The sequence below is a fragment of the Notolepis coatsorum genome (genome assembly GCF_963971535.1).
Source record: "Notolepis coatsorum genome assembly, chromosome: 6".
Lineage (NCBI taxonomy): Eukaryota > Metazoa > Chordata > Actinopteri > Aulopiformes > Paralepididae > Notolepis > Notolepis coatsorum.
The window spans coordinates 130,643,518-130,787,696 of NC_140170.1; the positions used below are offsets into that span (position 1 = coordinate 130,643,518).

General features: G+C 42.1%; 3 protein-coding genes across 6 annotated transcripts in view; 2 read left to right on the forward strand and 1 right to left on the reverse strand.

Annotated features, from left to right (window-relative positions):
• Positions 1–42,453: 42,453 nt before the first annotated feature.
• Positions 42,454–89,520, forward strand: ube2j2 (ubiquitin-conjugating enzyme E2, J2). Its single transcript, XM_084316879.1, has 7 exons — positions 42,454–42,579; positions 43,448–43,578; positions 72,218–72,258; positions 83,719–83,821; positions 85,907–86,045; positions 86,166–86,246; positions 86,402–89,520. Exons 2-7 carry the CDS (start codon positions 43,448–43,450, stop codon positions 86,690–86,692), a joined length of 786 nt encoding a protein of 261 aa, XP_084173005.1. The 5' UTR covers positions 42,454–42,579; the 3' UTR covers positions 86,693–89,520.
• A 647-nt stretch (positions 89,521–90,167) lies between these two features.
• Positions 90,168–91,449, forward strand: LOC311230084 (RING finger protein 208-like). Its single transcript, XM_084316234.1, has 3 exons — positions 90,168–90,245; positions 90,480–90,841; positions 91,159–91,449. Exons 1-3 carry the CDS (start codon positions 90,216–90,218, stop codon positions 91,250–91,252), a joined length of 486 nt encoding a protein of 161 aa, XP_084172360.1. The 5' UTR covers positions 90,168–90,215; the 3' UTR covers positions 91,253–91,449.
• Positions 91,450–113,205: 21,756 nt separating this feature from the next.
• Positions 113,206–144,179, reverse strand: part of LOC311230919 (homeodomain-interacting protein kinase 1-like) — a 39,475-nt gene continuing 8,501 nt past the window's right edge. The window contains exons 3-18 of one of the 4 annotated variants that reach the window (XM_084317364.1): positions 141,330–141,521; positions 140,582–140,763; positions 138,970–139,093; positions 138,683–138,802; positions 135,670–135,756; positions 135,331–135,515; positions 135,046–135,199; positions 134,124–134,310; positions 133,816–133,934; positions 130,778–130,912; positions 129,434–129,591; positions 125,397–125,471; positions 124,702–124,872; positions 124,103–124,326; positions 116,982–117,094; positions 113,206–115,068 (exon numbers count right to left, since the gene is read on the reverse strand). In XM_084317364.1, the coding sequence (XP_084173490.1) occupies positions 114,616–115,068; positions 116,982–117,094; positions 124,103–124,326; positions 124,702–124,872; positions 125,397–125,471; positions 129,434–129,591; positions 130,778–130,912; positions 133,816–133,934; positions 134,124–134,310; positions 135,046–135,199; positions 135,331–135,515; positions 135,670–135,756; positions 138,683–138,802; positions 138,970–139,093; positions 140,582–140,763; positions 141,330–141,521 (2,679 nt within the window). In that variant the 3' untranslated portion in view covers positions 113,206–114,615. Of the gene's footprint in view, positions 115,069–116,981; positions 117,095–124,102; positions 124,327–124,701; positions 124,873–125,396; positions 125,472–129,433; positions 129,595–130,777; positions 130,913–133,815; positions 133,935–134,123; positions 134,311–135,045; positions 135,200–135,330; positions 135,516–135,669; positions 135,757–138,682; positions 138,803–138,969; positions 139,094–140,581; positions 140,764–141,329; positions 141,522–144,179 lie in introns of all 4 variants that reach the window. The other 3 variants (XM_084317363.1, XM_084317366.1, XM_084317365.1) reach the window with 3 other exon arrangements.

Below are 144,179 nucleotides of genomic sequence, written 5' to 3' on the forward strand. Positions count from 1 at the left end.
TGCAAATTCTTTACCAATAAATATAAAGTGTGCTTAGGTGTTCTAAAGTGGTTAAAGTGGGTGCTGCAGTGAGTTGTTTGTTTAAAGTGAGTGTGTGCGTGTGGATGTGTGTGCAGTGAGTGCATTTGATGGTTGTTACATAGTGTTATTGTTCGTTGAGCATCCTGATGGCCTGGGGATAGTAGCTTCTTCTGAGTCTCTCTGTGCTTGCCATGAGACTCCGGTATCGCTTGCCTGACTGCAGCAGTTCAAAGAGGCAGTTGTTTGGGTGGCTGGAGTCTTTGATAATTCTCTTAGCCTTGCCCATGCACCGCTTGTTGTAAATGCCCTGGAGAGTGGGAAGTCCCCCTCCAATTGTGCGTTCGGCTACGGTCTTGTACGGTGCTATTCCCAAACCAGGAGGTGATATTGCCAGTCAGGATGCTCTCTATTGTGCATGAGTAGAAGTTCTTAAGGATCTTCTGACTGACTTGGATCTTCCTTAGGCGCCTGAGGAAGTAGAGGCGTTGCCGTGCCTTCTTCACAACACTGTCAATGTGTGTGGTCCATGTCAAGTCCTCGGATATGTTGACTCCGAGGTACTTAAAACTGTTCACTCTCTCAACCGGTGACTGTCCCACTCCAATTCAGCCATTGGGTGGGACGGTCACGTGACCCAAATCAGCCAATGGGAGCGAGGGTCTGGAGAGTGTGGGTCCGCAAAGTGTCGCGGCCCTGATTGTGTCGGTGCTGTGGTCCTGCAGCTGGATACTATTGCTCGGCTGCGCAATGCATTGGTTTGTGACGTCGCCCGATTTTTTTATTTTAAATATAAGAGGGTATTGGAACGAGGCATTAAATTAACAACATTTAAAATATTTTTTAAATAATAATCTTTGAAAGATAAAAAATAAAAAAATAAAAAATCATAATATTTTTTTATTTTCTTTTATCTTTGAATTGCGGGACATTGTTTTGTTGTAGCGGGACGCGGGACAAACGTCCCAATATCGGGACTGTCCCACGAATTGCGGGACAGGTGGGCACCCTAAGCTCAGGTTGTGTTGCTTCGCAGGTCGCCCAGCTTGAACTCGCCTCCTTGAGACAGGTGGCAACTTCCTGCGTGCCACTGCAGTTGGCTGGCAGCCAATGATCGGGCCTTGACGCCTTGCAGCCCGCCGTAATGTGGCAGCCCTCCTCGTTGACAGGCTCCCGGACTTGCAGAATGTGTGGAAGGCTGACGTCATTGCGGAAGGGTTTCTCTTCAGCAGCAGATACTGTTTTGACATGGCCTTGAGTCCAGCACGCAGGAGGGGGTCCCGACTGCGTCGGCTCATATCTGACATCATCTCCTCGATATCGCAGTCGTCATCATCTGAATGTGTGACAATAAGAAGGGAATAGGTTTATTTTGAATGTGTATGCTGGTATTGTACATGCAGTATAGTAGCGTAATAATTACCATTATGCACATTGCTCTCTGCTGAACCAAGGAGAACTAGAATGGTCTGTCTGTATGGTAGTCACAGGGTTTGAACAACTTCAAGATGTACATCCTTCATATTATCATATCCTAAACAGCCTCTCCCTGAACGTCAGCAAAACAAAGGAGATGATTGTGGACTTCAGGAGGTCGGGGGTCAAGGACTACAGCCCCCTCAGCATCGACGGGGCACCGGTTGAGAGAGTCAACAGCTTTAAGTACCTCGGAGCCTACATATCCGAGGACTTGACATGGACCACACACATTGACAGTGTTGTGAAGAAGGCACGACAACGCCTCTACTTCCTCAGGCGCCTAAGGAAGTTCCAAGTCAGTCAGAAGATCCTTAAGAACTTCTACTCATGTACAATAGAGAGCATCCTGACTGGCAACATCACCTCCTGGTTTGGGAATAGCACTGCACAAGACCGAAGCAGACTACAAAGAGTGACACGTTCAGCCGAACGCACAATTGGAGGGGGGCTCCCCACCCTCCAGAACATTTACAACAAGCGGTGCAGGGGCAAGGCTAAGAGAATCATTAAAGACTCCAGTCACCCAAACAACTGCCTCTTTGAACTGCTGCGGTCAGGCAAGCGATACCGGAGTCTCAAGGCGAGCACAGAAAGACTCAGAAGAAGCTTCTATCCCCAGGCCATCAGGCTGCTCAACGAACAATGAACACTACACAACAACAACCATCAAACGCACATAGCACACACATCCACACGCACACACTCACTTTAAACAAACACACTGTAGCACCCACTCCCCACACTTTATAGCACACACTCACTTTAAACAAACACACTGTAGCACCCACTCCCCACACTTTATATTTATTGATGAAGGATTGCACTACAACTCGTACACCTTACTGTAAATTGTACCTAAATTGTACCTCATCCCATTTCTGCTTTGCACTATATAGTATTGTACATTAGTACACTGCATAGTATTGTATATTATATGGTAACTCAGTTACGTCTATTCTGCATCGAACATTGTACATATGTCTATACTGAACACTGTGACCTCATTTTCTACTTCTAATTTACATGCTATACTATGTTATTTGATACTATCTTGTCTAGCACAGTCTCTGGAGCGTAACAGTAAGAAGCATTTTGTATGAAAGTATTCTGTACTTCTGTATGACAACTATTAAAGAAACTTGAAACTTAAACTTGAAACTATTTAACACTTGTGGCTGGAGTAGGGAATCCTATAGGTAAAGTCTATATCTATAGTTAGTATCTATAGTTAAACTAGTGTGTGTGTGTGTGTGTGTGTGTGTGTGTGTGTGTGTGTGTGTGTGTGTGTGTGTGTGTGTGTGTGTGTGTGTGTGTGTGTGTGTGTGTGTGTGTGTGTGTGTGTGTGTGTGTGTGTGTGTGTGTGTGTGTGTGTGTGTGTGTGTGTGTGTGTGTGTGTGTGTGTCTTAAATGGTTGCCATGTATACAGGGGCCTCTACATATGTAGGCATGACAGAATAGTAGATCTGATAGCGAAAGATATCTCTCTTATTTTTAGGTCCTCCATCACACTGTATAAGCATTCTACTGTGAAGCCAAGCATGTTCAACCTGTGCAATAATGATTCCATGTTCTCTAGTATTACAGCTAACACCCCTGATGTATTTGTGGTAAATGAACACCTTAGGGAGGTGTCCATTCTTGAGGTTGGCTGTACTTTTGATTACAGCTTAGAAGAAGCCTTCCTAACCAAAATGCTGAAATACCAACAGCTACAGCAGACCATCTCACAGCTAGGCTACAGATGTAAACTCCTAGTTTTTATCTTTGGCAGCCTAGGGCATGTGTGAGGGGCCTACAAATAGCCGGTCTCCCCAAAAGGAAGGCCAAGCAGTTAGCCAGATACTGCTCAGTATCAGCTATTTTAGGAAGCCGCTCAATTTGGAGGAGGCGCTGTTACCTTTACCCTTGATTCTGCCGCCCATGCACCTTGTACCTGACTGTTCTTCATGATTTTCGGATTGCACTCGCATTGTTTATGTCCTTTGTATGAGGCTTCCTTGTACTTCTGTTTATGTGGACATAAATAAACATTTCAAATGTGTGTGTGTGTGTGTGTGTGTGTGTGTGTGTGTGTGTGTGTGTGTGTGTGTGTGTGTGTGTGTGTGTGTGTGTGTGTGTGTGTGTGTGTGTGTGTGTGTGTGTGTGTGTGTGTGTGTGTGTGTGTGTGTGTGTGTGTGTGTGTGTGTGTGTGTGTGTGAGAGAAAGTGACACAAACAGACAAGTTCATAACTAACCGGTTTCTAGTACTGCTTGGCCCAGGGGTGGCTTCTGTTGACACAAAGACAAGGCAGGTAGCCTTCTGAAATCTAGTCGCCAAATGGACGTTTTACCTGCATTTGGCCGGTGGCAGGTGTTAATTTTCAGCCCTGATGAATTGAAAATGGGGGACCCTGATGTAAACAAGACGAAAGTCTTTCTCTGGTCTGCATCCCCTTAACAATTGTATGTATTGAGCTATACTAATAAACTTTTCAATCAATCAATCAATCATGTAGCCTACAGCACACCAGGTTTTAGAATAAAATGCATTAACAACACCCCTTAGCTGTTATAACTATGTACTAAAATGTACCTCTGCTTTGGCTTGGCTGAATAGCATCAATCAATCATGTAGCCTACAGCACACCAGGTTTTAGAATAAAATGCATTAACAACACCCCTTAGCTGTTATAACTATGTACTAAAATGTACCTCTGCTTTGGCTTGGCTGAATAGCAGTGATCGTCCATCTTAGTTAGTACATATATGCACGGCGGTAGCGAGTTAGGCGTTAGTTAGAGTTAATTGATAGTTAGTGATATTGATGCACGGCGTATATTGATGCACGGGCGGTAGCGCGGCATATATGCACTGGCGGTAGCGAGTTAGTTGATAGTTAGAGTTAGTTGATAGTTAGTAGTATATTGATGCGCGTAGGTATTAATAAATCAGATGTCATGCTAATATGTCATGTTCTACGATACCCATTTCAGCGTGCGTGTGTGCGAGGCTCGCTCTCGCATTATTATTATATACACGCTCATACCGGCGTGGGGGCAAAAAACTAGCGTAGGTCAGTGGCCAATCAGAGCAACGCGGAAGGACAACTTGCTTGTGGAAAGTATAGACGCCTCCAGGTAGGCCCTCTCGTCGTTTGCAGAGATCAGGCCCACCACTACTGTGTCGTCAGCAAATTTGATGATTGTGTTGTTGTTTCCGCTGTGCCACACAGTCATGTGTGTACAGGGAGTAGAGGAGGGGACTCAGAACACAGCCCTGGGGGGCCCCTATGTTGAGAGTGATGGATGAGGAGGTGCAGTTGCCTGCTCTCACCACCTGGGGTCTGCCCGTCAGGAAGTCTAAGACCCACTGGCAGAGGTCATAGTTCAAGCCCAGGTCCCTGAGCTTGGCTATGAGTTTGGAGGGGACTATAGTATTGAATGCTGAGCTGTAGTCGATGAACAGCATTCTCACATAGTTCCCCTGCCTCTTGTCCAGGTGTGATGCTGCTGTGTGCAGCACATGGGCTATGGCGTCCTCCGTGGACCTGTTGGGGCGGTATGCAAATTGCAGGGGGTCCAGGTTGATGGGGAGGGAGGAGCAGATGTAGTCCTTTACTAGCTTCTCAAAGCACTTCATGGCTATGGAGGTGAGAGCTACAGGGCGGTAGTCGTTGAGGCAAGCAGGCTTGGATTTTTTGGGTACAGGGATAATATAGTGGACTTCTTCAGACAGGTGGGGATGACAGCCTGTTCCAAGGACAGGTTAAATATGTCAGTGAATACCGGGGCCAGTTGGTCGGCACAGACTTTTAGGACGAGGCCGGGGATACCGTCCGGTCGTGCTGCCTTCCTGATATTCACTTTCTTAAAGGTCCTCCTCACCTCATGTTCTGTTACCCTGAACACTGAGTCTCCATCAGCAGTGTCCCCCCCCCTCCATTGCAGTGGTTTGTAGGCTGGTGCTGTTATTCCCAGCCTTAAACCTCTCATAGAAGGTATTGAGATCATTTTCTAAGGAGATCTGGAGGGAGGTGCCTTTGTAATCTGTCATCGTTCTGAGGCCCTGCCACATAGCTCTAGAGTCAGCCTGTTCATATTGAAGTTCAATTTTACATCGAGTTCACTTCGCCTTTCACATCGCAGTCATCAGTTGCAGTCATCCACGCTGCAATATTAATCACTTTTCAACGTTGAAGTGGATAAAAGTATTCTGTACTTCTGTATGACAACAATGTATGCCTTTCAAATGTTAAATGATAAATGATTAAGCGTGGCGCGATGTGAAATGTAATGTAGCAAAGCGCCTCTTTGCTTCTATTACTACTCTCCTGACGTTGCATCTCGCCACATTGTGGTCATTCATGTCTCAGCCACAAGCCCGGCGTTGTAGGCTGAGGTGCGCGCTTTCAGAGCCTCACGGACGGATTTGTCTACCCAGGGCTTTTGGTTTGGGTAAACTCTAATTGTGGTAGTGGGGATTGTTTCTTCCACCAAAGTACAAACAAAATCCAGCACTGTCTCCGTGTAGTCATTAATGTTATCTGTGTTATCTCGGAACACCCCCCAGTCTGTACATTCAAGTGCAGCTTGGAGTGTGCCCTCTGATTCTACAGACCATTTCTGCACCTCTCGCGAGACTACCGGGGCGAGCTTGAGACTTTGTTTATATTTTGGAAAAAGGAAGATGGCGTCATGGTCCGATTTGCCGAATCCACTGGCAGCCTGAGATTTGTAACCACATTTAAATTGCGAGTAACAATGGTCTAAAATATTACCGCCTCTGGTGTTACAAGTCACATGCTGGTAGAAGTCCGGCAATACTCTTCTCAGGTTGGTGCTATTGAAATCACCCACAACCACAATAGCAGCATCAGCGTTAGCTGCTTGGATTCTATTTGCCTCATTGTGGAGTTTGGACAGCGCGCCGCCTGTGTTTGCTTGTGGTGGAATATACACTCCGATCAGGATGACCGACGTTAACTCTCTCGGGAGAAAGAAAGGCCGGCACTTGATGGATATATACTCCAGGTTGGGGGAGCAGTGGTTCGAAAGCTCCTTCACGCTGCCTGGATCGCTCCAATTGTTGTTCAACATGAAGGCTATCCCACCTCCCCGCTGTTTGCCGGATTCTTCTGTTTGATCCTTGCGGTGGATGAAAAAGTGATCGGCCGGTTGAATGGCGTGGTCTGGGACGTCCGGCGTCAACCACATCTCGGTGGAGCAGAGAACATTGCAGTCTCTAACGTCTCTTTGGAATTGAATCCTTGCTCTGATGTCGTCCAGTTTATTGTCTATTGATTGTACATTGGCCAGCAATATGCTGGGCAATGGCGTTCTGTGTCGCCTGGATCTCAGTCTATTTCGGACGCCGGCTCTCCTTTCTCATCGCCTGGTTCCTTTGTTGCGTGGGCCAAGGAGGTCTGGTCCCGATGTCCTCAAGATCTCAGCAGGCCATTGTTGTTGTTCGGTGAGCTGATCCAGAGAGTAATCCAGTTGGTAAATTTCCCGTAATCCAATGTCTATGAGTGACTGACGGTCATACACATTAAATGCACCAACCGTTGGTACAAACAAAACTCTTAAAACTATAAATATTAACAAAAGTAAGCACAGTCTCGACGGAGCGCACAGAGAGGCAGCCGGTCTTAGCAGCGCCATCTTGTGAACCATAAGTGTGATCGTTTTGTCCTCTTCATAATAATCTCTAATAGTTTGCGATCGCCATTGCCGGTACAAATTGCCTCTGGAGTGCTCTCAACTCCGGCGGCGACTAATCTGGCCAGCAGTGAGTGAGCAAATCCCCCCCCCCACACAGTAAACTAGCCCAGTTCAAAAGGTAGGCGATACTGCCACTTATCGGGATTCGATCATCATTTCAATTCCAATTCATTCAGATCTACCAGGATCACACAAGAAGGTCCGGCTGACTGTTTAGTATTATAATAATAATAATAATAATAATAATAATAATAATAATAATAATAATAATAATAATAATAATAATAATAATAATAATAATAATAATAATAATAATAATAATAATAATAATAATAATAATAATAATAATAATAATAATAATAATAATAATAATAATAATAATAATAATAATAATAATAATAATAATAATAATAATAATAATAATAATAATAATAATAATAATAATAGAAAAAAATTAAGAAAAAAAATAGTATTTATGTTTTTGGCAGCAAACGCATGGGAGGCAAAAACTAGTATACCCGTTGTTGGCGTCCAATTAACTCATTGTGAGTTAACTCATTGAGCGCCACGCCCTTTCCCCATCTGCACTGACTGGCGCCAGCGTTATTGACCATTTTAGCGATGTTTGCAGACCCATCGTGTGTTCTGTATTATAGCTATGGAGACAATAGTATGGCTCATTTGACAGGCATTGTTCATAGTCCATTACTGACTAATTAGTTAATTTCTACACACTGTAGGTTGTTACACGCTACATGCTAAACATCGCCCCTTTCCAAGTATTTTTCCATAGATCGCGAGATACGTCGCGTTATATGCAATAAGCCCAAATCATTCTGGTTGATCACCTGAAACCCCAAATACTCCCAAATCAAAGGTATATAGCATGTGACGTACATGGGTACGTGGGTTGGTCATTACCATTATTACTGTATTTATGACACCATCTAAACATCAGGTTAGTATATGTACATAATATTATGTTATGTTTTGGATGTGATGTGTGTGTGTGTTTGAATGATAGCTAATGCTGTCTCTTTTTCTCTATCAGGTGCCGCCCGTCCCTACACTGAAGAGGGCTGATTGTCTAATGGGTAACAGCTGATGACAATCACTTCAAGAATGACGGGTGTCATTTACCAGTGACCAGGCTGCTTATTGCTTAATAACAGCGGAGCAGTGCTGCCGTTGCTTCCGCGTTTTCCCTGATTGGCTGCGACACGCCCCGCGGCAGGCGCGGCAACCGCAGAGCGGAGCGGCAGAGCTTGCGGCATTATGTAACCGCCCTAATCCGCCATGATTTTCATTCGGCGCTCAGCTCACCTGGCAACGCAGCGGTCCTGCGGTCCGTTGTTGACAAGTTCGAATCCCATCAAAAAAAAAAATGTTAACATGATTTTTTTTTTAACGTGTATTCTTTCGCCGGTTAAGGTTAGGCATGGTTAAGGTTAAGGTTAAGGTTAGGCATGGTTAAGGTTAAGGTTAGGCATTGTTTCGGAGTTGGTTAAGGTTAGAACGGTTAAGTTTAGGCGCTGTTAAGGAGCTGGTTAAGGTTAGAGTTTGTCTTAGAGAATGGCAATATTCTTTCTATGGTTAAGGTTAAGGTTAGGCATGGTTAAGGTTAAGGTTAAGGTTAGGCATGGTTAAGGTTAAGGTTAGGCATTGTTTCGGAGTTGGTTAAGGTTAGAACGGTTAAGTTTAGGCGCTGTTAAGGAGCTGGTTAAGGTTATTGATTGATTGATTGAAAAGTTTATTAACAGATTGCAGAATGGGTACAGTACAGTACAGCTCAATACATACAATTGTTAAGGGGATGCAGACCAGAGAAAGACTTTCGACTTGTTTACATCAGGGTCCCCCATTTTCAATTCATCATAACATATATGACATACATGACATACAGATAGACAGTACTGCTACATCTATACATTTATGACATATCAGATTTGCAAATACAGTACTGTTTGTGATACAAAAGTGTCCAGAAAAGGAGTGTATATACATTTGGCATAGAAACTGTACATTGGAGGAGGTTGGTTGGGTGGGGTGGGGTTGGGTGGGTTGGGTGAGGGCTGTACATTGGAGGTGGGGGGGGGGGGGGGGGGTTGGGAAGGGGACACACACACATTTTACACTGTACATTGGAATATTGACAAAGCCTTACTTGGTCATTTACTGTACAACTAGGTTAGGACATTTGTAGGGGCCAGTTTCGAATTGCAGTCTCACGTAGGTGTTTTTTGAGAGTGTTTTTGAAGGTGGGTAGTGATTCACATTCCTTTACAGCTTTAGGCAGGGCGTTCCACATTGATGTGGCATAATTGCGAAACGTGTTTAGTCCCTTGTTTGATCCGAATCTGGGTTTTACATGATTTGTGGAGCTCCCTCTGGTGTTGTGATCGTGGTATTCACTGACCTTTGGGAAGTATTTTGACATGTACATGGGTACCTTGGTCGCGTAGTGTATCTTGTAGACCAGGCCCATTGCAAGTTGCTGTACTCTGTCGTCTACTCTAAGCCATCCTAGGTTGTCAAAGTGGGCAGGGGTGAGGTGGGTTCTAGGAGTCAGGTCAAGTAGTAGTCTGACTAGCTTGTTTTGAGATGTTTGTAATTTGTTTTTTAGTGCCTTTGAGGTGCTTTGGTACCATGAGGTGCAAGCATAGTCGTAGTACCCTTGAATGAGTGCTCCTGCTAGAGTCCTCAGGGTATTCTTGTTTACCAGAGCGGAGATCCGGTACAAGAATCGCGTTCGTTGGTTGACTTTTTTTATTACATTGGATGCCATTTTGTCACAGGAAAGATTAGCCTCTAGGATGGAACCCAGGTAGGTAATTTCATCTTTCCTTGTGATAATATTGTCACCCACTGTAACCGAGAAGCCGTCGGTCTTGCTGAGTTTGTTATTTGAACCGAAGAGAATGGACTCTGTTTTGCCCATGTGTAATGATAGTTTGTTGTCGGCGAGCCATATGCAGATTTTGCCTAGTTCCGAGCTGAGGGCTTTTTCAACCTGTAACTTGTTCTTGTTAGAGACCAGCAGGGCTGAGTCGTCCGCAAACAGGAACAAGTTGCAGTCACAAGCTGACGACATGTCATTTGCATAAATTAGGAATAGTAGCGGTCCTAGTATGCTTCCTTGTGGAACACCACAGCTCACTGTGAGGGGGGGGGATAGTGTACCGTTTACTTCCACCATCTGTTCCCTCCCCTCCAGGTAGGATTGTATCCAGCTCACTGATAAACTATCAAAACCAATTGCTTTTAGCTTGTCAATCAGAATGGTGTGATTGACAGTGTCGAAGGCCTTCTGTAGGTCCAGCATGACCATGCCGCAGTATTTGCCCGCGTCCACCTCTTGTTTGATGTGGTCGTTCAAGTAGAGAAGGCATGTGTCAGTGGAGTGGGATGTTCTGAAGCCAGATTGGAATTCGTAGATTAGATTTTTTTCCGCAAGGTACTTTTCGATCTGTTCGTATACTATTTTTTCCATGACTTTCGAGATGGATGTAAGGATAGAAACAGGGCGGTAGTTACCCGGGTCTAATTTGCTGCCCTTTTTGTGCAGGGGTGTTACTCTCGCAATTTTGAAGTCCTTGGGGACGTGTCCCTGTTTTATGGAGAGGTTTATTATGTGTGTGATGACTGAGTCTCTGAGGAATTTGGAGGGGATGTTGTCATGGCCAGTGGCCTTGTTTGGTTGGAGGGCGCTCAGTTTTTTGAGTACCTCATCTGTGGTTACTATTTCCAGTTTGAAGTCGTCTTTGTGGACGCCTAGGTTCTTGTAGTATGCTACTATGTGTTCTACCCCATACTGCCCTGAGTGGGAGGGTAGTTTGTTTACCAGTGTTGTGGCTATGTTTGTGAAGAAAGTGTTTAAGTAATTGGCTACATCCAGCTTGTCTGTGATGAGCGTGTTGTCCGTCTTTATGTTTATGTTTGAGAACCTGGTTTTGAGTTTTTTACTGCAGCCTAGTTGATTGTTGAGTAATTTCCAAAGTTCACGTGGTTTATTTTTGTTTTCCTCGGTTTTGTCATTGATGAAATTTTTTTTAGCAGTTTTGATCATGGAGTTTACGTCATTTCTTAGTCTGTTTCTTTCTAGTTTGAGTTCAGTCACGTGGTCTTGGAGTTCACTGCTCGTGCTTTTGGTAAGCTTTGACTGACTTTTACGAAACTCAGAGCATTTTTTGTCTCTGGCTTTCATAGCGGTCAGTATTTCAGTGTGCATCCATGGCTCAGCGCGATTTTTTACCCTGGTGGTTCTTAGGGGGGCCATGTTGTTTAGTATTGATGAAAATTTGGTTTTGAAGCCAAGCCAAGTTTCTTCAACCAGTGTACCATTGAGTTCATCTGACCAGTCCAGACTCTCCAGTTCAAGGTTAAAGGCCTCGCTAGAGTAGGTTTTGAGGTCTCTAGATGTGACTGTTTTGTGACAGCCAGCCTTTAGTTTTAGCTTTTTGCGGGTACAGAATATCATATAATGATCACTTAACCCGCATGCTATAACCCCTTTATTGGATATCTTGGACTTGTCAGAGGTCAGTATGAGGTCAATGGTAGTCTGAGTTGATTCACATATCCTTGTGGGTTGGGTGATTAGTTGGCTGAGGCCGTGCAGATCACAAAACCTATTGAAGGATTTGAAGACGGGTGCATCTTTTTGTTGCATATCCGTGTTCCAATCCCCAATAAGAATTTTTTCCGCATCCTCAGCTCCAGCTAAGCACACATCCATAGTATCATAAAAGCCAGTTTGATCTGGCGGTCTGTATATTGTGCCGACTAGAACAGATTTTGCCCTTTCAAATAAAATTTCCACCCATACGGTTTCAATTGTCTCATGATGAAGGTCAGTACGGGTAATGAATTTGGTGTCCTTATGTATGTACATACAAACACCACCTCCATACTGGTTTCTGTCATTACGGACTATAGTATAGTTCTCTATTTCTATTTCAGGGTCTGTTACAGATGGATCAAGTTTAGTTTCAGTAAAGCATAATAAGTCTACCTTACCGCTCATAAACAGGTTTCTTATTTCGTCCAGCTTATGCTTAATGCTGTTCACATTAAGGTGAAAGATGTGTAGTCCGTTTTGTCCGTTTTTATTAGCTGTGTTATTGATGTCTTCAAGTTCCAGGTAATGGTTTTCTGGTGCTGCTGTGGGGGAGGGAGGGGGGGGGGCTTTGTTGTTGTCTCCGTGAGGTCTGTGTGCTGGCGTGTGGGGAGGGGGGATCCTTTGTCCTGACTTTTCTGGCGGCAACCCTTTGTTCTCCTGGGCTGGTAAACATAGCCAGCCTGGCTAGGTTGGCTAATTTATCAGGCGATTTGTCCGTGGGGTTGCCGGTTGGATTTCTTGTGATTTGCACCGGTGTTGTAGCCTCTGGTTCATCCCGTCTAGTTCTGGTCCCTCGGGCGTTCCGTTGTAGTTGCGCCGGTGATCCAGTAGTGGGCGGTGGAGGGTTGTTGATGTTGGATGATGCATTGGTCGCAACGGTGGTCGTCGCTGTTTGCGTCTGTAGTCCGAGTTGTCTCGCTTGGTACTGAGTGATAACTGGACCTGGGTTCAGCGGAATGTCTCCCGAAAGAAGCAGGTATAAGAAGATCATTGATCTTCTATCAAACCTGCCCGATGGGGGTAAACTCTTTCGTCCCGGATTCGACGTTAACACGCTGTGTATTGCTGCAGTCCCCATGGATGGATGTTTCCTCTCCGAGCCATTTAGAAGGTAAAAGTCGCAATGGGACTCTTTTTTTACCTTATCCACTCCTGTCTGGTGGTATTTCCATGTTGAATTAAGGTACTGATCCGTAATCCAAAGTAGGGTGAGTAGAAAGTGTATAGTAAACCTTGTTGTTGATTTACTTTGACGTCGTTGTTGGGAGCTGAGAATAATGCGACTGTCCATGTCGAAAGCCGGATTGCTTGACGAGTGAGTTTGTCTTAGAGAATGGCAATATTCTTTCTATGGTTAAGGTTAAGGTTAGGCATGGTTAAGGTTAAGGTTAAGGTTAGGCATTGTTTCGGAGTTGGTTAAGGTTAGAACGGTTAAGTTTAGGCGCTGTTAAGGAGCTTAGAGAATGGCAATAGACAGCCTATTTCCGCACTGCCGCTCTCCCGCGTTGCCGCGGTCACATGGTCAAATTGTCACATTCTTGCACTGCTCCGCTGTTAAAAAGTAACACGCAACCAGGCTGTTGGAGGTTGCCATTGTTTACCACTGTTATTTGGAATTATTATAACACTGCCCTTGATTTACCACTGTTTGTGTGGAATAATTGTTATAATACTGCCCTTTGTTTCCACTGTTGTGTGGGACTGATCTATCGTGTGATCTTGCTGTTCACACCACTTACCTGGTAGGCATTATATTTGTGTTGGTGTAGCTACCAGGTGAGTACATATATATATATATATATATATATATATATATATATATATATATATATATATATATATATATATTGTGGCCTTCTGCCTTTTTGCCACTTGTGTGGAAGTAATATATATATATCTATGTATTGGGCCTTCTGCCTTTTTGCCACTGTTTGTGTGGAACTATATTGTGCTGGGCACATTGTGTACAGTTGCTGGGGGATTCCCAGACTTGTCCTGTGACACTAGGTCACTAGGGCTTGTGTTGGCTCTTGTGCCTTACTCTATTATTATATTACTTGTTTGTTCTCCCCTTACCTTTCTCCCTGTTTGTTAATTGTTTGTGGGTTGTTTTTTCCCTTTGTTAAATACTCATATTACAGGTGGAGGTTTGAATTCCTGCCCCAGCTAATAAATATAATTTACCTTTTGAAAGCGCGTTTGTGGTGTTTTACTATCTGCCGGGACCTTGCTTTAAAAGCATCTACTGAGGGGGTTGTTTTGTTCATGTGCAGCTTGCCTCAAGTTTCTATTATATGTGGTCATTAGACCTTAGTACATGACAAGCATGTACATATGTGCCTTTACAAAATCATCAAGGGGGGGGGGGGGGTCGTTTCAACTAGGTACTGCGATCGTGGTTGTCGAGCATGTTTTACGTCCGGTAAAACACGAAACTGTGATCATTACAAAAACATGTTTCAGGTTCGGTAAAATAGACATAGAATATACCTTACCTTAGCCAGAAGGTATTCCAAAAAGAATAATTCCAAGTGATCGCATCGCCATCACGATTACCCGTGTATGTCTATACTTGTTTATATGGGAAATAGGCTTCAGGCAACAAAATCTCGAGGCGATCGCTGTGTCTCCGAGGAGGAGGAGCCCTTGCAAAAAAATAAGGGAAAAAGTGTATCCACACCAAGCCATTCCAGTTCAAAAGGAAGTCGATACTGCCACCTGGTGAGATTCGATCGTCATTGCAATTCCAACGTAGGTAGATGAATCAGGGACACCTTGAGGCGGATCTCAAGGAAGAAAGAACATCATGGAAGGAAGCAGAGAAAATCGCCCAACACCGAACCAGCTGGAGAGATTTCATGAATGACCTATGCTCCCCAAAGAGCAAAAGGGTTTAAGTAAGTAAGTAGAGGGCTCCGGCTGACCGTATAGAACGGGGAACAGGGGTTTTGGAGCTCAACACATGGCGAGATAACCCAACTTTACTCGGGTATGGCGCAGAATGAGTTAATGAATTCATCATTTTAAAATGTTTGTGGGTCCAAAATGTATGTTGTTATTTACATGTTACAGGCCTGTATCCTCTCCCTACTTCCCATTTCTCCACATGGAATGCACCTGATTGGATAAATGACATGCTGGTGCTCTAGTGCGACATCTAGTGGCTGAATGTTATTTATAGCACCTTTAATAATAACAATAATAATAAAAATAATAAGGAGCCAAAGCCTATGTATTGTTCATGCTGTCTCACTGTAATTACTATGGCACACCTAAATGGAATGGAACACTAATTAATTGTATTAATTACCCCTGTACGATGACATGTCAAAATGGGTGCTGTGAAAAGGACATATAAATACAGTGAGAATCGCATGTCCTTTTGAAAAAGGGGTTCCGTTGCAGTAACACTCTTTAGCCAGTGGGATGGATTCCTCTTGAACTGCTTCAGCAACCAGCGGCAGAGTTTCTCACTTGTATTCTATAATACAGTAGGCTATTGTAAAATGTCCACCCTCTACTAATATTACCATACTTTAGAATTAGTCTACATTTCCAAAATTACCTTTAAACAGTTTTCTAAATGAATCTAATTAGACCTAATAATGCATGTTATGAGCAGAATTCTCTCTATATGTTCATTACAAGTCCAACTGATGAGGCAATCTAATGAACCAAACTTGCCTTGAGGCTCCAAAAATGATGTAGCCTGTGCAGTTAGATGCACTCAAAATTAAAGTCCAATCAATGATTCCAGAAATCTGATGTGTTTTATAAAAATAAACCAAATGTATTTTTAACAAGTAAAAACAAGTATGTTTTCTCGCAACAGCCCAACTATTCTTAGTTAAACCGATAGCCGATGGCACCAGAGTCAAATGGGTAAAAAGGTCTAATGGATTCTATATATAATAATATTTTACAGTAAAAGTGATTGCTAGATGTTGTTACACATGCCATGAACTAAAAGAGTGCCAGGACATTCCTAATGTTCCAGCACTGTTCCTAATTTATGCAAATGACATGTCGTCAGCTTGTGACTGCAACTTGTTCCTGTTCGCGGACGACTCAGCCCTGCTGGTCTCTGACAAGAACAAGTTACAGGTTGAAAAAAACCTCAGCTCTGAACTAGGCAGAATCTGCACCTGGCTCGCTGCAGAGCCATATAATAAGAGTTGCGACACTGTGTGATCTCGCCGCCACGCGATCACGTGGTTCATGTAGCTCGCTTAGTTCCAAAACAAATCTGCACTCAGCGCTGTCGACTTGATTTTAGCGAGACAGCAGCAGCAGCGACTACTACTGTTACAGCAATTTTCGGTAAATATGAATAATGTGCATTGATCACTGTTGTGTTCTATCATTTATAGGTCTGCTACTTTACATTTATTTATATATTACTTTATATCTAGGCGGCAATATCGAACGTTACTATATGCTAGCTGACTATTGTTTTACTTAAGCATTACATCACGCGCAGGAGTGGTTTGTGACCAATAAACCATGCCTAGGGGTGGTCGTTAGACCCCCCTAGGCATGGTTTATTGGTCACAAATCACGACTGCAAGTGATGTAAAGCTTTTATACAACTGGCAGATTCATCCAACCTTATTTCTATACAATAAACACACATTAATCGAAGATTTATTGAAAAAACCATCCGCCAGAAAAAGTAGTTCTCACAACTACAAAAAAGACAAGTTGCCTCCATGTGGAAGCAGCTTGAAGTGCATCCAACCAAACTAACACATCCAACTGTGTATTATTGGAATGATTGAGAGAAGTTGCCTCATGTGGAAGCAGCTTGAAGTGCATCCAACCAACTAACACATCCAACTGTGTATTATTGGAATGATTGATTGAAAATTGTATTACCAGATGCAGAATGGGTACAATACAGTACGGCTCAATACACACAATTGTTAAGGGAATGCAGACCTACTTTCCATAGAACTTCATTCTTAGATGCTTCTATATAAAGTAGGTAAAACAAATTAAAAAGTCTTCTTTGCCCTATAGGAAAAAAACGTTTTCTTCGCCCTATTCTTTTATTTATTTTTTTAAACCTACTGTAGAGGGCCTAAACTTAACCAGTTGGAAACCAAGCGTACAGTAATAAAAATAGCAATCAATCAATCAATCAATCAATCAACTCAATAGGCCATGCTCACTTAGAACAGCGCAGCACCCAGCTCTCTGACTATCCCCCGCGTTGCAGGCAGAGTGTGTGTGTGTGTGTGCGTGCGTGTGCGTGCGTGTGTGTGTGTGCGTGTGTGTGTGTGTGTGTGTGTGTGTGTATGTGTGTGGGGGGGGGGGGGTGTGTGGCGGTGGGTGGAGACTAGAGCGAGCGCTGACAGTCGAAAGGAAAAAGAAATTGAAAAAAAAATCGCAAATTAATCCATCAATCAATCCGCGATTTTTCTTTTGTTACAGAATGATTCAAGACCCATCAATTACATCATCCAACATTGTTTAAACGACTAAGACATTCGCTGTGACAGAATCGCATGATATTTAGTCGTTTAGTCGCCATTAACATATCCATTTGTAAAGATTATTGGCCACCTTCTTGTGATCCGGCGGAGTGATGTGATGTGGGTCGGTTGTGGGCGGGTCCTGGGCCAGCAGCGTGGATTGTTGCCAATAAAGACGTGTTAATGGCCAATCAGAATCGAGAAATTTGCATGCCGTTGTATAATTTACATTAGCCATTTAACGGCAGTTAAACACTCAAGCATTATTTTATTAATCAGCCCACATTACAGTTACTATGTTGACACTTTATATTCAATATATATAATAGCATTTCTGGGGGGTGGCAGAGACAGCATTAATCAGTTTTTCTGTTGTCTGTTCCCATAACCTAGGATAAGTTACGAAAAATATATAGGCTAACGTTACATACTGTAACATTCACGGTATGTATTCATATTTTTCTTGTTTGTTTGTTTGTTTGTTTGTTTGTTTATTTACACATATAAAAACAGTTACATATATAATACAATATAGTCCACAAGGGATGTGTAGGAGAATTGCCTAAAAACCCTCAAGGGGCTTGCATGTGGCATTCACCAGGAAGCAAAATTACATTATATCAAGATAAATATAAAATATAAAATAAAATCCCCCCCCCCCCCCCCCTGAACAAACAAACACACACAAGCAGGCCTACATAGACACCGAAGTAGGCACCCCATGCCATACGATTTCTGGTATAGAGAAAACAATCAACGACAGTAAGAATATATAATAAAACGAAAATACAATAACAAAATACATCAAGCCATCAGACTACAGTTTGTAAAGGAAGTCCATATGGGAAATATTGGTGAGGAGATGAGATTTCAGTGCTCTTTTGAATTTCAGAAAAGAAAATTCCAAAATATGTGGAGGCAAAGAGTTCCACAACTTTGACCCTCGGTAGAGCAAACAAAACTGAGATTGGGAAGTGCGGGAAAAGGGTGGTCTAAGCAAACAGGAACTACGTGTGGGGTAATTATGAATTTGGTGATTGTGGGCAAAACGCTACATTTCATACTGTTAGTAGTGTTCACACTGTATATATCTTAGCATATTCATACCACTCTTTTCATACTGTTCATTCTGTTAATGTTCATACTGTATATATCTTAGCACATTCATACCTACCTTTACTGTTTATTGTATTTATATATTATACATAATATGTAAGTTAAATTACACTGCACTTTACTGCTTCTTTTGCACTTTGATTTGATGCTAAACTGCATTTCGTTGTCTCAGTACTTGTAGTCTGTGCAAATGACAATAAAGTTGAATCTAATCTAAATCTATATATCAATCATGCCAGAAACTACTCAATTAAGCCAAGAAAGAAGTTTGGTCAACAGTACAAATTATACAAGGCAACCAATTGCATTCCACACTTTTTTTTTGTTTTAAATCTTTTTATTTTTCATGAGGTTTCACATTCAATCGACAGATCTACAGAATGTTCAGTGTCACTCTCATGAACAATTTTTAACAATTTTCCTTGTGCTCCCCACTCAATCCATTCTCCCATCTCTCACTCACACTCACACACTGGGACATACACACACGTACATGCGCACACACGCGCATACAGGCATACACACACACACACATACACACATACACTTGCCCACATACACACAAATAAACAATTAGACAACAAAAAAAAGAAAATAATAATAATAAAAATAAAGTAAAATAAAATAAAATAAAGGGACAGTAGGTAAATCATAAGTAAATAAGGAATAAGGAATAAAAGTGCAAATGTCGGTATTGTAAACAGTGACATTTTATAGCACCCAGTTGCTCACACCCGCTTATCGATAGCTACTCCGACAGAGAAGGGTCCGGGCCGCTGCGTGTTCAGCTCCCTTTCCCAGACCCGACCCCGTGGGGGCAGGGTTTGACAGCCATGCGCAGGCAACCAGGCACTTATACGCAGACAAAGAGCCTCAACAGATCAGCTAATCTAATCTGCTAAAACTCCACGTCTGTTATTTAGATATGACACATTTATAGGACTACATTATGAGTTTCCAGTTGAGTATAGAGTACTTTTTTTTAAATTATTATTATAGGCCTATAATATGTCCAGGTAGAGGGTCCAGTCTTCCACTCCTGTTGTTGGTAGTGCTATATTCGGGCCTTGCTGTCACGACTGCTGCTCACAAACCTCAGACTGGACGCACGCACGTCATTATAGTGGTAGTTTATCCTAGAAAACAAAACAGGGAGATAGAGAGTTATGGAGTTGTGCATGCACTCTACAACAACACACATCTTGTATGTCTTATCCATCTCTAACATTTCCATTCCACAGCATGCAAGCATCCTGCTTCAAGAGGTGTATGATTGTGTATGTGACAATAAAACTCTATTTGAATATATTAGAGGGTTTAGAGTTCACCCACCAGTTTCTGCTGTGGGAAACTTGGTATTTTAGTATAAATATTTTGCTTGCTTAATCATAACATCTAACTTTTTTAGATCGACGTCTTACCATGGTTGGCTGTGCAGCATTTGGATGCACAGATCGGTCCGAGAAAGGGATCCAGATGTATGGCTTCCCAAAAGACACAGACAAGAGAAGAAATGGTTGACTAGTTTATATAGTTTAACTAGTATACAGCTCAGACAACAACTTAAAGGTCAGGTCAGCTTAGATAGATACTTTATTAATCCCCTTGGGGAAATTCAGGAAATTCAGCTTGACTTATGTGACATGTCCAAGTAAATCACATGTTCTTTTTCTTGTTGTCTTCATATCAATCTTGTGACAGATACGACAAAACCCCTAATCTCATCTTTGTTTACCTTTATTGTCATTATCTGTTATTAATTTGTCATCTTTACTTTACTTTATTGTAAGTATGACCAGAGCTCTTTTTCACTTTCTGGTCAGACGCTTTTGTGTGTCTGATTGTAAACGGCGCATACTCTTTCTATGGCAATAGAAACAGATAATAAACAATGTTCTATTTTTGATACAATTTGACTCCTCTGAATTTCTAGTTTCACTGTTGGGTTCATTTAAAATATTCCACAACAGGTTCAATGTGTTTACTGTAATATGTACATGACTACAACCCAGTGGAGGCTGCTGACCAAATTCTTAGGTGAAGCACAAATTATTATATTATATTATATATTAAATTATATTTTTAAAACATCCCCCACTGTGTGTCAGTGGTCAGTGGACACAGATGAAAACATATTAACATTAGGTGACAGCGCACCTGACCAGATGAAATCATATTAGGCGACAGCGCACCTGACCAGATGAAATCATATTAGGTGACAGCCCACCTGACCAGATCAAAACATATTAAGTGACAGCGCACCTGATCAGATCAAAACATTTTAGGTGACAGCGCACCTGATCAGATCAAAACATTTTAGGTGACAGCGCACCTGACCAGATCAAAACATATTAGGTGAAGGTGACAAGGAAGCCACAGACTCATACCCCCCCGACACTCAACTAACCGCCTCGGACAGTCCTTCATACCAGTGGCCATCAGGCTCCACAACAGTGGGCAGCAACTGCTGCCAGACATCGACCTGGGACTTATAGGAACCCAAGGAGGACAACTTACACTACCTTAGGCATACTGCACCTTATGTGGATACTGTGATACTGTGAATAATGAATAATGTATATTTCAGTTAGTTAGATAGTAAATTATAACATTACCTTATGCATACTGCACCTTATGTGACACTGTGAAAATATATTTCAGTTAGTTAGATAGTAAATTATATTGACCTATTTGTTTACACTGCTTGTGTTGTTTTCACTACCTGTACCCCCCCCCCCCCCCCCCTTCCCCCATGCTGCTATGATGCCTGAATTTCCCCAAGGGGATCAATAAAGGAATATCTTATCTTATCTTAAAAGGAAAGATGAAATTCCCTACCTGGGTTCCATCCTATAGAGGCAAATCATTCCTGTGACAAAATGGGATCCAATGTAATAAAACTAAGTCAACAAACAAACTAGATTCCTGTACCGGATCTCCTCTCTGGTAAACAAGAATACCTTGAAGACTCTAACAGGAGCACTCATTCAAGGGTACTACGACTATGCTTGCACCTCATGGTACCAAAGCACCTCAAAGGCACTAAAAACAAGATTACAAACATCACAAAACAAACTGGTCAGACTACTGCTTGACCTTACTCCTAAAACCCACCTCACCCCTGCCCACTTTGACAACCTAGGATGGCTTAGAGTAGACGACAGAGTACAGCAACTTGCAATGGGCCTGGTCTTCAAGATACACTACACCACTAAGATACCCATGTGCATGTCGGAATACAAAAAAAAAAAATGTTTTAATAAAAAAAAAAAATCATAACTTAGAAATGAGATTGCATAGGTCTATGAATCGATATCGCGATTCTGTTTTGATTAATTGCCCAGCCCTACAGTGTGTACAGTAAGTTAGCTTGGTGATTATCATTGTGATGTAGGCTAAGCTGGCTAGCTACTGTTAGCATACAAGCTTTTACAAACACTAGCCTACTTACTTTTTCATCCACAACGTTTTTTCTGATCCAGATGCATAAGTCCACTTCTTCATGTTGCTCAGTTGCTGGTTTATACTTCGGTCCTAATGTTGGCGCAAAGTTTAATTTAGCCTGACTTTACTTGTTATAGCTGTACAGCTTACTTCTACTAAACAACAACTAAACTACTTCCTTGCTCTTTCAAACAGTCAAAATGGGTCCATCTGCAGGGTCGGAGGTTAGGTTTAGCTCTGGCCAATCTCAAGTTTCTCAAGTTTCTTTATTAGTTGTCATACAGAAGTACAGAATACTTTTATACAAAATGCTTATTTCTGTTACATTTTGTATAAAAGTATTCTGTACTTCTGTATGACAACTAATAAAGAAACTTGAGAAACTTGAGATTGGCCAGAGCTAAACCTAACCTGCAGATGGACCCGTTTTGACTTTGCAATGCAGCAATCTCTGATTGGATTTGCAAGGCTGCCAATCATATTCAACCTCCATGTATTGGATGGCAAGGGCTGTCAATCATTCAATCCTCCATTCAATGGCAAGAGTTTAACTGCACAGACCGTGCTTAGACGAAGTTAATAGCCTATTTCGATTGGCTGTTATTTATTATTTATATAACATTGGGTCACACCTGTGAAGTTTTCTTCACGAATAATTACTGCAGTCATTACTGCAGTGCAGGCCTGCTCAGAGCTGTCAATTTTGGCCATTTTTTTAAAAGAAAAAATTCACTGGCATTTTTTTTACAGAGGAAAACTTTTCTAATAAAAAAATATAAAATAATAATAATTAAAAAAATATTTTTTTTATATATAAATAAAATAAATGTATATATATATGTAAATTAATAATAATTATGAATTATGAGTGAATTTGTGTTTCACGTGTTGTCATAGAGAAACCTCCACTGCTACAACCATATTTGTGCATCGCCCTAAGCCCAAGACTCAAGAGGAGGAAGGGTCCCACTGTGAGAACCACCACAAAACGTCCAGCACATGTTCATGCAGTGGCCAATGACCACATGCAGTGCCCAAATGAACGTTGGTATGAATAACGTGAAGTTATAATTTATATAATATTTAATATTTCAATGACTAGCCTACACTCGCTGTAACACTGACAATGTCATCATTTCAGATATTGAGGGACAAATTAAGGGCAGAATGGGTACAGTACAGCTCAATACACAATTGTTAAGGGGATGCAGAGTAGACCAGAGAAAGACTTTCATCTTGATTACATCAGGGTCCCCCATTTTCAATTCATCATAACATATATGACATACAGATAATAATAATAATAATAATAATAATAATAATAATAATAATAATAATAATAATAATAATAATAATAATAATAATAATAATAATAATAATAATAATAATGGCTTGGATTTATATAGCGCTCTTCATGACACCCAGAGCGCTTCACAGAGTCCATTATTCGTTCATACACAGTCATATGAACGAATGTTTTTTTTCTTTTCTTTTTTTGGTCAATCAAAGTCAACTATCCAAATTCTTAGTCGGGGACAGCCCTAGTGGGCACTGATGTCAACAACAACACTACTGAAGCTAGCACGGCACTCTGTGAGAATTCGTTTTCTACCCTCAAGAACGTCTTTACAGAACATCGCCTTAGTATGCTTCATCGACGCAAGGCCAATTTAATTCAGTTGGCATTTGAGAAGGACTTAACAAAAAAGTTCAGGAATGAGTGGAGGGGCAGTGTTTTAAGAAGATTTCACTCTGACCCCAAACGCCGCTTGCCGCTCTACTAATGTTGGTGAGTAGCCTGTGGAGGAATTTTGTTTGCTTTTTTATGCACCTTATTTTTGTCAGTTCAGTTCAGTTTGTCAGTGAATTCAGAAGTGTTGAATAAATGGAGACTTTTCAAAGATATAGAATAGAATAGAATAGAAATGTATTATCCTGAGGGAAATTTGACACTGCAAATCACTCAACATTAAACATTTAGACAGAACAAGTCACGAATAAGAATAACAAAACAAATGGCCTAAGAATAGAATTAAATGAAATAGAATAAAAATAGAATAAAAGATACAGTAAATAAATACAGTAAAAATATACTGAAGTCTACAGTAGGTGTAATATTGCCCAGTGCTGTTTAAAAAGTAAGAGTCCAGGAAGATGGTAACTGTCACTCTGTGCTCAGTGATGCATTGTATAGTCTGATGGCTGTCGGAATGAAGGACGTCCTGTGCCATTCAGTGCTGCATTTAGGTAGTGTGAGCCTATAACATGCTCCTCCTGTCAGCCAAGTCTGTGTATAGTGGGTGGGAGGGGTTTTCCCTGATGGCCTGGAGCTTAGCAAGGTTCCTCCTCTCCGCCACCCTCGCTATAGAGTCCAGCTCCACCCCAACCACGCTACTGGCCTTCCTGACCATCTTATCCAGCCTGTTTGTGTCCCCTGCTCTCAGTCCGCTGCCCCAGCAGGTCTGTTATATATATCCGTTCTGTCTGTTTTTGTATAAGTGAATGTTCTTAAGATAGAGAGAAATTAGATTTTTCAATTGCCTCTCTGCTGTTTAGTTCAACACCGTGGGCAGCGCCAAGCAAGCCACAGCGCCGTTGTCCCAGCTGAAACGTATAAAAGGGAACCTGTGTTGAAAAACCATTGTGCCCCCCCCCGAGAACATTTTATGCCCTCCCACTAATTTGTTTCTGCAGCCTGGTCTGCATTTATGACATACCAGATTTACAAATACAGTATTGTTTGTGATACAAAAATAGTCTAAAAAAGAGAGTATACATTTGATGAACGTATGGTAACGTTAGCTAACTGCATTTAGAATCTAACAAGCTATTAACTTACGATAAACATTAACTAAAGCTGGCTACATAAAATACCACTATTGACTAAATCCATGAGTGGTCTGCTAATGCGTAAACATTTTTTAAAAAATGCTGTAAGTAAGTAAAGTAAAGTAGCGAGCGAGTGTCCCGGTCCCCTCGGAAACAATGAAAATTAATTAATTGGCGTTCAGCTGGAAGCTTTTTGAGCTTGGAACTACGTACGGGCCATGGGACGCTTTACTTCCGCATTCCACGATAACAATGAAACTCAATGGAAGTGTCGCAACTCTCTTTTAGATGGCTCTGGCTCGCTGATAACAAACTATCATTACACCTCGGTAAAACAGAGTCCATTCTCTTTGGTTCAAATAACAAACTCAGCAAGACCGACGGCTTCTCAGTTACAGTGGGTGACAATATTGTCACAAGGAAAGATGAAATTACATACCTAGGTTCCATCCTAGAGGCAAATCTTTCCTGTGACAAAATGGCATCCAATGTAATAAAAAAAGTCAACCAACGAACTAGATTTTTTTTTTAGCATTTTTACAGCTTTATTGGTCACGCAGGACCGACAGAGGAGAGGGCGAACGGGAGGAGAGGTGGGGAGGACATGCGACAAATAACGACGGGAGCTGGGATCGAACCCGGGTCGGCCGCGTAGGTGCGCGAGGCACTATGGTATGCGCCACGAGGGCGCCCCTCGAACTAGATTCTTGTACCGGATCTCCTCTCTGGTAAACAAGAATACCCTGAAGACTCTGGCAGGAGCACTCATTCAAGGATCAGTGTCAGTGTTTCTCACAGGATTTTCAGAGACTATGGGGGGTGAACCTCCGACCCTCTCGGGTGGTCCGGGGGCATTAAATTAAATTAAGTTAAATGCATCAATCTGGTGCACTTTGAGAGCAAAATAAAGAGGCTAGATTCTATGATGAACTTTGTGCTCAACACACAAAATCGACTAGACTAGTGCTTCCCAATCCTCTCCTCGAAGCACCCCAGCCGTTTTCAATGTATTTGTTAAATTCCACCACCAGCACACCTGATTCAACTTAACTAGCCCTTTATTAGTTGAATCAAGGTGTGCTGGTGGTGGAATTTAACAAATACATGGAACGACGTGCTTCGAGGAGAGGATTGGGAAGCACTGAACTAGAGCATACATTTGAGCCATCAAAGAAATGAAGCAAAAGTGGTTACCTGTGTTGAACTGGTTTATTTTTTAGAAAATAAACAAATATAGTGGATTACTATTACGACTACTACCACTGCCAATACTACTGATACATCCCTATTGGCAAACGTTATATTAAAAATAAAATGTAAGAGAAAAAAAAAAAAAATTATACAACTGTGGCGGGACTAATTAGACTGTGGCGGCCCGGTCATTGATGGGAAACCCTGAGGGTACTACGACTATGCTTGCACCTCATGGTACCAAAGCACCTCAAAGGCGCTAAAAACAAAATTACAAACATCACAAAACAAACTGGTCAGACTACTGCTTCAAGTTTCTCAAGTTTCTTTAATAGTTGTCATACAGAAGTACAGAATACTTTTGTACAAAATGCTTCTTACTGTTGCGCTCCAGAGACTGTGCAAGACAAGATAAGTATGAAATAAAAACATAGTAAAATTAGAAGTAAAAAAAAGAGGTCACAGTGTTCAGTTTAGACATATGTACAATGTTCGATGCAGAATAGACGTAGTTACCATACAATATACAATACTGTGCAGTGTACTAATATACAATACTATATAGTGCAAGGCAGAAATGGAGAAATGGGACGAGGTGCAATTTAGGTACAATTCACAGTAGGTGTACGAGTTGTAGTGCAAATCCTTTATCAATAAATATAAAGTGTAAGTGTGTTTGTGTGATCTAAAGTGTGGAGAGTGGGTGCTGCAGTGTGTTTCAAGTTTCTTTAATAGTTGTCATACAGAAGTACAGAATACTTTTGTACAAAATGCTTCTTACTGTTGCGCTCCAGAGACTGTGCATGACAAGATAAGTATGAAATAAAAACATAGTAAAAATTAGAAGAAAAAAAAGAGGTCACAGTGTTCAGTTTAGACATATGTACAATGTTCGTAGACGTAGTTACCATACAATATACAATACTGTGCAGTGTACTAATATACAATACTATATAGTGCAAGGCATAAATGGACAAGGTGCAGTTTAGGTACAATTCACAGTAGGTGTACGAGTTGTAGTGCAAATCCTTTATCAATAAATATAAAGTGTAAGTGTGTTTGTGTGATCTAAAGTGTGGAGAGTGGGTGCTGCAGTGTGTTGTTTGTTTGAGTGAGTGTGTGTGTGCGTGTGGGTGTGTGTGCTGTGTGCATTTGATGGTTGTTGCATAGTGATTATTGTTCGTTTAGCGATTATTGTTCGTTTAGCAGCCTGATGGCCTGGGGATAGAAGCTCCTTCTGAGTCTTTCTGTGCTCGCCATAAGACTCCGGTATCGCTTGCCTGACGGCAGCAGTTCAAAGAGGCAGTTGTTCGGGTGGCTCGAGTCCTTAATAATTCTCTTAGCCTTCCCCTTGCACCGCTTGTTGTAAATGTTCTGGAGGGTGGGAAGCCCCCCTCTAATTGTGCGTTCGGCTGAACGTGTCACTCTTTGTAGTCTGCTACGGTCTTGTGCAGTGCTATTCCCAAACCAGGAGGTGATGTTGCCGGTCAGGATGCTCTCTATTGTACATGAGTAGAAGTTCCTAAGGATCTTCTGACTGACTTGGAACTTCCTTAGGCGCCTGAGGAAGTAGAGGCGTTGTCGTGCCTTCTTCACAACACTGTCAATGTGTGTGGTCCATGTCAAGTCCTCGGATATGTGGGCTCCGAGGTACTTGAAACTGTTCACTCTCTCAACTGGTGCCCCGTCGATGCTGAGGGGGCTGTAGTCCTTGACCCCCGACCTCCTGAAGTCCACAATCATCTCTTTTGTTTTGCTGACGTTCAGGGAGAGGCAGTTCTCCTGACACCACTGTGACAGGTTCTCTACCTCTTCCAGGTAGGCCCTTTCGTCGTTGGCAGAGATCAGGCCCACCACTACTGTGTCATCAGCAAATTTGATGATGGTGTTGTTGTTCCGCTGTGCTACGCAGTCATGTGTGTACAGGGAGTAGAGGAGGGGGCTCAGAACACAGCCCTGGGGGGCCCCTATGTTGAGCGTGATGGATGAGGAGGTGCAGTTGCCGGCTCTTACCACCTGGGGTCTGCCCGTCAGGAAGTCCAGGACCCACTGGCACAGGTCATAGTTCAAGCCCAGGTCCCTGAGCTTGGCTATGAGTTTGGAGGGGACTATGGTATTGAATGCTGAGCTGTAGTCGATGAACAGCATTCTCACATAGTTCCCCTTCCTCTTGTCCAGATGTGATGCTGCTGTGTGCAGCACATGGGCTATGGCGTCCTCCGTGGACCTGTTGGGGCGATATGCAAATTGCAGAGGGTCCAGGTTGATGGGGAGGGAGGAACAGATGTAGCCCTTCACTAGCTTCTCAAAGCACTTCATGGCTATGGAGGTGAGGGCTACAGGGCGGTAGTCGTTGAGGCAAGCGGGCGTAGATTTTTTGGGTACAGGGATGATGGTGGACTTCTTCAGACAGGTGGGGATGACGGCCTGTTCCAAGGACAGGTTGAAGATGTCAGTGAATACCGGGGCCAGTTGGTCGGCACAGACTTTTAGGACGCGGCCGGGGATGCCGTCCGGTCCTGCTGCCTTCCTGATATCCACTTTTTTAAAGATCCGTCTCACCTCATGCTCTGTTACCCTGAACACTGAGTCTCCATCAGCAGACCCCCCCCCCCCCCATTGCCGTGGTTTGTAGGCTGGTGTTGTTATTCACAGCCTCAAACCTCGCATAGAAGGAGTTGAGATCATTTGCTAAGGAGATGTCACTGTTCAGTTTGAGGGGGGTTCCTTTGTAGTCTGTCATTGTTCTGAGGCCCTGCCACATGCCTCTAGAGTCAGCCTGTTCAAACTGAAGTTCAACTTTATCCCTGTAACGCCGTTTTGCCTCTATTACTGCTCTCCTGACGTTGTATCTTGCCATCTTGTGTTCTTCCATGTTGCCTGTCACCAGCCCGGTGTTGTATGCTGATGTGCGCACTTTCAGAGCCTCACGGACGGATTTGTCTACCCAGGGCTTTTGGTTTGGGTAGATATTAATTTTGGTGGTGGGGATTATTACTTCTACCTGAGTACAGACATAGTCAATCACCGTTTCGGTGTATTCGTTAATATTGGCTGTGTTATCACGGAGTACACTCCATTCTGTGCTTCCCAGCACTGCTTGGAGTGACTCTACTGACGTCACGGTCCAACGTTTAACCTCTCGCGAGACCACCGGCGTTCGCTTGAGACACTGTTTGTACTTAGGCAAAAGAAAAATTGCAGCGTGATCGCTTTTACCGAATGGACTAAGAGCCTGTGACTTGTACCCATTCTTAAATTGCGAGTATACATGGTCTAATATGTTCTCGCCTCTGGTGGGACAGGTCACATGCTGATAGAAATTCGGCAGCACCTTTTTAAGTGTGTTGTTTGTTTGAGTGAGTGTGTGCGTGTGGGTGTGTGTGCTGTGTGCATTTGATGGTTGTTGCATAGTGATTATTGTTCGTTTAGCGATTATTGTTCGTTTAGCAGCCTGATGGCCTGGGGATAGAAGCTTCTTCTGAGTCTTTCTGTGCTCGCCTTAAGACTCCGGTATCGCTTGCCTGACCGCAGCAGTTCAAAGAGCTTGACCTTACTCCTAGAACCCACCTCACCCCTGCCCACTTTGACAACCTAGGATGGCTTAGAGTAGACAACAGAGTACAGCAACTTGCAATGGGCCTGGTCTACAAGATACACTACACGACTAAGGTACCCATGTACATGTCAAATTACTTCCCAAAGGTCAGTGAATACCATGACCACAACACCAGAAGGAGCTCCACAAATCATGTTAAACCCAGATTCGGCTCAAACAAGGGACTAAAAACGTTTCGCAATTATGCCACATCAATGTGGAACTCCCTACCCACAGCTGTAAAGGAATGTGAATCACTACCCACTTTCAAAACCACTCTCAAAGAGCACCTACGAGAGACTGCAATTCGAAACTGGCCCCTGTAAATGTCCTAACCCAACCCCCTCCAATGTACAGTACATTTCCTAACCCAATAATACACGAGACCCTCTTCTTTAAGGTTTCATCGATAATCCAATGTAGTTTCCCCCCCCACCCCACCCCACCCCCGCCTACCCAACCCCCCCACCACCCCACCTACCCAACCTCCTCCAATGTACAGTTTCTTCATCAAATGTATATACTGTAGTGCCGAGAGATGGGAGTCGGAGACGGTGGCTCGAGGCAGAGCGAATAGTATTTATTGAGTACACCTACTCAATAAAGTACGTCTACTCTGCCGGAAATTCAAATAAGAAGAAGAAGATACAGTACTTTACTGAAAAGCTAGAATAACTGCCGGAACTGCCACCGCTTAAATAGGAATGTTAGAGCTTCTAGAAGGTTACGACATCATCATGAATGTTCCAGAATGATCGGGCAGTACTAAGGTTCTAGAATGTTCTGCCATGACATCATCACAAACGTTCCAGAATGTTCGGGCGGAACTAATGTTCTAGAATGTTCCTAACAATAGTTCCGTGGGTGAATTATGTACCATTACAATCACTACACAAGCCCCCCCAGAATTCACCCATAGTCAAAATCCCCCCGGCGGGGGGGGGAACAACTGCCCGGCCTCGGCGTGTGCGGACAACCGGGGGGGGGCACGAACCGGCCACGTGAGTGCGGAAAGCCAGGGGCGGGGAGGGAGGCGCCCGCGTCCTCCCCGACACCCGGGGGCACAGACGTCGACGAGGTCACCGGCGACTTAGTCGTACGCGGGGCCCGGGGTAGCGGCGGACGGCCTCGGCGGGGGGAGAGGGTCAGCTCCAAGGGCTGGGAAATGTCTACGTGGGCGTGTTTAATCTTGTCGTGGTTGTATCCCACCTCAAAAGCGAGCCTTCGCCAGTCCTCAGGGACCTGTGGGCTAGGATGTCCGGTGGAGAGGTCACACAGCAGCGTCGGACCTGAGTCACCAATCGCGACGTCCTCCAAGCGTAGACTGGAATCTGCCGTCCTGAGGGCCTGGATGTCGTGGTCAGAGGCCTGTTCCGAGTCCATGTTGACGTAGTCGAGGTCCGGCTGTAAAGCTCCAATGACGACTCCGGAGAGGCAGTCTGCGACTACGTTGGACTTCTCGGCGACATGTGGCATATCCGCTCCGCTACCTTTGACTCAGAAAACGTGAGGGGCTTGTGGTCGATGAAAGCCGTAAGAAGGCCGCCGTATGTCGCCTCCTCGCGGACACATGCAAGCGAAGCCTGTGTCTGCACGTTTATTAGGCGGCCCTGTCTAATGTCCACGAGGAGCCCGTGTGCACCCAGGAAATCCGCCCAGAGTAGTGGGAACGAAATGTCGGCCGTGACGCAGTCCCACGTGAACCGCTGGCCCCCAAAACACAGTTCCACGGTCCTCGTACCGTAGTTGCGGATAGGCGTATCGTTGGCGGTCGTCAGGCGTGGACCTCTATTGTCGCCGGCGGTGTCCTCTATTGTTGCTGGCAGGACGCTCCTCTGAGCTCCGGTGTCGCAGAGGAATTTGCAACCGGAGAGTGTGTCTCTAATGAAAAGCAGCCGGTTCTACATACCTGCGTTCACCGCTGCTACTGGGTGCAGGTGTCTGCGTTTATGCGTTATGACGAAAGTGCAAAGGGAACGGCATCTTGCCGCCCTTGTGCCGAAACGTGCGTGGTAAAAACACAGGCCTGCGGCAGCGGTGCTCCTGTTCTTCCTCGCCCCTCCCCCCTGCGGCGTGTAACCGTGTGTCGAGGCTATTAGCCCTGGGGCTAAGGGTCGAGTGGCCAGGTAGAAGCGGTCCGCCTCTTCTGCCAAAGCACGGGGATCAGTAATCGCTGTATTGGCAAGTGCCGTCTGCATGTGATAGATGCCAGCAAGGAATCAAGGATGCCGCGCCCCCTACGGATGTCTTATCCTTAGACGCGATGAAGGCCTTTGACAGGTTGGAATGGTCTTATTTATGGGCAGTACTTAGAAGGATGGGGTTAGGTGAAGGGTTCATTCATATGATCAAAGTACTATATACAGGTCCATCGGCCATGATTTTAACAGGTAAACTCTGCTCTCCACTCTTCCCTGTGTCACGCTCGTCTAGACAGGGTTGTCCTCTTAGTCCCGGACTATTTGCTCTATATTGTAATACAATATATATCAGTCCATAGCACCGATCTCAATTAAGGGCACACAGCATCACATCAGCTTATATGGCAATCTATCGGGATTTAAGATAAACTGGCCAAAATCGGCCTTCCTTCCACTCAATGTGACTGCGAAGGCTACCATCCTCCCAGCAAATATACCCATGGTAGAACACTTTAAATGTCTTGGAATTGAAATATTCCCCACTATAAGCCAAACGGTGAAGTATAATTATTCCGGATTGCGAGACAGAATCACAGATGACTTCAGCAGGTGGTCAAAATAAAAAAACACATTACAGGCCCGAGCGTCAATAGTTAAGATGAATGTTTTGCCCAGAATTTACTTCATCAGCTCCATGTTGCCGTTACCCCCCTCTGCTGGTTACTGGCAAAAACTACACTCTGCTGCATATAAATTTATTTGGAACAGCAAACGCCCACGATTAAAAAGATCCACTGCACAGAGAAATAAAACCGACGGGGGTTTAGCCTTTCCAGACTTCAAATATTACTTTAAAGCGTTCTCTTTAAGACCACTGATCACCTGGTTTGATTATCAAGCAGCGGTATCCTGGAGACCATTAGAGGAGAACATAGTGGCACCACATAGACTGCAGGATATAGTGTACACCAACATATCAATTAAGCAATGCAACTTAAGATTTGGCCCTCTTATTACACATGTGATCCGGATATGGCGTGACACACAGAAAACGTGTACTAACCACCATAAATGGCACAGGCATTCCCCCCTATTTAATAACAATTTACTCCTTATTGAACAACAACCTATCAGATACCCTGATTGGGAAAAGAAAGGCATACACACATTGGGGGATATCTTCGATGACTATGGTCTCCGCAGTCTTCGAGATATATCCAACAAATTTGACCTCACCAGTTCCACTTTTTTCTTCTATTTACAAATAAGAGCAGCTTTGAAGGCTCACGGAGTCCCATTAGATGTTCCACTTGAGCACCACAGGTTTCACAAATTATTTTATGACAAGGAGACGTCGAGAGGCTTCGTCTCTGACTTTTATCGCCACTTACTTACGTCCTCATATAAGGTCCTTCCCCTAGACTCGGTTTGGAGGAAGGATATCCCAAACCTGGAAGTAGATTTTGATTGGGATGCAGTCTGGGAAAATGTTCGGCTATCATCACGCAACCCAGATCACCAACAGATTCATCTTAACTTTGTTCATAGGACTTACCTGACCCCTAGACGATTGTACCTAATGGGTCTCAGACCTGACTCTCGATGCTCCTTGTGTTCAAACGATACTATTGGTACATATATGCATATGTATTGGGAATGCCCTCCTGTTAAGACTTTCTGGGAAAATATCACCACTCAATTATCAGAATTTTTATCTCTGACCATACCGACATTGCCTTCTGTACTGTTGTTGAATGATGTTTCTCAGTTATCGACCTCTGTACATGTAAAGAGACTCATTTTGGCGGGTCTTACGGCTGCCAAAAAGTTGATAGCGTCACGCTGGATTCAATCGGATAAAATGTGCCGGAAGGTATGGATTCTCACCTATCTCGATGTGATTTATCTAGAGATATCTACTGCACGAATTTTAGGTGTTAATGAAGCCAGCATAGCAGTCTGGGTAGCTGTGGTGGATAAGATAAAGGAACGCATATAAATTTGGAACTCTCTGATGTTGAATGAAGTAGTGGATGTATAGCCCAAGTAGGGGTCCTGTGGGGGGGGGGGGGGGAGCGAGCAAGAGCCCATGTATTGTATTTATTATTTTTATGTCATTTAGTCTACTTTCATTCTGATTTAATTACTGGACTGTCATTATTGTTATTATTATTTCTGTTATTGTCCTGTGATTTATCGTTGATTATTACTGTTACTGTATTGTTTGTCTTGTTTAAAAAAAAAAAGGGAAAATAAAAAACATTTGTTCAAAAAAAAAAGATTTCGAGATAATATTGATGAAAAGTGTGGACTGAAAATAGAGGACTATCTGACATGTATTTGAATTTATGAATGTATGTGTGTGTACAAAATAGTTTGGGTTACATTTGGAATATTTGAGAACGATTTGCCCACCGGCACTTTGGCGACCACTAGTGGCTCAGTGTGCATATTTTGTAATACAATATATATATCGAATTAAAGGCCCATTTGTTTATTGTCTCTTTCTATATACACTGTGGGAAGGGGGGCATGGAATTGAATTTTATACTGGCACATGGGTCTAATACAGCAATGGATTATGGGTAAATGCAACGTTAAAGCAGTGCCAATGTAAGACTGACATTACATTAAACGAATGACAATAATATAGTATAAAGTAGGGTATTATTTGGACTAAAGAATGGTGTTGTCTCACCCTACTCGCATGTTGAGGGAGAGCACCATACATTATACACTGAGAAACCACGGCCGAGAGTGAGCTCTCCGGGAACAACCCCACATTGCATATATACATACCCACATATAGGGGTGGAGATACAAGAGTTTTAGTTGTCACTGCATACAGGTATACAGTGAAATGCGGGGGGTCTCGCCTGCAACGATGTGCATAATACAAGTAATAATAATAAGAGTCCAACCAATAGAGCAACATAATAAACAAGTAAACAAAGTAGGCATATCGGTATCTGTACATGAGCTATTTACAGAGCATGGTAGGACATGCTAGGCTAGGGGAACGAACTGGCGGAAAAGTTTGCAAAGGAACCACCTAATAAAATAGAAATAAATCTGGCTGTGTTACAAGCAAGGCAGAAGTTAAGAGCATAATTAAATGTGAAATGAAAAAGAAGTGGCAGGAGGAGTGGGATAGAGGAAGCAAAGGTAGGCATTTTTATAATGTCCAGAGGGCAGTAGGGAAAATGAGAGATGTGGGCAGAGGTACGAGGGAAGAAGTTATTGTTTCAAGAATGAGATTTGGACACACTGGGCTAAATAGTACACTTAGGATAATGGGCAAACATGAGACTGGTAGGTGTGAGTATTGTAGTAGGCAGGAAACAGTGGAGCATGTGTTAGTGGAGTGTAGCAAATACAAACAAAGAGAGACAGATCCTCAAAGAAAGGTTGGAGAGAGGTGAGAGAAGTGTTGCGACTGAGCTCAGGGAATGTGGGGTATAGGGCCATTTTTAATTGTCTAAATAGTACAGGTTTGAGTGGTAGGATATAGAGTAGACAATAGTAATTATCATGTGCATAATCCATCTAGATCCACACTCCATTTCAGTAGGTGGCGGTAATAAACGTTAGTGCCACTGCCAACCGCCAATACAAATCAGAAGAAGAAGAACTTCTCTGCCTTTTCTAGGAATGAATGAATGAATGAAAACTTTATTTAACAGATTGCAGAATGGGTACAATACAGTACGGCTCAATACACACAATATTTAAGAGGATGCAGACCAGAGAAAGACGTTTGTCTTGTTTACATCACGGTCCCCCATTTTCAATTCATATCAACATTTATGAGACATAGGGACATACAGGTATTTAGTACTGATACATTTGTGACATAAACGGTATTCAAATATACAGTACTGTTACCCATAGATCCTGACAGAGTATACATATGATGGGGAGGGGACTGTACATTAGGAGGGGGTGGGTGGGTGGGAGAGAAATATACATACGGTGGGGTGGAGACTGTACATTTGGAGGGGGTGGGTGGGAGAGAAATATACATACGGCGGGGATAGAATATATACATGCGGTGTGGAGGAGACTGTCTATTAGGAGGTGGTGGGGGGTTTGGGCATTTACGGTGGCCAGTTTCGAATTGCAGCCTCCCATAGGTGCTCTTTAAGAGCGGTTTTGAATGTGGGTAGGGATTCACATTCCTTTACAGCTTTGGGTAGGGTGTTCCACATTGATGTGGCATAATTGAGAAACGTGTTTAGTCCCTCGTTTGAGCCGAATCTGGGTTTAACATGATTTGTTGAGCTTCCTCTGGTGTAGTGGTTGTGGTATTCATTGACCTTTGGGAAGTATTTTGACATGTACATGGGTACCTTAGTCGTATAGTGTATCTTGTAGACCAGGCCCATTGCAAGTTGCTGTACTCTGTCGTCTACTCTAAGCCATCCTAGGTTGTCAAAGTGGGCAGGGGTGAGGTGGGTTCTGGGGGTAAGGTCAAGTAGTAGTCTGACCAGTTTGTTTTGTGATGTTTGTAATCTTGTTTTTAGCGCCTTTGAGGTGCTTTGTTACCATGAGGTGCAAGCATAGTCGTAGTACCCTTGAATGAGTGCTCCTGCCAGAGTCTTCAGGGTAATCTTGTTTACCAGAGAGGAGATCCGGTACAAGAATCTAGTTCATTGGTTGACTTTTTTTTATTACATTGGATGCCATTTTGTCACAGGAAAGATTTGCCTCTAGGATAGAACCCAGGTAGATAATTTCGTCTTTCCTTGTGACAATATTGTCCCCCACTGTAACTGAGAAGCCGTCGGTCTTGCTGAGTTTGTTATTTGAACCGAAGAGAATGGACTCTGTTTTGCCCATGTGTAATGATAGTTTGTTATCAGCGAGCCATATGCAGATTGTGCCTATACCGAGCTGAGGGTTTTTTCAACCTGCAACTTGTTCTTGTCAGAGACCAGCAGGGCTGAGTCGTCCGCAAACAGGAACAAGTTGCAGTCACAGGCTGACGACATGTCATTTGCATAAATTAGGAACAGTAGCGGTCCTAGTATGCTTCCTTGTGGAACACCACAGCTCACTGAGGGGGGGGGGGATAGAGTACTGTTAACATCCACCATCTGTTCTCTCCCCTCCAGGTAGGATTGCATCCAGCTCACTGATAAACTATCAAAACCAATTGCTTTTAGCTTGTAAATCAGAATGGAGTGATTGACAGTAGGTAGGTAGTTGTAGAATGTAATACATTTTGCGCTAAACCGCTCCTTTATCCAATATGGTCCAGCTGCAGCCCTGGAGAATCCTCTCACTCTGGCAAGCTTGTGCCAGCCACAGGACGCTCGCTGACGTAAAGTACGGAAGTTTCTCGAGGGGACGTCACTCTACGTTAGAGAGAGGGTCGCTGCCTGGAATTGATTGATTGAAAACTTTATTAATGTCCGCCTTGTTTCGAACTGGTTATGCTTAGGCCCTCTTTTGAAGTCGGTTATGCTTAGAGTTTATCTTTAGAGCAGGGCGATAGACCACCAAACAATGTACAGTTTTGCTTGTACAGTTGTACAGTTTCCCCCACCCACCCCTCCTACCCAACCCCCCACCCCTCCCACCCAACCACCTTCCAATGTACAGTATCATAATATCAATGCGGACACCATCCCAGCATATGGCGGTAGTGAGCAAGCACACTCACTTAAAACAGCGCAGGTTTGTGGCTGCCTTCGAGAAACGTCCGTACTTTCCGCCAATCAGCGCAGACATACTTCGAGATACTTCCGTACTTTCTGCCAATCAGCGTACGTCCTGTGGCTGGCACAAGCTTGCCAGTGAGAGGATTCTCCAGGGCTGCAGCTGGGGTACATCCCTTTATCCGGTCGCTGTTATCTTCTTCTTCGGGTCGCAGCCGTCTTCCGGTCTGACTTCCTGTGCTAACGTTCTAATCTACACTGCTGCCACCTGTCGTCACGGAGGGGAATTGCAGCCATTTTGTAAAAATTAAAAAAAATTTAAAAAATACGGGAAGATATTTTAACGGGATGACGGGAAGGAAGGTTGAAATACAGTACACTCCCGGGAAAAACGGGATGGTTGACAGGTATGCTCCCGACTCTTGGGGCTCTAGTTCCGTCAATCATTTGGCGATCTCGAAAATGATTGGACAGGGTTGTAGCCAATGAGTGTGACTTTCCAGTGATACCCCACCTGGGGATGTATGAATCAGGGATCTAGGTGAAAAGTCACGAGCGAAAACAGGAAGAGAAAAAACGCAGAATGAATTGAAGTCTATGAAAAAACTGTGTTTTCTTTTGTACAGTTTACCAAAACCACTCCTAATCACTCATTTTTTAACAGATCTTTATGAAATTTGGACATATACTACATAAGACTTCTGGCTATGAATCTCGGGGGGGGGGGGGGGGTTAAGCCTCCAGCCATTCTGGGGAAATACTACTAGAATACTACTACAGAAAAAAGTTGTTCTACAACTCAAGTTCAGACCTATGTTACTCTATTTCATTAGCACTCACACAAGGTGAGTTTCCTTATTGTATCAGAAACGTCAGAATGTCATCTTCCAGAAGACCAGGCTCATGCATGTGGCATAAGTATAAAGTATAGTATTTTATGATGAATTGAAAATGGGGGACCCTGATGTAAACAAGACGAAAGTCTTTCTCTGGTCTGCATCCCCTTAACAATTGTATGTATTGAGCTGTACTGTACGCGTGAATACTGTGGGCAACCAACATGTCCTTCCGCGTTGCTCTGATTGGCCAGCGTTGGCCAGCGCTCTCCTTCGTGAATACCAGCGCTCTACGCCAGAAAAGTCACGTGAAACACTGCAGACCACTGATTGGTCAGAAGAGAGACGCGTCACTCGTTGGAGGCTCTCCACAAAAACAGAAAGCCGCCATCTTTAATGTTTCGCATAGGATTTCATTTGCAGCAGGAACAAGTGCAATAAACAAAAAAGGATACAGTCACTGTGTATTCTGCCTCATTTATTGATGAAACAAAACCGACATCAACACAATTTGCCACCGAGGGGAGAGTTTAGTCTCACAAAAAGATCGCTGACTTGTTAAGCTTGTTGTTAGGTTAGGTGCTAATGTTGTGCTAGCGTTTTAGCATGGCTATCGTACATAGCGTGATGAACATGGTACAGTAAGTGGGGAGTGTAAACAGTGATTCAAACCCCCTCAATGTACAGTGATTGATAATACCTAGCTGCATCAGATAATACCTACCTGCATCAATATACGCTGCGCTATATACTATATACTCCAACGCCTATATATAGAACATTATACAGTAAGTGGGGAGTGTAAACATTTATAGTTAAAGACAGTAGAGCTTGAGTACTTTCGATAGGGCTTTGATTCAAACCGGTGCATGAGATGAGGTTCTATATGTAGAACATGGTACAGTAAGTGGGGAGTGTAAACAGTGATTCAAACCCCCTCAATGTACAGTGATTCAAACCCCCTCAATGTACAGTTTCTGCACATTGATGCTTTATACTAAGGGGGTGTGTTGTCACGCGAAATAACGTTATGAATAAAATGCGAAATAACATTATATAACATTATGTTATATAACGTTACAATGTACAGTTTCTGATAGATGGGCTGTGTTGTCACGCGAAATAACGTTATGAGTGAATCTGGTAGTTGTTTTGATAAATATGTATTCTACGGATTCGAACATAACATTACATTTCCGCGATTAGCCTCGCTTGGCGTGTGAGTGCCGTCAAAAAGAAAATGCGCATGCGCGAGTTACCGGCGTAGGGGGAAAACAAGCGTAGAGGGCTGGCCGATCGCTGGCCAATCAGAGCAACGCGGAAGGACATGTTGGTTGCCGAAAGTATTCACGCATACTGTACTGTACCCATTCTGCAATCTGTTAATAACGTTTTTAATCAATCAATCGGTTTGCAAAAAAAGTATGCAGTCCTCAAAAACGAAAACAAGGAATTCAGGCTCTCTCACTCACACACACACCTGGTCTACAAGATACACTACACGACCAAGGTACCCATGTACATGTCAACATACTTCCCAAAGGTCAGTGAATACCACGATCGGCTTAAACAAGAGACTAAACACGTTTCGCAATTATGCCACATCAATGTGGAACGCCCTACTCACAGCTGTAAAGGAATGTAAATCACTACCCACTTTCAAAATCACTCTCAAAGAACACCTACGGGAGACTGCAATTCGAAACTGGCCCCTGTAAATGTCCTACGCCAACCGCGTGTAGCTTATTGCCAGCGGAAGAGTGCAAGAATGCTTCCGCATTCGTCACCGCACGCCAGTACGGTAATGCGCCTTTCCTTTCGCCCCGCTCAGACAAATGCATGTAGTACATTGCAACACAACGCAGCATTTCCGCGTACATTGCAACGAATCACTTGGAGTTTGAAAGTGATATCAGAAGAAACTACTCAACTTCGGCTGTCTTTAACTATGAGTGAACACAACGCATTGTAACGTTAACGCAGCTGTCAACTGTACTTTACTATGGAATACATATATTATGTATATTATCGCGACGCGTCGTCACAGACTAAACAGTGTTCTGGATTTTCCTACAATGGATTATTGATTGTAAATTGAACCCTTGCACTGAAGAACCATTATGAATCTGTGTTAGAAAATGTTTTGGATCTAAATCACTTGGAGTTTGAAAGTGATATCAGAAGAAACTACTCAACCTCGGCTGTCTTTAACTATGAGTGAACACAACACTCTAACTTACCATGTTTAGATAATGAAGTACTCAACCTCTACTGTATTTAACTATGAGTGAACACAACACTCTAACTTACCATGTTTAGATAATAAAGTACTCAACCTCTACTTGTCTACTGTCTGACTGAACACAACACTAACTTACCATCTTTAGATAATGAAGTACTCAACCTCTACTGTATTTAACTATGAGTGAACACAGCACTCTAACTTACCATGTTTAGATAATAAAGTATAACCTCTACTGGCGCCTAAGGAAGTTCCAAGTCAGTCAGAAGATCCTTAGGAACTTCTACTCATGTACAATAGAGAGCATCCTGACCGGCAACATCACCTCCTGGTTTGGGAATAGCACTGCACAAGACCGTAGCAGACTACAAAGAGTGACACGTTCAGCCGAACGCACAATTGGGGGGGGCTTCCCACCCTCCAGAACATTTACAACAAGCGGTGCAAGGGGAAGGCTAAGAGAATTATTAAGGACTCGAGCCACCCGAACAACTGCCTCTTTGAACTGCTGCGGTCAGGCAAGCGATACCGGAGTCTTAAGGCGAGCACAGAAAGACTCAGAAGAAGCTTCTATCCCCAGGCTATCAGGCTGCTAAACGAACAATAATCGCTAAACGAACAATAATCACTATGCAACAACCATCAAATGCACACAGCACACACACCCACACGCACACACTCACTCAAACAAACAACACACTGCAGCACCCACTCTCCACACTTTAGATCACACAAACACACTTACACTTTATATTTATTGATAACGGATTTGCACTACAACTCGTACACCTACTGTGAATTGTACCTAAATTGCACCTCGTCCCATTTCTCCATTTCTGCCTTGCACTATATAGTATTGTATATTAGTACACTGCACAGTATTGTATATTGTATGGTAACTACGTCTATTCTGCATCGAACATTGTACATATGTCTAAACTGAACACTGTGACCTCATTTTTTTACTTCTAATTTTACTATGTTATTTTATTTCATACTTATCTTGTCTTGCACAGTCTCTGGAGCGCAACAGTAAGAAGCATTTTGTACAAAAGTATTCTGTACTTCTGTATGACAACTATTAAAGAAACTTGAACTTGAAACTTGTCTTTAACTATGAAGGAATTACAACCTTTATTTAATGGTTAATATTTTGATGTGCAAGGGTTCAATTTACAATCAATAATCCATTGTAGGAAAATCCAGAACACTGTTTAGTCTGTGACGACGCGTTGCGATAATATACATAATATACATGTATTCCATAGTAAAGTACAGTTGACAGCTGCGTTAACGTTACAATGCGTTGTGTTCACTCATAGTTAAAGACAGCCGAGGTTGAGTAGTTTCTTCTGATATCACTTTCAAACTCCAAGTGATTCGTTGCAATGTACGCGGAAATGCTGCGTTGTGTTGCAATGTACTACATGCATTTGTCTGAGCGGGGCGAAAGGAAAGGCGCATTATCGTACTGGCGTGCGGTGACGAATGCGGAAGCATTCTTGCACTCTTCCGCTGGCAATAAGCTACACGCAACCCAACCCCCTCCAATGTACAGTAAATTACCTAGTATGGTTGTGTCAATATTCCAATGTAGTTTTGCTTGTTTGTACAGTGTTTCCCCCCCCCAACCCCCTCCAATGTACAGTAAATTACCTAGTATGGTTGTCAATATTCCAATGTACAGTTTTGCTTGGACAGTTGTACAGTGTTCCCCCCCCCCAACCCCTCCTACCCAACCCCCCCACCCAACCTCCAATGTACAGTTTTTACGTCAAATGTATATACTCCCTTTTCTGGACTCTTTTTGTATCACAAACTACTGTATTTGCAAATCTGGTATGTCATAAATGTATAGATGTAGCAGTACTGTCTATCTGTATGTCATGTATGTCATGTTATGTCCTGATCAATTGAAAATGGGGGACCCTGATGTAAACAAGACGAAAGTCTTTCTCTGGTCTGCATCCCATTAACAATTGTGTGTATTGAGCTGTACTGTATTGTACCCATTCTGCAATCTGTTAATAAAGTTTTCAATCAATCAATACACACACACTCACGGATTTGGCCTACAGCGCCCCCTAGCGGTTGGGCGGTCAGCGAAATTGACAACAGGCAGGCGATAGCTACGTCAGTGGCATCGTTTTATCCTCTAGGATTTGACAACAGAAACAACAGCTTTACATCGGGGCTAGCCCAGGAAATATAATTCAATCGGGGTCTCTGGAGAGGTATGCCCACATTCTATACGTTCTAATATGTATAATGTGACGATTTGCTGGTCGATTGCCAAAGTTGACTGAACTGTTACGTTGGCTAACAATATTAACGTTAGCTAGTTAGGTACCTAATGCTAACGTTATCTTAGCAACGCGTAGCTACCTGTGGCCTAAGTTAACAGCTGGTTAGTTCGCTGGCATGAGTACTTAGTAACGTTAGCTGACTGTTAGCGCTATTCGAACTCTGATCACGTTAACGTTGCCATTTAACTTCCTCTCTCGAGGAGAGCTAACGACGGTCACGATGGCTGCCACTTAAATTGATTGGATAGGGTTAGCTAGCTAACTGCTAGTGGGCATAAACCAACAATGTTTTGAGTGCGGCATTTCAAACGTTAAGTGGTAACAGTCGTAAGCTAATGTTATAGCTAACGTCAATGTTTGTGTTTAAGAAAAACTTAACTTCGGCCACATTCAACGTGTTTGTGATGGAAGTCCATTATGGAAGTCATTGACGCGGTGGCTGATCACTAGCCAGGCTAGCAGTGGCTAGTTAGCATAACTTTGTGTGTATGTTAACTAGCTCAGCCGATCAAGAGGTTTCTGATCCCATTTACCGGCTACCATGTAGTAAATGCTAGCTAGCTACGACTTGATGACAGTGACACCCACGCCGTGTTCCCAAAAACGTATAGCCGGACCGATAGTTAAAAACATCGCTAGCTAGCTGAAGCTAACGTCAATGTTCCATCTGCGCTAACGCTATGTCTTCCATTTGCAGGCTTGCAGTTCCCGTGTTCTAGTCTGTGCCCCAGTCTGGCTTGCTATTCAAGTGTGAACTGAAATCTCGCTGTTTGTTGTGTGTCATCTCTGTCCTCAGATGAACAGCAACGGGAACAAGAGAGCTCCGACCACCGCCACTCAGCGACTAAAGCAGGATTATCTCCGGATAAAGAAAGACCCCGTGCCTTACATCTGTGCAGAACCTCTTCCTTCCAATATACTGGAATGGTAAGGTCTCATGTTAGTCGTCTTAGATCTTGAATTATTAGTCTGAGAGTAGGCCTACATACAGAAGTTAAGAGTTTCTTCCCATGACTAACTGGTGGTTGGCTTGCAGATGACCTCTGGGCAGCTCTAGCAGAAAGCAAATAGGTGCTCTGGGCAAAGTTATAGGCCCTAATGTGCACTTTCCTGTATTGGCTGCTTTATAATCAAAACAACAAAATATAGCTTCACAGATGCTAATTGAAACCACAGTAGGTTAAGAAATTAATGTCAACTAGCTTGGCTTTAAATGTCCCATATATTGTAAAATACTCACTTTTTCAGTGCTTGTGCACACATTTGGGTCTTTTATGTGCCTACTAACACTCAAACACTTTGAAATAAGACAACCCAGTCAGATTGGACTTCCTTCTTTATATGATGCCACACAAAAAATCTCATTACAATGTGTGTCATGTGAAAAATGTGTGAGGACAAAATGGTGGCTTGCTTGTAATTGTTGTAAACATAATCTTTTCTACCTAAAGTTTAACCTAAAATATGGTAGGTTACAATGTTGTGCTAAGTTTGACATGATACTGCTGGATTTTGATTTGCAACGTGTATTTTGACAGGTTGATTTTAATTTAATTTGACAGTACAGGCTCGTAAAGCATTGCTAGATGTTATCATTAAGCATGTAGGCTGCTAGCTTATGGGATAAACATTTTTACTTGTGGGCGTCTGGGTAATATAAAGGAAAAAGCACCCGCCTACCACCGCAGAGATCCGGGTTCAATTCCTGATAGTGGTACTTTCGGCTTGGTCAGACATTCCAACAAACACAATTGGCTGTGTTTGTGGGTGGGAAGCTGGTGGGGTATTAGTCCTGGTCGTTGCAATAGCAACTTCTACTGGTTGGTCAGGGAGCCTGGTCAGCAAGGAGGGTATCTGATGGAGATATCATGAACCTCTGCACATGTTACACTCTCCCAGTGAAACTCCTAGCTGTCAGGTAAAAATAAGTGGCTGTCAACTGCTCCACATGTATCGGAGGAGACATGTGGTAGTCTACACCCTCCCTACACATACAGGGAATTGGCATAATAACTCAATTGTAAAAAAAAAAAAAAAAAAAAGGAAAAAAAAACAATGCAAAACAAAAAAACGCCAGCTCTGCCAGGGAAGTAGGTGCTACATAAAAAGGAAAAGTCAGGTAAACACAGTAAAGCCCTGACGCTTATTTCCATTGTGGTCCTGTTGGAACGTTTGACTTTCATATTCTGTTTAATTAAATCGGAAGGGGAAGGCCTAAATCTATTGCCCACAAAAGCATGTGCTAAAATGGGCCAAATGCATTGATTAATTGAAAACTTTATTAACAGATTGCAGAATGGGTACAATACAGTACAGCTCAATACACACAATTGTTAACACTTTCCCTGCCACGCTATTTGAGCATCTTATACCATTCTCTGCCAGCACTGTAAGTCTATGGAGATGTTCACCTTTGCAGGGCTATAACTTTTTAAATTGTATTGCTAAATTGACATTACTATGGCCCATTCAACATCGATTATCTATCGTTCAGGATGTAGGAACGTTTTACTTTTTCATGCATACATTCATACGAAAATACCGTCTAGAATATAAATATGTTTTTATCGTTTTCTGCAGTAATTCCTAGAACGTGAGATGCATATATAGATGATCAAATGCCGTTTGTTGTCGATCCACGCTATATACAAATTTTCAACTGTACATGATCCTAAACGTTATGACTGATCATGCACGGATGAACGGAGGGGGGGGCGTTTATAATTCTGTGATCGTCGTTAAATGCTTTATGTAGTATGGGTGATATATTGATCAGAGTGGTTTGCATGGATAATAATAAACAAACAGGCTGAAAGTAACGTCAGCCTCCTCTTACCGTTGGTCGATGGGACTGGAGCAAAAAGATCCCAGTTATTTGATGGGGATCGAGTCGATCCATTTCCGGTTTGTATAATAATACACGCTCAAATCATGTCAATTATTGAGTTATGGCAGCGATCACTACACATGGACGTGTGTATACAGTCCCGCAACGATATGCGAGTGGCCGGACGCATTTCGGAGACGCACCGAGATCCAACCGTCCATTTCCGGTTTGGCAACTCGCCGATCATCCACCAGGGGGCAGTATTGAAGCGTTGCAGAGTTGTGCCGGCTCACACAGCATCAGACCAGGCTTCGTGAGGGAAATATGAATAACATGGCGAAAATATGAAATATGATCAAAATAACATCGTACGCCGTGGATTGGCAGAATTCGCATGAACTTGAAACCCGTCGTACAACGTTTATGGTGCAGGATGTGTTAAGGGGATGCAGACCAGAGAAAGACTTTCGTCTTGTTTACATCAGGGTCCCCCATTTTCAATTCATTATAACATATATGACATACACGACATACAGATAGACAGTACTGCTACATCTATACATTTATGACATACCAGATTTACAAATACAGTACTGTTTGTGATACAAAAATAGTCTAAAAAAGAGAGTATATACATTTGACGTGGAAACTGTACATTGGAGGAGGTGGGGGGGGGGGGGGGGGGGGGGGTTGGGTAGGTGGGGTGGGGGAAACTGTACAACTGTACAAGCAAAACTGTACATTGGAATATCGACAACCTTACTTGGTCCCAAGAAGAGGGTCTTGTGTATTATTGGGTTAGGACATTTACTGTACATTTACAGGGGCCAGTTTCGAATGGCAGTCTCCCGTAGGTGCTCTTTGAGAGTGGTTTTGAAAGTGGGTAGTGATTCACATTCCTTTACAGCTTTGGGTAGGGCGTTCCACATTGATCTGGCATAATTGCGAAATGTGTTTAGTCCCTTGTTTGAGCCGAATCTGGGTTTAACATGATTTGTGGAGCTCCCTCTGGTGTCGTGGTATTCACTGACCTTTGGGAAGTATTTTGACATGTACATTACATAGTAGTGCATCTTGTAGACCAGGCCCATTGCAAGTTGCTGTACTCTGTCGTCTACTCTAAGCCATCCTAGGTTGTCAAAGTGGGCAGGGGTGAGGTGGGTTCTGGAACCTTTATGCAAGGCATAAAGGTAGGCAACAATCAGGATTCTTCAAGTTGCTTTTTTGATTAGGCTCTTGTTCAGTCTCATATTAACTTGCAGGGCATGTTGTCTCCTTTCTGTAAACTTTCCAACTGAGCTTGAATGGTCATAGTTCATAATCCATGTCAAATGCAGTGGCCGTGGTCTTTATGCCCATAGACTAATAAGGCAAAATGAATGATCCTGGTCTATATCATTACTATTTCAATCACAAGTCTCAGAAGGTTAGTGTTCTGATTGAATAAAGAAGCCTCCACCATGCCTCATTATTAGACAGAATTGCATTATATTAGCAAAATAATATTTAAGTAAGATTTGCAATGCAAGGTCTGGATCTAGTTAACATATAGCTCAATAATTAGGTATGCCAATGGTCCCCACATGTCGATAAAAATCCACCACCAAGCTCTATTCATCCTAAGTAGTGGACAATAATAGTCCATGTTCTCACGCACTGTGCACAATAGCAGCTGCTGAATCTGGTTTGCGAAAGAAGGAGGGGGAATGGTGTGCACATCCAGCACTTTTAAAAATATAAAATAAAAATTTACTAAAAAGAATGCATGCAGCCCCAGGCCATGCCCGGCATGACATAAATAGCATATTTATCTGGTCCGTCTTGTCAGGTCTCATCGGCTTGTTTGCACTTTTAGTACTAATCTTCTTGCCACAAACGGGGCATATTGCTTCTTTTAAATTGGTTCAACCTCATAATTTTATTCAAATCCAAAAGAGGTCATGAAGTATTTGATTTACTAACCAAATCCATGGCCACGGTTAATATTAAAGCATTACATCACGCGCAGGAGTGGGTTATGAGAATTATACCATGCCTAGGGGTGGTCGTTAGACCCCCCTAGGCATGGTCTAATTCTCATAACCCACGACTGCACGTGGTGTAATGGCTTTTATACAATGGCCGATGTCATCCAACCTTATTGCTATACAATAAACACATTAATTGAAGATTTATTGACAACCATCCGCCGAAAAAGTAGTTCCCAAAAAAAAGAGAAGTTGCCTCCATGTGGAAGCAGCTCGGAACGGAAGTGCATCCAACTGTTCTCAGTAAGACATCCAACAAACTAACACATCCAACTGTCTCTCAACTCAGGCTGCGGTTACACCTTTCGTTTCATTTTCGTATCATTGTCATATGTGTTTCGCCGCGACGTCTGCGCCTCGAGTCACACTTTCGTTTTTTTTCCGTTTTTGTCACCCGAGCACACTGATGTAGTACACTGCCAAAGCAGTAGGTGGCAGTAGGTGGCAAACATGAAGGCAATTTCAACCAATCAGAACTTGAATGTGCCAATACACTTCCTGGAAGCTCCAGCAAAGAAAATGTCAACAAGGCAGGCGCCTGCCGCGCCACCATCTTGCCTATTTACTCAATGCAGCAATTATTTTTCAGCAAAGCCTAATAAAAGTGCAATAAACAAAACGGATACATTCACTGTGTGTTCTGCCTGTCATTTGTTGATGAAACAAAACTAACATCAACACAAGTGACCACCAAGAGCGGATAGTTTAGTCTAAAAAAAGATCGGTAGCATTGTTAGCTGCATGCTAACGTCAATGGAATTTGCCATTATAACAGTATAGCATTGTGGCTAGAAGCTAACGTTAGCTCACGCTACTTAGCCAGCACCAAACTGATGATATCGGGAGCTATCAGTGGTTAGATAACATTAGAGACAACGCTGTGTATTAAACAAAGGTGAATAGATGACTGGGCCATTTTGTTTAATGCTTGTTAAGTTGAAAGAGGAGCTTTGAGCTAACAGGGTTTGATGGCTAACACTAGCTCATGTTATCCAGTGGCAGTGCCAATCGGTAATGCTAGCAGAATGAATGGATGTAAACTTTATTTAACATATTGCATATGGGTACAATACAATACAGCTCAATACAAACAATTGTTAAGGGAATGCAGACTGTTGTAGCTTGGACTGGGGTCCTTATAACAATAACTTGACAACACATAGTAGCTGCAGCTATTTGGTTTGGGACAGTGTCACCGGAAGGGCACGCAGATGGTATCTACTGCGCATGGGCGTTTTCGCAACAACGGCTCCGTGCAGACTACACGCTGTTGTCGGCGCGTTTTTTAGCTGTTCTCCAAAACGCAAACACAATTTAGCGTTTCGGCCGTATCCACAAAAAAACGCCAAAAAACGCATTTCTGTGTAATAGGGACATGAAACGTATTCAAAAACGTATAAAAAAAACGCCACAAAAACACTAGTCTAACCATGGCCTAAGACATCCAACAAACTAACACATCCAACTTTTCTGTTTTTTTTACCTACTTTCTATAGAACTTCATTCTTAGATGCTTCTATAGAAAGTAGGTAAAAAAAAGTTTTCTTTGCCCTATAGAACATTTTTTTTCTTTGCCCTATAGGAGGGAATCTTTTATTAAAAAAAAATAAAACTACTTTCTATAGAAAAATCAATCAAAAAAAATCAATCAATTCGCACGATTTTTATTTTGTTCCACAATGACTCATGACCCACTAATTACATAATCCAACATTGTGTAAGAAACTAACACATTCGCCGTGACAGAATAGTTTTTCATTTAGTCTTTATGACCCTATCAACATATCCTTTCGTAACGTTTACTGTCCGCCATCTTGCTTTCACTTCTAAGAGCTTGCACGGTGGATTGATAGTAATTCGGTTGTGGGCGGGTCCTGGGACCAAGAGCGTGGGGTTATGACAAATACCCACGTGTAACTTGACTGTTTCAGCCAATCGGAATCGAGAAATTTGCATGCCATTGTATAAACCTTTATAACAATGGGGTCAAGATTCGATAGTTTATTACCATTTCAATGAAACATTGATTGGAATTTGTCTTGGTGAGTGCACAGGTAAACAACAATCATACACATAACGGTACAATATAATACTCATAGAAAGGCAAGAATACACAAAGTAAGCAAATAAACAAAATACTCTAAGGCATACAGATGCATAATAAAGTGTCTCATGCATTTAGTGTCTGGAGTTTCAGCATTTTCAAGAGGTCCCTAGGGGACACGGTTGATCTTGTGCTGTGGGAGCCAACACACGGGCGTCGGTACCCAAACTTTCTGAGCTGTCTCTGTGAGCTTTCTTCACTATGTGGCTGACATTGTTGTTCCATTTAAGGTTAGGAAATGGTGGTCCCCAGGAACTTGAAGCTGTCTACCGTTAGGGATGGGACTTTCTAGCAAAAGTGCTATTAGAAAATTCGTTTTTCATAATATCGAATATTCGCCCCCCCATAATTTTTTTTTAAATTACACTATTCACCATCGTAATAATAATAATACACTTTATTTGTATAGCACCTTTCATACAGAAACTGCAGCTCAAAGTGCTTCACAACAGAAAAAAGACAGGCATAAAATGAGCACATAAAGTGCAGACATATAAAATCACTAACATCCCAACAGGCCACCTAGTTTATGGTTTGATTCAGTTTTAAATGGACAATAATAAAAGGAGCAAGATAAAATAGACAGAGTAAAATAGTGCAATAGTGCAGTGCAATAAAATTGTAGAATAGAATAGATTAAAAATATATATATATTTTACAGTGCAATAAAATAGTTCTAGATTACTGTTCAACAGTTCAATGTCGTACAATGGTAAAACTGTTCTGAATTACTGTTTCAACAGTTCAAAGCCATCCCAAACCTTTGTTCGGTATCCATAGTTCAAAACATGAGTCTTCTCTTCTTCACATTTGAACCGATATGGTACCGGTACCTGTGAATCGATACCGGTACCCAACAGTACCTTTTTTCGGTACTTTAGTCTCTAAAAATGTAATCTACCTACCTCAGTTGTGAAAAAAAATAACCCAAACTTCAAACAACCACATTTTTGACCGTTTTCGGCTTGCCATTGCCCCGACTGCTTTGTTGTTGAATCAAGTCAAATCCTAGGTAAGCGTATATTGTGCGTGTGAACGTTGACATGAAAAGAAAAAAGTTAAAAAAAGATATTTTTATTTTATTTTTTTTTAAACGGTATCTCACGTGAATCGATACTCGGTAGTACCGAGTACCATGGGAATTGTAGTTTTTTTTGCAGCCATTTTGTGGAGGGCATCTATAGCTGCCAATCAGCGGTGGAATTCTTCCGAACTACAGTACACTTCCTGGCAGATTCTGTGGGGGTTCAAAGTTCAGCATTCTGAATTAATTATATCAATAACTGTTATTATTCGGGATAATAAGCCACAAAAGGTAACGTTTTTGACAAATATTGAAACGCAGTTAGTTTCTCCTCCCTATTAGCATGTAGCAACAATTAGATATTAGTTTCAAAATGGTTGCACTGTGGTGAAAATAAAAAAGTACAGTACATTACAGTAGATATGTAGATCTGTTCTTATGCACACCTGGTGATACTAAATCCAAATTGAACTCTGGCATTTGAAAGATAATATATGTATATAAATGTGCGAATTGGCTATAATAAGGTAATTTATAAGCCTCCTATTCTATATTCTATAATAATTCAAATTGCATTGGTCCGGATAGGAGAATTCAGTACTGTATCTACAGAACCTTCTGTTTAACACTATGGCCGCCAAGGACGCCTTTTCTCGTCATTCCCCGCCATGCTAATTCTGCCAATGACGCCGTAACACGTCATTGAGATCAATATTTAAAAAATCTGTGATCGCAATCATATTTCTCCCGCGGAGACTTGAGATCTACTGTTGATCCCCTCTCAACTCTCCAACGGTTCAAGAGCGCCATCTGGTGGCCGATCGGCGGATCGCCCAAACCGGAAACCGGAAACGGAAACTGGTGCTCATCCAAAATCGGTCCGACCACTCGCTATAGGTTCCGGGACTCGGGCTCGACACAATGGATAGCGATCCGTTACCAATAACTCGATAAACAACATGATTTGGACGTATATACTATTATACAACCTGGAGATGGATCGCATATTTCAACATCCCATAATAGGAATATTTTTGCTCATCGCCCAACGGCCCGAGGAGACTGGGGTAAGATTCAGCGTTTTTTTTACCGTGTTCGATACAAACTGCTCTAATGATCATATCACCCACACTAGATGAATCATCTAACGTTGGCCACGGAATTATAAACGACCCCCCCCCCCCATCCGGTCAACATCAGATGATGAGTAGTAACTTCTAGAAGCACGTCCATTTGACATTTTTTATCTCGCGCCGATCGCTATCAAACTATTTGATCATCAATATAATGCATTTAGGGCTATAAATCACATTCTGCAGAATGCTGCAGAAAACGATAAAAACATATTTATACTTTAGACCGTATTTTAGTAATGAATATGTGAATGAAAAAGTATAACGTTGCTACATCCTGAACGATAGATAATTGACGTTGAATGGGCCATAGTAATGTCAATTTAGCAATACAATTTAAAAAGTTATAGCCCTGCAAAGAAGGGGAACTTCTCCATAGACAAATAGAGCTGGCAGAGGATGGTATAATGATGTACATGATGCCTGGCAAAGAAAGTGTTAATCATCTTCCCTCTATTAATTTCCTTAGATTTTTTGTACACATGATCTCAAGAAGGTACTGAACGAGATCAGTGGCAGTTTTTTATGTTTGGTCATTATTAGCATGGTGTTATTTACTGTCAACGATACAAAGAAAAATCATAATTCATATTCTCCTTTGTTTCATCACAATTTAAGCAAGCCTAGTAATAGACACAATATTTCTGACACTGAATAAATACATTCCCTGAGGTCCATAGATGTACCTAGATACCAATAATATGCAAATGGACCTTGTAGAAGTGGAGCAATATTCCATTTACCGTACCTATTTTAGGCGGATTTTCACCACGGGTGGAACAGGTTAAGAGATATAGCTTCCCTAATGTCCATAGGTAGTGTGTTCCATAACTTTGGTGCATAGTTTGCAAAGGCTGTATCACCGATTTTCCTTAGACTGTGGCTCGGAACCTCCAATAGACCAGTAGTAGATGATCGCAATGTTCTAGGAGGCACATAGTTGACTAGAGAATTTGCAATGTAGCTTGGTCCTGTTCCATTTAGCGCTTTGTATATAAGGAGGAGGACCTTGAAATCAATTCTAAATGTTACTGGAAGCCAGTGTAGGTTAGCTAATACAGGACTGATGTGGTCTCTACTCTTGGTTCTAGTTAGTAGCCTAGGTGCCGAGTTTTGAATGAGTTGGAGTCGTTCTATGGTTTTTTTTGGGAGGCCAGTGAGGAGTGCATTACAGTAGTCTTTATCGTAGCCTATAATAACAGCATTGCATTGGCCTATAAACCGGCTTTAATAAACAAACAGAAACAGTAGCATGTGCATCTTTTTGATCAATTAGGCTATGAAAATTAGGCTGCCTCTAAATATAAAAAGGAATTAAATAAGAATGCTTGCTTAAAAAAGAAAAGAAAAGCATTTTATATCAAATATATATATAATTTTTTTAATATTTTTTTTTACAAACCGAATATTCGATTGTAAAAAAAAGAAAAAAAATCGATCTTAATAACAGAAATGACTATTCAAATTTTCGAATATTTGGTCCCATCTCTATACCGTTTCAACAACCTGCTCCTTGATAACCAAGGGCTACAGCCTACAGCTCCACTTGGTTTTGGAGATGTTTAGGGGTAGGTTGTAACTTGTTATGAGCACACCACTTAACTAGTGAGGAGCTGTTTCATTATTACAATTATGAATATGGACCTCTATAAGCAGTAGGGCTCACCTTCAATTTTTTTGTTGGCAATCGAAGCTTCGGGGCCGAGCTTCGATTTTAATTCGAAGCTTCGAATTTAAAAAAAAATCATTAATTTCATTTTTTAATATTTTTTTTTCTTTTATTTTTTTTTTAATCTTATGTTGTGGGACTTGTACAGCACTTTGGTAAACTTTGTTGTTTTTAAATGTGCTCTATAAATAAAGTGGATTGGATTAATGAATTAAGTAGCCCCTTTCGTGACTGTGACGCAGCCAACACAGTGTGATTTAATTCAAGGTGGATCGCTGTTGTCGTTTGAACAACTTCAGATTTCATGGGAACTACCAATCCCCCAAATCAAGAATGTTTAAGATGAATGAAGTAAGATTTTGATTATTTGAAATATGGCCTGTGTAGACTAAACTACCGTAATTCCTCTAATAGTAACCCCGGCTTGTATTTGTTTCAACTGTAGCGGGTACCAGGCTTGTATTAGGAGGAGGCCTGTATAAGAGGGAGGCCTATATTTCAAATTTTCAAACGGATCATAATGAATAAATCAACATTTTGTGTCAGTTTGAACCCAGTAAAATGTACTGGGTTCATTTATTGAAACCAAGTACTGTATGAAATAGTAAACAGTGCAATTACAGGTGGTCACTGGTCATTTCAACGTTTTCAAAGTGAAATCAAGTAACTAGCTCAGTATGCAGCTCAGTATATTAGTAACCCGGCTTGTATTAGGAGGCCGGCTTATAATTGCTTACAGTAGCTCAAGAGCGCACCCGGCCATTAATAGAGACCCGGCTTATATTTGAGACCCGGTTACTATTAGAGGAATTACGGTATGCACAGAATTATGTCAGTCTACAAGGTCCGGATTCTACATGGTCCGGCAATGTAGACCTTGTAGACTCCACTACAGACCAATTATCAGTGAATGTTCATGCATTTTTAAGAAGGGCTACTTCCACAAAAAAACAAAGAACTCACCAAAACATCTCGGTAGCACCTTATCTAAATGTTCTATTTCATATATGGAGATTCATATTTATTTATGTATTGCATGCATTTCTACATTTTATTTCCTATTTTGTTTATTCATCCCAGTATCTTTCTTTCTTATGTGTGGAATTCTACAAGGCATTTACATTCACATTTACATTTAGTCATTTAGCTGACGCTTTTATCCAAAGCGACTTACAAGTTCTGTAAGTAAGTTCTGAGCTGGGTTACGTTCCTCCAGTGTATTTGTCCCCCGGCCCCACCCAATGGCCCCACCCAATGGCCCCACACACACACACACACACACACACACACACACACACACACACACACACACACACACACACACACACACACACACCGAAGTAAAAATAAAATAAAAATTTTGAAAAAAATATCTTTTGAATTTTTTTTTATTATTATTTCTTTTTTTTAAACTTCGATTTTTTTTTAATGTTCGAAGCTTGTGCCATCGAACGAAGCTTTGAAGTATTTAAGACAGCCCTAATAAGCAGTCAAATATTTTTAAGAAGGGCAAGGAGGTTGAAAAGAAAACTGCTGCTCACAAATGTAGCAATAACTAGTGATATTACATCATCAGTCATATTCCCATTTAGTTAGTGACGGCCAAAATAAAGTTCAAGTATCAGCAGAGAAAACAATCTTATTTAATTTGATCAACAAAACTATTTTGTTAAATATATTTTGCTCAAACTCATATAAAGGTAGTACTGATAATTATTTTCACATGTCTTGAGACTGAGAGTATTGATAAGTATTGGTAATTGGTCATGTTTTTAATTAATAAGCTGTATCAATCAAAAGTGGTATAATAAAATCGTGACCATACCCATCCCTATTTGTAGAGACTAACTAACTGGTGCAGTTTGTCATGGCATGGCTTGCCATTGTACCATTTTCTCTTGTTTTAAACGCTTCTTTCATGGTGACTTGACTTGTGACTTGCTTGTGTAGCTCACATGATGAATTACAGGAAATTACTTTCTGAACAGTCTCTGCTTGTACTTTTGATTTGCGTCATGCTTCCCTTGCACTTCCCCTATTCAGAATATAAATGCGACAAACAATATGGACTAATGTAGGAAATATTGTTGGGTAAAAATGGTCTAATTCCAGTTCCACCAATATTTTGGCAAAAGACACGCTGAATCATCAGTTCAGTCTATAAGAGGAAGTTGACTTGATTCATTATGACAACAGACTGCCTGTAATTCTGATATCTAGGGTATCGATTTACCTGTTATCATGTATAAACAATGAAATTGAGAAGTACCATAATAATACAGCTGGGGTCTAAATGACAAAATGAGAGTGAAAATCGCATTCTACCTTGATATGTCTAAACAAGGCCAGCTCAACCACAGAAGCCACAGTATAGACTTACGAGTAGTAGACCTACAGGAGCCAGTGGCGGCCGCCACTGGGGGGCGCTAGGGCACCGCCCCCCCTGGTAAAGAGAGGAGGAGAAGAAGAAAATGTTTTATTTTTATTTTAGACCCCTAAAAATAAAATAAACATGTTTAACACTTTAAGTGCCGAAAACGTGTTTAGGCGTCTTTCCTAGCCATGCTCAAGTTGCCTAGGACGCCGTAACTCGTCTTTGATATCAATATTTCAAAAATCTGTGATCGGAATCATATTTTCCCTCTGCAGCCTTCACACACAGTTCTGATCTTCTCTCAATCCTCTAACGGTTCAAGAGAGCCATCTGGTGGCCGATCGGCAGATCGCCCAAACAGGAAGTCATGTGGATGAAGTGGTGATCACCCATATTACTTCCGGGCACTCGCTATAGGTCCCGGGACTCGAGCTCGACACAATACATAGCGATCCGTTGCCAATAACTCGATAAACAACATGATTTGGACCTATATACTATTATACAACCTGGAAATGGACCGGGTATTTCGACATCCCATAATGGAAAAACTGTCTACCCCACGCTGATCGCCCAACGGCGCGAGGAACATACGGTAAGATCCAGCGTTATTTTCTAACGTATTCCATATAAACTGCTATGATGAACATATGACCCACTCTGGATGAATCATCTAACGCTGCCCACGGAATTATAAACGATCCCCCGCCCATCCGGTCATCATCAGATCATACGTAGATCATTCTAGAAGTACGTCCAGTTGAAATTTTTTATATCGTGCCGATTGCTATCAAACTGTATTTCATCATCAATATAATGCATTTGGGGCTATAGATCACGTTCTGGAGAAAGCTGCAGAAAAAGATAAAAACATACTTATACTTTAGATCATATTTTAGTATAAATATGTGAATGAAAAAGTTTAACGTTCATACACCCTGAACAATACATATAGGACATTGAATGGGCCCTAATAATGGCAATCTAGCAATAGAATTTAAAAAGTTATAGCCCTGCAAAGAAGGGCAACTTCTCCATAGACAAATAGAGCTGGCAACGGATGGTATATCATGAATTTAACCTTAGGCAATCAAAGTGTTAAAATGAATAATATTTACTCATTTTAAGTGTTTGTGTTTCCAATGCACAATATAACGTTAAAATATAAAATATTAATAATCGTTTTCCTGAACAGGAAGTGACGATTCTGTCTGATAAAGAACGTTCCATTACCTTAGCCGCATTTCTCCTGCCGTATTTCTCTCGCGCTAGACGCAATAGCGCTCTGAGTGCGCGTCACTGTTTCATCGCTGTATCCGTCGCAGCCAATCAGTGCGTAACGCGTTGTGCGTTGAAATATGATGTTTATGATGGAAGCCGGGCGCGATTTGAAGCGGTCTAAGTTTTTTTCCGTAGCAGCATTTTTTTCCTTAGCCGCATTTCGCGGAGACGCTCTCTGATTGGCCGACGCGGCGATGCCAGTTTTTTTCCTTAGCCACAGTTTGCAACATGTTCGAGGCTGTGTGTTGTGAACTTGTGATTCAGTCTGGAGTCTGGACAGTGGGCAGTGAGTGGAATGGATATACATCGACAACAGTCTGGGGGACAGTCAGTGGACATACACTTTATTAAGCCCTCCGGCTGGACCACGTTTCAATTAAACAAAGTGAGTTAATTCTCTCTCTCTCTCTCTTAGCCAACTCAGCTAACTTTAGCTGCTGTTAGCCACTCAGCTAATGCTTAACTAACGCTCTCTCTCTCTCTCTCTCTCTCTCTCTCTCTCTCTCTCTCTCTCTCTCTCTCTCTCTCTCTCTCTCTCTCTCTCTCTCTCTCTGCGTTTGTTTCTAACGTTTCAAGTTGTGAATTAGACTGTACTTTATTTGGCCAATGCGTGGTACATGTTTGGTATAGCGCCCCCTCTGGAGAATAATCCAGGAGCCGCCACTGACGGGAGCCCTTGGCAGGTGAGCCTCTGGCTGTAATTTTAGTGGTTAATATTATTAAGGTCTCTCTCTCTCTCTCTCTCTATGCGTGTGTTTGGAGACGGAGCGAGTTTGTTTCTAACGTTTCAAGTTGTGAATTAGACTGTACTTTATTTGGCCAATGCGTGGTACATGTTTGGTATAGCGCCCCCTCTGGAGAATAATCCAGGAGCCGCCACTGACGGGAGCCCTTGGCAGGTGAGCATCTGGCTGTAATTTTAGTGGTTAATATCATTAAGGACATATATTTGTTCACATTAATAAACATATTTGGACAAATGTTTAAGTCAGTTATTGTCATTTTGCCTTAACTCATTGGGTGCCAGCCATTAGACGGGGCCCACTTTCACCGTGCGTCACGTTGTTTGTAGAGATAAATCTATATTTTATATTATAGCTATGGATCCAATATCATGGTCAATTGGTAGTAAGAAGAACCTTCCGTTCAAGATGCAAAAAATAAAAATAAATTCCATCCATACATTCCCGTTTTATACCGTGGTGAATATGAGTGTTATTTCGCAATGATCTGGGATAATTCCTGTGAGGCTATTTATAAGCCGCAACGCTAATAAAGTTAAATCCATTGGCGTTTCGTCCCTACACACACTACAGTTAAAAATCGTTGCCTGAATAATCTTAATCGAATCGAATCGTTGTGAGGTTGAATCGTTACACCCCTACAATAACGGCATTCGTTATTACCACAACATTATGCTGATCTGGGGGATGGCTATGAAATCCTTGCACGATCAAGCTGAAATTGACGTCAAATTGCTCTTACCTGTGGCCGGTGAGATTCCAAAAAGAATATTCCAATTATTTGATTGCCATCTGGTAGATCATATGTCCATTTGGCCCACACCATAACCCTCCACAGCATAATGAATCGGGCATCCCAAAAACGATTCCATGCGATCAGGTGAAGCCCTCGGTTCAGGTTACCAGAAAATTCCGCCCGAACCCTTTTCAGTGTGACACCCGGTCTGCAACAGGGGTTACTGCATTCTCGAGACAGCACCACTACCAGAATCTGGCCGGTACTGCACCTTTGGAGTCCCAATATGCCTTTTCCAGGCAACATACAGCTCTGTGACATTGAATAGGCTATTAAAATCGTGAAGAAAAAAAAAAAAAAAAAAAAAAAGGAACCAAAAATGTAATATTACGTGGTTGGCACTCAACGGTTGTCGGGCAAACACGTAATATTACGTGGTTGCCCCCGAATGAGTTAATAATCATTTTGAACTTACAATATGCATATTTACTCATTATGAATAGTACATATGTCTATATTTTCGCATTTGGTGCTTATTATTATTGCTGATATCTGTAGACACCCTGAAGTATAGGCATACATAAATCAAGCTTTTCTGACATGTTGTGTCGAAATATTCTTTCCTCAGATTGTAGATTGTGGCTGCATAAAAGATTGGGTCTAGCTTTCAATCAATACAAAATGTGATTTTAAAAATAAATATATATCTTAACACTTTGAGTGCCACGCCGGGTTTTCCTTTTTACCCCCTTGATGCCACCATCCACTTCAATGTTAACGTTAATATCGCCTAATCTATGTTTTAAATTATGGCTATGTGTCTAATCTGCCCGTCGCTTATCAAAGACTATTTTCCAGTCAGTGCTGTCAAGGCAGATTGGTTTTTTATCGCTTCATTTCCGTTTCAGAGCATTTAGAAAAGCACCCGTTTTGAGATAAAAAACAGTTCATTCTGGACCATTCTATGAAAATCGTCTTTTACTGGAATATTCCACAACGTTGATATTCGTCGGCCTATTTATGAATCGTTTTCAAATAAACGCTAGATGATCAATATTATACGTGCACGCAAGCACATTCGGGCCGCGCACGGATAATCGCCGCGTTGATTTCCTCTTGGACTTTTACAGTGAAACCGAAAGAGCCCATTTCACAAAACGGCTTATAACTTCATCAAAATTTGTCTGATTATCCTAACACTGATAACATAGATTCCTTACCTGACATCGGATGGTATCCAACTGGTATATTCCAATTCCTGATCACCATTCGGAAAAATCGATAAGTGTATAGATCCACCGTGTGTACAGTGCAGTACATGATTCCGCGGGGCTGAGAGGCTCCAGAATGAACTAGGGTAACCCCGGCTGGATCAGTGGACTGGAAAATGTGGAGTACCGGATTTTTTTCCCCATCCATTTTCATTGAGTCCATTCCAAAATCCCTTATGTCATCTGGGAGACAATAGGGGGCGCTTTTTTTCACATATGATCGCCGGCGGTGCTCGGGTATACTCGGGTAGGCTCGCGTGATGCAATATGATTTCAGATCGCTAAAAAAGAAAAAAAAAGAAAAAATCCGAGAAATCTCGTGAGTGGCTTTCAACCACATATTAATAAACCCGAGATATCTCGTGTGTGGCAGTTAAAGTAGGGCTGGGCGATATGGCCTAAATATGATATCACGATATTTTCTGACCTTTCGGCGATACATGATACGCATCACAATGTTTTTCTTTTTTTCCCCAAACAATTCATTATGAGGCTTACCAAGACAGTATTTGAGTTTGCAAGCTAACATTAACACTTTGGGTGCCGGGAAACGCTTAAACACGTCATTCCCGGCCATGCTCAAGTTGCCGAAGACGCTTTACAGCGTCTTTGATATCAATATTTCAAAAATCTGGGACCGGATTCATATTTCCCCTCCGCTGGCCTGAGATCCACCAGGAGGACCCACTGAGCTCTCTGGCGGTTCAGGAGCGCCATCTGGTGGCCGATCGGCGCAATCGCTTAACAGGAAGTGCCATAGAGGTTGTGCTGGACGGCCGTATTACTTCCGGGCACTCGCTATAGGTCCCGGCATTCTAGCTCGTCACAATACACAGCGATCGATTGCCAATAACTCGATAAACAACATGATTTGGACGTATATACCATTATACAAGCTGGAGATGGACCGGGTAAATCTACATCCCATAATGATAACATTTCTACTCTACGATGATCGCCCAACGGCGCGCGGAGACTGGGGTGAGTTTTAGCATGTAAAGTTACCGTCTTCGACTAACTGCTATTATCAACATTTGACCCACATTAGATGATTGGTATAACGCTGCCCACGGAATTATAAACGCCCCCTAGCCCATCCGGTCAACATCAGATGACGTGTAGTAACTTCTAGAAGTACGTCTAGTTGGAATTTTTTATATCGCGCTGATTGCCATAAAACTGTATTGCATCATCAATATAATGTATTTGGGGCTATAGATCACGTTCTGGAGAAAGCTGCAGAAAGAGATGAAAACATACTTATACATTAGACCATACTTTACTATGAATATGTGAATGAAAAAGTTTAACGTTGCTACACAATGAACAATACATATAGGACTTTGAATGGGCCCTAATAATGGCAATGTAGCAATAGAATTTAAAAAGTTATAGCCCTGCAAAGAAGGGGACTTTCTCTATAGACAAATAGAGCCGGCAACCTACGGTTGATAATGAATTTAACCCATGGCAGCCAAAGTGTTAAAGACAAAATAAAATACCCATGCATTTAGCATTTTTATATTATATATTAGATTTAGATTATTGGATTATTAGATTATATATTGCATATATTTAGCAATGAGATATTATATGATTTAGATATGAAATATGATGAATTGAAAATGGGGGACCCTGATGTAAACAAGACGAAAGTCTTTCTCTGGTCTGCATCCTCCAGTCCACTGTTGTTGTATTGAGCTGTACTGTATTGTACCCATGCTGCAATCTGTTAACACTTTGATTGCCTAAGGCTAAATTCATGATATACCATAGGTTGCCAGCTCTATTTGTCTATGTAGAAGTTCCCCTTCTTTGCAGGGCTATAACTTTTTAAATTCTATTGCTAAATTGCCATTATTAGGGCCCATTCAATGTCCTATATGTATTGTTCAGGGTGTATGAACGTTAAACTTTTTCATTCACATATTCATACTAAAATATGATCTAAAGTATAAGTATGTTTTCATCTCTTTCTGCAGCTTTCTCCAGAACGTGATTTATAGCCCCAAATGCATTACGGTATATTGATGATCAAATACAGTTTGATAGCAATCGGCGCGATATAAAAAAATCCAACTGGACGGACTTCTGGAAGTTACTACACGTAATCTGAGGTTGACCGGATGGCCGAGGGGGCGTTTATAATTCCGTGGGCAGCGTTATACCATTCATCTAATGTGGGTCAAATGTTCATCATAGCAGTTAGTATCGTACACATTGAAAAATAACGCTGAATCTTACCGTATCTTCCTCGCGCCGTTGGGCGATGAGCGTGGAACAGACATTTTCCTATTATGGGATATAGAAATATCCGGTCCATTTCCAGGTTGTATAATAATATATACGTCCAAATCATGTTGTTTTTTCAAGTTATTTGCAGCGATCGATGTTCACTGTGTGAAGACTGAGTCTCTCTAACACTAGCGAGTGCCCGGACCCCATATGGAGTGAGTCCTACCGGGTTAAAGGTAACATCCGTTTTTTCGATCTGCCGATCGGCCACCAGATGGCGGTCTTGAACCGCTAGAGGATTGAGAGGAGATCACACTTGTGTCTCAGGGCCCCGGAAAGGAAATATGATTCCGATCACAGATTTTTGAAATATTGATATCAAAGACGAGTTACGCCGTCTTCGGCAACTTGAGCATGGCGGGGAAGGACGCCTAAAAGCGTCTTCCGGCAGTTAAAGTGTTAATAACGTTTTCATTCATTCAGACAGCAAACAGAATCATTTTGATTGACAGTCGAGCCTGCCAATTACGTCACACCGCTTGCACCCGCCCTGCTGTTCTTAGCACCAATCGGCAAGTGCGTATTAATTTTTTACTTCCGCCATTGGAGAGCTCAATGACAACAACAATGGTAGCGGTAGCTCCCCGCGGCCGACGTTTAGCTTTTAGCTCCGCAGGATGACTAAACCATAGATATATATAGAACACATATCTATGGACTAAACCAGGGGTTCCCAAACTTTTCAGGCCAGGGCCCAGAAAATAAGGCGTCAGAGAGCCGCGGCCCAATGCACATCGTCAGGCTTTTTTTTTTTTTTTTTTGCCAGGCGACCGATTTTTTATGCCAAATATCACTTCAATCCTATTAAGTTAGTTCAAGTTAGTTATTCATTTATATGTGCTATTTATGAGAGGGCTAACTTGTTGCAAAATAATAATGATAATAATAATAATAGCCTCATTAAAATACTATTGTTGCTTCGGTTGTTTTTAGCGTTTTATGTGCATAATCTGTTATTTAGTTTGAAATGTTCGTTGAAATAAGTAGATTTTTCGTTTTTGTTTATTTATTTAAGTTAATATAAAACCATATAGTCACATTTTAGAATACAATAGAATAGAATTTTAGAATACAACTAGAAACACTGTCCTGGCCTGCTTCTAAGTTCAGTGGCCTGACAAAAAAAATTAAAATAAAAAAATAAAAAATACAAAAATAAAAATAATATTTATTTTTTATTTTTTTTTTAGATCATCTCGCGGCCCACCCGTGGCTGCTCGCGGCCCACCTTTGGGTCGCGACCCCGACTTTGGGAACCACTGGACTAAACGACTGGAGGCATAATGATTTTACTGCAACGGATGTTATAATAAAAGCCTTTCCATACATCTGTCTGATTGAAAACTTTATTAACAGACCGCAGAATGGGCACAACTGAGTCAGCACGGGCTGAGATATGAACGACTAATGCTTGCTATATCTAGGTCGACCTCGGACGTTGCTATGTAAATACGCTGATGTTATTGAATGTGTAACTATATAACGTTAATGCCACAAAAACGAATGCCTTTGTTATCATAAGTAGTAACTTTGATGCAGTAGTGTGTGTGTGGGGCGGCGCTGTTCAAAAGTTTCAACGTGTGGACCAGATTGACGCGACACAATCCTCTTGGGCAAAACATCACGATATCCACGATACGTTTAAAAAGTGTATCGTTAATGAACTGTACCCGATATTTATATAATATCGTCATATCGCCCAGCCCTAAGTTAAAGTGTTAATAATTACTGAGATAATACAATGAATTTTGCTTATTTTGTCCAAGATGATGCACGATGAAATGTTCATATTAGCATGTTGCTCTACAATGTGCATGATGAAATGTTCATATTAGCATGTTGCTTGACAATATTGTGCATCACCTTTTATCATATGGCCATGGCCACTAGCATTGTTATTGCTCATTGCCTGTAACTTAATAGGGGACATGCATTATAAATGGCTTTTTTCTGTGTTTAGCATGGTTTTATAGTAATACGGGCTAGTATCAATGGGTCTGTGTCTCTAATTACCATATTGACTCATCAGTCTAGTCTTGAGTTCACGAGATCCTCCCTCACTCAACTAAGCTGTTCTGATTTGACGGTTTTGCTGACGTTAATATAGCACTGATTTGCAGTAACGCCCCCTCTATGGTTGTAGTGCAGTGTAACCCGACACTTCCTCAAACAGGGTTTGCAGGGCTCCAGACTAACTTTTTACATTGGTTGCACCAGTGTGCCTAACTTTTTCATTTAGGTGCACCCAAATTTTCCACTGCGCCTTTTGCCGCTGCAATAATACATTTTAAGTAGGGATGTCCGATATTATCGGCCTACTGATATTATCGGCCGATATTGGCATGTGATATCGGAAAATATCGGCATCAGTTTTAATTTTTTTTTTTTATTATTATTATTATTATATTTTTTACATTTATTTAACCTTTATTTACCCAGGCTAGCAAGTAAGAACAAATTATTGTTTAATGTATTGTGAAAGTATGCATAATGTTGTGTTAATTACATGACAAGAGATATGTAATGTTAATTACCTGAAATTATTCTGTTTTTTTGGGGGGGGGAACCCTGCATATATCAGTATCGGTTGATATCGGTATTCGGAAATTAAGAGTTGGACAATATCAATTTCTTAAGATGTTATGTAAATTATTGTAAAAACTAACATTGTATTACAGTTAGCTCGCAAAGTCCAATCCGTCTATTTTAACACATTCAGCTCAGCTCCAGTTAGAGCTGTCCCAAGCCTGTTTTTGGGATTCGAACAGTCATTCACCAGGGTTTTTCGAACGGATGTTCGAACCATCGTTTTTAATCATGCAAACAATTGGCTCCTAAATAGGGAGGTGTAGTCTGACGTAGGGCTGGGCGATATGGCAAAAAATCATATTGTGATAACGATATGATAATGTTATCATATTTCTCGATCGATAATTAATTAAAAAAAAATCATTTAAAAAAAAAAACAGATGTATGTTTATTTTGCAGCAATTCTTTGTCGTTGCCGCCATCTTTAGTGTTACATCCCCTCACACTCCAGTTCTCAGGCTGCAGCTGGTTTAAAAGCGAAAGTAAACCGGCTTCTCTGCTGGCTGTGGCTCCAGGGGAGTTGAACAGTTCTGGCTCTGCTAGTTTATTTTTGATCTTTTGGCGCTTTTTTGGTGGACAAACCACCGCACATGTGCACTGTGACTCGTGACTGGAGTCTAGCTCTGCTAGCACACATAGCCTACTGTGTACAGACGGTTTCAAACTGTATTTTAAATTAGAAAGCAAACAAAATAAATGGACAAGAGAAAAATAAATCTCAATTTGGTCAGTATTGTCATTTGGACAAGCAAAGCCATTACTTTAAGTTGCAGGCAAGAAAGACAAGTCTGTCCACTGTCTCTGGTTTTAAAACTGCCCTGTTGCAGGTCACAAAATTTTTTATTTTTCGATATATATTTTTTTTCTATATTCGATATCGATTATTAAAATATATCGCAGTATTTATCGTTATCGTTATATCGCCCAGCTCCAGTCTGACGTCACTTTGGACCGCCTGCGAGGTCCACCCGTATAGCGATTTATTTTTGGGAAAATGGATTATCGGCTATTGTAACAATTCTACCTCATGAACATTTGGAAAGCTTTCCATTTTTGCACAAAATGAGTTCCCTTCTATCACTAACATTATTTGTTAAGCATTTTTGATTGAAATAAAATTCAGCGATTTCTTTGTGAATATGTTCATGTTGAGCTATAGATTGTGGATGAATACGCACAGAAAGGTACACCATGCAAATGTTGATGCTTTATTTGTTTTAAACGAGACGATTTAGAAATGGGCAATGGGCAAATACATTGTGTTTTCAAGATGGTGGACCGGCTGGAAACAGCAATCATGTAACCACTACACCTCCCTATAGTAATAGTCTTTTGGGTATTTTATTTTGAAAAATGGCCACTTCCGCCCCCGCCTCAACCCAGCATACTGTTGAGTCTTGATTAGCAAAGTTTAGGCACATAGCGCACATTTCTGCGTTTGAGTAGTAGTAACTACTTACTGGTCACGGAAGGCTTGGAAAACGTTTGAATGATGATCCATTTTGTGAATACATTTGTTGAAACAGCTTTGACGGCTCCTGCTATCTTAACGTTAGCTAAAGCTAAAGGGCAGCTAAAGGGCTAAATAACATACCTGTGTAACGTTAAGCAGCTTGTGTTCCGCTGGGAAAGCATCACTGCATACATTTTGTTTAATCCAAACGTCCATTATGAAACCAGTATGAGACGCTGTGCTTTTTTTATCGTTTCAATTCTTACATGGCTATTTTGTTTATCCCGTCATTCAGCGAATAATAATGGCAGGGTGATGATCAGAGCCAATCCTAGGCTGATCGGGGCTGGTCTTTGCATAATGTACGTGCTTATCGCCAATCAAAGGCGATATTTTTTTTTAAGAATGCACATGGCCACGGCAGGGTTTCCGTTAGAAAAAATTGTTGCAGGTCTCAGTGTCCGGTAGATTTCAATCTAACGGACAAATGGGATCAATTCCGGTCAGTTTATTGAGCTTAAAAACAATTGATAGGCAGGCTATATAAAGAATGACATCCTCAAGGCATTTATAATATTTTAACTTAAAACTAGGCTACTTTTGCGTATATACAGTCATTAATATATTCCAAATAAAATAAGTCCCTCGAGACTTCGTGCTGCTGCCGACTTGAGGTGTCGGTGGGCAGTCTGCCCGACATTAATAAACAGCAGTCTGTTATAATCACATTTTTATGAGCTAACAAATTCCGTTATATTGGACATTTGTATTAATTATATCAAGCGAAGAACTGAGAAATTTGGCAGAGAGAGACGGCAACATTATCATGGGTTTGCGTGATGACTATCTCCACCTCCCAACGACTTCAGTGCTGGATTTGCGAGAGCAAGCAGCTGCAGAGCCGCAGAGCCAGCTGTGTTTTCAGGTCCGGTCTGGGGACCGCTCAGCAGCGCCCCCCACCCAACAGATGAATTGCCAATGGCTGAATTGGAGTACTGCACTGTGCGGGCACAGTTCTGTGGGTTCTGCGGCTCTGCAGCTGCATGCTCGCAAAAAATAGCACCAAGCTCCCGCCGACAACATCGTTGTCATTATTAGACCTGCTAACGGAAACCCTGGGCCACGGGGAAAAAGACGCTAAACACACACATACACACAGAGAGACAGACAGACAGACCTGCTGGGAGCTGGGAGCACCAGTGCGACAAGGGAAAACATCCAGTCGCACAGCCCTGAGCCTTGGTTGCAAAATCCGACAAACGGGCGCACCCTGGAGCCCTGGCCTGACAGGCAGAGAACGAGGGAGGGAGGGAGGGAGGGAGAGAGAGAGAGAGAGAGAGGGAGGGAGGGACGAACGGCGGGAGGGACTGCAGAAGTGTGTGTAAATGTGTGTGCGCCATCTCCCTCGTCGGGGACACACACACACACACACACAAACTTGACTGTGTGTCGGGCAGGGTTTCCGTTAGAAAAAATTGTTGCCGGTCTCCGTGACCTGCAAGATTTCAATTTACCGGACAAATGAGATTAATTCCGGTCATAGTTTATTGAGCTTTAAAACAATTGATAGGCAGGCTATATAAAGAATGTCATCCTCAAGGCATGTAGATTTATAATAGTATTACTTAAAACTAGGCTACTTTTGCGTATACAGTCATTAATATATTCCAAATAAAATAAGTCCCTCGATACTCCGTGCTGCTGCTGACTTGAAATAAAATAGACCGCGTAGGTGGGCAGTCGGTCCGACACTAAACAGCAGTCTGTTATAATCACATTTTTATGAGCTAACGAATTCCGTTATATTGGACATTTGTATTAATTATATCAAGCTAAGAACTGAGAAAGCAGAGAGACGGCAACATTATCGTGGTTTGCGTGACGACTCTCTCCACCTCGCAACGACTTATTTGCAAAGAGTATGGCGCTGCAGAGCAGCTCATTCAGTTGTTATTGGGTCTTTTCTGGGAACCGCACAGCAGCGCCCCCCACCCAACATTGGCTGAAAATGGCTGAATTGGAGTACTGCTGGAATACTGCATTGTGCCGCTGTTGCTATGGCTCTGCAGCTTCACAAAAGTTCGCACACCCAGCACTAAGCTCTCGCTGACAACGTCGTTGTCATTATTAGAAGCAACGAGGAAACAAATGTAATGATCGTTTCGTTCATCGCATAGGCTATTTAATTTTAGCCTATTTTAATACAATTCAAATAATCAAATTGTGCTTAGACTCAGGGAATTATTTTCACCGGACATTAAGACCGGAGAGATGAAATATGTCGGACTTCAACAGATTTTGCCGGTCAAATACCGGTAATTACCGGCTAACGGAAACGCTGGTGTCGGGACGCATCTCTCCTCTCTCCCTCGTCTGAGCATTACACACAAACTTGACTGCGTGTGTGTCGGGGACGCATCTCTCTCTCTCTCTCTCTCTCTCTCTCTCTCTCTCTCGCTTGCTCGTTCTCGCTCTCTCGTATGTATCACGCTGTGTGGGTGACTGTCACTGTAAGCGCTTATGGGCGGAGCCCATCCAATAACGGGCTGAAATCCTGAGGCTGGAAAATGATGCTTTTGAGTACTCCATTAGACATATAAAACAATGATTATTATTATTTATTTTTAAATAAACCTTACAGATGTGTTCAATAGACTCAGGGATTGTGTAAAGTTGCCCAAATAGTGCAAGGAATAGCAATGCATGTCCCCTTTAAATCATATCTCTGATATCCTGGTGGTGTAACCAGACCATTATCCACTCCTGACGAGGCTAATCTGGCCAGGTTCCTGCTACTGTGGAGGTGCACATGGCAATCAATGTGTTTTTTTTTTTTTTTTTTTAGCTGTAGTCATATTCTCACTCTGTCTGGATGTTCCTCGCAGTTGAAAAGAGAACATATTTAGTGTTTTTCTTCTAAAGGTGCTATGCATTATAAATGTCATTTTTCAGTCTCTAGCATTGTATTATAGTAATAGGAGTTCGTATCAATGTGTTTTTGGGCCTAAATACTATATTGGCGAATTCCTCAGCTACAGCCCATCCCCTCTTTGCCTCTAGTAAATCAGGTCATGTTGATTTAACGACCTGGTGCACGTCACAGGGCGCTGTTTATAGCGCACGGTGATGTGATTGGCTCTGTGGTTTTAGTAATGCCCGCCTCCATTCTTGCTACCTGCAGGGTGGAAGGTTTGTCCAGAAGATCACTAATCAGCTGAAGCCTGATGCGGTTCCCTCGGTCTTCGACAGACAGACCGGCGTTAGCTCTCGGGACTCGGGAGCGATCGCTAGCTACTTAGCACCAGCCGGGGCCGGCGTTAGCAACCGGGAGCGTCGTTGAGCATTCAGCCTGCTGGCTACCTAGATCCACTTCAACCAGCGTCGCGGAGCATTCAGCCTGCTGGCTACACAGCTTGTCGGTGTGCTAATAGCCTCTGCAAGCTAACGGTAGCTGGCTAAACAGCTTGTCGGTGTGCTGGAGCCTTTGCAAGCTAACGGTAGCTGGCTACACAGCTTGTCGGTGTGCTGGAGCCTCTGCAAGCTAACGGTAGCTGGCTCCAGGCTATTAGCACATCGACAAGCTGCTGGAGCTCCCGACGCTCGGCTGGTTGAAGTGGATCTAGGTAGCCAGCAGGCTGAATGCTCCGCGACGCTCCCGGTTGCTATCATGTGCAGGTCCTCTTCTCAGACCTGTGTGGCAAAGCACTGCACACGCATCATGCAAGCTACACATCGCTGCATGTTGATCAATGGTGGCCCACTCGGTGCATCACAGTGGGCTACTATTGTGCTAACAACAACCGCGGTGTCCGGCTTGTCGGCCGGCATGAGTGCTCGATTTGGGGTGGTTCTCTCCTCCTTGTGTGCCCCCGTTCTCGCGGGTGTCCTGCCGGGGAGCTTGTGGACGCGACAACAGCGGCGGCCGTAGCGTTAGTTAGCTCATAGCTATTGTGTACCACTAGCGTTACGGCGGGCTCGAGCACCCTACGGCTGCCGCCGTTGTCGCGTCCATGGGCTCCCCGGCAGGGTACCCGTGGGGACGGGGGTGTACAGAGAGGAGAGAACCATTTTGTGTCGGGCGTGCATGCCGGCCAGCGAGCCGGACGTCGGGATATGTTGTTAGCACAATAGCTACCAAGCTAAGCTATGTTAGCTTCTAACGGTGACGGTGTATACACAATATGTACAACGACACAATGATTTACATTATTACAAATATGGTAACGTGGTTGTGGCTTTTACAAATAGTGGTAACATATATATAGATAGACAGTACTGCTACATCTCTATATTTATGACATACCATATTTGTATTGCTACAGTACTGCTCAGTACTGCTATGATGGAGACCAGAGAAAGACTTTCGTCTTGTTTACATCAGGGTCCCCCAATTTCAATTCATGGTAACATATTATATATATATAGATAGACAGTACTGCTACATCTCTATATTTATGACATACCATATTTGTATGTAACCTGAAACCTAATCTCTGACGGGGAGATGGGCGGAGCTATTTGGTGGGTGGCTGTCACTCAAAGCATTCTGCTAGTATGGGTGGAGCCAAGCCAATAATAGCCTGCTTTCATGAGGCTGAAAAATGCTGGTTTTGAGTACAAGATTAGAAATATAAAACAATGATTATTTTTGGAATAAAAATTACAGATGTGTTACATAGACTCACAGGAAGTGTGTAAAGTTGCCCAAATAGTGCTAGGAATAGCAGTGCATAACCCCTTTAAAGGACCAGCAGTGCTTAGTTTGTAAATCAGGAGGTGCAGGAACACGGGGGGAGAGGCTGGTGCTCCTCAGGAGGTGCAGGAACACAGGGGGGAGGCTGGTGCTCCTCAGGAGGTGCAGGAACACAGGGGGGGAGGCTGGTGCTCCTCAGGAGGCGCAGGAACACGGGGGGAGGCTGTTGCTCCGGCGGGTCGGGAGGGGGTCTAAAAAGTCCCAGAAGGCATGTCAGCCTGGTTCTGCTGTGCTGAAAGGAAACGAGAATGTCATAATAAACAACGGCATGTGCACCGATGTAACATCTTCTGACATGACAATGGAGCCTAGTAGGCTACACATGCACTATTATTAGGGATTGGTACCGAATTCGGTACTTTTGAGGTACCGAACCGAAACAGGTCGGTACTACAGAGTATCGATTCAAGTGAGTTTTTTTCTTCTTTTTTTTACCCTTTTTTTTTCCGACTGAGGTAGGTAAATTACATTTCTTGAGACTAAAGTACCGTTGGGTACCGGTATCGATTCAAGGGTACCGGTACCGTATTGGTTCAAATGTGAAAGGTACCCATCCCTAACTATTATGCCACAACAATGGCACATACACTTTTTTATTGGCCCATACTCATTTTACCACACCGCACAAACGCCCACTAGCTACTCGTATACAAAAGAAAATAAGATGGGATCTTAAGATAAGAAAAAATAAGATCTCTTAAAATGTCAGCTGCTCACTCAATTGAACATGCTGCACATGTTCTAAGTTAATTTACTATCAAAGTATTTTTCTTATCAAGCTGTATGATAGCTGTATGATTTCTCAGACCTGATAGCTCTGAGTGGGGCTAGCTTAGCATGAGAGCATCAACAATGGCTATTGGGCAATACACACATCAAAAACTGTTTATTGGGTCATCTTAATCACATGCTTCACTGATGTTGAAGTAGTAGCTGTCACCAACCTAAAGACGAACCTGCTATGGCACCTGCATTTCCCCAAGGAGATTAATAAGGGAACATTTGACTTGACTTGAATGTCCGACTTCAGATGATGTCTTTCTCCTATGATCTGTTAATGTACTGCTTAGCATTCATTAAAAGACATGCATAACTTATGCTCTGCTTTCAGAAAAGCAGCCGTCTCAAATCATCTCAAGCACACAAACCTAAACTTTGATGAATGCTCCAGTTTTCTTAAAATCTGCTTACCAAAACATGAATGTAAATTTTGGCTCTTGATAAAATAGTTGATTGCTGAAAATTGCTCCCAGTTTGATGTTGACTATGTATCTCTGTCCTCTCCAGGCATTATGTTGTCCGAGGTCCTGAGAAAACTCCATATGAAGGTAAAACACTGAAGGAAGGCGCCACACACACACTGACATTTACATGTTGTTCTGTGTGATATTCTATTAAAAAACATTTATACTCAAAAAAAGGAAAAACAAAAACTGAAATGATGCTGTTTGCAGTATTCAACCCAATTTTCTGGTGGCTCCCAAGTTTACATAGATGTCAAATCCTTTGCCTCAAGTCTCTGGCCCAGGACAGTTCAGTTAGTATTCCTGTGCCCTAGGACAGTTCAGTTAGTATTTGTGAATGTGCACCTCTCTCCAGAAGTCAAAGAACTCCATTGTTGTCCAAAAACTGTTAAAACAAGTCACAGATGTTGACGTGTTTTCTTTGGTCAGTATAATTCATTATTGTACTTTTCCCTGGAACTATTTCATGAAATGACAACGATTGCTTTGAAAGCAGTTCAGGTTCAGGCAGAACAAAAAGTCCTGTGAAAATCCGAGGGACACTATGCTTGAGGAGCGAGGAAATCCCCTCTGCCCGGTAGCGTCTCTCAAAAAATACCTGAGCAAGATTCCACAGGGACACACGCACATCTTACACCAACCACAGCCTGAGAGCCACTGCCATACAGAAACTGTCTGATGCAGTGAGGGAGATCATTACAGTGAGTGGGCGTAGGTGAGATACTTTATATACAGTATGTAATGAGCATACAAATACAAACTAACTAGAAGGACACTTGGAGAGATGTCTACACTTGTGCAAACAGGCACCACCCATCTGGTTACTGCTGTCTGACAGCAAGCAAAGCTCCACCAAGCCACCATCTGGCTACTGCTGTCTGACAGCAAGCAGAGCCCCATGAATGAATGAATGAATGAATGAATGAATGAAAAGTTTATTTCTTGGACATGTTATTCTTCTTATTTCTTCAACCAACTCACAGTGTCTTGATCCGTCAGACCAAACAATCATAACAACAAATTAAAAAAATCCTTAAAGAAAAAAAACATTAAAAAAAAGAACAAAGAAAAAACAGGAATTATAAACAAAAGAGCAATGTGTTTGGTTGGCAGACATGTCCAAAAAAAGGAGTAGAGGGAAGCTTAGCTTATTGATCCCTACCCCCTTACATTTGTATTTGTTCTTCCATTAATATGACTAGAATTTACATAATTTACTATATTACAATATAGAATATTATTTTTTACTTATATTAAAAGTTTACAATAAAAAAACATGATTCACTTGACGGCAGTGAATATAGTACATCACTACATACACACTAACATAATTTTGTTTATCCTCACTACTCATTTCTGTATTTTTCTAATGTGTATTATTTTAACTGCTTTTTAAATTGTGCCACATGTTTACTCAGTTTGATGTAATCTGGTAAATTATTCCACAACTTCACTCCACACACCGATATGCACATGCTTTTCAGCGTGGTGTGTACCATTGGTTGTTTGAGATTCCCTCTCCCTCTTAAATTATATTCATCCATCTGGCTACTGTGTCTGACAGCAAGCAAAGCTCACTCGCCACTCACTCACCACTGGAATGAATCAGTTTATGAACCACAATGATCCACTTGATAATGCACCTCATCCCATTCTACTTCTACAGCCGTGGATCGTCTCTTAAATCAGCACAGGTATTTGTATTTCACTTGTAAAAAAGGTTTAAAAAAAAAAAATTGGATGGTCTCAACACTGCGATGAGATGATCGCAAATTGCCCCCTAATTTGGCCGGTGCGAGTGGAAAATAATATCTGGGGGCAAGCTTGCGAGTAGTGGTTTCAACCCTTCATTTGCATTTCACTCCTAAATTAATCCATACAAATTGGATAAAAAAAATAGTAAAACATTAGCCTACAACCAGGGCTGTACTGTACAGTGCGACACAATGTTGTGGTGTTATGAAAGAATCTGGCGGCAACAGCGATAGCCTGTGTGGAAAAAATATTTGCGTGTAGAGTGAATCTGGGCCACTTGGTAGTTGTAGTCTATCGTGCGATTAAAGACCATGTCCCTGTCTGCGTAGAGTCTATACATCCAACACCAAATCCCATAATTCCTAGCGAACAATCAAATCGAAACTGAATGTGGCATCTTCCTTTCAATAAGTTTAAGGCGCTAATTTTGCTCTGCAAGAAGAACGGAGTGGATATCAGTCCATCTTATGAAAACCACGTCCGATGTGGAGAGATGATAAGATGATGATGATTGACGTGATGATTGATTGACGGGAACACGGACACTTCTAACGTTCAGGTTCAGCCATGCATTAGGTGAGTAGTAGTAGCCCACTATTAGGACGTGAAATACTGTCTACTTAAATTTCCCTCCGGGGATCAATAAAGTATCAACCTATCTATCTAATAATGAGGTTTATTGCTAGTTTTGCATAGTATTACATTCCACTTCTATAAACAATCAAAGTCCTACCGTAAGCCTCATACGGGTCAATTAAACCTTTTTGATTAGAGTCTTTCCTTCGAGCTAAGTTGGACTGAACATTTCACTGTCAAAAGCGCAAATGTAAATAATGTTGCGTCGCAACACGGTTTTCAAAATAAAGGTCACATATACAAATACCTCTCAATTCTTATAAAAAAAAGTCCTGGATATACATAAACATTAATTGGCATAGATCTCTATAAACGGCCCAACACATTGATCACTTTAGGCACACACTGAAACCAGTAACATCACAAATATGAAGCAGGTAATTACCCATACAAATAATAAACCTTTCATGCAGGGCTGTACGTTAACTTTTTTTGCACATAGCACTGGTGCTACAGAGGTTGATAGTTTTGTAGCACAGGCCAAAATCTTGTAGCACAGGTATAAAACGTGTTATATTTGTAACAGTCACAAATGCGCCTATTGTATTTGTGTTATTTAGTTGCAGTGCCATGTTTGGCTGTCATTTAGTATATCGCCATGTGTTATTATTACTATAATACTCTCATATGCTATTTTCAATTAATATCATAAACAACATAAGGAATATTAGCATAATTTTGAGTGGACTGAAGGAATGAGTCAGCGTTAATAGTTTTAAATGCAAATAATTTATTGAAACATAGAAGTGGGGTCGGTTGGGACACACACACACACAATGGGGGACCCTGATGTAAACAAGACAAACGTCTTTCTCTGGTCTGCATCCCCTTAACAATTGTGTGTATTGAGCTGTACTGTACTGTATGAATTAATGAATTAATGAATTTATTCACACACACTCACGATACATTTTACATGCGAGTTTCCTCATGTGATAACAATGTCGCAAATTGTGTGCATGTGCCAGGTCTCCCAAGAAGCTATTTAAAGCTTTTGGAGGGAGCCTGAACACAGATACAAACAGAATATGAACAACAAAACAATAACAAAAACAAAACAAAACAATACAACGTGGGTAGGTTTACACACCTACCTACTAACTGACATATAACAGAGATACATAATACAGACAACTGTATTACTGTACCCATTCTTCAATCTGTTAAATAGAGTTTTCATTCATTCATTCACACACTGTTTCAACTCACCACCCCCGCATCATATTGTAGTCTAGTCTGTCTTCAAACTTCCACTCCTCTCGAAACTTTTTTATATTTGAATATCAACATTATCTGTCCATCCTCAGTAATCCTCAGTTTACTATAATATACTCCTGTCCTGAGTCCTGACTAGTGACTTCATCGTCTTTCCAAACGCACGCACACACACAGGGAAGGGGAGAGTGCCCCCCCCCCCCCATTTCCCTTTCCCCAGTCCACACTGTCTCTATGGCTCTGCGCCTCTGCCTCTGATCAGGATTAGCTTGTTAGCTTATGCTAACGTTGTAGTGATTGTAATGGTACATAAACGTTCATTTCGGGCGATGTGCGCATAAAGGAATGGCGACGGTGCAAAGCATGTAGATGCATTTGAACCGTTGTGAGAGAAAAAAAACACCACAGACTTATTTCGGGTCGTGTAGGCGCACTGCTGTGTAGCGCCTGTTCTATATATCTATGTGTAGCGCTGCTCTGCTTTCAGACTGGGCGGATATGACTCGTCGAGTTGTCACAGAGTTTTTTCAAAATAAGAGTAACATATGAACCTGAGCGTTGCTAGCTGTCGGAGCCTAGTTATTATAGCTGGAGCTGCGCTTGGGCAGAAATGAGACCCGCTACAGGATTTTCAAAATAAGAGTATCTATATGAACCAAATGCCTATCGCACCAGTGCTACTGAAGTAAATCCATTCATCGCACAGACCGCTGTTGCTGTAGCACGTGCAATATATATGTCGCACTGTACAGCCCTGCTTTCATGGGGTTATTTACAATAATAATAATTCATTTGATTTCTAAAGCACTTTTCATTGTGAAACAAATGTATGCAGAGTTTCTTGTCCTCCTGATTAATGCAATGGTGATCTCATTCAAGGAGCACTACACAAGCGCGCGCACACACACACACACACACACACACACACACAGTTTGTTGTTTTTGTTCTATTAGTGATTTACACACTTTCTCAGTTGGTTCATTATAAAAGATACAAACCTGAAAACAAACGCACTTAAATGTTAAAGGGGAACTATTTTACTATTTCTTTCACTATTTGGGCACTTTTACACAATTCCTGTGAGTCTATGGAACACCTCTGTAATATATATATATTTTTTATTCATTGTTTTGTATTTCTAATCAAGTCCTCAAAAACAGCATTTTTCTACCTCAAGATCTCGAGCCGTTTTGAGCCTGGGCAGCAGAACTGTGTGCAGATCATTCTGCACGTCTTCATTAACATGCAGCGGTGTCTCTCTGACATCACAAATCGCGCACATTTTCAAATGACTCAGTTCAGTGAGGGTGAATATTGTGAGAGGAGAATTGGAAGAATGCGCCAATATGAGAATTTTGAGACATGGATCATATTAATATAAGTTCACAGAGCTAGGAAACAATGCTAAACACTCAAAGGCCATTTATAAGATAGTTCCCCTTTAAATAAAAGGACCACAGTAATGAGGCAGGAACATATTTTTAAAATTGTTATTTAAAAAGTGTGCCCCTAGTGAAAAAGCTTAGCGTACAGCCCTGATTCACCAGAGACTACATTCTGCTCTTAATGTGCGTTCTGCCCCTATACACAATGTTGCCTAATGTTAGACAATATATTCTGAATAGATCACTAGATTTCATGGGCATTCATGTCTATTTAACCTACAAACATGAACTGTTTTTCTGACTATTAGGGCTGACCTTCGAATATTTTTTTGGAATTCGAAGCTTCAGGGCAGAGAGAAATTTATTTTATATTCGAATTTTATTTTCATATTGGAATCCCATGCCCATCGAACGAAGCTTAGAAGTATTTAAGACAGCCCTAGTTCTGACAGCACATTGATTTAACTGAGATTTGCTGGGAAAATAATGTTTCTAATCCATAGGTATACAATACAAGTCTGCCCCGAGCATGTTGTAAAAGTGTTGCTGAGCTGATTACAGGAGTCTAGGTGAGACTCAGGCTTTGTGTAGTAGTGCCCTCAGGCGTTTACAATCATTTTTGATTTTACTAGGAAATTATGGAAATTTATTAAAATAAAATACTTGTCGTTGACTGATTTGAAAGATATTCTAGAATTGTATATATATATATATATATATATATATATATATATATATATATATATATATATATATATATATTCTAGAATTCAGGTTTGTGGCCTGCTCTCAGCCTATGTGCGATGTTTCATCCAGAACGGAATGACAGACGGAATGACCATAGGAGTGATTGCAATACCACCTCCAGTGCTTTGCGCTGTGTGGTGTAAAAATGTGTTTGTCTTGCAGGTAAGCACACATGCCTCCAAAGTGAGTGTTAACAGACTGTTATTTAATTTGGTTGCGTAATAATTGGAAACCTACTGTACAGATGATGTAACCCTGATGTTTTAATTATATGAATAAGGAACATTGTTTTTAGAACATCCACCACCCCTTACTAGTTGTTTCCAGTTCATGCACCTTAAATTGCATCAAATATTTAGTTTCTTTAGCTGGCCTGCTGTAACATGTAGACGTATGATATGATACTAGGGATGTCGGATATTATCGGCCGTTATTACATGGCGTTTTCACATTCGCCGAAATGCTTGCTTGTGATTGGTCAATAGCCCCCCGACAGCGGTCATTATCAGACAATAATGACCGCTGTGCGCAGCTGTTCGCAATCAAGCCCACTGACACACACTGTTTCAGTGCAATTAGACACAACTGCCGGTGTTCTGCTGCCGGCGATGACAGGGGACGGAGCCAGAACGCAGCCAGAACCAGTGTTGCGAGTCGATGTAAAATTAATTAGGTATATTGTTAGTAAGTTAGCCATGTAATAAGCGGGATAATGTATAGCTATACTCGATCATTGTCGCAAAATAATTGACCTTCACTGACGTTTAAAACACCTCGCCGAGGCGGCTCGGTATTTTAAACTCTGTCGGTCAATTATTTTGCGACAATGACCTCGTAGCTATACATTATCCCTTACATATTGGCATTAAAATGTGATATCGGAAATTATCTATCTGTTTTCAAATTTACATTTATTTAACCTTAATTTACTCAGGCAAGCAAGTAAGAACAAATTCTGATTTTATTTATTGTCAAAAGTATGCATAATGTTGTGTTAATTCCATGACAAGAGATATGTAAGGGATAATGTATAGCTACGAGGTCATTGTCGCAAAATAATTGACCGACACTGAGTTTAGAACACCGAGGCGCCTCGCCGAGGTGTTATAAACGTCAGTGAAGGTCAATTCGATTATCTATTGTTCAGGATGTGGGAACGTTATACTTTTTCATTCATACATTGTTGTGTTAATACCTTCTAGAATATAAGTATGTTTTTAATCTTTTCTGCTGTAATTCCAAAAACAGTAGTTATAGGCCCTGATGATATATGATAGATTATCGATTGGCGTTTCTTTCCCATACACGTTATATTAAAAAATTCAAAATTCAAATGTGTATGATCGGTATACATTATGCTTCATCATGCATGGAGGAAAGGGGAGGGGGGGTTGTTTATAATTCCTTGATCATCAGTAACGGCTTTATGTAGTATATGGGTGGATATATTGATCAGACTGTTTGCAAACAAGGAAATGCACAATCGAAAATAACGTTACTGTTCTCTTACCGTGAGCCGATGAGACTGGTGGAGAAAGATCCCAATTATTCGACGCCGATCGCTTAGATCCATTTCCGGTTTGTACGGCGCAATAAACGCCGAAATCATATCGATTATTGCGTTATGGCAGTGATCCATATGTACTATAGTGTCTGTCAGGAATCCCGTAGCGAGATGTAACTGCCGGAGGAATTTCCTCTACGCACATGACAACTTCCGGTTTTTGAGTGTGTAACTCGCCCGACCATCCACCAGGCGGCGGTATTGAGCCGTTGCAGTCCCATCTAGGGTCCCGCTAGGGCTCCGGGGGTTGGGTGGATGAATTATGAATGCCATGGCGAAAAAAAAATATTGATCTAAAAAAAACGCTGTACAGCGATGTTGGCGGTCAACGCATGGCGGGCAATAACGCTGGAAAGTGATTTTGGCGACCAATGTGTTAAAGGTCTGTAGAGTGCTTGCAGATTTCAGGTTGAGTGGGAGCTTGTTCCAGAGGGTCGGTGCTGCGACTGCGAAGGCCCGGTTTCCCTTTGTCACCAGTCTTGTGTGGGGGATTTTTAGGCAGATTTGGTTGTTAGAACGGAGGGATCTGGAGCTGGTTGATTGGACAAGGAGTTCTTTTATGTAGGCTGGGGCGAGACCGTTTATGGCTTTGTATGTGAACATGAGGATTTTGAAATGTATTCGTGTTTTACCGGGAGCCAGTGTAGGGATACAAGGACTGGGGATATGTGGTCTCTCATCTTGGTGCCCGTCACGAGCCTGGCGGCTGCGTTCTGGACGAGTTTGAGGCGGTTTATGGATTTGTCTGCGACACCAGAGTATAGGGCGTTGCAGTAATCCAGTCTTGAAAATATGAGAGTGAGGATGACCCTTTGAAGGTCGCTGGGGGAGAGGAATGTTTTTATTTTTGCGATGGTGCGCAGCTGGAGGAAGCAGGACTGAGCCACTGCTCGCACTTGTCTGTCGAGTTTCAGCTCAGTCAAAAAAGACCCCCCAGAGAAGATGTGTGGACCGACTGTGGAACTGACACCTCCTTGAGGACGTGGGCGGGGACAGGGTCCAAGGGGGATGACGCAGGCTTCAGTGAGGAGGCCAGCTTGGAGAGGGAGGACATTTGGATAGGGTCGAAATTGGGGAGATTTGATGTGCATCCCAGCGTGGTGGCTAGGTCCTGAGTGGGGGGTGGGATATTTCTCCTGATATTATTCACTTTCTCACAGAAAAAGGACAGAAATTCCTCACATTTGGCAGGGGATGGATCCTCGATGCGTCCAGGGGGCGAAACTAGTGCCCGCCACCCGCCATTGGCGCTCAGTTTTTACGTTTAGCGCCTCCCACTGAGAGGTCTGCCCGCCGTGTGGCGGGCAATCAAATAGTCATGTGAAAACCGAAAATCATGATCCAATTCTGAGCGGAGTTCTCACTCGCTGTCTCAGCACAGACACGCAGCGCATTGCTGCTCCTACCCCTCCCGCACCTGTTTCTGTATGCTGCATGTAAACAGAGGACAGTCACCGTGACGTTAGTCTAGTCAGAGGGACCTCCGTGAGCTGATGTTAGCTACTGTTACAAAATGACCCAGTCAACTATTCACTTTTAGTTTAATACATTTAAGGCATTGTGTAACGTTATCCAGCTGGCTAGCTACTGATAGCTCCCGACATCAACAACTGCTCAAGCAAGTGTCCAGTTACATCGCATGAGGGCTGCTGACTAGGGTCCAGGTGCAGCGCAGGAGAATCCTTTCATGCTGAATGTAAGAGTTTAGGGTCCAGCTGCAGCGCCGGAGAATCCTTGCTGGAGCTGGAGGCCACTCGAGTATACACACAGACAGTGGAGCTGTTTGCAGACAGCGAGGTGGCGATGTCTCGCAGATAATACAACTACAAGTTGATTTGAACTGCTGCGGTCAGGCAAGCGATACAGGAGTCTCAAGGCGAGCACAGAAAGACTCAGAAGAAGCTTCTATCCCCAGGCCATCAGGCTGCTAAACGAACAATGAATGAACACTACACAACAACAACCACCAAACGCACATAGCACACACATCCACACGCACACACTCACTTTAAACAAACACACTGTAGCACCCACTCCACACACTTATAGCACACACCCACTTTAAACAAACACACTGTAGCACCCACTCCCCACACTTTATATTATGGATGAAGGATTGCACTACAACTCGTACACCTTACTGTAAATTGTACCTAAAATTGTACCTCATCCCATTTCTGCTTTGCACTAGATAGTACTGTACATTAGTACACTGCATAGTATTGTGTATTGTATATTATATGGTAACTCAGAACATTGTACATATGTCTATACCGAACACTGACCTCATTTTCTTCTTCTAAATTCATGCTATATTATGTTATTATGTTATTTGATACTATCTTGTCTAGCACAGTCTCTGGAGCGTAACAGTAAGAAGCATTTTGTATGAAAGTATCCTGTACTTCTGTATGACAACTATTAAAGAACTTGAACTTGAACTTGAACTTGATTATATAATATATATATTTTATTTAAAAAAAATTATATAAAATAATAATTTATTTTTTTTATCAAAAAAAAGTTGGCAGGTAAGAAATATGCTTGGCGGGTAGATTTTTCCCATCTACCTGCCACTGGCCGGTGAGTCAAAAAGTTAATTTCGTGCCCTGGATGCGTCCATGCTTTCTACAACGGAGTTTGGCGATTTGCGAATCTGATTGGCCACTTGCCCATTTCCACGTCGAACAGCCTGCAAATCACCTGGCGTTCTATCGCCATGCTCTAAGACAAACTCTAACCTTAACCAACTTCGAAAGAGCGCCTAAGCTTAACCAGTGTAGACACTTGCGGTCCCACGATTGGGCGTACATGTCACATGACCAGAAATTAATCGCCGAACTCCGTTGTAGAAAGCATACAAGCATCCTGGATAGTGTTGGAAGAGGGGTAGACAACAGAGTTTATGGTCTGGAATAATGCTCTGGGGTTTTGTGCATTTTTGGCAATTACGCTGGAGAAGTATTTAGCTCTCTCACTTTTCACCTACACAAAGCAAGCTAGCTTGCAGGAAAATGTATCTGTTGCTTGGTAACAGTCCAGTTGCAGAAGTATTTGTGTTGGCAGAGCCAAATAAATGATTAAATAAACAAACAAATCATAATCTGTTGTTGCTCATTACTGTTTTACTGAGCTTGTAGAACTGTTGTATAAAAACAATATCACACTCAAGGTTATACTGAATATCAGCACGGCTGTGATTATCTTTGGCACTCAGCCTATACTTTTCAATACACCAGCACTCCCTCTCGTGTGATATTACCTAATTTTACTGACCAAAGCACGTCTCTGACTTGTTTGAACAGTTTTTGGACAACAATGGAGTTCTATGACTTCTAGATCGGAGCTATAATCTGATGTGGGTCACAGTGGAACAGTAATATTATTTTCCAATGCTTTACCTACTCTGTCACTGCACAGAAATGAGGCTCCCGATTCCCCCCCCCCCCCCCCCCCCCCAAAGTGGTAACCAATGGTTACAGGCATTGTCATGGCAATTTTGCAATTTTTAATATTTGCAAATAGCTCTAGGAGGAGAGCCATGAATGAAATGAACACACAGTTTTTATAGCAGTGACCTTGGGGTTTATCAGTAGTCATGTAGCTGATTCTAGCAGTTTCACACACAGACACACACACGCACGCGCGCACACACGCACACACACTACCTTTAAGTTGACTCTGATATGAATGTTTGAGTTCAGAGTTCATTCCTATTACATTTGGCGTTTACATTATAAATTAATCTGCATTCATGGGCGGCTAAGTGGCGCAGTGGGCAAGGCGCTCGCCACTAATGCAGGAGATGCTGGGTTCGAGCCCAGCTCTCGGCATTGCTACCAGCTTGGCTGGTCGTTCATACTAACACAATTGGCAGTGTTAGGGGTGGGAAGCTGGTGGGTGGGGATCGGACGTTGTGGACAGCGACTCCTACAGATCGGTTGGTGCGCCTGCGCAGCAGAATCAGGAAGCGACGGGGGCGGTGTGTCCCTCCCACGCAGACCCTTGCCGCTGAGAGATCGCGCTGTGCAGGTGAAAAGATGCAACGGCTGCCTCCTCGTGTACCGGAGGGGACACGTGATGCAAGGCTTCGTCCACATTGCAGCCGGCCTGTGGGAGGCATGGCCTAACAGCGTTCGAGACGGGGGAGGGTAGAATTGGACAATACAAAATTGGGATGGGAGAAAAATAGAAAATGGGAGAAAAAGTAGATCAAACATTTTTTTATCTGCATTCCACAGGTGGATACTACCACGGTAAACTCATATTCCCTCGGGAGTTCCCATTTAAACCACCCAGTATCTACATGATAACACCAAACGGAAGATTCAAGTGCAACACAAGGTAAGAGATCATTGTTTGCTACTGATACTTGTCGTATTGATGTGATTTTTGAGGTTTGATCAGAAAGATGACATCACATTTCTATGTATCCACACTTGGCCTGCCCTGAACATGCTTCATTGCATCTCGTGTGGCTGGATTGTGCCCACATCATTCTCTCCCCACTATTCCTCTCCATCTGTTTACATTACCATTGTGGCCAGGTGAGGTGAACATTGTCAGAGTCTGATGACTGCATGCCTAAACATGTGTGGTCTGACTTATAGGATCACAGTGTAGCAAAATCTCATTTGAAATTGCCCACAAGTCACGTCACATCCAATAAATGTAAAAATAATGCCTGATCTTGCCATATTAAAAAGAGCTTGAAATATAATTTTAGTGGTGTTTTAAAATGGCATTAGTCGACTAAAAGAATGCACTCCGTAGAATGCAAACCTCCGCTCAACAATCTCCCCACTTTGCTGCTACTTTCACACTCAAATGTTTTACTGGTGTTGGATTTTGACCACAATCAGCCGGTATCACCTCTTCATCTGTTGGTTCGTGTAGTTTCTGCGTTGTGTTTATCTCTTGATCTTCTCATACCGGCTGTACATCGTGGTCATTCCCCTTTAATGCAATCCATAATCATAATAATTCACCACCATCAGACGTGTTACCTTTTTGGAAAACGTTGTTTATTACATAAACAAAGCCTCTGTAATCAGATGGAAACCAATTCTGTAATTGTCCTTGAAAAGTATTTGAAAGGAAAACTAAATTCATTGTTCTATCGTCTCTTCTGATTTTAGTCCAATGGTGGTTGAGGCCTCGTCGTTAGCCAAAACCCTTCTTTGTTAGCCGAAGCTAACCTCCTCGAGGCATAGGAGGGGGGAGGGGAGGCCCCTCCCACCACCCTCTAGTTATTGCTCTGTCACTCTGTCCACATCTGCTGGTATCAGCCTTGCGTCCTGTTCTAACTTACACCCGGAAGGAACTCCACATTATAATATTCTCTGCATAGCAAAGACAGGACCGGCCTCTCTTCTTGTTGCTATGTGACACGCTGTCTTTTGACCCAAATCCCTATGGCAATGTTGATATTATCTCAGTGCAATGTTTTGATTATGGACCTGCTGAACGACCCTGGGCATGCACACACACACCCTGCTTGCTGCTACCACACTGACTCTCTCTGACCGCCTCCTCCACCACCTCTACCTCTCTGACCTGGCTATAAGTAGATGCTGTCATCCACCAATATTTAACACTATATACACCTTGAAAAACCTGTATTTCCTTCACTGGGTAGATGACAGAAAGGAGAGTTGCATATATTGTGAAATGTGTTTGGATTTGGGGGTCATAAGGTTATCAACTACCTAAATAATACATATTGATACAGTATATAACAAATGTCATCATGAACAAGCTATTCGGTTCATGTTTTTAGTTCTGTGAGAATTGAGCCACCATATGGCCAGATGACTCAAACCTTCACTGGGCTCCTAGCTTTAGTAGGACAAACATGTTTGTCAGGTTTGGTGCAAATTAAACAAAGCATTCACATTGTTTTTACCTTGTGTTTATCCTAAATTTGATTGGCTTTTGCATGCGAATGGTGATGCGAATGGTGTGGTCTATCAACCAAGTAAATAATCAATTTAAAGATGTTGGTCCCTAGATGCCATACAGCCAAATATCCAGTATGGCCGGATTGGCCGACTTCATAGGTCCTAATGGCAAATAATGTCTGTGAGGAAGGCGTCTCTGGGTATAATTTTTGCGACTGGTCAGGAAATATAGCTCTCTTTTTGGCCTGCTGGTGGCGCTGGAGAAAAGGTCATGGGGTTTACGTTATAATTATCCGGCCATGACCTTTCAAGGTATCTCGTTCAGACAAAGGAATAGGCAAACGGACACAAAAACATAACCTCCGTGATGGAGATAAACAGTGCACTAGAGTTCAGATAAATACTTAATGCTTTTTCCTTGTAAACATATGTTTGCATTTTTAAATGGGAAAGATGTGTCATCTCTTTATCTGACCCTGGCTGTGAGTTGTGTCCAGCTCAGAATCTGACCGTCTCTCTTCCACTCTAGGTTATGTCTGTCCATCACAGACTTCCACCCCGACACGTGGAACCCTGCCTGGTCTGTGTCCACCATCCTCACAGGCCTGCTCAGCTTCATGGTGGAGAAAGGCCCCACCCTAGGCAGTATAGAAACCTCAGATTACACAGTGAGTTCATGCATGCATGCAAACAAACAAACAAACAAACAGCCCAGTGGGACAAACAGACAAAGAGTCTAACATTTTCTGTGTTTAAAAAAATAAAAATAAAAAATTATTGATTTTCAGAAAAGACAGCTGTCAGCCCAAAGCTTGGCGTTTAACTTGAAGGACAAAGTCTTCTGTGAGCTGTTTCCCGATGTAGTCGATGTAAGTTTGAATAGGATTCACATGCTAAGCTAAAACCTGTTTTCATACCATGTGTTGTTCATTTGATGGCCTCTAATGTGGCCTCTAAACCTCCCACTGTTCTGCTCTTTTTTGTCTCACTCCCTGTCTTTCCTCTCTTTTCATTCGTCCATCAGGAGATGAAGCAAAAACAGAAGGCTCAGGAGGAGTTGAATGCTCGTACCCAGCCCCTCCCCCTCCCCGATGTGGTCCCTGATGGCGACCCCCACCACGCCCACTATGGCCTTCCAGCCCTCAACGGAGGGCCTGCCCCTCTTGGGGGCGCCAACCCTGCCCCTGGCCTGCAGCAAGCCAACCGCAACCACGGACTGTTGGGCGGGGCTCTGGCCAACCTGTTTGTGATTGTAGGCTTCGCGGCGTTCGCTTACACGGTCAAGTATGTGCTGAGGAGCATAGCCCAGGAGTGAGAGGGGCCGGTGTCGAGGCAGGCGCTCGCTAGCATGCGAGCCAGCTAGTGGACTGCACAATCTAAGAACACATGGGGAGGGGGGGGGTTCAGTCCCTGTTTAAAGCCCTTCACCACCGCCGCCACCGCCACCACCATGGACTTTGGAAGATAGAAATTCAAAGCCACCCACTGAGGATTGATTTGAGATGAGGAGGTGGGGGACTGAACTGGAGTGGGGGTGGCGTCAGAAGATGGGAAGGGGTTTTTAAATGGTTGTGATCCACTCTGTGCTTCAGTGGTTTAAATCTAGCGGACGGTACTCGGCTCATGGGTTGTAGGAGATAGTAGTATCTGTGCATCTGGATACGTCATGGTCCTATTGTACAGCCACGCTGAGGGCTTGTCGAAAATTTGAAATCATTCAAACGTTGCAACGGATCAAATAGAGGTGATTTTAGCGATGCTGCGGTTCGCCTGCCCTGGCTGTGCTCCAATGATGAAGTCTATTACAGCAATTACAATTCTCTAAAGGTCATTTTCCAAGTGTTTGATTTCTGCCTTGGTCACAGGTTTTCCAGCTCAGTGTGCAATCTTCATATATTTTTGGTTGATTTTGTACCATTACTGTAATATCTATGGGCGACAGCAGTTCACGTGTAGAGGCGGTTTTTACTAGGAGTCCACCTTTGTGATGAAGACTACAGTCTCAAAGTCCACATATAGATGGAAACAGGTGAAATAGTCACAAATGAGCATTTAAGGGGAATTCCACCAAACAAACTTCTAGGTTGTACTTTAATAATTCTGCAAGTGTAATAAAGAGTAAAACATCTAATTGTATTTCCTGAGATGGCTGAAACAAAGATCCATGGACAATCATGTTTCTGTACTTAATAAAAAAAAACATCTAGAATTAAAATATATAACAAGGACATTGTCATAGATGCAAAGCTTACACAAAGTGCTTTGCCTGTAAGCCGCCACTAGAGGCAGAGTGGCTAACCATGAGTGAATAACTGACTGAATTACTTGATTTATTGATTTATTGAGTTAGTGACATTGCTGGTCATGGAAGTGCTTCACATTAAAAATGGTACCATGACTATCAACGTTTTCTGTCAACCGCCTCAGGCAATGCAATTTCATATCACCCTTTTGCATTTTCCTTGGGAAATGTATACTTTTGTAGAATTACAACCTAAAAGTCAGTTTATCTGGAATTCCCCTTTAACCATAATAAAACGTTGTGTGATGAACACACTTTTTGCACATTCTTTTACCACATTGTGAAAAGCATGAGAAACATAAGAAAAAAGGAAGTCCTTGCGTAAAGAAAAATGCTTCTTGGCAACAAAATGCCTCTGTTTTAATGGTTTTCCATGGAACAGAAAACATGATCTCTGAAATGCAGTCCTGTTGATGCGCTGTATATCCGAATAGATCCCCAATGATCGTTCCACATGTTGCATTCTATATAGATGGTTTCACTTTATACTTTGTTTCAGCAGAGGGATTGCCTTGTTTTTAGAATGTTACTTTTACATTCGAGGCCTAATGCAACTTTACCTTTACTGATGCAGACTGACCTTAACCTAAGGTATCTCAATGTAAATGAGAGAGGGTGTGAGCACAACTCTTAACTTATTCAATAGTTTCTTGCCAGGTGCACGGTTCAGACAGGCTCTTATATAGTCACGGAACCCATCTCAATACCTGTTGGTCTAGTTCTGAAATGGCCCCTCATTTTAATTTGACTTGGAATAGTCTCCCAATGGCATGGGATATTTACCCTGTCTGAAGAACAGGTTCCTGAAGAGCTATTTCCTCCAGCGTGTGGTTTCTATTCAGGCATATTCATCTGCCCTGACTGTTGACTTGGACTTTGACTCTTGACTCATTCTCGGGGGAAAAAATTATCTTCCAAGGAAGCGCATTTTGTGTTGTAATGGCAGGACATGTCCCTTCATCCATACTTGCCCTCGAGGCATGTCTTGACGAAGATGCGATACTAGTAAACACCAGTTTTCTTTCCTTGCCAGAAGTATCATGACAAAGCTCCACCTAATGAACACGTATTAACATGTTCCGATATTTGCATTTTCTGACAACTTCTGGGAAATGAATTGTAGTACTTGAATAATACTAAAGACTGCATATCCTACTTAAATTAACTTGTTGAATTGTCAGATTGTGTACATAAAGTTTTATAGTGGTTGATTGGTCAAGTGTTTTTAAAATTGATAAATTAATGAGTTCATAAAAGACAGCACTGTGAGCCAACTCTCAACTAGCTTCTGGTCAACCCATGAGCCAAGCGGTCAACCCTGTCTCTCCCCACAGAAATAATTAGAGACCAATACCTTTTTAAATCGGCTTAGCTGACCAATATAGCAATGCTCTATATAGGTCCAAATAAGGAGACACAAGGTGAGAACCATTATGTTCTGTATATTATTTCCTTTTGATCATTTTTCTTTTGTTCTTTTTATTTATAATTGTAGCCTTGAGGTGCGAGTCTGTTATTGTCCAAAGAAAGCTGTCTTGCTAAGCAGGGTAGTGATGGCAATGACAGGCTAGGGCCCAGGCTTGCATAATTGCTCATAATTTACTGTTGTGCATTGCATTTAGTAGATGGTTCTACTGTGTACGTATTGTTTCAGAAGATAAACGGTCATAAAGCAGAAGGCTTGCCTTTATCTTTTTTTTGGCACCATCACATGAAGAAAACTAAATTACAGGAGTGCGTTTGTGGGATCATACAGCAAATTCCCAACTTTCCATGCTTCCATTATCTTGTGTGAAGTTGTATGTTTTCATAGTAAATGCAAATAAATTACCCTGCCTGGCAGGACATTTTAGAAAACAATGTTCCTTAATTTTGGGTTAATGAAATGTAAGAGTTGGTGACTTTTTAGGACTGTACCTTATCACAAGTTCAACATACCTATTTGTATCTTGTACACCGTTGCTTCTTCATAGCAGGACATATTTGATAACATAATAGGGGAGTTCTACAGTTAAGCAAATACCTTTTGTAAACCGCAAGGAAATGGAAAAGAAGGAAGGGTCACGTTAGAATCTCTGCTTGGTGCCAGACTTTGGTGTCAGTTATATTGATGCCTATGGGAGATGCATGGATAAGCAACATATACAAACTATCTGAAGAAATATATCAGCCAATATATCAAACGTTAGCTAGTTAACAATGCAACAAATTGCAGATGATTCTGACATCTGAGGTAATAATAACCTGTTTTTAAATGACAGGACAGGTCATAGAAGAGATGACAATCTCATTCAACTCAATGACAGCAAACTGAAGGTTTCCACACGTTTATACAGCAAGTTGGGCATGGAATACTGCATAATTACAATCTGTGACCTCATGTGACGCACTTCCTTGGTATTGTGCAGTGTAACATGTGACCAGTGTTGATTGACATGCCTATACTTAAGAGGAAGAAACCTGAGGCAGACCAACCAGTCAACACTTGCAAAACAGATTTTTCTCTAGCTCACACCTACCTACACTAACTTCAGCAATGCAGCAGCCGGATCTGTACTTACTCAAAGTAAGTAACCGTATTATTATTTTGCATAGCTGTTACATTTTTATATTAACACTAAACCTAAGTTTGGTTTTATTGTTTACTTTGTAGCCTTCTCTGCATTCAAATAGTGAAATTATAAATAGTACACATTTCAGTGCTTCTGTGTGACTTTCTTTCACATTGATGTTCTAATGGTATTCTATAAGCATGTTGTATTTTGTCAGCCATGTGATGTGATCACGTCTCGTTCCAAAGCCAGGTCCTTATCAGAACTCGGCCACCATGGTTTTGGATGTGGAGCGAGAGTGCGTTGTGTGCTACCAGGCATACACATGCCAGGACCGGATTCCAAGGATACTCCACTGCCAGCACACCTTCTGCACCCACTGTCTGGAGGTCATGTCCACCCTGCAGGGTGGCATCCGCACCGTCTCCTGTCCACTGTGTCGCTGGATCACCTGCACGCACGCCAGCCTCACTCTGCCCAGGGCCCTGTGGGTCAACACAGAGATATGGGACCAGATCACAGTGAGGGAGGACGAGGAGGAGACGGAGAGGACCATACTGAAGGAATGGTTGAAAAATCACACACAGATGCAACCAGCCATGGCAAGTTGGTGAGTATATCGGTCAAAACTGCCCCTCTATCTCTGTATTTCAACCGAATCAAAGGACGATACTGTACCAGTATTTTTGTCTTTATACATTATTTTTAAATTATTTTTCACAAGACTTCAATTACTGAAATATTTTATACCTATAGTCTACCAATTCACCACTACCATTGGAGTGTATCTAAAATGTATCTTTAACAACATAAACCAATGGAAATCATCACATTTACCATAATATCTGAGGTGCATTTATGTTCCTGAGAAGTTGTTTGAAGTTAGGAAAGGGAGAAATTCGTATTCACTCTTTCCTTCCACTTCAGCGTTCCTTCAAGTCGGTCTGGAGTGAAGTCCAAACTCCAGGGAATCCTGAGATACATTGGGTGCCTGGCATGGAGAGACTCCTGTGAGTTATAGAGTAGACCGACTTGGCAACCCTGATGGCAACAAATAGGCCATCAGCCTCAACCTCAGAGCAGTCGGCATGGCATGAGGATCTCACACAAACGGCGATCCTGCACACAGGGAATTACAAGTTCCCAAATGTAAGGTGTGGGCAGACTACTTCTTTAAAAAGTATTACCCAAATATCATATGTTTATATACTGTATATATATAATTGTGAGCCAATATGTTGAAGCTAATAGATTATAGGCTCTTTTAAACAGTCTGTATTCAAGTGTATGGTTGTAAATTATAAATGATTGGTTACTGAACTAGAGGGCATAACAGATTCCTTAAAGACGCCAAGACTTTCACTAAGCAGGGTAACTTGGAGATAGGACGGTAGTTATTTAAATAATCTCTAACACCACCTAATGGGAAATATACCAGCACATTATAAATAATAATACATAAAAGAAAGTGATACAATACATTTAAATAACTTGCATTAAATGTATTTAGTGATTGGGTCTAGGACCCACAAATGCAAGCTTTTCCACCTTGCATATAAAATCAACAATAATTACATTGGAGAAAACAAACTACACTTTGTACCCTTCCCAGTCACTTCCTCTCATCATGCCCTGTTTCCATCTTTCTCTTACTGATCTTCAATTCCTATATTCCCTCCATCATGGTCACATCGCAACCCCTCATCACTTGCTTCATGGAGCGATGCTCTATATGAGATGCATTACACTCTGGTATTCCCTCTTAATAATCAACTTGAGTCCTTTCTCTCAAATCAAACCCACACCAATCCGGGTTCAGAGCCAATCATAGCACATTATCAGCCATCTCTTTAGTTGCTAATGACATCAGCTTTAGACGAGAAGAAACTGCCCTCTTTATTGAACTGTCAAAAGCTTTTGATGCAGTCAATCACCAAATTTACTATTTTTTTTTGATGAACAAATTTTAAACGTTTTTTTTACATGACATACAAACATTTACAGTAGAAATCCACTATAAATCACAGGGCTATTACCGACGTAATACTAACAATCATGACAGCCCGGTTTTTAAAATTTAAATAGATGTAGATTAAATATTAAAGATATACACAGATTAATTACAATACAATACAACACATAAATGCTCTTGCTTGTTCTTCCCCCCCCCCCTTGAATACATCCATTATTCCGCTTGATACCAAGGATTAAAAGTTCATATAATGCTTTATCCTCTCCACCACTTCTAACCAGATTGCTATGCTGGCTTCATTAACATTAATCTCTAGGTAAATCACATCAAGATAGGTAAGAATCCATACCCTCCGACACATTTTATCAGGTTGAATCCAGCGTGATGCTATTAGCTTTTTGGCAGCCGTAAGACCGGACAAGATTATCCTTTTTATACGTACAGAGTGTGATAACTGAGAGATATCATTCAGCAACAATACAGAAGGCATTACAGGTATTGTCAAAAACAAAAATTCTGATAATAGTGTGGTTATTTCTTCCCAAAATATCTTAACAGGCGGGCATTCCCAATACATATGCATAAATGTACCACTATTACCGTTTGTACATAAGGAACATCGAGAGTCTTGTTTAAGCCCCATACGGTTCAGTCGAATAGGAGTTAGGCAAGTCCTATGAATAAAATTAAGATTAATCTGTTGATGATCCGGGTTTACGTGACGATAGCCGAACGTTTGCCCAGACTTCAGCCCAATCAAAATCTACTTCCAAGTCTGGTATATCCCTCCAAACTGAGTCTAGGGGAAGGACTTCATACGAAGATGTAAGTAACTGACGGTAAAAGTCCGAGACACAACCTCTCGATGTCTCCCTTTCATAAAATAATTTGTGATATCTGTGGTGCTCAAGTGGTACCTTTAATGGGACTCCATGAGCCTTCAAACATGCTAATAACTGTCTGTAGAAATAGTATGTGGAACTGGTGAGGTTCAATTTGTTATGTATATCTTGATGGCTACAGAAACCCCGTTTGTTGAAGATATCTCCCAATGTATGTATGCCATTCTTTTCCCATTTGGGAAATCTGATGGGTTGTTGTGCAATAAGGAGTGTATTGTTATTAAATATGGGAGAGTGTCTATGCCATTTATGTTGGTTAGTAATTTTTTTTTGTGTTTCACGCCATATCCGGATCATATGTGTAATAATGGGGCCAAATTTCATGTTGCATTGCTTAATTGATAGACTGCAGGATGTAGTATACACCAACCTATGTGGTGCCACAATGTTTTCTTCTAATGTTATCCAGGATACGGATGCTTGAGAATCAAACCAGGTGATCAGTGGTCTTAAAGAGTACGCTTTAAAGTAGTAGTAGAAGTCTGGAAATGCTAGACCTCCGTCTGCTTTATTTCTCTGTGTGGTGGATCTTTTTATTCGTGGAGGTTTGTTCCAAATAAATTTATATGCGGCGGAATGTAATTTTTTCCAGTAACCAGCAGGGGGGGGGGGGGGGGGGGGGTGTGTAACTGTAGCATTGAACTGAAGAAGTTGATTCTAGGTAAAATATCCATCTTAACTATTGATACTCTGGCCTGTACTGAGTTTTTAAGTTTTGACCACCTGTCAAAGTCATTTGTGATCCTATCTTGGATTCCTGTATAATTATACTTCACTGTTTGGCATATAGTGGGGAATATTTCAACTCCAAGACATCTAAAGTGTTCTACCATTTGTATATTTTCTGGAAGGAAGGTAGCCTTTGCAGTGACATTAAGTGGAAGGAAGGCCGATTTTGGCCAGTTTATCCTAAATCCCGATAGATTGCCAAAATCATCTATCAGCTTGAGAAGATGAGGCAGTGAGGTGGTAGGGTTTTGCATGAACAATATTACATCGTCCGCATATAAACTAATATGATGCTGTGTGCCCCTAATTGAGATCGGCTCTATGGATTGGGATTGTCTTATATACTGTGCTAAAGGTTCTAAGGATAGAGCAAATAGTCCGGGACTAAGAGGACAACCCTGTGGACAAGCGCGAGACAGGAAAGAGAGGGGAGGTGAATTTACCTGTTATAACCATGGCCGATGGCTCTGTGTATAGTACTTTAATCATATTAATGAATCCTACTCCTAACCCCATCCTTCCGAGTACTGCCCATAAATAAGACCATTCCAACTTATCAAAGGCCTTCATCGCATCCAAGGATAATATAGCTGTAGGAGGCACGGCATCCTTGCTGGCGTCTATCACATGTAATAACCGTCTAATATTATCCGTGATCAGGCGGCCTCTTATGAAGCCTGTCTGATCAGGATGAACTAAAGATGTCATATGCTTTTGAAGTCTGAGGGCTAGTACCTTAGCATACAGCTTGAGATCGGTTCCGAGGAGGCTTAAGGGTCTATAACTACCACATTCGGTGGGGTCTTTGTCCTTTTTAAGTAGGACAGATATGAGTGCCATATTGACGTCCCTGGGGAAGTTCCCCTCTTTGATTGAGTATAAAATCATATCAAGTAATAGGGGTCCGATTACATCCCAACATGAGAGGTACAGCTCTGGTGGGATACCATCCCATCCAGGAGCCTTACCACTTTGCAATTCAGATATAGCCTCCCTAAGTTCCTCTAGTGTAATAGGTGTTTCTAACTGTTTAGCGTCTTCCTCTGAGAGTTTAGGTAGGTTAATTTGATCAAGAAATGTATCCATATATTATGATCGAAAACCACTTCTGATTTGTACAAGTTGGAGTAAAACTCTGAAAGTCTTGTTGATTTTTTTTGGGGTCTGTAACAAGTCCTTGTTGGTCCTTAATAGTAGGAATATCAGCAAATTGTGCATTGGATCGCATCTTCATAGCTAGTAGGTGACTTGGTTTAGAGCCATGAAAGTAATAATGTTGTCTTGTACTGCGTATTTGAAATTCAGATTGTTGTCTTAAAATGGAGTTAATCTCTTTTTTTAACACATTAATTTGAGACTCTAATTGACCCGAGTAGCTGTGTTGTAAAGAAGAGAATAACGACGAGTGAAGCGTTTCCAGCTCTACCAATTTGGAATGCTGTTTCTTACGGAGGATGGAGGCAAAGACCGTAGTGTTGTCCTTGATAAAACTCTTTACCAAAATCCATAACATTCTGGGGTCCTTTACCGAACCCGCATTAGTCTCCAGGAATTTATCTAGTTTATCTTTTGAGTTGTAAAAGGTATTCAGTGTTTTTCAGCAGTGTCGAGTTGAAGCGCCATCTTGGGGCTCGGGATGTCAGTCTACCAAATAAGCCCTTCAGGAGTAAATATCTGTGATCTGATAATGCACTAGGTTCCAATTCCACGTCAAATCTATCAAATAGTCTAGGGCAGTGGTCACCAATCTCGATCTTACACTGAGAGTCCACATTACAGTTCTACTTTTGTTTTGATGTGAAAAGTGATGCTGCACTTAGCACTGACTGCACTTAGCACTGACTGCACTTAGCACTGACTGAGAAAGTACACATACAGTTCTACTTTTGTTTTGATGTGAAAATGATGCTGCACTTAGCACTGACTGCACTTAGCACTGACTGAGAAAGTACACACAGTTCTACTTTTGTTTTGATGTGAAAATGATGCTGCACTTAGCACTGACTGCACTTAGCACTGACTGCACTTAGCACTGACTGAGAAAGTAAACATTACAGTTCTACTTTATAAAATGCTAATTGTAAATATGTTTGTCAATGTTAATAATATGAGAAAGTCCACATTACAGTTCTACTTTTGTTCTGATGTGAAAACTGATGCTGCACTTAGCACTGACTGCACTTAGCACTGACTGAGAAAGTAAACATTACAGTTCTACTTTATAAAATGCTAATTGTAAATATGTTTTGTCAATGTTAATAATATGAGAAAGTCCACATTACAGTTCTACTTTTGTTTTGATGTGAAAAGTGATGCTGCATAAGATGACTGCACTTAGCACTGACTGAGAAAGTACATAATAGTTCTACTTTGACGGTTTAATGTTGGACCAAAGCATTGCATGTAATTAGAATACAGGCAAATAAAAGTCATTTAGTTTAAAGTACAATCTTGGCTGTCTTTTTCTCTCAACGCTTCAATAGGTAGATCTTGCCTTCACCAAAAAAAGAAAAAGTGATCTTGGGCTTAAAAAGGTTGGTGACCACTGGTCTAGGGGATGCAAAAACATAATCTATTCTGGAGAATGACTTGTCTTGCTGAGAAAAAATAATACTCTCTGGCCGTTGGGTTGAGTAATCGCCATAGATCATTTACACCTGTATTCTTGGCCAAATCCTTTAGTGCATTAGATGCATGTTTCTGATCATTGGTAGTGGTGGTATTAGATTTATCAATCAAGGGATCCCAGATGGCATTAAAATCCGCACCAATTATAAATGAGTACTCTGGGATGTCCAACATTGCATTAGTGAGTGTTGCGTAGAAGTTGGCGTCGTGAAGATTAGGGGCATAAGCCGCTACCAACTCGATTTTCCTGTTACTGTATTCTATTTTAGCAATAGTTATTTGGCCGTCTGTATCAGACCATACGTCCAACAGTTTAATATTCAAGTTCCGTTTCACGACTATAGCTACCCCACAGGATCTAGTTCCAAAAGATGAGTAGCTAATGTTATGATATATTTTGTCTGCCAGCTTTACATTTTCAGCCTCTAAAAGGTGCGTTTCACTTAGCACTTTGGCGACCAGAGTCTTGTGCCGATTTATAGGCCAGAGGACCGAGCGTTGTCAACAAACCGATGTACTTTCTAACAGCTATATATATACTTTATAGTATTGCTATCTGTCCATTCTCATTGTCACTTGAGTGCATAAACCGTGCCTTCATAATGGCTTAAAGAAAATAAAAATCCATCGGTTGGTTGTCATTTTATGTCGTTTTAAATCTTTTTATTTTTCATGAGGTTTCACATTCAATCGACAGATCTACAGAATGTTCAGTGTCACTCTCATGAACAATTTTTAACAATTTTCCTTGTGCTCCCCACTCAATCCATTCTCCCATCTCTCACTCACACTCACACACTGGGACATACACACACGTACACGCGCATACAGGCATACACACACACACACATACACACATACACTTGCCCACATACACACAAATAAACAATTAGACAACAAAAAAAAGAAAATAATAATAATAAAAGTAAAATAAAGTAAAGGGACAGTAGGTAAATCATAAGTAATTAAGGAATAAGGAATAAAAGTGCAAATGTCGGTATTGTAAACAGTGACATTTTATAGCACCCAGTTGCTCACACCTGCTTGTCGATAGCTACTCCGACAGAGAAGGGTCCGGGCCGCTGCGTGTTCAGCTCCCTTTCCCAGACCCGACCCCGTGGGGGCAGGGTTTGACAGCCATGCGCAGGCAACCAGGCACTTATACGCAGACAAAGAGCCTCAACAGATCAGATAATCTAATCTGCTAAAACTCCACGTCTGTTATTTAGATATGACACATTTATAGGACTACATTATGAGTTTCCAGTTGAGTATAGAGTGGATTCCAGAGTTCTTGAAATAAGTGACCCTGGTTGTGCTTTTCAAGCGTTATCTTTTCTAAGGGAAGAAACTGAGATATTTGTTCTATGAACATATTGAATGTTGGTGCGATTTCATTTTTCCATAGAAGAAGTATACATTTCTTTGCAAAATATGTTATGTATACCAACAGTCTGCATTTCTTTTGGTCTAAGTGGCAGTTTGTTATATTATTTAATAGATAGACACATGGTGATAACTCAAATTCCAACTCCATGACAGATTTAGTAAATAAGTGGATCTTGTTCCAGAAATGCTTCAATTTGCTACATTGCCAGAACATATGCAGAAATGTTCCTTCTTTAATTTTACATCTTGGGCAATTTGGTGAGTTTTCTTTCGAGATTTTGTGCATTTTTACAGGAGTAAGGTAGAATTTATGAATAAATTTGAAATTACTTTCTTTGATCTTATTGCTTGTAAAGGGAAAGAAAGTTCGATCACAGATATCTTGCCAATTGTTTTCTTCAAATTTCGTTGCCAGGTCCGTCTCCCAGCATCTTAATAGAGCTGGGAAGACTGTTTGGCATTCATTAGTTAGAATTTCATATAGTTCACTGATTTTACCTTTAATTGTGGATGAGGTAGTTCGTTTTTCTTCCAATTCTGTCATTTCAAAGCTTAACTTGTTTTCTTTAGTAAGTGAACTTAAAGTGCTTTGAATTTGCATATATTTTAAGAAGTCTGAGTTAGGAATGTTGTATTCTTCTCTTAGCTCCTGAAATGCTTTTGTCATTTTATAGCGCCGTGAATATACGGTTTATCGCAGTTTTCGCCTAGTCTTTTTTCTGGGGAACTAGATAATAGGCTAAAGGCTAGTCACGTTATATCAAACGCCATTTCTGCTGTATATATACGAATGAAATAAAACAAACTGCGTAGCATCCGGACTATTACAGAGCATCTATGGATGAAATGGGGGCGGCGGGCGATGCCGATTACTATTATTGATTAGCAATACAGTGTGCGTTCAGCCATTTTCACTGATCGATCACATTGCATTTTAAAACAATGTCCAATCCAGCTGTAATTTGGGGGAATAGTATCCTACCGTCAGCCCATGTGATCGCCGGCAGAATTTCGTCAGTAGTCATCGGAATCTGGTAGATCGATATGTCCATTGGTTGATCATAAATCTCATTATTCCAGGCTGAAATCTGCGTTCGGTAACGGGATCAAAGATGGAGGGTGTTCGTTTGGAACCGAGGCTCATATGAAACGCCCACAGACAGTAAAAGAAAATCTTTTTCAATCGCCCTCAATGATACTGCAGTGGAGCGATGGCACCCCTAAGCGGATCTGGCCGGTATTGCATGTTTCGAAAATCAAATATGTGGGTAGGTCCTGCATCGCGGACGTTAATAGCGTTATTAATATGAAATAAAACAATAACAACTTGCCACGAGTTAACTCGTGGCTCTGGTCCACAACGCATGGCACCGAAACACGAGTTAACTCGTGGCTGGTTCCTATAGTGTTAAAAGAGCCACATCAACCTGTTTGCAGCACGCTTTTGCGTTTATGGTGTTTGTTTAGTCCCCTAGTATTCCAAATCATTATATTCAGACTAGCCATAATCTAAATATGTTGCTGTATTCTTGTGTGCAAGTCGTCTGGAGAAGCGATTCACAATAGATATATATCAAATTATTGAGGTCCTGTTGAGAGCAGAGCTTGAGCACAATAACAAACATAAAAAACACCCACCAAATGTACTCTTTAACACTTTAATCGCCGAAGACGCTGGGCAGCGTCTTTCCCCGCCATGCTTATTCTGCCGAAGACGCTGGGCAGCGTCTTTATCAATATTTCAAAAATCTGTGATTGAAATCATATTTCTCCCCCGGAGACATGATATGTACTGTTGAGCCCCTCTCAACTATCCAACGGTTCAAGAGCGCCATCTGGTGGCCGATCGGCGGCTCGCCCAGGGCGGAAACAGGAAATGAAAGCTGGTGCTCATTTCAATTCGGTCCGATCACTCGGTAATAGTCTCAGGACTCGAGCTGATCACAACGGATAGCAATCCGTTACCAATAACTCGATAAACAACATGATTTGGACGTATATACTATTATACAACCTGGAAATGGATCGGATATTTCTACATCCCATAATAGGAATATTTCAGTTCCACGCTCATCGTCCAACGGCGCGAGGAAGATACGGTAAGATCCAGCGTTATTTTTCAACGCGTTCGATACTAACTGCTCTAATGATCATATCACCCACACTAGATGAATGATATAACGTTGGCCACGGAATTATAAACGACCCCCCGCCCATCCGGTCAACATCAGATCATACTTAGTAACTCCTAGAAGCATGTCCAGTTGACATTTTTTATCTCGCACAGATTCCTATCAAACTATTTCATCATCAATATAATGCATTTGGGGCTATAAATCAAGTTCTGGAGAAAGCTGCAGAAAACGATAAAAACATACTTATACTTTATACCGTATTTTAGTATGAATATGTGAATGAAAAAGTATAACGTTGCTACACCCTGAACAATAGATATAGGACGTTGAATGGGCCATAGTAATGTCAATTTAGCAATACAATTTAAAAAGTTATAGCCCTGCAAAGAAGGGGAACTTCTCCATGTTAAATAGGGCTGGCGAGGGATGGTAAATTATGAATTTAACCCTGGCGATCAAAGTGTTAAGATGAGCTACTATTGGTTTGGATAGAAATGCATGTGATTGGTTCTAAGATTATCCGTCAGGGAGATGTCGGTGTGTAGTCGGGTTATGCCCAATCAACATCGTCATCAATGACTAAAGGTGTGCCAGGGTTCAAATCTAGGTCCTGTCCTCTTCACTATTTATATTAATGATATTGCGTCTTTGATGAAAGGTTGTCAAGCCCATCTGTATGCAGATGATACTGTTGTATTGCTGACTCTGTACAATTGACCATTGAGAACTTACAACTTACAAGCTCTTATTAAACTTAAATTGTTTTTTTTTTTTTTTTTTTTACTTTATTTTTTAGCGTTTATCGGTAAACAGTTGTAGGGTGAAACGGGAGAGGGAGCAGGGGGAGACATTCGGCAAATGACGGCAAGTCCGGGAATCGAACTCGGAGTCAACCAGATCCGTGACGCAGCACGGAGTTCCGCGACGCAGCGCGGTAACATGGTGTGCTACTGGAGCACCCCTAAATTGGTTCTTAAAGCTAGTAAAACTAAATGTATGCTGTTTTCTAGAGACAGAAACATTGAATTTGATGGTTTACACATATCTACCGTAAGTGGTTCTAGCATCGAGTCACTGAGGCGGCGGTTACACCTTTCGTATCATTTTCGTATCGTCGTCATATGCGTTTCGCCGCGACGTCGTGCGCCTCGAGTCACACTTTCGTTTTTTTTTCGTTTTTGTCACCCGAGCACACTGATGTAGTACACTGCCAAAGCAGTAGGTGGCAGTAGGTGGCAAACATGAAGGCAATTTCAACCAATCAGAACTTGAATGTGCCTGCAAAGCAAATGTCAACAAGGCGGCCACCATCTTTTGCCTAGTTACCCAATGCAGCAATTCTTTTTCAGCAAAGCCTAATAAAAGTGCAATAAACAAAACGGATACATTCACTGTGTTCTGCCTGTCATTTGTTGATGAAACAAAACTAACATCAACACAAGTGACCACCAAGAGCGGATAGTTTAGTCTAAAAAAAGATCGGTAGCATTGTTAGCTGCATGCTAACGTCAATGGAGTATGCCATTATAACAATATAGCATTGTGGCTAGAAGCTAACGTTAGCTCACGCTACTTAGCCAGCACCAAACTGATGATATCGCGAGCTATCAGTAGTTGGATAACATTAGAGACAACGCTGTGTGTATTAAACAAAGGTGAATAGATGACTGGGCCATTTTGTTTAATGCTTGTTAAGTTGAAAGAGGAGCTCTGAGCTAACAGGGTCTGAATCCTGATAGCTCACGTTAGCCAGCTGCTCATGCAATCGGTAATGCTAGCAGAATGAATGGATGTAAACTTTATTTAACATATTGCATATGGGTACAATACAATATGGCTCAATACAAACAATTGTTAAGGGAATGCAGACTGTTGTAGCTTGGACTGGGGTCCTTATAACAATAACTTGACAACACATGGTAGCTGAAGCTATTTGGGACACGGAGCTATGTCCCAAACACACACACTGTTGTCACCGGAAGGGCACGCAGATGGTATCTACTGCGCATGGGCGTTTTCGCAACAACGGCTCCGTGCAGACTACACGCTGTTGACGGCGCGTATTTTAGCGTTTCTCCAAAACGCAAACACAATTTAGCGTTTCAGCCGTATCCACAAAAAAACGCCAAAAAACGCATTTCTGTGTAATAGGGACATGAAACGTATTCAAAAACGTATAAAAAAACGCCAGGAATACACTAGTCTAACCATGGCCTGAATATAAATATCTTGGTGTGGCTCGATGATAAATTTACATTTCAATTCCATCTGGACAACCTTGCCTCCAAGTTGTGACAGAAAATTGGCTTCCTATACAGAAACAGAACCAGCTTTCCTTTGATTAGTAAGATGAGAGTTGTTGAAGCAGTTTTCTTATCAGTCCTGGACTATGGTGATGTAATTTATAGGCATGCTGCAGCCTCAACCCTTAAATCCTTGGACTCTGTATATCACTCTGCCCTCAGATTCATCACTAATGATAGATACGACACTCGTCACTCTGTCCTTTATGAGAAGGTTGGTTGGTCCTCACTGATGAAGAGGTGCAACCAACACTGGTATTTGTTAATTTTAAGGCCCTTATTGTTAAGCTACCTCCTTATACTACATCATTATTGGAATGGAATTGTGGTACCTATGGAACCCACTCTAGTGACTGGCTGGTCCCTTGACTTTTCTCGGAACAGAGTCAATCTGCATTTTGTTATGATGCCCCTAGCTCATGGAATGAACTATGAGCTCCAATGAGTTTAAAACCTTGATCTCCAACCTGTCAATCAAGTTATATGTTTTGATTGATCGTTATCCTTAATTGTCTTATTTTATATTCTGTGATTTTATGCTTTTTTTTTTCTTAACCCTCGAGGCATCTTAGTGTCAACTGGACAAAAAGTGTTTGTGAATAGCGTTGGCTAGATTTGATGTATATGCCAAAAAAGTAGCTCAGTATCACATCTTGGACTCACATTACAATAATCCATGTTTTTTTTTTTTTTTTTAAACAATCACTAACACATCGACCGCCAGCAGCAGGGGGCGCTGATCCCCCTTCAGCGCCAGGTCTTCAATGGATATCGTTTTAGAATGCCAAACTTGCGAGTCCTAAAACTATATTTTATATTATAGCTATGGATCTAATAACACTGTTGACTGTCAGTGAGTTGCTTCTGGTCAACATCCGTACATTTCCGTTTTATACCGTTTTGAATATGAGTGGTTTGGGTGATTCTGAGTAAATCCCATGAAGGACGAGAAAAAGGCATTTTACTGTAATCCAGTTATCACGTAATTTTTCGGCTGATTATCTAATCATCCTGAAATCAACGCTAGATTATTGGTATTATGTCTCCTTGTGTATATATGAAATGTTGCTTCGACCGCGGGCCCCTCCCCATCATATGTATATACTCTGTCAGGATCTATGAGTAACAGTACTGTATATTTGGATACCGCATGTCACAAATGTATCAGTACTAAATACCTATATGTCCCTATGCCATAAATATCATGTATGTTGAGTGTCATAAATGTCTATGAATTGAAAATGGGGGACCCTGATGTAAACAAGACGAACTTCTTTCTCTGGTCTGCATCCCCTTAACAATTGTGTGTATTGAGCCGTACTGTATTGTACCCATTCTGCAATCTGTTAAATAAAGTTTTCATTCATTATTCATACACAGAGTCGACACACACGGTTTCGATCGCGGGGGAAATAAATATCCGATCAACGCAATATTGGATATATAGAGTCCTTAATAATAATAATAATAATTTAGGACCTGCTCCGAGGTCACCATTTGGCACACATGCGAACCATGCATACAATGCGTATCTGCGATTAACCCATCCCGTCGTCCTTCCCCCCCAAGGGCAGCCGGGAGCAGACAGGCGCCACGTGAGCCGCGCCAGGGGACCAATCCAAGTGCTCCTGTCCGTCTTCGTCAAGGACGCCACAGCGTTAGCGATCTTGTTGTTGTGCATGTTTTTCCATTGGGTTTATCTTATCGGGGGGGGAAACCCTTGCGAGCACGGGGAGAACATGCAAACTCCACACAGAAAGGCCTGGGAGATACCCCACCTGGGTAACTGGCATCATGGAAACCTGGTCCCCAAGCGGGATTCGAACCCTGGACCTTCTTGCTGGTCTCTGATGTAATGCAAAAAAAAATATCCAATTATTTGATCGCCATTCCAATTATCCACAGCGATCCTGTCCCCGACATTACCGAGCGTGAACGGGCGGCCTATTGCTTAATAACAGCAGTTATTAACAGCAGTGCTGCCGTTGCTTCCGCGTTTTCCCTGATTGGCTGCGACACGCCCCGCGGCAGAGCTTGCGGCATTATGTAACCGCCCTAATCCGCCATGATTTTCATTCGGCGCTCAGCTCACCTGGCAGAGCAGCGGTCCTGCCGTCCGTTGTTGACAAGTTCGAATCCAAAAAAAATAATTTAACGTGATTTTTTTTTTTAACGTGTATTCTTTCGCCGGTTAAGGTTAGGCATGGTTAAGGTTAGGCATTGTTTCGGAGTTGGTTAAGGTTAGAACGGTTAAGTTTAGGCGCTGTTAAGGAGCTGGTTAAGGTTAGAGTTTGTCTTAGAGAATGGCAATATTCTTTCTATGGTTAAGGTTAGGCATGGTTAAGGTTAAGGTTAGGCATTGTTTCGGAGTTGGTTAAGGTTAAAACGGTTAAGTTTAGGCGCTGTTAAGGAGCTGGTTAAGGTTAGAGTTTGTCTTAGAGACAGCCTATTTCCGCACTGCCGCTCTCCCGCGTTGCCGCGGTCACATGGTCAAATTGTCACATTCTTGCACTGCTCCGCTGTTAAAAAGCAACACGCGAACGGGCGGGCGGGGTTAGTGGTCCATGCCATCGTTGTAAAGGCCTGCCTCCCCTGAGTATTTAAACCCCGCCCCCACGGCTCAGAAAACACACCAGACTATTTCTAATGGAGTGCAATAGCTCTGCAAGGCAGTAGAGGGCGGTGTTGACCGTCTGCCAGCTCAGACAGGGTCTGAAGGGTCTGCAGAGGCTGCAGCCATGAATTATGAATAGATATAGCGAATAAAAGATAACGATTTTTGGCTATTCGCATGGCAGGCAATAACGAGTTAACTCGTTCTTGGCAATTAATGTTTTAAGCGCGTGAACAACAAGTGTCACACCTTTCACCCTAGTGTCAGAACTGGACAGGTTGACTCCCATGTTAAACACATATTTTAAAATTAGATTTAAATTAGTTTAAAATTAGAATCATTCATAAATAACATGATAAAATGATGGTTGACAGGGCGGCTGGGTGGCGCAGCGGACTAAGGACTCGTCACCAACGCGAGAGACACTGGTATCGAATCCGGCTGTCGGCGTTGCCTCCGGCTTGGCCGGCTGTCATACTGACTCAATTGGCAGAGTCAGCGGGAGGGAAGCCGGTGGGTGGGTCCGGGTCGTTGTAAACAGAGACTCCTACAGTTCGGTCGGGGTGCCTGCACAGCGAGGGAATGATTTGGAGGGAGGTAGTGTGACCTTCCACACGTTACACTCCCAGTGAGAGTCCGTGCTGCCAGGTGAAAAGAAGTGGTGGGCTGTCGGAGGAAGCATGCGATAGTCTCCGCCCTCCCAGACCGACGGTAGGGGGTAGAGTGCGCAACGACCAGGAAGGGGATTGGGAATTGGCATAACTAGGGATGCTCGATATTGGCTTTTTTACCGATACCGATATACCGATATTGTCCAACTCTTAATTTCCGATACCGATATCAACCGATACCGATATATGCAGGGTCCCCCCCCCCCCCCCAGAAAAACTTAATAATTTCAGGTCATTAACATTAGTTATGTCTTGTTATGGAATTAACATAACATTATGCATACTTTTGACAATAAATTAAATCTGAATTTGTTCTTACTTGCCTGGGTAAATAAAGGTTATAGAAATGTAAAAAAAAATTAAAATATTTAAAACCGATACCGATATTTTCCGATATCACATTTTAATGCCAATATCGGCCGATAATATCGGTAGGCCGATAATATCGGACATCCCTAATAACAACTAACATTGGGAAGGGAGAAAAACGGAAAAAGAAGGGGGAATGCCTGGTGAATGCCACATGCAAGCCCCTAGAGCAGGGGTGGCCAACCAGTCAGAGATTAAGAGCCACACAAAATACTGTGGTATCACAAAGAGCCACACCATTATACCAGCGTTTCTCAACTTTTTTTTGTCACGGCACCCTTCATGTGTTTAGGTCTCACCCTCTGGCCTCTGAAGTTGCTAATGTCTTTTTTATTTGGGTTGCAAAATTACTAAATCACTTTTAGCCATTTAAAAAAAAAAGTCAAATGTTTATTTAAAAAATGTTAAGCACATGTATAGTCAATTGGTCCTGTTGTTCAGCCTCACAATGCTATTTGATAGTAAATGTTTATGCACCTGAAGTGAAACAAACCCCCCCACACTAAGCACGCTCCCTGGGCCATGCTCTAGGGCAGTGGTTCCCAAAGTCGGGGTCGCGACCCAAAGGTGGGCCGCGAGCAGCCACGGGTGGGCCGCGAGATGATTTTAATTTTTTTTTTTTTTTTGTCAGGCCACTGAACTTAGAAGCAGGCCAGGACAGTGTTTCTAGTTGTATTCTAAAATTCTATTCTATTGTATTCTAAAATGTGACTATATGGTTTTATATTAACTTAAATAAATAAACAAACGAAAAATCTACTTATTTCAACGAACATTTCAAACTAAATAACAGATTAAATCAAAGACTCTTCTTCCTCCGCCAGCTTAAGAAATACAGAGTCAATAAACATCTCTTGCTCCGTTTCTACCAGGCCATTATACAAAGCATCCTCACCTTCTCCATAACTGTTTGGTACAGCAATCTGGACACTCACTCAAAAAACAAACTACAAAGAATCATCAATAAATCCTCAAAAATAATCTGCACCCCCCTCCCTTCCCTCGAATCACTCCACCGCCAAATCACAATCAGGAGAGCCAGGAAAATCATCTCCGACCCCACTCACCCAGCACACCACATCTTCCAGCTGCTGCCCTCCGGGAGGCGCTACAGATCCCTGACCACCAAAACAACCCGGTTCAAAAACAGCTTCTTCCCCACTGCCATACGGACACTGAACTCCCTGTAGCACCCCCCCCCCCCCTGTAGTACCCCCCGCAACCCCCCTTACCTCTGCTGACATGGACATGGACAAACTCTGAACTATATCTATGTAATTGTGTTTTCTTTTATGTACGCTGTAAGTGATGTTATATGTTCTATGTTTTTATGTTTTTATGTTGGAACTGCTATGAAATCTGCACTGAAACTAAATTCCACCAGCCTGGCTGGGTGGTCATTAAATAAATTGAATTGAAATTGAAATTGATTATGCACGTAAAACGCTAAAAACAACCGAAGCAACAATAGTATTTTAATGAGGCTATTATTATTATCATTATTATTTTGCAACAAGTTAGCCCTCTCATAAATAGCACATATAAATGAATAACTAACTTGAACTAACTTAATAGGATTGAAGTGATATTTGGCATAAAAAATCGGTCGCCTGGCAAAAAAAAAAAAAAAAGGCCAGACGATGTGCATTGGGCCGCGGCTCTCTGACGCCTTATTTTCTGGGCCCTGGCCTGAAAAGTTTGGGAACCCCTGCTCTAGGGAGAACATACCCATGCACCACCAGGCTTAGCATATGGCCCCCCAAATCTCATACTCTGCCATTATCAGACATCAAAACATGGATGGAAAATAACTCAAACTAAACTGCAATAAATCAGAAATCATCATCGGTCCAAAATCCCTCACCAGCCACACCCAGGATTTCTCCCTAAATATTGATGGTTTCATTGTCACCCCCTCCACTCACGTCCGCAACCTTGGCATCATCCTGGACTCCACCCTTTCTTTCCTCCCCCATGTGAACCACATAACCAAAATGGCCTTCTACCACCTCCGGAACATTGCTCGTCTCCGCCCCTCCCTATCACTCTCCGCTGCTGAAACACTGGTTCATGCATTAATTTCATCAAGACTGGACTACTGTAACAGCATCCTCTACGGCTCACAACACTATCCTCAATAAACTCCAATATGTCCAAAACTCTGCTGCCCGCATGCTCACCTCCACCCGGCCGTCGCTCTCATCACATCACCCCTGTCCTCCACGACCTCCACTGGCTTCCAATCAAATACAGGATACAATTTAAAATGCTTCTCATCACATTTAAAGCCCTCAACAACCTTGCCCCTGCCTACCTGTCCGACCTCCTCCACCGTCACACACCCACCCGTCGCCTTAGGTCTGCAGATGCCAACCTCCTAACACCTGCTCCGGACCTGGGGCGACCGGGCCTTTGCTGCTGCTGCCCCCTCCCTCTGGAATGCCCTCCCCAGCTATATCCGTGATGGAAACACCCTGACATCTTTTAAATCAGCCCTCAAAACCCACCTTTTCAATCTGGCTTTTGACCTCTAATTATTTTGTTCTGTTTTTTAGTTTTGCCAGTTTTGTATAAAGTAGTCTTCTACCCATGTAAAGCGTCTTTGAGCACCTGGAAAAGCGCTATATAAAATAGATGTATTATTATTTGAACGCACCAGGCACACTCACCATGAATATTCAAAATTATACTAAGTGTCAAATTACTGTCATACTTTGAAAGTCCAAAATAAGTGGAAATACACATATGAAAACTTATAAATAAAAAGAAAATCATTTTTTATAAAAATCCTGAATATGAATGAATATTCTATATGTATGGTGAGGACTGAAGTTAATGATATTCATGAAAAAATATTGGAATACATGAAAATTATGTTTTTAATGAGATGTCAGTTTCGGTCACTAGGGACAGATAGTGCATTTTTTGAAGGGTGACTCAAGGGTTAACTGTACGTATGTAAATTAGTGATGTCCGATATTATCGGCCTACCGATATTTTACATTTCTATAACCTTTATTTACCCAGGCAAGCAAGTAAGAACAAATTCTGATTTAATTTCTTGTCAAAAGTATGCATAATGTTGTGTTAATTCCACAACAAGAGATATGTAATGTTAATTACATGAAATTATTCCGTTTTTTGGGGGGGGAAACCCTGCATATATCGGTATTGGTTGATATCGGTATCGGAAATTAAGAGTTGGACAATATCGGTAAAAAAGCCAATATCGAGCATCCCTAATGTAAATCAAATCAAATCTATTTGTAAGGCCCGACAACACACGTTAATGTCCCCATGGGCCGGACACGTCTTCTTTAACACTTTCAGTGCCCAGCAACATTTAGTGCTTGAATGCCCACCATCCACTTCAATGTTAGCATTAATATCGCCTAATCTATGTTTTAAATTATGGCTATGTGTCTAATCTGCCCGTCGCTTATCAATGACAAAGTTTCCAATCAACATTGTCGAAGCGGATTGTTTTTTTATCGGTTCATTTCCGTTTGATAGCATTTTGAAAAGCCCTCGTTTTCAAGAAGAAAAAAATAATCCGTGATAAACGCCCTGTACTGTAATATTCTAGAACGGTCATTTTTCGGCCTGTTTATGAATCGTTTTCAAATAAACGCTAGATTATCGATAGTATATGTGTACGTATGCACGCTGGTGCCGCGAGCTGAACATTTATTCTCTTAGTTCCTGATCGCTCGCAGTCAAACAGCCATATCACATATAGGGGAAAATCTTATATCTCCGTGAAAACAGGTCAGATTATCCTAAGACTGGTAAAATAGATTCCTTACCTGAGATCAGATGGTATCCAAATGGATTATTCCAATTCCTGATCGCCATTCCAAAAATCTTTTTATTGATCCAACGCGTATACTGTAAAACACATATTACACGCTGTGCTGAGGGTCCACAATGAATCTGATCGGCTCCGGTTACATGCGTGAGAAGTAAAATGTGGATTCCGGAGTTTTTTTTTATCATCCATTTTCATTGAGTCCAATCCAAAAGGGTGCATTACCATCTGGGAGACGATAGGGGGCGCTTTTTTCACATCTGAGCGCCTGGTGGGGTTGGTTTACCAACGGTAGACTCGGTTGATGAAATATGAATTCAGATCGCTAATTAAAAAAATAAAACAAGAATTCTCGTGATGGGCATTCAGGGGGCGGGCTGATAACCGGAGATATCTCTTGATGGGCATTCAAAGTGTTAAACAAGTCAAGAAGAAACATAACAAGTCAAGAACAAAACAAGAACACCATAAGGTCCAACAAATTTTAAATAAGTGCAAATAAATTAATGCAATGCGAACACTCCCAGACATACCCCACGCGAAGGTAAGGAAAAACTCACTAAAACCTAACAATAGGGACAAATGCACCACAGGCAGTGTGGAGGAGAGAAACCTTAGAAGGGCCATTCAAGGGGGTATCTCCCTTCTTAGATGTCGTGATAGTAGTGTTGCAGACTGACAGTTGGTAAGCATGCACGCATGTGTGTAGTGAAACACAGATGAGTGCATGCAATAGCAACTGAACATTTTGAAAAATGAAAGATAGAGCTGATGGCAATAGAAAACTGAACATTTTGAAAGATTAAAGATAGAGCTGATAGCGAATCTATTTGAGGCACAGGGGCGGCGCAAAGAGGGTCCCGTCCTCCCCGTCTTAATCACGGGACGTTCAACACTCCGGTCATCGCTCCGAGACAGCCGGAGACAGGGAGATAGGGGGCGGCGCAGAGAGGGTCGCAACCTCCCCGACATCATCGCGGGACGTCCAGCACTCCGGTCACCACTACGAGACCGCCGGAGACAGGGAGACAGGAGGGCACGCAGAGAGGGTCGCATCCTCCCGGTCTTCATCATGGGACATCCGACACTCCGGGACAGCAACTCACAGGGAGACGGGACAGGCGTTAGACAGCTCGTGTGATTGTAGTGGGCGGACATAGCAATAGATAGAAGTGGTAAGCATATACGTGAATAGAATAGATATGAAGTAAGCATAGTATGTGAATAGAATAGAAGTACTTAACCCAGCAATGAAACCACGTTGACAGACCACAAACCATGTTGACAAACCACGGACAGAAGACGGTAAGGAGCTGATCCATGGCCTCGGTGGTGCATGTAGAGCAGTCACTGCAATCTTGGCCAAGACCCCGAGGCATCCATCACCTTGGTCAGCACTACGAGACAGGCACTCAGAGAGAAGGGGGGGGGGGGACAGGGGTTAGAGAGTTCCCATGTTTGTAGTGCTGCAGAAAAGCAGACGGGAGAAAATAGACATCTTAACTAAACTAGACAGATTAATCTAAAGGCCAGTCCCGCAGGTGAGATCAGGGTAGGTTGACGGAGAGAGAGAAAAGATGGGTCTTAAGCAGGGATTTAAAAGCTTCGACAGAGCAGGCGCCCCTGACGACGGCAGGTAATTTTTTCCACAGGTAGGGTACACAATGTGACTGTAAATAAGGGAAACCTCAAGTTGCCTTTCGAGTTTAAATAAAAGTTTGAAATGAAATGTCTGTTTATACAAAACAACAATATCGGTAATAAGGGAAACGTTACAAAATAACTGTAAATGTTCTTGTTTGGTTGGTATTCCTTGTTCAGTGGGTGCATGAATCTTGTTGCTTCAGGTTTAACCAGTTTGTAGTAGGTGGCCTACAGTTTACTTGGCAGTATGGCTCAATGCGTTTAGGGTGCTCCCTGCCGCAGGAGCATACTAAAAGAAATTAACATAGGGAGCACTAAAACAATCCCCCATCGAGTACAGATAACTTGACCTCCATTGAGTAGGCTACATATTGTACAGAGCAGAAACAAAGCAGGTAGAGGCCGGTGTGGGTGAAACGCTTACCCTTAAAGGGGAATGCTACCCCTGTTATTCCTGTGCCCCAGGACAGTTCAGACTGTAAAGCTAGAAATCCGAGAGAACCCTGCAGATATGTGATGTTATTGGGATGTAAAATGTGGGGCTGCTTATAAAACACAAGTGTGAACAAGTCACACCCATGATGTTAATATTCTAGTATTGGTAACCGGTATGAACCAGAAGGTAAACCTGAAGATCTCACGCAATGTCTATGGAACACAAGAATAACATGTGAATTATTGGGTGATGTTCCCCCTCAACAGCGACAGCATCAGCGTACAAGTGTGAGATGGAATGTCTGTTAAATAGACCGTCTGTCTACATGATGATGCACGCGGCTGAGGTGCTGTCCTGCCAGAATGTGCTACATCCTGTTCAGTTTGTTGGCTAGACAGAATGAGGGGGGGGGGGGGTTATTCAGGGTGACAATGACAACGGTTTGATGGTTGTACAAGGGAACCACTGGAGTGGATTGTTTTTTCTAGGCATTGTAACACATTCAGTGCCATTCACTGATTAAGACTTTTCTTAGAATGGCGATCAGATAATTGGAATATTCTTTTTGCGGCACATCCTAGTCAAGGTAAGGGCTATATGATATCAATCTTGCATCAATCCGAGCATGCCTTCATTGTGATCCGAAAGTGTTACTGTAACGGTACTCCACAAAGTATGCCATTGGTGGCGATCAGAGCATTATATTCACCATGGTATAAAACGGGAACGTATGGATGGAAATGTATATTTTTAATCTTGACCGGAAGAAACTCAGTGTCAAATGACCATAGTATTGGATCCATAGCTATAATATAGAATATAGTTATAGCTCTACAAACAAGGTGAAGGACTCATTAGTTTAATGCTGGCACTGAATAGATGGGCCCCGGAAACAACGTGGCAGCCAATGTGTTAAAGGCAAAGAACTTTGTAAATAGTTTATAAACTATTTTAAATAAAAATCCTAATTATATTTGTAGGGATGCCACTGCGCTCTGACCAACTGGTGCGTTATCCTAGATGCATTTATATTTTATGAAGAGACAGCCACAATATCAAAATATACCATTCAATTGCAAGTGGCTCCGATGATGTTGACAGAATCATGGCTCCCTGGGGTGATGGCTTCCAAAGGAAATTATGCGAGGGAGCCGTGGTCCAACTCGACTCTCTGGAACGAGGCTCTTCTGGAGTCCATTGCCACGATTCTCAGTGATTTGAAGACTGATGAACAATGAAATGTGTTTGTTATGTCATATAATGTGATTGTGTTACCATTGATATAAATCTAGTACTTTTACTATTGTATGAAACATGCTATATCAATACATGCTTAGGGGAGGGGGGGGGGGACAAGAGACCCAAGTTGTGGACTTGAGGTTATTTTTTATTGGAAACAGTGATAGGTGGTTATAAATGAGCTGAAACCTTTTCCCTGAATTAGTTCTACCAGACTATTCCATGTAAAGATGAAATACAAACAATTAAATATTCAGACATTGCAGAAGCACAGATTTTAGCACACAGACTGAGGGGCTTCCTTCGCTTGCAAACATGCCCCCAAAACTCTAAAGTGACCCGACTAGGAGGAGGACATGGTCTAGGGGCTGCCTTGCTGTCGCCCGGCTAGGATGTTAAGAAGGGAAAGACCTCGTCCCGTGAACAGCACCAGCTCCCTGGCACTAATGTGCACCAGACAGGAGATTCTTCTTGAACACACCAGGAGAAAACTTCTTGGATTGCACTAAACTAAATCCGGGAATATTTTGAAAACGTGGGAGATAAAACCAAACCTTTTACAAAGTCTACTTTCTTTACACTTTCTAAAACTGAGCTTTTCATGCCAATAGATATGGTGCAATACCACCCCTTCAACTTAATACATTCAGCACTCAGCTTTTAGTTATTTCTGTTGGTGTGAGGACATAACCTGTCCCGACTAAAAACACTGTCACTACATGATAAAGCGTGAAACCAAACTAATAAATGTGCATTTAAATTAAACATTGATCCATCACAGTTTAAGCTTACCGTAGTTAACAAAAGAAAATTATAATAGTTTCAGACATCTTTATGACCACTTTAGAGTGCCAAAAACCAGACCTTACTTTATAATATCTCACAATGACAAGACATAATTTACACTTAAAAGAAAAACGATGTGAATAACATGGGAGAGCTGGATAACCGAATAGTCATAAATGTGTTTCGACAAAAACACAGGAAATATAATTCCATTACTGTGAATGATCTAACTTGGTAAAAGACATGAGAAACACAAAAGGGCCTGAAACCTTCTATTTGTTAGCTAGCTCCTTACTAGCCGTGTGCTAGGCTTCTAGGCTCGCCCAAAGTGTCATCGCAGCTTGTGACAGGAGGAAAATCTCTCTTCACACAAAGCCTTGAGATTCACAAATATCACATGTCAAATACATTTACCACAAAGCCTCATTCAATATCAGAATAAGACGGGGATTAAATGGGGTGGGAAAACAAACATAATTTTCTAAAAAGGAAAATTAAACTGAACAATATCAAATAATACTAAATAACATTTCATAAAACATACTAAAATAGTTAAAGAGCATGTAAATCTAGTTGGAAGTGATGAACCACTGTTTTATAGTCAAATGCAGTGATAAAATCAAAGTGACGTAATCTCAAACCTACTACAAATGGTTCCACAAGAAACGTGGCTTAAGAGTCCCTTTGGGATGGTGTGTGGGGAGTAGATTTGTGTGTTAAAAGTGTATGTGCATGAGCCGTCATTTGAAGTGGGAACGTTTATAGATAGGGGTACTGTGTCAGACGTCTGGGGCTGAGCTGGTAGGCGCTGTACGCCTCCACCCGGGGCGTCACACTGACGTAGGGTGAACCAGTGGCAAACTGATGCTGGTAGGCAACGGGGATGGCGTGTAACAGACTCCCCACGGAATCCTTCCGCCCGGTCGAATCCCGCCTGGATGAGGAAGAAGAGGCGTACGCCTGCGCGTAGGAGGAAGGCGAGTGTCCGTGGCCACCGTGACCTCGGCCCAATAGTTGCTCCATGGCCTGGGAGGCCGAGGAGAGAGCGGCGGAGGCCGGGTAGGTGTAGAGGCCGGGGGCCGACGCCAGGGCCGACACCTCCTGGAAGCTGTAGTGGGACACAGTGGCAGTCGGGGGGAAGGTCTGCTGGCGACGCAGAGACGAGCTACTGTATGATCCTCGCTCCTGGGATGACGAGACCACGGGCTGCACCTGGACAACACATGGATCAGACGAACCCCTCAGAATATTTTTAACTTCATCGACAGTCAATGAACTGTATTGAACAACTAGGGTTGGGTACGAACTTGGTACTTTTAACTCATTCAGCGCCAGTCAAGAGTATAGTCGGGTTTTAATCATTATTTCTTTTATTAGCGATATCCATTCATTTTCATCCATCCAGCCTGATGTTATCATTGGGAATGGGTCTGAGCTCGCAAAAGGGCAAACACCGCCACCTACGCCTTCCAGCGGGTATTGCACTCCACTGGGAATGGTGTAGTTTCTTTTCTGGGACGATCCGAGCCATGCGGGCGGGGTTTAGGTGCTCAGGCGAGGTAGGCAGATGCAACGATGCATTGGAACAGTAACCCCGCCCGGCCGTCATTGTGAAACGGTCGGTAATGTGGTACGGACCTCCGCGAGCAGTATTTGGAATGGCGATCAGATAATTACATCAGATACAAGGTAAGAACACTATATATAAATTTGATCGTTGATCTGATATTTATTTCTACCCCGATCGACGCCATCTCTGTATGTGTGGCTGTTTTCCGTTGGGTGCAGGATAGGGGGTGGGGGGGGGGGGGCGCGCGCCGGTTGAAACCACATTGCATACTTGCACGAGGAAGGATAATAATTATCGAATCAATTTCAGGAAGATTCGATAATCAATTACGCGTTTCGTGTATTCCACTAAAACGCTATTATCGCGTCTTTCTCTGGAATTACTCCGAAGCACCCAAAGTTATACTCCTATTCAAAAGGCTATAAAACGGAAATGTACAGATGAAAAAACAATCCGTTTTGTACATGTTGACTGGATGCAACTAACTGATAATCGACGGGTGTATTAGACCCATAAGCTATAATTTAAGATATATTTTAAGGACTCGCAAATCTCGCAGTCCCCCAATGGATTTACAGCAGTGGCGTACTAGCGCCATCTCGTGGATTAAGCGATGGCGCAGAATGAGTTAAGGGTAATAATAATAATGATAATGCAGGACCTCTTTAAAGACGTCTTTATTGGGCATGCAATGAACTGGGACATGCAATGGGAGCGGCACACACACACTGGAATACACACATGCATTGTCTTTTTTCTCAGTCGCCGATGCAATTGAGCTCTGCGCTTAACCCATCCCGTTGTCCTTCCCCCCAAGGGCAGCCGGGAGCAGACAGGGCGTCGGCGAGGTACCGCGCCCGGGGACCAATCCAAGTGCTCCTGCCCGTCTTCGTCAAGGACGCGACAGCGATCTGTTGTGTGCATGTTTTTCCATTGGGTTTATCTTATCGGGGGGGAAACCCTTGCGAGCACGGGGAGAACATGCAAACTCCACACAGAAAGGCCTGGGAGATGCCCCACTTGGGTACCTGGCAACGCAGAAACCTGGTCCCCAAGCGGGAATCGAACCCTGAACCTTCTTGCTGTGAGGCGACAGTGTTAACCACTACACCGCCGTGCCGCTATAAGGGTAACTACCGACCGAATTACATCAGTACTACAGAGTACCGAATCGCGCTAGATCAATCGGTACCAAATTTCGGTACATTTACATAAGAGTAATATACTAGACAAGAGGGAGCCTTTTCCACAAAGGAGTTTGATATTATTTACTGAGGATGGCCAGATAATGTTGATATTTAAACATTTAAAAACATGAGATTTATTTTGTGTGGTGTGTTACAACAATAAATAACAACATTTTGAAATGGAGAAGTTTTGACTTATTCTTTACAACTGAAATAAATATTTGTTATTACAGAGAGAGTTAAGTACCGGAAAAAGGTACCATTGGGTACCCGATACCTGTACTGAATTCCAGGTACAGGTATCAGTTCCAATGTGAACCCAACCAACAACAACAAAGGTATGAAATACTGAGTGCAGTGAGTCTCACCTGGCTGAGGTTTAAGGGATGCGACTGGCTTGGCACTAGCCGCTGCCGCTCAATGCTCTCCCCTGAGCTACAGGGCTGCCGGTTGGCTGACCTCTTGGGCTTCATGTAGTTAACTGTAAACAGAAGAAAGCAAGGCTTAGCAGGGCTCTACAGTGAGACCATTTCATTCGCATTTGCCCCAAAAAAAAGGTTTGTGCGAACTGGAAAAATTATTTGCGAGCACAGTGTGCAAGTAATAGTTTTGCGTAGTGGGTGTGTCAACATGCAATTGTCATTTCATAATAAACAGAGCAGCGCGGATCTTCAATTTTAGAAGCTATGACATAGCTATTCAGCCCTGCGTTTGACAGCTCTGTGACAACTTATCTCACGAGTCACGCTGTTTCTATGTGTAAGGAAAACTCTGTGAGCAATGGGTCCAATGGTCTAAAATGCTTTGCATCCTCGTTGCGGTGAAAAAAACCCTCTCTCGCTCTCTCGTCTCTATGTCTATCTCCTGATTCCTGAACCTATTTCATTCAAAAGGAAGATATTGGACATTAGCTATAGTATATAGCTCAGCAACTGTAACAGAATAATATTATTATTTACATTTCACAGCATCAAAATATTAATAGAAATTATAATGAATTAAAGAATTGTATAAAGAACTTTCCATGTCTGACAGTCTGTCATCTAATAATATATTCCATTACCTTTCCTATCGGTATCAAAGTCTAAATGTTGGTATCGTGACAACACTACAACATACAAAAGCAGCTGGACAACCGATATCCTTTGCGTCTAGTAGGTATGGGCCAATGTGTGATTTTGGTGGCATGTGCTATTGCACAGATGTTTGTCCCTTAGTATGCACGTGCATGCACACACACACGCCCAGTATAATATGCATGTAATAAATAGTTTGTTAATAAACTCTGTTACTTGAAAATGTTTCACTGTGCTCCTAAATGTTCTCATTTATGGAAAAAGGTTAGCGTAGAGCCCTGCTTAGTAATGTCCTTAGTGGTGTGCTTTTGACCCCAAAATATTTATTGGACCAAAACTTAGTTTTGCAAAGAAAGAGAATGGTGATATACAAATTGTGTGTTCATCAGGCTCTTGGATGGAGTTTAATCACTGCATTCACTTGATCAGTTACACAGTTGGCCAAGCTGTAACGCTGGGTTCATCATCCCCAGGGTGTCTACATGCAAGTTAGTCAGCAAGTTAAATTGAACACCTTTTAACACTTTGAGTGCCAACGACGAGAATTCTCGTTATTTCATGCCAACCGTTCAGTGCCAACGATGATTTTTTTTATTCGCGATTTCCATTCATTTTTCATCAATCTAGCCTCACGTTACCACTGGGACTCTCTGTGAGCTCAAACAGGGAAAATACCGCCCCCTATCGTCTCCCGGATGGTAATGCACCCTTTGGATTGGACTGAATGAAAACGAATGGGGAAAAGAAAATCCGGAATCTACATTTTACTTGTCAGGCATGTAATCCGAGCCGATTGCAGTCTTTGTGGTCCCTCAGAACAGCGTGGAATATGTGTTTCAAGCACCCAGCGTTGAATCAATAAACACGATCGATATTTGGAATGGCGATCAGGAATTGGAATAATCTTTTTGGAGAACATCTGATCTGAGGTAAGGAATCTATTTGACCAGTATTGGGGTAATCAGAGCTTTTTTCAGATATATCAACGTGTCCCCTATGTATGTGTGTGTGTGTGCTGATCAGAAAATAAGATAATAGATTTTTCAGCCTGCTTCTCTAGCGTGCATAAGTAAACATATACTATCGATAATCTAGCGTTTATTTGAAAACGATTCATAAATAGGCCGAAAAATGACTTTTTTGTGTATTCCAGTAAAGGGCGATTCCTGCAGAATCAAAAAAAATTCTGGAAATGTCCAAAAATGAAAGTTTTTCAAAATGGTATAAAACGGAAATGTACAGATGAAAAAACAATCAGTTTCGACAATGTTGACTGCAAGCAAGTCATTGATAAGCGGCGGGCGTATTAGACACATAGCCATAATTTAAGATATAGTTTATGCGTTCGCAAATGTGCTTGCCCTCTCATTGAATAGAGCGCTGGCACTCAAGCGCTAAATCGTGCGCCCCCTGCTGGCACCCAAAGTGTTAATGCCACTGTGTAATTACATTTAAAGGCCAACTTGCAGGTTAAACCCTACTCTTCAGTTATGGGTAGTTTACATCATTGGTATCCAATTTCATTATACATTTTTTCCATTTGACGCCGTAAATGCCACTCATAGTACTACTGGCTATATGGCTCTGGCTAACGTTACCCCGCTAACATTAGCATTATGGCTACTGTCGTGAACCATTTTAGATCGGGCATGTAGAGGAGTTTGGGGAACGAGTAAAATGTGCAGGTCCTCTTCTCAGACATGTGGGGCAAAGCACTGCACGCATCATGCCGGCAAGCTACACGTCGCGGCATGTTGATAGCACAATAGTAGCCCACTCTGTGCATCACAGTCACGAAACAGGCTACCACGATAGCTATTAGCTAACTAACGTTAACGTTACAAGCTCAAACACCTTATAACTACTACTATTGTCGTGTCCATAAATTCCCTGGCAGAATACTTGTGAGGACAAAGGTATACCAAGAGGAGAGAACCATTTTAAATCGGGAATTGTTAGGAGTTTCGAGAATGCTGGCTACCAAGCTAAGCTAAGTTAGCTAAGTTAGCTACTAACGTTACACAATATGTACAACGACACAATGATTTACATTATTACAAATATGGTAACGTGGTTGTGGCTTTTACAAATAGTGGTTAGCTTTAGAGATGAATGGCTATGATCACGGAGCAATAGTGTTAGGTGAAACAGAGACTAGCTCCTTGGCTAGTAGTAGCAAGAAGGCTCTGCTTCCTGCCACTACCTGCCTGTGACTCTCAGAGCCCCTCGCTGCCCTGCACCTGATGTGACGGCATCATTAAGATGACACACGCACGCTATGAATCATGGAATAAAATATGCACGTGCGTGAGGTTGTGGTTTGGTCGACAAAATGTTTGATAAAAACGCTAAAACTGGGTAAATTTCGAAAAAAAATATCCCCCTCTTCATGAAAGTCAGCGTTGGCCTAGTCACATTGTTTATTGAACAAAAAAACAACCTGCAAGTTGGCCTTTAAGGGCAATTTTGCAATAAAATATGTATATCCACAGTTGATCAGTAAGGCAAAATGACAATAACTGATTGAGTTCAATAACATGGCGGCTGGGTGGCGCAGCGGACTAATCGCTCGTCACCAACGCGAGAGACACTGGTATCGAATCCGGCTGCCAGCGTTGCCTCCGGCTTGGCCGGCCGTCATACTGGCTCAATTGGCAGTCAGCGGGAGGGAAGCCGGTGGGGTGGTATTCTGGTCATTGTAAACAGCGACTCCTACAGGTCAGTCAGGGCACCTGCACAGTGAGGGAGGGAGATGGTGAGGGTAGTGTAACCTCCCACACGTTACACCTCACCAATGAGAGTCCGCGCTGGCAGGTGAAAAAAATGCTGCTGGCTGTCTCCTATGTCTCGGAGGAAGCATCCGATAGACTTCAGGGCTCCCTAGACCGTGCAGTGGGGGGCACATGCGAGCAATGACCAGGAAGGGGAGGGGGGAATTGGCATAACGACTAAATTGGGATGGGAGAAAAACACAGAAAAACAGGAGAAAAGGCGGTTAGGTGGTCGAGCGGAGATTGCGTTCGTCACCAGCCCCGGAGCTGTGAGCTTGGTTCGCCTGTTCGAATCCAGCTCACAGCTCCGGGGTTGTCACCAGCCTGGCTGGCCGTCTGCACTGATACAATTGGCTGTATCAGAGGGTGGGAGAAGCTGGCGGGGTGGGTCCGGGTCGTTGTAAACAGCGACTCCTACAGTTCGGTCGGGGCGCCTGCTAAGCGCGGATTGGACGTGAGGGGGATAGTGTGGTCCTCCCACACGCTACGCCCTCTCAATGAGAATCCGCGCTGCCAGGTGAAAAGAAGCGGTGATTGGCTGGACGTGTGTCGGAGGAAGCACGTGGTAGCCTCCACTCTCCCAAATGATCTGACTGTGGGGGGTAAAGCGCAGCGACCAGGAAGGGACTGGGAATTGGCATACGACTAACATTGGGATGGGAGAAAATCGGAGGAAAATGGAGGGGGAAAAAGACCAAAAAGAAAAAAGAAAAAAAAGGAAAGAAAAACAGGAGAAAAAGTAGATTAAAAAAAAAGAACATTTGTCCATATGTTTATGAATGTGAAAATAGATATTTGTCCTTAACACTTTGATTACCACTGGTGAACATGGTAAAACGTGGTTAAATGCCAGCACCCACTTCAATGATAGCGTTGTGAACGCATAATCTCGGTCTTAAATTATGGCTATGTGTCTAATCTGTCCGTCGTTTATCAATGACTTGTTTGCAGTCAACATTGTCGAAACGGATTTTTTTTCAATCGGTTCATTTCCGTTTTATAGCATTTTGAAAAGCCCTCGTTTTTCAGGAAAATATATAGATTCCGTGATAAACGGCATTTACTGGAATATTCGGGCATACACAAAAACGGTAATTTTTCGGCCTATTTATGAATAGTTTTCAAATAAACGCTAGATTATCGATAGTATATGTGTACTTATACACGCTATAGAAGCAGGCTGAAATATCGATTCTCTCATTTCCTGATCAGCGAGCAGACACACACACACACACACACACACACACACACACATATGGGACACGTTGATATATCTGTGAAAAAAGCTCTGATTATCCCAAGACTGGTAAAAGAGATTCCTTACCTCAGATCAGATGTTATCCAAAAAGATTAATCCAATTCCTGATCGCCATTCCAAATATCGATCGCGTTTATTCATTCAGCGTTGGGTACTGTAAATATATATTCCACGCATTTTCCGGGCCGGCGATCAACTTGGGTCTCTTCAGTTGGCTTGACGGAAAAGTTAAATGAGGAAACTGCCCCCCCCCCCCCCCATCATCAGTCTAAACTAATGGGGTGCAGTTACACAGGGAGAGACGATAGGGGGCGGTATCTTCCCAATTGAGCTCAGAGAGACTCTGCAACACTAGCGTGAGGCTCGATTGATGAAATATGAATTAAAATCGCCAATAAATAAAAATACGACAAACAAACGCTATATGTCGTTGGCGGCACTCAACTGGCGGCATGAACTAACGACTTATAGCGTCGTTGGCATCCAAAGTGTTAACACATTCAGTGCCAACGACGAGATTAGTCGACTCGGGTTAACTCTACATGCGTTGAGTGCCAAGGCCAGAGAAAAAACGAGAAAACTCTGGTTTTAATCGTTATTTCTTTTATTAGCAATATCCATTCATTTTTCATCCATCCATCCCGACATTATCATTGGGAATGGGTCTGAGCTCGAAAAGGGCAAATACCGCCGCCTATCGTCTCCCGGATGGTATTGCACATCATTGGATTGGATTGAGTGGGCATGTGCATCAGAAAAAAAGTCCGGTCTGGGGGTTTCCCTTCTCTGGCAAGCAGTATCCGTTACCACATTCACTGGGGAGGCTGGGAGCAGGACTATAACGTTGGATCAATAAACGCGATCAATATTTGGAATGGCGATCAGGAATTGGATTAATCTTTTTGCAGAACATCTGATGTGAGGTAAGGACTCTATGTTACCAGTTTTGGGTTAATCAGATGTTTTTTTTCACAGTGATCACAACGTGTGTGTGTGTGCGTAACGTTAGCGCGGCATGGATAATCGATTTTTCAGCCCGCTTCTCTAGCGTGCATAAGTACACATATACTATCGATAATCTAGCGTTTATTTGAAAACGATTCATAAATCAGCCGAAAAATTACAACGTGTTTTGTGTATTCCACTAACGAGCTATTATCGCGGAATTTCTCTGGAATTACTAGAACTCTCCAAAACTATACTCGTATTCAAAACGGTATAAAACGGAAATGTACCAATGAAAAAACAATCCGTTTCGTACATGTTGACTGCAAGCAAGTCATTGATAAGCGAGGGGTGTTTTAGACCCATAGCCATAATTTAAGATACATTTTAAGCCTTCGCAAATTTCCCCGACCTCCCATTGACTTACTTATTGGCACGGTAGCCCTAATATGGTAAAAGGGGCATGGCACTGAATGTGTTAATGAGATGAGTTCAAGAACATTTGTCCATATACCGGTATGTTTATGAATGTGAAAATATATATTTGTCCTTAATGAGATTACGGTAATCCCCACAATAGTCCAGCCAGGTTTTTTTTTACTTTACTTAAATTATTTTTTAATTTAAATTTGTATTATTAGGCTATGTCTTGTCATTCTGAGATATTATAAAGTAAGTAAGGAGAAACAGGATAGTTTCCAGGTTAGCAGTTATTTCCTCCATGCCATTCAGACAGGTACTACAGTGGCCATCAGGGAACAACGTTTTTAGAGCAAAGATAAAAGACTAACGTGATAACGAGGCATTCAAATTAAACTCTGGTTGATAAAGATACATTTTACAGGCATTTGGGAGTTAATTTTGGACCCTGCTTACAGCATCCAATAAAAAAATATTTAAAAGGTTATATTGATAATATCTTTATGCAGACAAATATTGTGCGCAGTTTTTTTTTAAAGAATACATTGACAGAGCTTTTAGAACGGTGTGGAAAAAGGCTTTCCCCCACCCAAGAAATATTACGATTGTGAATTAATAAAAATAAATGTTGGGTCCTAAATTAATGTTGTGTTTACCTCAGTCCATCCAACTGGATGTCAGCAAGTCACATATTTAACGATTTCTCAAACCCTAGCTGGTGAAATCTGTTTACTGATCAGCTCGGTTGCTGAGAAAATACCAGCTAATTTGTCGTAAACTGGAAGTCTCATTTGCTAAATGTTATCTATAGCACCTTCAAGACCTTCCCAAACATAATTTAAGACAATTTAATACTTTTTAAGGACCCATGGCCACCCTGACATACACACACACACTATACTAAACTCCTCAGATCACCTATATAACTCTAGCACACTGAAATACCTAGAATTCGCAGCGTCAAGTTTATTATATTATTAATAGACATAATAACGCCCTCTAGATACAATCACTCTCACCAGTCTCCAGGCGGGTGCGGGTGGCTGAGCATCTCTCGGATGCCTGTGTCTTGATCAACGGCGCAACCACCGCCAGAGACTTGGCCTGGCGCGACGACGGAGCCATGGCAGGGAGGTGTGTGCGCGGCGGTGGCGGCAGGGGAGTCAGGGGGCTGGCGGTGGAAGAGTCCGAGTCGTGCACAGTCACACAGCTGATGACGTTGGTGCGCTGGCTCAGACCCACACTATGGAAGCAAATAGAGAAGCAACAATGTCAGATGTCAATGTCAAAAAGATACGTCAGTTGACCTAAAATAGGCAAATTACATTGATTGGTGACAATGCTTTATTGTCAACTCTGCAAATCCATGGTGTGGACTACAGAGTAAAACAGGTCTACCCATCTGCTCTTTATCACTATCAAAAGTTGTCATAATGTATTAACGGTGTTCATTCCCGATATCTAGGTGAGGACATTGTCTGATCCTAGACCAGCACTACTAGAGGTTTGATCCAACCTCTATGTTTGTCTACATTGGCAATGTACACAAACACTGGAGTGAAATAAACCTATATTCTGAATCATGTAAACCAATGAGGTAGAGGGGGAGTGTCCTGACCTGGCTGGGTGGAACTTGCGTTCATCTTCTGTGTCTGTGTCACTGTGGATGGTGATGATGCTGACTGCTGGACTGGGCGTGTCCGAGATGATGATTGGCTGAGACAGAGTTGCACTGCAGATGAGTGGACTCACGCCGACGCTGCTGAGCAATGATGCGGTAGATATGCCCCTAGATACACACAGTAAGACACAAGTTGACTTCACTTCACTTTTACTGGGATGGACATTAGCTGCCAATTTAATGACCGTTAGGTCTTCTTGGGGTCCTCACGAGGACCAATACAAATACAGAATGTATGTAATACAATTAAAATAATGACAAAAAGCATTAAAAAAGAAAAATACTCAACATTGAATGTTATATTATCTGTTGTTATTGAACATAACACAATGAATGCAGTATCCAATTAAGTAACTCCATTGGAAAATACTTTTAAAAAGCTAAATAAATAAAATGTTCTATGCTATAAATCTATAGTTGATATAACTATGTAATATTTTACCTTTTCTTCCTCAATACAAACATCATGAAACAGAAAAAAAAATATATATATATATATATATATAAAATATATAAATAAAAGTAGTTATTTCTTATTTTATTTAAATCTAATATTTGCAAAGTTAAAATATTTGAAGGGCAACAGCCATTTTGTTGATAAATACAGCTGAACATTAAACGGCTGTACTAACCTGGTTCTGCTCTCACCACGTCTAGCCTTGACCTTCTTCCTCTCAGGCTGTGACCTGGCCTGACCTGTGCTTCTGCTGCAGACAGAGGCAAAATGAATGAGTGAGCATCCCGAGTGTCATACAACTACTCTAACCTGAAGGGGTATGCAGGGTAAAACCTGCTTAGCAGTGTCAGAATTAGGCACGGGTGTGACGAATGACGTAAGCATTCAACTGTAGCTGATGGTTTTTTTATTCACCTGCACCGATTGACAGGTTTTACCTTCTATATTCAATTAAATGGAACAAATTGGATTTGAGTTCCTTACTTATTTGACTAACAAATGGAAAACAGTAATGATTAATTATTTAGTACAGATGAGAATCGCAGGCTACATTGTGAGTAGGGGTGGGCAGTGAAAGATATTTTGTTATGATTATAACAGGATAAGTACGTTTGGAAATACATTTATTCATGGTTTTTCCTAAACTGGTTAGTTGTTAAAAACCTCTTATCAAGCGGGCAGAAAAGTAAAAAAAAATTTACTTGAACTTGAGGACTGCATACTTTTTTTGCAAACCAAAACAACATACTTTATACTTATAGCACATGCATGACATTCTGAAGTTTCTGATTCCAGAAAAAAAATTCACTTTTAGTGCTAACGTAATAGAGTAACATAGGTCTGAACTTGAGTTGTAGAAAAACTTGTTACTCATGTTTTTCTGTATTAGTTAGTAGTCCAGAGGTAGTATTTCCCCAGAAGGTGGTATGGCTTACAAATCCATACAGACCCATAGCCTGAAGCCTTATGTAGTACATGTCCAAAAATTTGTGATTGGAGTGATTTTGGTAAACTGTGTACAAAAGAAAAACTGAGTTCTCTCATAGACTTCAATTCATTCGGCTGTTTTTCTCTTCCTGTTTTCGCTATTTTTTTTGTTTTTTAGATTCATACGTCCCCACGTGGTGTTTCATTGGTAAGCCACACTCATTGGCTACAACGATCCACCATCATATTCGAGATCGGATCTAGATTAATGGAACTACTGCGCCAAGAGTCGGGAGAGGTATTTTGTGCAATACCGCGTACTTTGCACAAGCCTCAAATACCGGCATGTAACTCGAGAACCGCTGAACGGATTTTGTGATTTTGACGCTATCGACAGGCAACAAATAAGCCTTCAATTCGATATATATATTGTATTACAAAATATGCACACCCGAGCCACTAGGGGTCGCCAAAGTGTCGGTGGGTAAATCGTCCTAAAAAGGTCCCACCGGCGGGACGTTGCATGCTAAGAGTAGAACCACGATAAGAATCTGCCTCTGACTCGGCAGAGAAGGATCTCAGCTAAGACGCATCTCCTACACAAGGTTAGAGGATTTTTCCTAGGCCTGAGGTTAAACCAGGGGCGACATCACAACAGATGATAAGAAAGGGGTCTCTCTTCTAGGCAGGGGACAAGTGAGGTTGCGTTGTAGTTTGCTCATTAGGCCAGTTGTTTTCTCGACACAGGAGCAGAGAGCAGCGCCCCCACCCCCCAAAAAAAGTTGGCTAACAAAAAACAAGCGCGTAGTGCAATGTAAACTTTGACGTAATAAAACACATTTCTGACGAAGATGCATGGTGTAAGGGAGAGCAGTGAGCATGATGCAGGAGCTCCCATTCCAGATGCGAACAAAGAAGAATTGGTTAGAATGAAAGGTGCTTCCAAGCGCACGTGAAGTAGGCAACACGGTGGGGAAACTGGTGAAATCGTTTTTCAAACGAGTTGGACCTTCACAGGCCAAAGTCAGAAAAGTCAACAGGCTGGTGATTATCAAAGGACATTACAATACTGCCCAAGAAAGACCCTGGGAATAACGTTATGAATAGAACGAGACTGATGGCTCAATGGATGTTTTGTGGGCTGTTTCGGACAAATTTAACAAAATGTTAACCTCTTAAGCCCGATGGGTCCGGTACCAGAACCAGAATGACATTACGCCATATATCCAACTCTGCAGAATGTAGGAATTAAAGTTGTGGTTTCCCCCCCCCCCCCTCAAATGTAGCCAAGAGTAAAGACCCTAACCCTGTCAAAACAGAAGTCAATGTGTATATTTTCAGCACTACGTTTGTTTACCAATGATTTTAAGTGTTATTAGTGAAATATGAGTTTATAGAAATCTCAGGGCATCAAGGATTGACGCGAGGATTTGGCGCAACCTAACTTGAGTGTAGTATTTTGATTTTAAAGATTTATTTTTTGCATTTTTACAGCTTCATTTTTCATGGTCAGACATGACCGAGGAGAGGGTGAACGGGAGAAGAGGCGGGGAAGAAATGTGACAAATTATCCCCCGGGAGCGGGAGTCGAACCCGGGACGGCCGCGTAGGTGTGCGAAGCACTATGGTATGCGCCACGAGGGCACCCTGTAATCTTTTGATTTTGAGAGAAGAGACCCAGGGCTTTCGAATAAAAAAACTACACTTCCCAGCTCACGCCAGCCCGACAATCAGACTTCTTTTTCAGTAATTTTTTTCTGGATCATATCTCACTGGTGGAACAAACCTGAACTTGCCATACATTTGAACACAGTTAGTTTCTCTACCTTTTTGTGAACGTCTAGCAAAAAACTGCGTTGCAATCTGATGAGAAATGGTGGAGAAATTTACATTATAATAAAGTAACTGTACTTACAGTAGATTACATTGACTGTTTTGTTAGCGGCGCTTGGTGGTACTAAATCCAGATTGAACTCTGAGATTTGGCCCGATCCATAGATGTGCGACTTGGCCATAATAAGGTCATTTATAGGCCTGATATTCTATAATCATATTTCAAATAGCATGTGTCCGGATGGCAGAATTCAATACTGTATCTACAAAACCTTCGGTTTAATCATCTGCCCTTTATTCATTTGCTTCGATTCTTTGTACACGTGATCTCAAGAAGGTGCTGAATGAGCTCAGTGGCTCATGTCTGGTCAATTTTAGCATGGTGTTATTCACCATCAAAGATACAAAAAAAAGTTTTTTAAAGATAATAAAAATGTGATATTCTCCTTTGGTTAATTACAATTTACTCAAGCCTAGTAACAGACACAATATTTATGAGACTATTTCTGACAATATAGATTCCCTGAGATCCATAGATGTACCTAGATACCAAGAACATGCAAATGGACCTTGTAGAAGTGGAGCAATCTTCCATTTACTTATGTATTTTTAGGCACATTTTCTGAAAATATGGCTAGGGCTTAAGAGGTTGCATATCTTTGGAACAGTTTGTGTTAAATTGTGAAGGAGAGAAGATAATCTCCTGATTCAAAGTATATCTCTCCTTCACATAAAGGCTAGCTGGCAGTGTGCATAGAATAAGGCATAGATTATTGAAATTAGTTTTCTCCAAAGAATGCATCTACTTCTATATGTCCTATAGTTTCTCCATCTACTCCAGTGAGCTCCGCAAATTTGGCCATCAGACAGACACGTGCTGCTCACGCGTAACGAAGGCTGGAGAGCTATATGATAGAGGGGCCTTGTGTGTGTGTGTGGAGGAGGGAGGGTAAATTGCAAGGAGATATTGGTACAAATATGAAGGCAACATCTAAATGTATTTATTCTCTCTCCCCCTCTGTGTGTGAGAGAGTTCTTATAGTTGAAACTTATAAGTTCAGTCTAGTGTTTTTGATTTAACATTCCACGTGCCATATTATGAGTATTCAAAATTTGTTGTGGTTTTTTCTAAGGGAGGGGGTTCAGGGTTTGGTTAACGGATTAACCACTTTTTTTTTTTATATAAATAGAATATTTGAATATTGATGCCTTCAAATGCCCATCCATCCTGTCACTGTCAGAATACAAACATTGCCCATGTATTTCCACTCTGCTTCATGTAAAAACAAGAGCAGGGATTCTGGTCCACATGGACCCCTGGAAGCATTCACAGGATATTTTCACAGCTCAACATTGTGGCTCTAAATTAAATATTTAAAAAGAAAAAAGGGTAACACACAGTACAAGGTTTATACCAGTACTATGCAGTGGAATTAAACCATGGTGACCAACCTCCAGCCATGTCCCTGCTGGCTGGCAGCATTCGAGTGGATTGTTTCCATGGGCGACTCAGCGATCGTTGACTGGTGGGTGGAGCCATGGATGGCCATGCCTGGAACCTGCTGCCATGACGATGGAATAAGAATCTGCTGAGTGCCAGCGGGCCAGGCCTGCTGAGGGGGAACACAAAAACACAAAACACTCTTCAATTTAATATCCATGTGACGTCAAAAACCAACATCCACACACTTCAGTATGAGGAATAAATCTAAATCTGATCAGGACAAACCGTGCCATGCCAGGAAAATAAGCCAGGAGCAAAGACAAACTGTTGGCCAATCTCCTCTAGAAGCTAAAGCACGACGCTAGAACAGCCAGCAACCCTTTCCAAGCCATTCTCCCGAACACAACGTTGTCCTAAAACACCTCTACAACGACAAGAATATATCATGCATAACACTTGTGACAATGAAGCACTGGAGACCGTCGACCGAGATATAAGACAAGAACAAGCAGAACCGTGTAGCCTGTTAAGAGAAGGAATAACTCAGACATTATTTTAGTAACCATCTGCTCACAAGCTCTCTGGAAAAAGACATGCCACGTAATGTAGAACTGGGATGAAAAGAGATGTGAAGAGTCTATCTCTGTCGAGTGGAGGTTGTGCTTATATAGCTGCCATCTCCTTCACTGAAACTGAGGAGGAACGGGACACAAGCAACAAGAAGCCGCAAGCAAAAAGCACAGACCCAAGTCAGCAGCGCATGCTCTCCATGCCGTCAGATCTGCGGGGAAGAAAGGAAGAAGGAATAGAGAGCGATCAGAGGAATTAACCATATTCATATGGTGGCCATTTTGCCCTTATGTCATGCTCAGAATGGGATTTATTTGCACCCTGAAAAGGAATCCCATCCTGAGCATGATCTAAGAGCAAAATGGCTGAATAATATTGTCAATGGGATGCCCCCAAAACAGAGGTTCCAGAACAATGGAAGTGGGAATTTGGTAAAATTTGTTGCAATCTCATTTCAAAATCCTCTTTGTTTTAGACCAACGATAAGGCAAACCAGCCACAATCGTGAGGCTGAGAGACTGAGTAAGTCATTGTAAGTTCGATGTTGTTTTGAACATTAGCCCATGGCATCCCAGTCCTACAGTATTTAAAACATCTGAACATCCCTGCCACAGAGGGAGAGCCAGAGAAAGAGGTGGGAATGGGAAGCTGGGAAAAGCAGAGGCATAAACCAAAAATAGAGGAACAGTGACAAAGACGTTTGGCACAGAGGAGAAAATAGAACAGAAGCGGATGGGAGCGAGAGAGAGAGAGAATATCCAGGGATGTGATGGTAGGTTTACCAGCACGGTTGCTGTGTGCTCCAGGAGGGTGGGCCGACCCACTCCAGTACCCAGCCCCAGGGGCAGAGAGTACTGGGGGGCTATGCCTGCTGCGGGGGGATGCAGGGTGGCCACCATCAGGGGCGTGCAGGAGCCCTGGGGGGGGGGGGGTAGATAGGAGATAAGAGTGTAAGGGGTAGATAGGAGATGGAGAGATGAGGGCTATGGGGAAAGACAGGTTTAGGCCAGGAACAAATCTATCTCGCACTTTAAGGCTGTAGATGGAACACAGCAATGGTGAGGTGGGGAAAAGCAATGGCCCTGTGGAAACTTCAGATAAGCAGTGTACGATATGTACTGTTCATCTACAGTATTAACAGCTGCCATTCATACAAACACAAAGAACCAACTTTGGGGGAATATTTTAAAGGAATTTGTGATAAAACATATTGTTCAATTAATGAGTACATTTAATTTAAGTGATTACTAATTGAATTGCCCAGACTGGAACATTTAGGAACAATCGGTATCTGTAATGTGCATTTCATTTGATTCTTTCAACATTCCAACTGCCTCCTCTGAAGTTCCTTCCAAGATTAACTTTTTTTGGTGAAAAGAACCTCATAGACCGGCAGCATCACCAACTCTCCCTGTCACGCACACATTTAAGCCATGTTTGTACCACAGGAACTTTCCCCCGGAACTAAGGACTTCAGGAACTCCGTGTTTGCGCCACAGGGGATCGGATGTTCCGGAAGATTAGTTTAGCCCCCAAAAAGACCCTGCTCTGGGGGTAGCTCTTTTCCGAAGTCCAGGAACTTTTGGAGGTGGTGCTTTCGGCGCAGAACATTCTGAATGATCGAGTACTGGCAGTAGGGGTGGACGGTATGGTCTAAAATGTATATCACGGTATAATTTGAAGCATAGACGGTAACGGTATATATCACGGTATCAGTGTTTCCGTTAGAATATTTTTTTTTGCCTGATAGGCAGGCTATATAAATAATGACATCGTCAAGGCATGTAGATTTATAATATTTTAACTTAAAACTAGGCTACTTTTGCGTATACAGTCATTATATTCCAAATAAAACAAGTCCTGAGTCGAGACTCCGTGCTGCTCCCAAGTCCCAACGAATCCCAATAGTATGCAACTGCAGAGCCGCAGAGTAGGGGCGCTTTCAGGTCCGGTCACAGGCCCGGCTCAACAGCGCCCCGCACCCAACGGCTGAATTGGAGTACTGCACTGTGCCGTTACAGATGGGTGGGTTATGGTGGATTCTGCGGCTCTGCAGCTGCATATGCTTCTCGCAAAATCCAGCATCCAGCTCGCGCTGCCCAGCCGTCAGAACACTACACAATCACATATAATAATGTTCACAGCAAACTGTAGTTGATCACCAGGTATGTTTTATTAACGTAGAATAATTCATATAAGAAAAACGATAGGGAAATCTCTTACCCTTCTCCACTGGTTAAAAATGCCAGGAACTGAAATTGAAACTTGCTGTGCGCCGCGGTGATATGTGTTTATTATGAAATGACAATTGCGTGTTCACACGCCCACTGCGCGAAGCCTCCTAAATAACTTTCCAGTTTGCACATATCTATTATCTATGACTAATTCTATCTATTTTTAGGGGCAAATGCGAGTGAAATAGTCGCGCTGTGGTTACATGACGTCATTGCTATTTTAGAGCTGCTCTACCGGTTACAAGGTAGTCAAAATCCATACCGTAGAGCAAATTCATACAGTTTTTTATACCGTATACCGTTTATACCGTCCACCCCTAACTGGCAGCATTTAATTTCAACTGACATTTCCAAAAAATATGGAGCACAAATGTCAAAAGCGTAATGCTATTATCATGCAATTTCTTTTTCAGAAAATCTCTTAGTTAGACCAATATTATGGCGAAAGAGTATGCAGGGAACATTTGTCTGTTAATTTAACCGTGATCACAAAGATCTGATTAGAGAAAAGTATCCTTCTGTGTTCTAATAAGACAGTGAAATGTCTAGAGACCTTTTTCACACGTCACCAGACTAATTTGCCTAATCTTTGTGTGTAACTTTTCACCACGGTGCAAACGTATCGAAGAAAAGGCCGAAGGAACATGGCTTTAGTCAGTCATTCACTCACTCACCGTTAGCCACCCTGCCCCTAGTGGCAGCTCACAGGTATGGTACTTTGCATCTGTGAGTGCCCTTGCAATACCCTGCTTCAAACTCGCAGATACACATTTCCTCAACGGCAGCATTGCTGCTATTTTTCAGTACTTTCATCTGGATTTTAAAGATAGAATCTGTAATACTGTCGGACTGCAACTTTGTTTACATTATTTGTCTTGGTCTGATGTGTGGGTAGGAGTTTAATAACTTATTATCCTGTGAATTTCTCCAAACCTCTCTTGGCAGAACGTGAGGTGTTAGCAACCCCTCCCTTATCCCCACTCAACTCCAACCCACATATCACACCAAAGAAATGTTTTTATCAATGTGCAATAATATAATATAATAACAACAACCGGGGCTCTTTTGCCTTGAGGTCATCGTTAAGACGACATTACAGACAGCATTAAATATAAATATGTGGTTAACTCTTTATATGGGCCGTCTTGAAAACATCTGCCTAGCCCTGTTCTCTTTTATCTGATCATTGATTGGGTGACACTGACACACGCACTGACACACAAATTGTATTCTACTGCCATTATTTATCAGTTATACTTACTATGTACCACTGCTGCTAAAAAAAAGATTTCTTATAAAAAGTTCTCTTTTACCTCCTATATTTATTTCAATCATACATAAAAAAAAAATGTAGCCACCGTTTATACTGTATACATAGTCCTGTATAGTGTATGTACATCGTGTCCCATATGTTACTTATGTTTATAGTGTCCTATATGTTACTTTGTTTATATTAGATCTTTTTTTATATACACCGTGGAAAGGGGGAAACGTAATTTAATTTCTCTGTATGTCTTGCACATTATGAGAAGAGACAATAAAGCCGATTTTGACTTTGAAAAAAGACACAGGTGAAACACGCATACCTGTGTGAGCATGCTTGGCTGTATCTGTAAGGACTGAGTGGACTGGTGCTGAGGTACTATGGGCGCTGAGCCCTCCATCCTAACTGGGAAACTGGAGCTCTTACTGGATGACTGGAGTCCTGTAGACCAAAACACACAAATCAGTACCACACATACAAATCATTTCAAAGGTACCTTGATGGATTAAAAAAAATAAACATTGTTGATTCAGAAAACGTAAAGGATGACTGAAGCCAATTATTCTCGAGTCAACATGCTACTTCATCTGAATAACTAACACAAAGGTCAAGACAATGTTTTCCTCTAACCTTGGATGGTAGAAGGAGGGCAGACGATGAGAGTCTGCTGGAAGGGTTCCACCTGGCTACACAGCCCAGCGGGGCGCGTCTGGATGGGGACACTCTGCTGGGTCAGGCCGGGGATATTGATGGTGGCCTGCTGGTACAGAGCTGGCTGGTAATTGAGTAGAGGCACAGTTCCTCCTGCCGATGCCACCTGTTGGAAGAAGCCACTGCCGATTAAAAAAAAGGGAAAGTCCACCCTAAAAACAGAATGTACATTGTGCTGTTCCAATGCAACAGATTATTTTAAATGCCAAAGAAATGTATTGGCTTAAATGAAGGATGCTTCTGGTGCAATCAAGTGACACTTTTTGGATTTGCTCCATTAACAATTAATTTGTGACAGACTTTGTGGGCTCATATAATTTCAGTTTGAGCGATTACAATAATTTATTTAAATATGGGGATTAGAGCTCTGGGTCGGGAAACGCACCCATATTCCAGTAAAATCACCATGGGTACTGTAATAGCATCTGCGGGTTGTGCCACCATTTAAGCCAAGGTTTATTTCTTTATAACATCATCCCAAGAGTTTCGTCTCTGGTATTCAGCCTAAAGAGACAACTGAGCTGTATAGTATAACAGAAATAACGTGAATTCATTATAGGGTGGAACTCCTGGGTGATTATGAAACCTAACCATATGAGAGATTAGCTATTACTAAATAAAACCCTGCTTTGTAAGCAGCCTTTTCATATGGATGTCTTTGACAATTTTGATGCACTGATGTATTTTCCATAGCCTTGTCCCAATTGCTTTTGGACTCTGCCGTTGTATTATTATCATTACTAGGGATATGGATTTAAAATCATACATGACTCCTGTGGAGGGTTCTCCTTTCTTAATGCTATGTGTATGTTGACTGTAGGATTATAGGAACGGAGTTTGCCTGGTTATGCTGGTTGAGCTGGCTACTGAACGTGACAGTCAGGTTCCCGGCTGCAGCGCTGGGAACAGCGTTGGTGGAGAAGAGAGGTTTGCTGCTGTCGTAGGATGAGCTCCTGCGTTTGCAGATCTCCATATTTTGGAAGCACGACTTCACACTGGGGCAGGACAAAATAGCAGTATTAGTCATTCTATCTTTGACATATGTACAAACACGGACACAAATAGACAGCCTGTGCTTCAGTGCAAGCCGGTATTTATTGTTCATAATTCCAGCCTACACACTTACTGGGAGCTATGGGGGAAATCGATGAGGTGGCTCATCGTGACAAAAGGGTGTCCCAGAGTCTTAGTGGGAGTGATCCTCTTGTCGGCGTCCAATCGCAGCATCCTCTTCAAGAGGTCGATAAACTCACGCCTATCAGCTTTCTCCGCCAGCATGTCGGTGCCCTCCAGGTGAGAAGACAGGTTGACCTGGATACAAAAAAAACAAGAATGATCAAACAATCATGGGTCACGTAAATGTCCTAGTTTGCCAGAATAATAACATGTTATCTTAAAACACAGCAATGTCACCCCAAATTCCCAGTTCATTCAGCCCTTCAGCAGCTATGGACCAATGACCTACCTGCATCATATCATCCAGACAGTTGAAGATATATTTCCTGGCCTCTTTGGACTTGATTCCCATCTCCACCTCATGCTCTGATGTAGTCTAGAAGACAACAGAGACATGGCATGTACCAAAGCCATTGTTCCAAAAATTAGATCCAATACACTCCGCTCACAATTCCTCTTGCCATTAGTGTGGACATTTGGATTAAACCAAGTTCTATGCACTGATGAATAGTCTTTCCCAGCAAAACACAAGTTACTTAATGCTACACAGTAGGGGTGGACGGTATACGGTATAAACGGTATGAATTTGCTCTACGGTATGGATTTTGACTATACCGTGTAACCGGTAGTGCAGCTCTAAAATAGCAATGACGTCATGTAACCACAGCGCGACTATTTCACTCGCATTTGCCCCTAAAAATAGATAGAATTAGTCATAGATAATAGATATGTGCGAACTGGAAAAAGTTATTTAGGAGGCTTCGCGCAGTGGGCGTGCCAGCCCCTACCGCACGCATGTAAACACGGGTCTAGTAGTCTAGTGGGACGGGAGGACGGTGGCGTCTCCCTGAGCTAACGTTAGCTTAGCTACCGTTACAAAATGACCCAGTCAACTATTCACTTTTAGTTTAATACATGATGAGGCATTGTCTAACCGAACGGTATCTAGTCGGCCAGCTACCGATAGCTCCTGACATCAACAAACGCTCCACAAAGTCTAGTAGAGAGAGACGTGTGTGCTACCTGTTAGCTCACGTTAACGCAAGTTAGTTCACCGTTCAAAACGAAATGTCCCATTTAACTAAATAATTCACTGAGGCGTTGTATTAACGTTATATATACGGCTAGCAGTAGCTACAGATAGCTCGTGATATCAATGTCTTATAACACTGATTCGATGCGTATTCGAGCTGAGGGCTTGCTAACGTTATACCAATACAATAGGGTCCAGGTGCAGCGCCGGAGAATCCTGGCCGTAGCTCTGCTCGAGGCTACTCGAGTATAGGTCCAGGTGCAGCTCCGGGGAATCCTGGCCGTAGCTGGAGGCTACTAGAGTACACACAGACAGTGGAGCTTGTTGCGTGGTGGCGATGTCTCGCAGATAATACAAGTACAAGTCTAATTATATAATATATATATTTTATAAAAAAAATAAAAAATTATATAAAATAATAAAAAAAAATGTATCAAAAACGATGATACCGTGATATATACCGTTACCGTCTATGCTTCAAATTATACCGTGATATACATTTTAGACCATACCGTCCACCCCTACTACACAGGTCGCGCTACGCACGTTTAGCTTGCCAACGCTGGATAGCAAAAGCCATCTGCCAACAAAGATGTTGTTTTAGACCTGAAACGCCTGGTAATAATGCATTATATACACACAAATGTGTTTCCCGGATTCAATGGGTTAAACAAATGGATTCACAAAATGTATTACCATTCAAACGTTATTGAAGACTCCTGTGACCAGTAATTAACCCTTTTCTCGCCAAGAACGTGTTACCACGTCATTGCTCGCCATGCGTAATCTGCCAATGACGCCGTAAGGCGTCTTTGAGATCAATATTTCAAAAATCTGTGATGGCAATCATATTTCAGCCACGGAGTCTTGAGATTTCCTGTTGATCTCCTCTCAACTCTCCAACAGTTCAAGAGCGCCATCTGGTGGCCGATCGGCGGATCGCCCAAACAGGAAATGAGCGGCAGGAAGTGGTGCTCATCCATCTTCGGTCCGGCCACTCGCTATCGCTCGCGGGACTTGAGCTCGACACACTGGATAGCAATCCGTTGCCAATAACTCGATAAACAACATGATTTGGACGTATATATTATTATACAACCTGGAAATGGATCGCATATATCAACATCCCATAATCGCGCACTTTCTGCTCCACGCTGACCACCCAACAGTCAGAGGAAGCTGCGGTAAGTTTCAGCGTGTTTGCTTATTATGATCCATATAAACTGCTGTGATCCATGTATCGCCCATACTACATAAATGATTTAACGTCGGCCACAGACTTATAACCCCCCCCCCCCCCCCCCCCCCCCGGTCACCAGCAGATGATGAGGCAAGACGTTTAGGACCTTGTGCAATTGAAAGTTTTATTATGACGTCAATCGGTATCAAACTACATTTGATGATCTAATATAAATTTAGGGCTATAAATCACGTTCTGCAGAATGCTGCAGAAAACGATAAAAACATATTTATACTTTAGACCGTATTTTAGTATGAATATGTGAATGAAAAAGTAGAACGTTGCTACATCCTAAACGATAGATACTTGACGTTGAATGGGCCATAGTAATGTCAATTTAGCAATACAATTTAAAAAGTTATAGCCCTGCAAAGAAGGGGAACATCTCCATAGACTTACAGTGGTGGCAGAGAGGGGTATAAGATCAGAATAATCCCTGGCAGATAAAGGGTTAAATACTGTGTCTAACTTTCCCTAACCATTTTGTGACCGCAGCATTTGCTACGCAATGTGCGCAAATGTGCTACGTTATGTGCGCTAGCTATGTACCTAAAGTCAAGACTCGAGAGTGCAAGCATTTCGTTTCCAAAAATTCCATCTAAAAAACGTTCAAGTCAGTGAGTAAGACTGTGCTAACTTTAATTTGGGACAAGAGATAACATATGCTAGCTATTTATTGTGGCTTGTTTTAGGTAGTGTGCGGTTTAAGCCAAAACAACCATGCTCGGTGAACAATCTAGCTGTAAATTTAGCAGTTTGAGCATGATCAGTTGCAGGCTGGCTGCTATTGCAGATCTCATTCTCTTGATTTGAAATCAAGACAGTGGGCTAAAGTGCATGCTAGCTTGTAGCCAAGAGACATTGTGCTGCACCGTGGTGTGGGTCAAACTGTACACGAAACAGACAAGATTTTGAATCACAACACTGTATATTAACTTCCACCATTTTGTTTCACACTTAATAAACACATATACTGCCAACCTAACGAGAGGATGTTGAGAATAGGGTTAAGTGTGATGTTATGCTTACCTTAAGCCTCCATAGCGGGTAGCTGGAGTCAGGACCTCTGTTGAAGAAGCGGCTGGTTTTGGTGCCGGCACTTAGCAGGTACTCTGCTGGGAGGCCCTGGGTCTGGGAGATGTAGCGAATCTGGACACAGCATAACACTTTAGTTAAGCTCGACAGCATGAGACAAGACAGCAAGTCTTGAACAATCACATGGGCAAGGAGGACCAAAAGTTTAGGATTTCTTATTTTTCTGTGCAGAGATGTGGAAGGAAGCCATGGAAACTTTGGCACGGTTGTATGGTACCAACCTGGTCATATTCAGAGGCTCCAGGGTAGAGAGGCCAACCCAGGAACAGCTCTGCAATCACACATCCCAGGGACCACATATCGATGGCTTCACAGAACGGCAGGCCCAAGATGATCTCTGGAGCTCTGAGGGAACAAACAGTACAGTTAAGCAATAAGTAGTGAAGGATTGGCATCAAGACCCTTCTGATCATGTGGTTTAGCCATGGACATTGGCCAGTGTACAAAATCCCCCACTGCACTTAAACAGTCACTGTTACCTAGTAATACAGCAGAATTCTCCTTCCAGCTTTGCCTGGTTTCAAGGTATAGGTAGTTTCAACTTAACCACAACAAGACACAAACCTTCCATTATCAAACCGACAACAGCCCATTTTCGGTTGGCTGTCGCAATCTAGAGGAGCAGATTTCCAGCAAGCTATCAAAATGCGGAAGAGGCATCTTATCTGAACTAGGGATGGGCATTTTAAGACAAATCCAGATCGATACTCGTAAAGGGGGGGGGGAATAAATATAATTTTTTTTTTTAATGTGTACTTAATTTCACGTTCATTCACGTATATGTTTAAGGAAACCAACAAACATTTATAATTTTACACATACATGTGAAACCAATATGGAAAAAAAATTATAAATAAGTTTGTATTTTTTTTTCATAAAAATTTATAATTTAAGATGGATTTTTCTCATAGCTACAAGTAATCGATTAGATTACTCACGCCCATCCCTAATCTGAACCGATTTAAAAAGGATGTTTTGGCCAATATTAAATGGAAATTCCAAATGGAGAAAAAGAGCAATATCTAGCCAAATTCTAACAACTGTTCATCTTGGCTATGTTTGATATGGTGTTGCAAACATATTTCCAGTGAATGTTGCTACTGGCCACTCAAAGTTGGTGATGATGTCACACAATGATTTTCGATAACCAAGAGCCCAGGGTGAGTAGCAGAAACAAAATCTGACAGACCGTCTCTCTCATCAGGGGAAGGAGGTGCCATACTTGTGCAGTCATAGAAATCTTGGCAAATATATTGGAAATAGTATGAAAAGCAAACATTTTCACAGATGCTCCCAAAAAGGTATGGGCTCTTTAAAAAAGATCAAGACGTTAAGATGAAAACAAACAGAAAGTCAATTGTTGTCATAGGGCCTAACAAAATAAATTGTTGGTTCCTGTTGGTTGTCAGTTAAGGCCATGGGTAGGTAGGGAATTTATTTTATTTTATTTTTTCCCACAGCGACTATGGATAGGGAATTTCTTTATTTAATTAAAATGTTCACAAAAACATGGATGCATGTACTCTGCCAGCATGTTTAATATCCATAATACTAAAGGTTTGACTAAGATTTTTATGAAACTTTATTGAAAAATTAAATAAATTAACCCCCCCCCCCCTCATAAAATAAATTGGGTCGCAACTAAATCGGCAGGGTCGGTCGGCAAACGGAACCAAACCATTTATTTTGATAAGCCTAGCTGTTGTGCACCAACACAAAACATTCCAGTAAAACCTTTCATACCCTAACAGTATCAGTTGCATGTTAGACATTGTATGCGAGTTCCAAGAAACAGAGCTGCTAAATGCAGCTGCAGTCCCGCTGGCCACAAACCTGTAGTAGCGAGACTGCAGGTAAGTTGAGCAGACGGCCTTGGAGACATGGCTGGCTGAGCCGAAGTCTATCACCTTCACCCGGTAGGGCTGTCTGAGCGGGTCCACCAACATGATGTTCTCCGGCTTCAAGTCTGCATGGATCAGACCCAGGCTCTTCAGCTTCATGAGAGCCGTGGCCACCTAGAAATACCAAGACACTAATGTTACCAACTGCAATGCTAAAACCTAGTGATGCACGATATATCGGCCGGCGATATTATATCGGCCGGCGATATAATATCGGCCGATATGGCCGTTTTTTTACACATCGGTATCGGTCCGATATCAAGATAGGGCCGATATGGGCAGATAGTAATTATTATTTTTATTTATTTTTTTAATCTTTACATGTTTTGGCCTTAAATAGTTTAAAATATCAGTCATTTCTGAAAATAAGTTACAAAAGTTAAAAAATTCATTATGCGTTTTGGAAAATAGCTCTTTATTTGATTATCATAAAAAAGTGTTTTCTATACAGAGATATCGACATCGGTAAATATCGGTATCGGGCACAATTTTCACATCGGTGCATCACTACTAAAACCACACTCAAAACTCTGGTCAAATTACAAACAAGACAAAATTCTCAGAGAATAAATAAAAGAATGACACCTGATTAAGGTTAATGCGTATTTAAAATAACCTGTAGTCTTAATGTTTCAATATCCATCCTAACATAAGGACAAACAACGATAACATTTGACAACCTGCTGCAGGATGGGTCTGATGTGCCTAAGAGGCAGAGGGCTGAACTTGCTGTGCTTGAGGAAGTCATACAGGTTCTGCTCCAGCATCTCAAACACCAAGCAGGTGTGGCCCTTGTGTTGAAAGCACTCGTAGGAACGCACAAAGTTGTATTCATCCGCATTCTCCGCACTCAGACGGTTCAAGATTCCCACCTGTGGAGGTGAAGAGTTTGAACTGTGCATTAGCTGCTTGTATTGTCAGATTAGGGATGTCACGACCATCAGAATTGACATGATAGTCAATGTCAACAACACTGAATTTCTACAATTCTCCATACCCATTTTGATACCATGAACAAAAAATCTGTCCGATATACTATGGAGTGAAAAACATTTGAGTAAAAAGAAAGTCAAGAAAATACAATATGTGTCTGTATCCCCTTCCTACTTGCCATTTCCCCACGTGGAATGCATCCGATTGGATAAACACACTCAACTGCTAGTGGGCACTGGGCAGTCCAACTTTTCTACCTAAACATTTCCTAAAATATGTTTGACAACATTTTAGTGGTAAGTTTGATATGATATTGCTAGATCTAGGAGTGATATTTGATCTACAATGCCCAATTTTACATTTTGGACTGAACAATGTCAGGTTTCATAGATAAACACCACATTGTTTTGGTGGTGCTCTAGTGACATCTAGTGGCTGAAACTACTTAGTATGCCTTTAAAATCTGAGTTAAAGGGGACCTGCATTGCTATTCCTAGCACTATTTGGGCAACTTTACACAATTCCTGTGCGTCTATTGAAGACCTCTGTACGTTTTTTTTTTTTTTTTAAATGCATTGTTTTATATTTCTTATCAAGTACCGGTACTCAAAAGCCTCATTTCACAGAATCAGTATTTCAGGCTGTGATGGCCTGGCTCTCCGCCCATAAGCACTTTGAGTGACAGTCATCCACAGTCTGCAACTGGTAGACAGAGAGATAGAGAGAGACAGGCACGGAGGAGCACTGTGTAAACAAGCACACGCAGGCTCTCGGAGCGATCTCTCCTCTCTCTCTCTCTCCCTCCCTCTCCCAGCGGCGTGTAGCTGTTCCGCAACAGTAAGTGACTTCCGGGGTAGGCCTGATTGGCCCCGACAGGCACGTGACGCGCAACTTTCTCTGCCGCGCGGCACGCTCCGCGGAGCTTACGGAATTACGTAACCGTTCAAATACGTCATGACTCTCATTCGGCGCTATAGCTCACCTGGCAGAGCAGCGGTCCTGCGATCCTGCGGTCCGTTGTTGGTGAGTTCGAATCCCATCAAATCTTTTTTTTTTAACGTGATTTTTTTTTTAACGTGTATTCTTTCGCCGGTTAAGGTTAGGCATGGTTAAGGTTAAGGTTAAGGTTAGGCATTGTTTCGGAGTTGGTTAAGGTTAGAACGGTTAAGTTTAGGCGCTGTTAAGGAGCTGGTTAAGGTTAGAGTTTGTCTTAGAGAATGGCAATATTCTTTCTATGGTTAAGGTTAGGCATGGTTAAGGTTAAGGTTAAGGTTAGGCATTGTTTCGGAGTTGGTTATGGTTAGAACGGTTAAGTTTAGGCGCTGTTAAGGAGCTGGTTAAGGTTAGAGTTTGTGTTAGAGAATGGCAATAGACAGCCTATTTCCGCGCGACAGCTCTCAGCAGCCTCGTTGCGCGTCCTGAGTTTGCCGCGTCACGTGCCTGTCGGGGCCAATCAGGCCTACCCCGGAAGTCACTTACTGTTGCGGAACAGGTACACGCCTCCCAGCGACTGGCAGACAGAGAGAGATGGAGAGAGACTGAGGCACTGAGCACTGTGTAAACAAGCACAGGCAGACGCGGGCTCTCTCCTCTCTCCCTCTCTCTCTCTCTCTCTCTCCCTCGCAGAGTGCAGTCAAGGTGTCGGATTACACCATCTGCCTCGCTGTTGGAGGAAATTATTTCCACTCGCTCTGCTATCACTGTGTGGGCTGCCTAGGTTGTGGGCGGGCATTGGCTCCAACCACAGAGCCAATCGGATCACTATCCGCTTCCCCAGCGCCACGTGACATCACCATGCGCGTCAAATCAGAACGACCTGATTAAAATGGACCAGGAAATGAATGACGGCAATCCGCCAATATGGTATTTAGAGACACAAACACATTGATACTAACTCCTATTACTATAATACAATGCTAGAGACTCAAAAAAGATATTTATAATGCATGTCACCTTTAAATAGATTAAACATTACATCATATTCTACCAAGCTTTCTATTCTAAAGCTTCTATCTAGACCAGGGTTTCCGTTAGAAAATTGTTGCCGGCCTCAGTGTCCGGTAGATTTCAATCTACCGGTCAAATGAGAGAAATTCCGGTCAGAGTTTATTGAGCTTAAAAACAATTGATAGGCAAAAGAATGACAACAAAACAAAAGAATGACATCATCAAGGCATGTAGATTTATAATATGTTTACTTAAAACTAGGCTACTTTTGCGTATAAAGCCATTATATTCCAAATAAAATAAGTCCCGAGAATCGTGCTGCTGCCGACTTTAAATCAAATAGGTGTCTGTGGGCAGTCGCCCGACAATAATAAACAGCAGTCTGTTATAATCACATTTTTATGAGCTAACGAATTCCGTTATATTGGACATTTGTATTAATTATATCAAGCGAAGAACTGAGAAATTTGGCAGAGAGACAGCAACATTATCGTGGGTTTGCGTGACGACTCTCTCTCTCTCCACCTCCCAACGACTTATTTGCGAGAGTATGTCGATGCAGAGCAGCAGATTCAGCTGTTATTGCTCTTTTCTGGCTCTATCTGGGGACCGCACAGCAGCGCCCTCCACCCAACATTGAATTGCCAATG

Excerpts from the sequence above, each read along its gene's own strand:
- LOC311230084 (XM_084316234.1), top strand. The coding sequence starts at position 90,216 with ATGCAGCAGCCGGATCTGTACTTACTCAAA. Across the intron at positions 90,246-90,479 it reads CGGATCTGTACTTACTCAAA|CCAGGTCCTTATCAGAACTC; the intron begins GTAAGTAACCGT and ends CTCGTTCCAAAG. Across the intron at positions 90,842-91,158 it reads CAACCAGCCATGGCAAGTTG|CGTTCCTTCAAGTCGGTCTG; the intron begins GTGAGTATATCG and ends CTTCCACTTCAG.
- ube2j2 (XM_084316879.1), top strand. The coding sequence starts at position 43,448 with ATGAACAGCAACGGGAACAAGAGAGCTCCGACCACCGCCACTCAGCGA. Across the intron at positions 86,046-86,165 it reads TAGAAACCTCAGATTACACA|AAAAGACAGCTGTCAGCCCA; the intron begins GTGAGTTCATGC and ends ATTGATTTTCAG. Across the intron at positions 86,247-86,401 it reads TGTTTCCCGATGTAGTCGAT|GAGATGAAGCAAAAACAGAA; the intron begins GTAAGTTTGAAT and ends TTCGTCCATCAG.